This window comes from Ipomoea triloba, chromosome 2 (assembly GCF_003576645.1).
Source record: "Ipomoea triloba cultivar NCNSP0323 chromosome 2, ASM357664v1".
NCBI classification, from domain to species: Eukaryota; Viridiplantae; Streptophyta; class Magnoliopsida; order Solanales; family Convolvulaceae; genus Ipomoea; species Ipomoea triloba.
The window spans coordinates 3,954,415-4,094,650 of record NC_044917.1 but is presented as its reverse complement, the minus strand read 5'-3'; the positions used below and the strand labels follow the sequence as shown (position 1 = coordinate 4,094,650).

At 35.1% G+C, this 140,236-nt stretch overlaps 19 protein-coding genes and 1 pseudogene across 27 annotated transcripts; 9 read left to right on the top strand and 11 right to left on the bottom strand.

Moving 5' to 3' along the window:
• Positions 1-2,382: 2,382 nt before the first annotated feature.
• LOC116004390 (probable WRKY transcription factor 31) lies at positions 2,383-5,489 on the bottom strand. The gene is made up of 5 exons (XM_031244429.1): positions 4,979-5,489; positions 4,583-4,681; positions 3,958-4,458; positions 3,754-3,867; positions 2,383-3,312 (listed from the first exon to the last, which is right to left on the bottom strand). The coding sequence occupies exons 1-5, from the start codon at positions 5,384-5,386 to the stop codon at positions 2,647-2,649; spliced, it is 1,788 nt and encodes a 595-aa protein (XP_031100289.1). The 5' UTR covers positions 5,387-5,489; the 3' UTR covers positions 2,383-2,646.
• A 16,774-nt stretch (positions 5,490-22,263) lies between these two features.
• On the top strand, positions 22,264-63,306 carry LOC116009873 (cellulose synthase-like protein H1). Of its 3 annotated transcripts, none has more exons than XM_031249051.1 (8): positions 22,264-22,565; positions 59,513-59,849; positions 59,996-60,121; positions 60,295-60,417; positions 61,336-61,548; positions 61,689-61,800; positions 61,895-62,076; positions 62,264-63,306. In XM_031249051.1, the coding sequence occupies exons 1-8, from the start codon at positions 22,297-22,299 to the stop codon at positions 63,161-63,163; spliced, it is 2,262 nt and encodes a 753-aa protein (XP_031104911.1). In that variant the 5' UTR covers positions 22,264-22,296; the 3' UTR covers positions 63,164-63,306. The 3 variants fall into 3 exon arrangements, with proteins under 3 accessions (XP_031104911.1, XP_031104913.1, XP_031104912.1); XM_031249053.1 differs by lacking the exons at positions 59,513-59,849; positions 59,996-60,121; positions 60,295-60,417; ... (2 more) ...; positions 61,895-62,076; positions 62,264-63,306 and adding exons at positions 22,658-22,994; positions 23,097-23,222; positions 23,339-23,461; ... (2 more) ...; positions 24,528-24,700; positions 24,869-25,870; XM_031249052.1 differs by lacking the exon at positions 22,264-22,565 and adding an exon at positions 59,123-59,428.
• On the top strand, positions 28,605-32,980 carry LOC116009874 (cellulose synthase-like protein H1). The gene is made up of 8 exons (XM_031249054.1): positions 28,605-28,907; positions 29,029-29,365; positions 29,466-29,591; positions 29,843-29,968; positions 30,419-30,631; positions 30,876-30,987; positions 31,564-31,745; positions 31,983-32,980. The coding sequence occupies exons 1-8, from the start codon at positions 28,636-28,638 to the stop codon at positions 32,871-32,873; spliced, it is 2,259 nt and encodes a 752-aa protein (XP_031104914.1). The 5' UTR covers positions 28,605-28,635; the 3' UTR covers positions 32,874-32,980.
• Positions 39,149-43,567, top strand: LOC116009872 (cellulose synthase-like protein H1). The gene is made up of 8 exons (XM_031249050.1): positions 39,149-39,509; positions 39,650-39,989; positions 40,166-40,291; positions 41,044-41,166; positions 41,463-41,675; positions 41,962-42,073; positions 42,169-42,350; positions 42,508-43,567. Exons 1-8 carry the CDS (start codon positions 39,238-39,240, stop codon positions 43,408-43,410), a joined length of 2,271 nt encoding a protein of 756 aa, XP_031104910.1. The 5' UTR covers positions 39,149-39,237; the 3' UTR covers positions 43,411-43,567.
• Positions 45,296-49,092, top strand: LOC116009871 (cellulose synthase-like protein H1). Of its 2 annotated transcripts, none has more exons than XM_031249048.1 (8): positions 45,296-45,648; positions 45,734-46,070; positions 46,245-46,382; positions 46,535-46,657; positions 47,053-47,265; positions 47,369-47,480; positions 47,609-47,790; positions 47,964-49,092. In XM_031249048.1, the coding sequence occupies exons 1-8, from the start codon at positions 45,386-45,388 to the stop codon at positions 48,876-48,878; spliced, it is 2,283 nt and encodes a 760-aa protein (XP_031104908.1). In that variant the 5' UTR covers positions 45,296-45,385; the 3' UTR covers positions 48,879-49,092. The 2 variants fall into 2 exon arrangements, with proteins under 2 accessions (XP_031104908.1, XP_031104909.1); XM_031249049.1 differs by having other exon boundaries at positions 45,297-45,648; positions 46,245-46,370.
• On the top strand, positions 51,710-57,183 carry LOC116009876 (annotated as a pseudogene).
• Positions 63,307-65,434: 2,128 nt separating the features above from the next.
• LOC116010091 lies at positions 65,435-74,126 on the top strand. The gene is made up of 6 exons (XM_031249354.1): positions 65,435-65,672; positions 68,263-69,035; positions 69,118-69,297; positions 69,427-69,480; positions 69,606-69,703; positions 73,414-74,126. Exons 1-6 carry the CDS (start codon positions 65,609-65,611, stop codon positions 73,799-73,801), a joined length of 1,557 nt encoding a protein of 518 aa, XP_031105214.1. The 5' UTR covers positions 65,435-65,608; the 3' UTR covers positions 73,802-74,126.
• On the bottom strand, positions 69,935-72,683 carry LOC116009718 (zinc finger BED domain-containing protein RICESLEEPER 1-like). Its single transcript, XM_031248840.1, has 6 exons — positions 72,258-72,683; positions 71,212-72,184; positions 70,789-71,130; positions 70,311-70,708; positions 70,107-70,220; positions 69,935-70,057 (listed from the first exon to the last, which is right to left on the bottom strand). Exons 1-5 carry the CDS (start codon positions 72,618-72,620, stop codon positions 70,173-70,175), a joined length of 2,124 nt encoding a protein of 707 aa, XP_031104700.1. The 5' UTR covers positions 72,621-72,683; the 3' UTR covers positions 69,935-70,057; positions 70,107-70,172.
• A 482-nt stretch (positions 74,127-74,608) lies between the features above and the next one.
• LOC116009719 lies at positions 74,609-76,414 on the top strand. Its single transcript, XM_031248841.1, has 5 exons — positions 74,609-74,767; positions 74,885-75,377; positions 75,469-75,585; positions 75,706-75,843; positions 75,958-76,414. The coding sequence occupies exons 2-5, from the start codon at positions 75,078-75,080 to the stop codon at positions 76,279-76,281; spliced, it is 879 nt and encodes a 292-aa protein (XP_031104701.1). The 5' UTR covers positions 74,609-74,767; positions 74,885-75,077; the 3' UTR covers positions 76,282-76,414.
• A 1,050-nt stretch (positions 76,415-77,464) lies between these two features.
• Positions 77,465-80,231, bottom strand: LOC116010090 (protein FAR1-RELATED SEQUENCE 5-like). Its single transcript, XM_031249353.1, has 2 exons — positions 79,486-80,231; positions 77,465-78,863 (listed from the first exon to the last, which is right to left on the bottom strand). Exons 1-2 carry the CDS (start codon positions 80,229-80,231, stop codon positions 77,465-77,467), a joined length of 2,145 nt encoding a protein of 714 aa, XP_031105213.1.
• A 4,569-nt stretch (positions 80,232-84,800) lies between these two features.
• LOC116009974 (cellulose synthase-like protein H1) lies at positions 84,801-88,282 on the top strand. Of its 2 annotated transcripts, XM_031249201.1 has the most exons (9): positions 84,807-85,244; positions 85,343-85,679; positions 85,759-85,875; positions 85,984-86,100; positions 86,186-86,398; positions 86,488-86,599; positions 86,741-86,931; positions 87,075-87,425; positions 87,624-88,282. In XM_031249201.1, the coding sequence occupies exons 1-9, from the start codon at positions 84,976-84,978 to the stop codon at positions 88,152-88,154; spliced, it is 2,238 nt and encodes a 745-aa protein (XP_031105061.1). In that variant the 5' UTR covers positions 84,807-84,975; the 3' UTR covers positions 88,155-88,282. The 2 variants fall into 2 exon arrangements, with proteins under 2 accessions (XP_031105062.1, XP_031105061.1); XM_031249202.1 differs by lacking the exon at positions 87,624-88,282 and having other exon boundaries at positions 84,801-85,244; positions 87,034-87,222.
• A 53-nt stretch (positions 88,283-88,335) lies between these two features.
• Positions 88,336-91,831, bottom strand: LOC116009975 (fatty acid hydroperoxide lyase, chloroplastic). The gene is made up of 2 exons (XM_031249203.1): positions 91,333-91,831; positions 88,336-89,728 (listed from the first exon to the last, which is right to left on the bottom strand). The coding sequence occupies exons 1-2, from the start codon at positions 91,759-91,761 to the stop codon at positions 88,688-88,690; spliced, it is 1,470 nt and encodes a 489-aa protein (XP_031105063.1). The 5' UTR covers positions 91,762-91,831; the 3' UTR covers positions 88,336-88,687.
• Positions 91,832-94,004: 2,173 nt separating this feature from the next.
• On the bottom strand, positions 94,005-96,194 carry LOC116009674 (benzyl alcohol O-benzoyltransferase-like). Its single transcript, XM_031248794.1, has 2 exons — positions 95,579-96,194; positions 94,005-95,119 (listed from the first exon to the last, which is right to left on the bottom strand). Exons 1-2 carry the CDS (start codon positions 96,029-96,031, stop codon positions 94,226-94,228), a joined length of 1,347 nt encoding a protein of 448 aa, XP_031104654.1. The 5' UTR covers positions 96,032-96,194; the 3' UTR covers positions 94,005-94,225.
• A 4,737-nt stretch (positions 96,195-100,931) lies between these two features.
• Positions 100,932-103,012, bottom strand: LOC116009683 (benzyl alcohol O-benzoyltransferase-like). The gene is made up of 2 exons (XM_031248803.1): positions 102,515-103,012; positions 100,932-101,921 (listed from the first exon to the last, which is right to left on the bottom strand). Exons 1-2 carry the CDS (start codon positions 102,983-102,985, stop codon positions 101,022-101,024), a joined length of 1,371 nt encoding a protein of 456 aa, XP_031104663.1. The 5' UTR covers positions 102,986-103,012; the 3' UTR covers positions 100,932-101,021.
• A 1,997-nt stretch (positions 103,013-105,009) lies between these two features.
• Positions 105,010-107,085, bottom strand: LOC116009684 (benzyl alcohol O-benzoyltransferase-like). Its single transcript, XM_031248804.1, has 2 exons — positions 106,584-107,085; positions 105,010-106,002 (listed from the first exon to the last, which is right to left on the bottom strand). Exons 1-2 carry the CDS (start codon positions 107,049-107,051, stop codon positions 105,103-105,105), a joined length of 1,368 nt encoding a protein of 455 aa, XP_031104664.1. The 5' UTR covers positions 107,052-107,085; the 3' UTR covers positions 105,010-105,102.
• A 7,790-nt stretch (positions 107,086-114,875) lies between these two features.
• LOC116011310 (benzyl alcohol O-benzoyltransferase-like) lies at positions 114,876-116,932 on the bottom strand. The gene is made up of 2 exons (XM_031250862.1): positions 116,437-116,932; positions 114,876-115,865 (listed from the first exon to the last, which is right to left on the bottom strand). Exons 1-2 carry the CDS (start codon positions 116,905-116,907, stop codon positions 114,966-114,968), a joined length of 1,371 nt encoding a protein of 456 aa, XP_031106722.1. The 5' UTR covers positions 116,908-116,932; the 3' UTR covers positions 114,876-114,965.
• LOC116011308 (benzyl alcohol O-benzoyltransferase-like) lies at positions 116,515-120,987 on the bottom strand. 2 transcript variants are annotated; one of them, XR_004097000.1, is made up of 4 exons: positions 120,356-120,987; positions 118,845-119,750; positions 117,218-117,270; positions 116,515-116,638 (listed from the first exon to the last, which is right to left on the bottom strand). XR_004097000.1 is itself a non-coding variant. In XM_031250860.1 (3 exons), exons 1-2 carry the CDS (start codon positions 120,824-120,826, stop codon positions 118,851-118,853), a joined length of 1,371 nt encoding a protein of 456 aa, XP_031106720.1. In that variant the 5' UTR covers positions 120,827-120,987; the 3' UTR covers positions 117,043-117,270; positions 118,845-118,850. The 2 variants fall into 2 exon arrangements, 1 of the variants encoding a protein (XP_031106720.1); XM_031250860.1 differs by lacking the exon at positions 116,515-116,638 and having other exon boundaries at positions 117,043-117,270.
• A 2,621-nt stretch (positions 120,988-123,608) lies between these two features.
• LOC116011311 (benzyl alcohol O-benzoyltransferase-like) lies at positions 123,609-125,699 on the bottom strand. Its single transcript, XM_031250863.1, has 2 exons — positions 125,212-125,699; positions 123,609-124,625 (listed from the first exon to the last, which is right to left on the bottom strand). The coding sequence occupies exons 1-2, from the start codon at positions 125,680-125,682 to the stop codon at positions 123,726-123,728; spliced, it is 1,371 nt and encodes a 456-aa protein (XP_031106723.1). The 5' UTR covers positions 125,683-125,699; the 3' UTR covers positions 123,609-123,725.
• Positions 125,700-128,370: 2,671 nt separating this feature from the next.
• On the top strand, positions 128,371-130,279 carry LOC116010411 (xyloglucan galactosyltransferase XLT2-like). The gene has a single exon (XM_031249809.1). It carries the CDS (start codon positions 128,518-128,520, stop codon positions 129,991-129,993), a length of 1,476 nt encoding a protein of 491 aa, XP_031105669.1. The 5' UTR covers positions 128,371-128,517; the 3' UTR covers positions 129,994-130,279.
• A 2,273-nt stretch (positions 130,280-132,552) lies between these two features.
• LOC116011170 (CSC1-like protein At3g21620) lies at positions 132,553-138,585 on the bottom strand. Of its 4 annotated transcripts, none has more exons than XM_031250696.1 (12): positions 138,280-138,585; positions 136,995-137,333; positions 136,280-136,426; positions 135,696-135,831; positions 135,396-135,497; positions 135,181-135,300; positions 134,963-135,043; positions 134,438-134,778; positions 134,074-134,319; positions 133,667-133,991; positions 133,337-133,570; positions 132,553-133,155 (listed from the first exon to the last, which is right to left on the bottom strand). In XM_031250696.1, the coding sequence occupies exons 2-12, from the start codon at positions 137,306-137,308 to the stop codon at positions 132,892-132,894; spliced, it is 2,310 nt and encodes a 769-aa protein (XP_031106556.1). In that variant the 5' UTR covers positions 137,309-137,333; positions 138,280-138,585; the 3' UTR covers positions 132,553-132,891. The 4 variants fall into 4 exon arrangements, with proteins under 4 accessions (XP_031106556.1, XP_031106557.1, XP_031106555.1 ...); XM_031250697.1 differs by having other exon boundaries at positions 138,285-138,585; XM_031250695.1 differs by lacking the exon at positions 138,280-138,585 and having other exon boundaries at positions 136,995-137,570.
• Between the last annotated feature and the right edge of the window lie 1,651 nt (positions 138,586-140,236).

The following is a 140,236-nucleotide window of genomic DNA, read 5'->3' as shown; positions in this document are numbered from 1 at the left end:
CGAACTCCAGTGCTTCAATAGATTGAGAAGGTATGTACAGACAAATACTACATTGTAATAAAGTCAGTAATACTAAAAAATTAAAATTTATTTGGATAATTAAATATAAAATATTTAATTCTTTAAAAAAAAAAAAAAAACACTTAACATCCCTATTCCCTAAGTAATACGGAATAGATTCATTTTGGTGTTATGGATCACTCACCTCAACTAATCAATTATCTCCAAGGGGACCCACACAAGTCAACTAGTCTTTCTCCCACCAATATCCATTATTTCATCCTTTATTCAACTATGGACATGCAGAAAGCCATTAAGTCTTACACTATGGTCTATAAAGATAATGACAAATTAAATAATGTCGTGCATTGACTTGAGTCAATGTAAATGTCTAAAGAAAAAACAACAAAAAGGTGAAAGAAAATAATTACAAATACAGCTTGACTTGTGAGTGGATTTTATTGACTGGTATTTTATCATTATGGTGCGGCTAAAAATTAAAATGCAGTACCATTTTAGATTTTATCATAATAAAACTAAAAATAATATGACAATGACACATTGACACGAAATGTCTCTTTTAAAAATTTGATATCAGCAGTTGTAATTACAATTTATTTTTAATAAAATTATAGTATTTATAATAAAGTACAAAGAATATGATAAAATTTTACAATATATATATATATATATATATATATATATATGACAGTGTTGTATAATATTATATTACATTTCTAGACGATGTATTTGACAGAGTAAGTGAAAGACAATATCAAATAAGACAAGCAAAGCCACTAAATTTTAACTTGTCAAATGAGCTAAACCCTAAAATATCTAACAAGTTTGAGACGGTTTTACTCGTTCCTTGACTCCACCTAACCTTAAACTATGTATTCATTTATTTATAGTATAATATTTTATTTTTGGCTTTAGGCATGCATACAAATTCTTAAATTTTATCTTATATATATCCTTTTTTTTTTCTTTAGTAATCTAGTATTTGTCGATACATTCAAATAAAATACTCCGTATCACAATAGAATTCTTTTAAGATTATAATATTATATCACATAACTTTTTGATTATATGAGTATTAAAATGATATGTATTTATTTAATTCCTAAAATATGTGAGACTTCCTTAAACAACGAAAAATCTTTTTTTTTTTAAATGATGTATACTTCATAAAAATTTGTGTGAGGTTTTCTCACATTATACAAATCTTAAATATGTAATAAATTTTAGCAAAAAAATTATAATATTTTTCTATGCATCAACAAATATTATTACATTTCAACTAAATAGTATTTCTTATTCATTAAAAAATAATAGTGAAAAAGTAATACTTTTTAATTCATAAAAAGTATTACATTTTTGTTAAAATTAAATGTAATATTCATCTCACATGAAGTACAAAACTAGTCCTATACCTAGGGGTGGTAAACATTGGTAAAGGGTCCGGTTAACCGACCGAACCGAAGAATTTTGATTAACCATTTTTTAACTGAAATACTTCGGTTTGGTTAATGGTTATAGGTTTTATAGAATTTCAGTTAACGGTTAAATTCGGTTTGAAATTATCAATTTACCGATCGGTTAATCAAAATTTTATATATATTCTTTGGTTAACTATATATTATTTATACTCACATTTTTAAATTTGTGCTTTAATATTTATAGTGTTGTTTTTTTTTTTTTTTTGAAAACATTATAGTGTTGTTATTATATTTTTTTGTATTTTTTTTATAGATTTATTATTATAGGTATATTGATTTAATTGGAAATCAAGTGCTTACTATTACGTCAACTCTACATTTGTCGAACGCGCATCCTATTATGGTATCAATTGTTATCTCGGCTTTCTAAGTCATCACCCATGATATCAATTGTTAAGATTAAGCACTTACCACTATACCTAAAAAATTATAGCTAGTAACGAATGTACACCTTTATTTCTTTATACTTGCATAGTACGCAATTAACGCCACGTTTCAATAACCTGATGTTAGACTTGGCTCTTACGTTTAGCATCACGTTTTGATAGTAAGATGTTGAAGCTCTTTAAATCGTTGCTCCAACAAATTTCATTTTTAATTCTTAACTAGTATATACTTTATGTGCATTCTTAAACTTTTAAAATTTTTTTTTTAATTATCACATTTAGTCTTATATATATTTCAATTTTGTTCCCTAATTATGTTTGATTATCAACTATAAAGACAAACTTTTAAATTTTCATACATCTCAAGGCATTTTACTTTGACTCTATAAAACTCCATTTAGATGCCAGAGTTACTAAATACTGATCAAAGAAAAATGGAGTCTTCATGTTTGTCATTAATAAATATAACATTGAAAAAACACAAGTAAATCGTAAACTAACAAAGTAACAAGCTAAGTATGTGTATAAGCATATCATCCTCAAATTTACCAAACCACATAAGATTTAATTACATTATTAACCCAAGAAAAGAATTAAAAATATAGTCCCAAAAGCCCATAACAACACTTGAAAAGTAACAAAACCGGAATTTGACTAAATCAAATATATGACAAGGAAAAAACATTATCAAGAGCAAGAAGAGATCATATATGTGTGTATGTAATTAATATGTATAGCAGTTTGGGTTTGGAGATAGAATTTCAAGTGTTGACTTTGTCATTGCCATTGCTGCTGGTAATAACGCTGCCGTTATTATTGGCGTTGGAGGTGTTAGAAGCGTTGCCGGAATGGGAGGGGTTTCCGATGAGGGAAGTAATGGCGGCGGCCAGCGCCGCCGTGAAGTTGGGGTCGCTGGCGAGGGCGTTGACGGTGTCGGCCAGCGGGTTCTGCTGGGAGGATTGGTGAGGTGGCATTGAGGAAGGAGGCGCGTGAATGTTTTCCAAATCCTGAGATAATTGAAGGCCGGAGAATTTGGATTGGTTATATAAGGCTTGCCCGAAGATCTGAGGCAAAAGGGCGGCGGCGGGGTTGTGGGACGGGTTTGGGAATGGGAATTGGAAGGGGTTTGGGGGTCTGGGGAATTGGGTTTGGTTTGGGTTTTGGTTTTGGGTGAGATCCAATGTAACAGTGGGGAATGGAGCGGAGGCTGAGATTGTGGCCATGCTTGAAGAGCAAGGGAGGAGAGTTCTCGCTAGGAAATTTGAGTTCATCAGCCCGTCGGCGCTCGGCATGGATCCCGACAACAGCATCTTCGCCGCCGAGGATGTCGTGGATGCCATTGCCATGGCCGCCGGCGGCAGTGGGTGGTTGTGGTTCCCTTCGTAAGTTGTGATCAAGATTGTCCTATCCTCTGCGCATCTTTGAACCTGTCAATGCACCAACATAATAAATATAATAAGATAAAGTGAACCTCTTTGTTTAATTCTCCATCTACTATAAATTTATTATTCTATCTTATTATCATGGATAACTTTAATGCATTGATTATAATGCCAAATTAGGGTACATCACACTGATTTAGCAGCTCATTAAATGGGAGTATGAATATAATGTCTATTGCCCACATCATATTAGGTGTAATTCTACATTATAGCGATCAGGCCAGATTAAATTTTATGTTTTTACTCATAATTTACTATTTAAGAACCAACTGAGTTGCTTGTACAGGTCTATGATACATGTTAATTCTGTTTCTAGAATCATTGACTAATTCTCTATATGACAAAAGTGGGTGAAGACAGTAAATAGTATCATGATCTTGACACTGGGGGATACTAAAGTAAAGAGATTGTATATGGAAAGCATACTTGTTTTCGAACTGGGCAACCAGCGGCCATGGTGCACCGGTAATAAGCTCTAGGGCACGGGTTTCCCTTCGCCATTTTCTGGCCATACTTTCTCCATTGACAACCATCTGTAATCTGCAGAAATAGAACGACAGAATTATTGAACATATAAATTAAATAGTAAATTGATATTATGAATGAGATGAGGTTGATATATATTATTACCATGGGAGCCTCGGATCGAGCTCGAACGGAGACACGAGCCTTTCGCATGGTGGCCTCGGTGGCTTGATCAATGTTACCGCTTTTGGAAGCATGCCCAGATCTAGCGACCTTATTAGACCTCCAACCGGACCCTTTTTCCGGGCTGTCCGCTCGGGATGCCTCGTCTAAATTGTTGGTCGGCGACTGCGACCCTTCCCGGCCGCTCCGCCCCTCCGACGACGACAGCGACGCCTCATCGGCCTCGGTGGGCCCTCCTCCTCCTCCGGCAGCAAGACCGAGATCCATGAATTGTCTGGGCAACATTTGGCCTCCATTATTTTGGCGGGTCTGCTTAGACTCCTCCGTTTTCCCATGGCTTTGCTGTTGTTGTTGTTGTTGTTGCATTAACGTCATCACATGCATCTGGAGAGAAGTGTAATTGTTGGTCACCTGATTCAACGTGTCCCTCAACCGTCGATTCTCGCCGTTCATCCTCTCCAGTTCAGCTTGCACAACCGCCAGCTGAAATATTATTATTATACCATTAATCATTAATTATTACTATTCATTGAATGATGATTTAATTTATCATAGAAAACGCAATCAATGCTATCAATCAACCGTCTTAGATGATTTAATGATTTACCTCGCTTTTAGCTCTTTTGTCTTCTGAATTCGGTGACAACTCATCTTCCACTATTGACTGATCACTATTGGTGTTCGCCGTGAGAAGATGCAAACCCGTCTGAAAATTCAACAACAACAATTTCTTTATTTATTTAATTTTAAAGAAAGCTGAAAAAGTATGTATAGACAAAAATGTCAATCCCGAGTCCCGACCCAGGTTAGCTCAATTAATTTCACATATATTTTACTCTAACAACAGTGTAAGGGTTCAAATTTTTTATCAAAGTAACAAAAATTCAAATTCATTGTGCCCAGAATGTACAGACAAGGAGTGAAAACCTGGGACCCGAAAAAANAAAACCTGGGACCCGAAAAAAAAAAAAAAAAAAAAAGAAAAGTGATCCCGGTGTCTTACGTTAATACTGAAATCCAATTCAGTGGAGGTGCGCAAATCTTTAACGTCATCATCAACGGCGGAGGCCCTGGAATCTCCATTATTATTATCCTTGGTGTATGCAAAGAAGTCCATCTCACCTAAGACGGTCGTTTTATGATCGTGGTCTTCTTGGTCATGGGTATGGCGACGATGGTCGGAGCAGTTACGGTTGACCGGGAATTGGATAGTGGGGGGAGGCGATCTGTTGTTGACCGGAGACTCCATGGACGGCGGGGAGAGAAAAGGCTCGAGCTTTATGAACTTGCGGTGGCGAGGGGGTTCATGGAGGCGGTGGCGGTGGTTTTGGGTGGGTTCAGAAGAAGGGGGTTTGTAGGGGAGGTGCCTGATGGGATCTGGATCAAAGGAGAGTCCACTAGGTGAGGCCATATATGAAGATGAATGGAAGAGATGAAGAAGAGAAGGGAGAGAGAGAGAGAGAGGAGTGTGAGAAGTGAGAATGCTTTGAATGCAGCTGTGGACTCGGCAATAAAAAGGGGAGGTTAAGACTAAACATGGAAGACCAAATACACACACACAATAGAGGCAACTGACTATTGTATGTACAAGAGGACTTACGCTTTCTAGAAGAGAAATTGATGGGATTTATCTTGGAATTTTATGAGAAAACTGTGATCCCATCCCCCTTTACTCTTTTACTCTTTTCTATCTTTCATTTTACTTCTAACCATGTCTTAAGTCCATTTTTTTGGGGGGGTGAAAATTAATGTTCATAAATCTGCACCAAATTGTTCCATATTTCTAGTCATTCCATGAATTTTATTTATTTATTTATTATTTTTACATTTGATACTTTAACATTTATCTATTAACAAACAAAATTGTTGGTGAACATAAGAAGTTATTGAAAAAAGGCCAATTTTTAATTGTTTAATAGAGTTAATACCACTTGAGATCCTCCAAGTATAGTGATTTTGTCACATTTAATCCTAAACTTTCAAATTGATCACGGGCGGTCCTTCAACTTTCAAATTGTTACCATCAGTGATCCAAGTTAATCACCATGGTCCTTTAACTATTAAATTTTAACCCGTCATGGTCATTTTAAGAGGACCACAGCTGGTTAAATTTTGAAATTTGAAGAACTATTGATGATTAACTTGGACCACGAATGGTTAAATTTAAAAGTTGAAGGACTACGATTGATTAATCTAAAAGTTTTGGATTAAACATGGTAAAACCACTCTACTCGGAGGACCCGGGCATTAAATCTTGTTTAATAATAATAGTGTAATAGTTATTAATATAGGAAATTTCCAAATGGAGCTTACGCGTAGGAAGTTTAATTGTAGTAGTTATCAATTTCCATTTTCATGGAATTTTACAGATTTAATGGTCAGGGAAGGGTAGATCTAAGGTATTATATTCTTTATTGTAAATTTAATCTTATTAGTTATTATGGGATAATCTCACTTATACCCTTTAGGTTTAGGCTAGTACAATTTGAACCCACTTTTGTTATACAAATTACACTTGGGACCTTAACTTCCATTCTCTTTTTTCACTTAAGTCCATTTAATATACATATATATTCAATTTTGCTCTTGGCATGCATTTCTATTACCAAAGAATGTTTTCTAAGATAATAATAGAAAAACGGATCTTTAGTGCTGAAACAAAAAATCAAATAAAATTGATTAAGAATTTCATCATATTAAGGTGAAAACCCTTTTCCTTAATCATTTCAACTACTCTTTGCAGTTTAGTTGTTGAACCTTTTTACCGCATTCATATTTGTCTCCGTGTATTCCACTTGTACTAATCTTATCCATAAGTTTACAACAACTATCCATTTACCTTGTATGTGTAAAATTTCAAAAATAAAATAATTAGGAAAAAAGCTTGGTAATAAGTTAACTAGAAAAATTGACATGAGCAATTCTTACTTTTTTGACGTAAGAAGCAATTCATGGCCTAATGTGATGGGGTATCCTATGTCTAGTCTAGTTGGAGCTGAGTTTAAGGCAACTACTTAGATCATAATAATTTTAAGATTGTATAATTACCGACAAATGAAAACTTTGTCTCTATAACTTGGACACAATCTTCACTATTTGCTTAAATGCAATAAACATTATGTCTATCCGTCATTCTTCAATTATTCATGTTGAGTCCCTTAATACAAAATTAATCCCTTGTTAGCCATAAGCTTTCAAATCCTAGTTTAGTTTCATCAACAATCACAAATTATATAATGGACCAGGTCGGATCCACGTTACATTGTGAATCCTGGTTCAAAATGACATTCAACTTATATACCTATAGATAACATGTTATGTACCTTCAATTAACAAATTATGTATCAATAAATAAACTAAAGGTACATAAAATGTTAATTATATTGTGATAAATACATAATTTATTAACTGAACGTACATAATATGTCAATTGCAGATGTATAATATGGACATGGTATACAATATAACAATTGATCAACAACAAATACAAACAAATTTGACTTTAATATTCTCGCTAAAATTCTATTACATTAACGTTTTGTCATTTCGCTCTAATTCCACATATCATGATATTTTATTGGCTAGCCAAAGTTAGCTTTTGGCTTACCAAACCCATGTTTTTCAAAGCATTGAATTCCTCTAAAATTTCTATCCCAATGAAGAAGGCATGCTTGTCAAGTGAATACTACTCCAATTTGAAATCAACCTAATAGGAAGCAATTGTTAGTAGAGTAAAATTAGTGGGTGAGCTGTTATGTCAAAGTATGGGGGCCAAAGTAGCAAAGGGGAGGAGTAGTGGGCAAAAGGGTGCAAATAGACATTGACAGAGAGGGGAATGGAGATAGACGCGTTCCAACTATTCACCGCCCCAATTCGCCCGCCACTTCTGCTCCTCTTGACTTTATTAAAACCTACGAAATACGCTATTTTTCCTCTCAATTTTCTGTTTAATATTTATTTCGTATGAATAACAAAATTTTATATATTTACTAAAAATATTATAAATATAATTAATTAAATAAATATATCTAGTAAAGTAATAACGTATTAAAATTGGAAATAATTTTGCAGAGCTCAACCCGGTTCCACTCCAGGGAGACTCATGCATCTCATTGTGCCACGTCGGATTTCCCTTTTTCTCATGTTCGTTTACATCACGTTGACTTCTTCAGTCTCCGTGCACACCGGGCCATTTACTCTTTTTCCAAACTTTTTTTAAGCCATCAACACTTTTTTTTTTTTTTTAATAAATCTTCTAATCTTTTCGAACCCCCTCCCCCCCCCCCCCCCCCAAAAAAAACATAAATTTAATTATACTTACACTAATTATTATATATTTTAAAGAGCAATGCTACATATATACTCCTATATTTTCCATACAACCTCTCGTCATGACGTGACAACTAAATTTATTTTTAATTAGTGGTGAGGTCAATCAATACATGAGCATCTAATAAATGTAAATCACAACATGATGAAAAAGTTCGAAGGAGAAAAGAGCATTTAAAAAACATATATAAGGAAGAAAATAGGTTTGGGTGAGTGACCCGGGATTATAATGGAAGTCTTAGGGCGATAAAGGGTTTCAGCATGAGAAGGTAGTTATAGTCCAAGAGAGGCCGAGGCGATTGAGTTAAGGGAGGCTTTGAGTTAGTTGAAGGAGATTGGTATGAATTGAGCGGATGTTGAATCAGATGTTAAACAAGTTATTTTTACTTTATGAGATGAGTCGTTGAATTATGTTTTCAGTCGATTGTTCATCATGACATAAACCATGTGTCATTGATTTTGTTAATATTAGATTCTCGATTTTTTAATATGTGATTTGTGATTTTTGAATTGTGTTACTAGTTGTTTTGTTAGGGAGGTCGTTCTTTCTAAGTTAGATTATATAAATTGTCATTTCATCCATAATCCATTGTTGATGCTTTGTTTCATGATTATTGTGATAAATGTATTTAAAAAGACATACATAAATGTATGATAAAAGGGTCACACTTGTGTGAGACTGTCTCACGGATCCTTATTCGTGAGACGGGTCGGGTCGGGACAAAGCACATGCAAATGTCATACTTATATATACAAATGTCATACTTATATGCTCAAATATAACACTAATCAAGAATACAATTTTTGTTACTTATAGGAGAAAAAGTAATACATTTTTCATAATAAGTAATGTTAACAAGTGCCCTTTACTTATAAGGGCAAATATAATACTTTTGAAGAAAAAAGTAATACTTTTAAATCAAAATGTAAAAGTATTGTATTTTTCCTTAAAAGTATTACATTTACCCTTATAAGTAACAAAAATTTTATTCCTGGTTAGTATTACATTTGAGCATATAAGTATGACATTTGTGCATATAAGTGTTACATTTGCACATTGACCCGAACCGACCCGACCCGTCTCATGATGAGACGGTCTCACACAAGTTTGTGCCATGATAAAATAATTACTTTATTTTTTTCTTTAAATTTCAACGAGTTTTAATAAAAACGTCACTTTCAAACCGGAAAGATAATTCTAAATGAAAAAAATAAAGTGCAATAATTTTTTTTAAAAATCAAATTAAAAAAAAAGTCTAAATAGAGTCTTCTTTTGAAAGTTACACCATAATGTGTAGGAAGCTTCGTGCGCAGGTCTACCGATGTGACATGTATATTTGAAATAATGTATGGTTTAAGTTTTTATAATATTTAATTTAGTAAGTATTAATTAATAAAATTTATATTTTTTTAAAAAAAATATGTTAATTTTTGTTGAAAATATAAAGTTTATTTTTAAAATGATAATTTTTTTTTTAAGAAAATAAATAACAAAAGGTTGATTTGATAGATGAATAATTAATTAATAAGTCATATAAATTTTGAGAGGCCGGAATACTAAATTTGTTTTTTAAGTAAGTTACATATAGTGTATGGTTATTATAAATTGCCAAGTGTATTGTATTTCTTAAATAATTTAAAAATATTACTCCTTTTACTAATTGTAGTATCAAATATTATAACAAAATATTCCGTAACATGTGTTTTAGGACGGTCAAAGTACTTATAATGTCCTTTTACTATAATGTTTTATTCAATTGAGTTATTGTACTTTTACTTTGTTTAATTTAGTTCTTATACTTTAAAAAGGTGTGCAATTAAGGATAGTAGTTAAAAGTGTTAATATTACCGCCGTTAACTTAGTTTACATAACGCTGACATCGTCACTGTCACAACATCATGATATTTATATTCCAACTCATATATTATTTTATAAATATTTAAAATTAATTATTTTTACCACCAATATATTATATTAATATATCAAATTAATTATTTATTTCAGACATAATAATGTAATATATTGGTAGTAAAAATAATTAATTTTAAATATTTATAAAGTAATATATGAGTTGGAATATAAATATTATGATGTGGTAGCGACGATGTCAATTCCACACTGCCACATAAGCTAAATTAACAATAATATTAACATCGTTAACTATTGTCCTTAATTATATTGTACAACTTTTTAAAGTACATAGACTAAATTGAATAAAATAAATTAAAAATACTAAGACTAATAAATTGAATAAAACACTATAGTACATGAATCTCATAGATACTTTGACGAATAAGTTAATATATGGTATTACATGGCGTGATTTTTGTTTTTTATTTTTTATTTTTTATTTTTTCACAAACTTATGAAGCAAAAGATGAATACCCAAGTGCTAGTGGTACACATTACTAAAATATATGAAAGTGGATTTAGATTTATTATGTAAAATTTATAACAAAGAAAAACCTTTTTTTTTTTTTACATATATGTATTTTTTTTAAATGCATATATAAAAATTCAAAAGTGCATTACACTTGGGGTTTCAATTTTAGAGTTTATGATTGTTATTTTATTTTATTTTTTTAATGGTTCATTTTTTACTACTTAGGATTTAGTATTTAGACTTATATTTAAAATTTATTTATTTTTTATTGATTTTTAAAAATTTATCCAACTTTGCATATATATATATTTAGTTGTTACGTATTGCATATGTAAGTGTTCAAATTTGCAAAGTGGAGTTGATGATAATTACAAAAATGTCACCGCATTTTTTTAATATGATCTGATTCGTCCGATTTTTAGTTTTTAGTTTTCTCTGGGGGTGTGTTCAATTAATCAATTCTCATGAGATCCTAAGCCCCCCCCCCACCCCCACAGACACACACACACACACACAACACAACACAACACAACACAACACGTATGTATAAACACGCATTTTTTTTAACTATTTATTTGTTTGTTTATTTGTGAGATAATACCGAATTTAGTCCTTGCCTATAATGTTTTTTCTCGATTTAGTCCTAAACGACTTTTTTGTGCTTAATTAGGTCATCGACTTTGATGGTTTTATTCAATTGAGTCATCTGTTAAGATAACTTGGTAATTTAACCTCTATTAATATCCAATCTAGTCCTCAACTATAGTAATTTTACCCAAAGTCGTCGTCTTCAACTATAGTGGTTTTACCCACTGTTGCAAAATCCCCGCCTAGGCGCTAGGCGCTCCTAGACCGTGGCGAATTGCTCCCTAGGCGTCCGCCTAGCGCCTAACTCGGTCGACTAGGCCGAATTTGGCCGAGTTAACTCGCCCAACTCGACAGAGTTAGCCGAGTTAACTCGAGCGAGTCGGCATTGTTAATTTTATTATTATATTTATATATATTTAAATTTATTTATTTATATAAGTAAGAGAAGTAAGATATATATATATATATATATATATATATATATATATATATATATATATATATATATATATATATATAATATAATATAGGACATACACCCACACACATGAGTTAATTTTTTGTTTTTATAGGTCGCCGCCTAGAACCGCCTAGGTACCGCCTAGGCGCCGCCTAGACCGCTTAGGCGCTAGGCGCTAGTCTATCGCCCGACTAGCGCCTAGCGCCTACTGCAACCATGGTTTTACCCAATTTAGTCATGGATTATAGTGAATTCTCTCGATGTAGTCTTTGATTCTAACAGCCGAGGACTCAATTGGGTACGTAAAACCATTGAAGTCGATAATCCAATTAAGCAAAAAAAGTCGTTTAGAACTGAATCAAGAAAATCTACTATAATTGATAACTAAATTGGGTATTAACTCAGTTTATTTGTTTATATTTATTGAAAGAGATTGGTATTGAGAAATTCTGAGGCAGTTTCAGATTAGTCTTGGGTCTTTCGGATTTACGTCGTGCGCCTTTCATTATCGTTTTGGTCTGCATGCAATTGGTTTGGAAGTTTACTATTTGAAAATATAAATGGTAGCTGAAATAATACGTAATCTTATCATCAATAAATGCATGCTTATTTTTCTGCATATATACTAACCACCAGACTTGACTTTCTACCTCCATCGAGAATTGAATATACATAATGCCATCCTTATACAGATATACACTGACAACAATTCTTCATTCAAATTGTTATAAAGTTTGTTTTAATCGAGGGACGATCGTCTAGACTCTAGAGGGGGCTATGAGGCAGTTGCCCTCCCTCATATTTTGTGTGTGTATATACTCTATACACACACATAAAAATAAAAAAATATACATACACAAATTATAAAGTGTTTGAGTAGCTTAGTTGGATAGCGCGCCTTTATAATTTCATATCATAAGTTTTAGGGTTGTTTTTATTAAGTATATTTTTTGCTTCACTCCAAGTTATACCTAGTTCGTTATAATTATTGTATTGTAATTTATAATGTATTTTGTATTTGAACCATATTATGAACATTTTTTAATTAATTTGAACTTTTGCCTCCTTAAAGAAAATTCTGAGTCCGTTCTTGGTTTTAACCAAAAGATGATTTTTTTTTTTAAAAAAAAAAAAAACTATAAGGAGAGCCATGGATTAAAAGTGTCAATTGAGTGGCTGAGTACAAGGTGCTTGACAATGCCATGCGTTTGATTCTTGTTAATATCATCTAGGTTGAACTCGTTGTACATGATTTTAGTTTGATTTTTTCTTTTTTTGTATAATTTGTAGACTATTATACAAAAATGAAGTTAACCAACGTGAACTTTTAATTAGTGGTTGCTAGTTTATTTCGTTACCTAATTACCTAAAAGAAGGAAAATCTTGTATAAAGAATGAAAACTATGTTAAAATTCTTACGTGGGGCAAGGGAGTAAAGAAAACCCACTACCTTTGCGTTACTAACAGGCGTCAGGCGTGCTATAGTGTAGTTGTAAATTAAAAAATTGCACCAAGAATTAATTAAATGATGCAATTTGTCATTGTATACATGCGTGAAGTCGTGTACAAAAATGTACCTGTAATATTACATTTAAAGCAAGGGTTCGACAAAGTTTAAGACTCGATCTTTGGTATTTTCTCCTGAACTTCATCTATGTGACTAATTAAACTATTTATGCGGGCAATAATTGAAACTTCTAGCTAGTCATTTAGACGATGTTGAACCACATAATTTTACGAGCAAATTCCACTTTCAATTATGGACCATTATAACATTGTAAGTCTTACTCGTTTAACTGTATGAGTTTTATTATTATATCATTAAATTTTATTTATTATTTGTTATAATTAGTTTTGAATTTTAATCGAGGACGACCAAGCCATGTAATCTCATCATTTAAACCTCTTATCCCAATTTCTAACATCTAATTTCTCTATCTCTCTCTAGTAAATCTTTTTAATTGAATGATAAAATTACATGTTAGTATTCTTTATTAAATAGCTAGTATAACAATATAAATTTTAATGAATTACTCATTGTGATAAGCAAATGAAAATAAAAATGTAATGATGAAACAAAACTAAAAGAGACAAAGAGTAAGACTAATCGTCCGTTTGGAAATCTGGAAAATGATTTCTGTAAGTCATTTTTCAGATTTTTCCGTGTTTGGGTACTAAAAGAAAATAGAGCTAGTTAAAAATATATATTCATTTTGGTCAACGGAATAAAAATTCAATTTGATAAAAAAATGTCTTCTTAGATTTTTAGTCCGAAAATATTTTTCAATTCTTTATTTTCCTATCTTTTATCGTCTCTTTCATCTCTGTTCATGCTAATTTCTGGATTATTATTACCACCACCACCACTAACACTACCACCACCAACATCATTATCACCGCCACCGCATCACTACCACCACCAACACCAACATCACCACCAACACATACGCTACACCACATCACCACCAACACGTACCACATCACCGCCACACACCACCACCGACACCACTCCACCACAGACAAAACCACTTATTATTATTATTATTAATATTATTATTACTATTATTATTATTATTATTATTATTATTATTATTATTATTATAACAACAACAAATAATATATTAATTTTCAAAAAAAAAAAAAAAGAACCAAACAACTCGAACAAATGTAATTTCTAAACTTTTAGCCAAACAAAAAAGATAATTTTCTTACATTCAACTAAACACTAGAAAATTAAAATATTTTATAAAAAATGAGTCATTTAAAAAAAATAATTTTCCAATTTTTTTAAGGTTTCAAAATGAACCTTAAATGTGGCAATGCAATATTGCTCTAATTTTTTTTTTTTGAGTACTAATGACTCTGTTACAATGTTTTATTGATACTTTCTCAACCTATTGAAGCACAAAGAGTCAACAGTCACCTCCACTGAGGCGAGAACCCACTCCCTCCCCCTTCCATGGGAGAGTGTAAACCGGGTGCCACTAGACCACAATGTCTTTGGCCGATTTGCTCGAATTTAATTGTACGTACGTTCACAATGAAGTATTTTGCAATTATACTATCGTAGGAAACATTGGGGTTTACTTGAGTTGTCTTTGCGTGAGCGCCGGGGTGGGAAGGCAAAGGCATGCACAGATTGGGAAATCTTATAATATTGGCATCATTCTCTTTACCTCGTAACCTTACCTTATTCCAAGAAACCAATTAAACAAAATAGACATATGAACAAAATAAATTATTTCTTGACTCTACGTCAACCAAAGAAAACAGTGGCGATTGCAAAACCTTCTCTTAATTACTAGTTTGAATTGGAGTAACACTTAAGTTTTTGTTTTTGTTTTTTAAATTGACTAATTAGTAAATGAAAAATGGACTTTTAATTTAGACTTCTGGCATGAAGTTAGGTTTGTGGTGCTAGATGCCTACATATAGGGGTGGGAATAGGCCAGGCCCCTTTATAGGGCCTACGGCCTGGCCTACTTAGGGCCTAACCTAGCCTAGCCAATTTAATAAAAAGGCCAAGCCTAGGCCTAATTAGAAGCCTATTTAGTTAAATAGGCCTAGGCCTATATTTAAAAGCCTAGCCTACAAGCCCGCAGGCCTAGCCTATTTATATATATATTATAATATTTATATTTAATATTTAATTATTATATATTACATTTTATATCTAATATATTTTTATATATATACATTTTAGTATTTATATAAATGTATAATATTTATATACATTTTAATATATTTTTTACAGATATACTTTAAAAGGCTTTAAAATGTAGGCCTTAAATAAGTTCAAGGCATATTTAAATAGGCTCAAAGCCTATTTAGGATCTATTTTGAAGCCTTTTTAAAGGCCTATATGTTAAATAGGCTTTTAAAAAGGCTTCAGGCCAGGCCAGGCCAACTGTAGGCTCAGGCTTGAGCCTAAAAAAAAGCCTACATATAGGCTCAGGCCCAGGTCCAGGCTTTAGATTTCCATAGCAGGCCCAGGCCTAATTTTCTAAAGCCCGGCTCGGCCTAGCCTATTTCCACCCCTACCTACATATAATAATGGCGACAAAGCATCAGTCTAATATATCATGTTCAACCTTTTCAGCTCAAACAAGAGGTTATAAGAGTTTTTGCATTTTAATTATATTCTAAACAAATATCTACAAAATGAAGAGATAATATATATAAGAAGTGCAATTTTAGCCTCTAAATTTTGGTCCTGGTTTGGTCACAAGTTGCAAATGTAATGTTCAACTGTGTCAAAGTTGTGTAGACCCAAAGACTAAAAAAATATTTTTATTTTTATTAAATATATGATTATAACATAATACGTACGTACCCTCAATATTAAAGTTTATGTACATATATTAGAAAACCAAATTTGAATAAAATTGTTAAGGCAAGGGGCTAAAACTGCACAAAGCTAAGTTAAAAAAAATATGAAACCAATTTTGCAATCATATCCTTAGATATGAGGAATTTTTTTCGTCAAGCGATGAAAGAAACTCGAACAACTGGCTTAATGAAGCCAGAAGGGAATATATATAATCCTCCTCGTTTGGGGAATTCTTGTCTTATCGTTCTCGACAGCTTGGTAGATATTTGGAGGAACCTCACACCAATTGACCCAGTCACTGCTAGAGTACTATACGTTGCTAAAATTTCGCTAGCTCATCAACTACCTCATTCTATTCATGGTAAATATGCTTGACTGATATTACCAAATCCTCCCCGATCAATCTCTTGCACCATGGAGAAGAGGAATTAAATTTACTATATATATATAGTTTATAACTCAAGATTTAAAATGAAAAATTTTCAAGAAAAATTTACCATATTCTACCCTTTCAGCAATAGTTTTTATTTATTTATTTAGGTGGTAGTGGTGTGGTTGCATTATGTGATTCGGTTGGACAATTTAGGTAGAACGTAAAATTACAATCTAGTAATATTCTAATTAACTTTTGAAGTGCAAATTATAATACAAAAGAAGATTGAGTGTTAGACTGCAATTTAGAGAGTCGAGTCTAATATTGTGCCATTGAAATGTGGCGATGACTATTTTGTGAGTATAAAGAAATAAAATTATACATTTACTATTGTACTAGATATAACTTTTTGTGCAGCGATAATAAGCCCATGATCTTGAGGTTGGCAAGTGTTGGGAGGGGATTGTTGGACGGCGATTTGGAGGACTGGGCTGACCTAATATCCTGACATCAAAACGTCGCCTGATTCAATTCCTATTTCGTACTCAAATATAAATAAAAAAAAAATTAAAGTTACGCATTCACTAGCTACTAGCTATAACTTTTGACATAATAATAAGCGTTTGATTTTAAAATTTAGATATTAATCAAAAGAGATGAACATTTAATAATAATAATAATAATAGACTGAAATTATGATGGCGAAAGTGGAAACGCGTTGCGTAGATTAATATAAGCGAAAGGGTTGAAAATATGGCACGCATGGCCCCATGATTAAATTTAAAAATAGTTAAAATAAACAAAATAAAAAATCTGTAAGAGGCAGTAGCACAGTTAGGGCACAAAATGGAAGGTGGAAAATTGAAGAAGGAATAAAACACAATTTATTAATTTGTAAATATTATTATTATTATTTTCATATTCTAAATGAGGCACCAACGTGCATGCCTCCCTACACTCAAGTTGATGCATCTTTTTTCAGCATTTCATAGTTTATTTTCTGTATTATCGTACCTATCCAAGGAGTTTATCAACTTTTTTTAAAGTGATCAAAAGAAAAATAAATATCCTACTAGAAAAAACTCTTTCTAATCAATTGGACAATACGTACACTCCCATGTGGAAGGGAGTGGGTTCGAGTCTCAGTGGAGGCATCTGTTGACTCTTGTGCTTCAGTAGGTTGAGAAAGTAGCTATGAACAGATACTACATTGTAACCGAGTCAGTAGAACTCAAAAAAAATATATTTTTAGATGGGTTAATATATATTATTTTTCGTCTCTTACTTTAGCCGCCTTTAGGGCACTATCATTTTTAAGAGTAATGCTACATATTTCCTTTAAACTTTTTCTCATAACATAACACTATATATCTAATTCGATTCATTAGTATTTGATAGCAGGTATGTTGCTAAATACAATGATCATGCTCCATTTTGGTTAATTTAATATGGAAAACTAGAAATAACAATATTATTAAAGTACAATATTCGGTATGCTTGTATATGGAAAGCTCAATAATTTGTCATAGGAGTAAAGTTTGGGTTTCTTTGTGCGAAGTAAACAAATGTCTAGTATTTGTATTGTAATAGAGTCTGTAGTGTTCAAAAAAAAAAAAAAAAAGAGACAAAAATGTTAATTAGTATGATTGTAAAATTAGAAAAGCGGGCTCACTGACAAAATGAACATATCAAACAAATGGAAAGACAAAAAAGGTGGGATTGGAATTTTGATTGCTTCCGACACAAGTAATTAAACAAAACCTAATTGTTGGTTCTATCCAGTTGTCCCTGGCTAGTGGCTACAATTGAATCATGTGCTCCATCCAACTAAAAGGCTGGCCCCTCACGTGTGGAATTCAAACCCGTGACCTTTTTTGCATGGCTCTGATACCAAATTGAATCATGTGTTCCATCCAACTAAAATCTAAACTGATAGTTGGACTGCACGTTTATGTTTATATTATATTTATGGTCACAGCTACAATAACTTCGAGACTGGTTGGCAATTGATGATTGATGAATTCCGTGTTTATGCTACTTGACCCAGCGAGCTTTAATTGACAAAAACATGGACCAACGGCAACATCGTATAGTAACACGGAACGGCAAGTTCACACGTACGGTCAAGCAACGCGGGGGGCTGCAATTTCGTTCACAGACAACGCCAAATTAGCCACACTAAATTGCAGATCAGAGGGTTTTTTTTTCTAAAGTAAAACAATGAATCACAGGTGATATGATGACAAAGTAAAATGTATTATCTGCCCATAACCCATTATATTTGAAGGGAAACTTGTAAATCTTCGTAACTAATAAAGGGTAAAAGCAGCAGACTTGGTTGAATTCTTTGGTTCTCTCTATAATGGACAAATAAATTACTTTAATTATGCAGTGAGTAAGGGGTCTTGTGCCCATGTATTATAGTCAAATTAAAGAGAAAGTTATATATATTTGCGTGTGATTAATTTTCTTGAAGGGGGGATTATTATTGTCAGCAAGTCATTGCTTGACCCTCAAAACCGAGAGCCGCAGACGTAGACGAGAAATGTCGGGAGATCAGAGCTAGCTAAGCTAGCTTCTGCGTTTGAATAAGATTATTCAATAACTGCATGCGTGCAGTGATCACATCTTCCTCGTTTTTGTTTTTGTTTTTTGGTATATCTCTACTCTTATGTAAGATTATTATTCGGATGTGGTCAAAATTATGTCAGTAAAATTTAAAACTTGATGGTAAGAATGTTATCGTGATAATTATTATCAGTACAATGAACAAAGAGAAGTAGACAATAAGTACTAATACTTCAATCTGAATATAAGTTTGAGTGTGTTTGATCTCCTATTGTCAGTTTGTCACAACGCTTAGCTTTTATACCGGACAATGGCTACTAAGTATAACGGTTGCAATAATGAGTACAACTGCTTGCTAATAATTGTGACACTCTCCTTCATAAATATATATATGTTGGCCTCCATAACTGTTGCTCCTTAATGATGCGGCGATACTCTAATAATAAGTGCATTAGCTTTGCGCTTAGTACAACCGCCTCGTGCTCTGCTCTCTATTCTTATCCTAACCGTTACTATTTGACTGCATCTTGCTTCATGTTAGACTAAGAGTTGATGTGTCAAAACTTATCTTAAAAATGCATGTTAAAAAGTACATTTACAAAAGCCAATTATATTATCGTCAGATTAATTTAAATTCGAATTAAATCATATTTAAAGTTTGATTTTTATTTTTATTTTTATCGTAAGTTTGATTTTACAAAAGCCAATTATATTAATTTAATTTTACAAAAGCCAATTATATTAATTTTACAAAAGTACATTTACAAAAGCCAATTATATTATCGTAAGATTAATTTAAATTCGAATTAAATCATATTTAAAGTTTGATTTTTATTTTTATTTACAAAATTTATAGAGCACACACCAAAATTAATCCTCAAGTTTTCAAAAAAAAAAAAATAAATAATCCTCAAAGTTTACCATAGTTCGCTTAGTAACTGGTTTGGTTAAACTTCCAATTTCATTTGCTACTGCTAGAGAAATTCTCCTTTCCAGATGGGCTTCACATTTTTCAAACGGGTTTGCCTATACCCATCTGTAAACAAAGCCCATGAGGTTCCCAACACAATATTCAGAAATCAGAATGTATATGCTTGACAAAATTGTATCAGGCACCCTGATCATAATTCAACCCAAAATTTGTAGACTCATTGCTATTTGTCAAGCCCAACACATTATTTTAAAAAAATAATAATAATACTCAAGCGTATTTCACTACCGAGAATTAATCACATATACACATTTATGTTGGCACATGAGAGTGGTAATCAAAATGAAAATCAAATACTTGATGATGATAATGGATTTTGGTGAAAGTTGATGTATGGTTATGTATGACTCTATAATGAAAATAAATGTTTTAAAAATGCAAAAAAAAAAAAAAAAAAAAACAAAACAAAACAAAAAACAAAAAATAAAGTAATTGATCCTAAAAGCAATCATATTAATGTTTTTTTTCTTGATTTTTGTCCGATTATAAATTTAAAGATGGTTTTTTTTTTCCATATCTATCTTCTTTTTCATCTTTTAAGTTTGCGAATTATTATTATCACTAACATCACTCCACCACCCTACCACCACCACCACAACACTTATTATTATTATTATTATTATTATTATTATTATTATTATTATTATTATTATTATAAATAATATGTACAATTTCATAAAAATGAACCAAACAGAGTAAATACGAATTATTAATTTTCAACTAAATAGAAAACAATAATTATATTTTCTGACTTTCAGTCAAAGAGTATAAAATTAAAATATTTTTTGAAAAATAAGTCACTTTCTAAAATTCATTTTTTGAAAAAAAAAACATTTTTCATGTTTCCCACACATGAATAATAATCCATATCTATGTGGCATGTAAAAGTAATAGAATTATTTAATTTACTCACTGAACACATGTAATGTAAAATATACGTACAATCACACTGCAACAAAAATATTAGAGCAACACTATTTGTGATTTTTTCTTGATTTTTTATAGAGAAAAAACTACAACATGATTTTTTACTATTGTCGAGCATGATTTTTTCTTAGTTTTCACAATGCGAATCAAAATTCTTTTCAGAGCCAATGAAAATGCATATGAAGCCTAATTAAAGCGTTCCACGCACTTTAGCACTGCACGCGCCAATGTTTTTTTTTTTTTTGAATACTACTGACTCTATGCACGCGCCAATGTTAAACACGTAAAAGGTCCCATTTTTTTTTCAAGCTTGTTTTTCTGATTTTCTTTCTCTTTTTTTTTTTCTCTCATCTTTCTCTCTCTTAATATATCTGTAAAAAAAAATAATGAAAAAAATCTCAACAAACGAGGTTGCTCATATATATTGCTATAATGGAGTGGCAACCGAACATCCTCATTTTCCAGCTACTGCTCTAATTATGTGCCAAATTAAATCACTATTAATTTACTATGCTCCCCTAGAAATAGAATGCTGGTTAAATATCTTCCTATTTAATCGCAGACATTAAATTTTCCGGATTGAATGACTTAAATTTATCATTATGTTCTTATGAAAAAAGTGTTTTCATGTGAACATAGGCGTGCATATATATATATATATATATACACACACACACGCGAACGAACAAAAGGATAAAAAAATGTTGTCATTATAAGAATTAGTGAACTACAGAGGATTGTAATTGTTGTCATTATAAGAATTAGTGAACTACAGAGGATTGTAATTGTTTGTTGATTACTTCCTCTGTCCCTTGTAGTTTGTCTTCACTTTGTTTTAATTAAAAATATTTTTTTAAAGTTAAAAAATAATACGTCTTTGTCACCTGTAAAAGTAATGGAGTATTTTACTCACTGAAAGCATCGTAGCACTTTCTTAAATATAAAAAAAATTATTTTTAATTAATTTAAATTTAATTTTTTTTTGAATTTAATAGTAATTTTTAAATATATTAATTTTATACTCCCATTCATCTCATATTACATGTCCTACTCTTATTTTTAATTTGTTTGAAAATAGCATCCTATTTACAAAATACGAACATCACTATTATTTTACATTTTTCAATTTAACGTTTTAACTTTTTCAAATTTCTAGACAATTAATGAAAAGTATAATTATACTTTATATAAATGACACCGACATTTGAGGGTCAAAATTAAAAAGTTAGTAATATTTATTTTGTTACATTAAAAAAGGTGCAAAAATAAATGTGACAACCTGGAATCCAGTCCATATATATGTCTGTAAGTCCAGTCACGAGAAACACATACAAGCATTCCAGCTCTCTCTCATCTGTGTTCAAAGACATTATGGCAGTGGCAACCAAAAATCCTGGTTTTCCACTGTACGAGATACAATTTCGAAACAACAGAATCTCAAGAGCCATAGAAATCATTATCCTATTCGTTCTGCTATCACTCATTTGCTACAGACTGTTTTCTCTCCGCAGCCATGACCAAATCCCTTGGCTTTTGGCTCTCATCTGCGAGGCTTGGTTCACTTTCGTTTGGGTTCTCGCCGTCAACGCTAAGTGGAATCAAATCCAAACCAAAACATATCCTCAACGCCTCTTGCAATGGTATGATAGTAGTACTATACATACATACATTCCTACAATTTTAATTTGTTTTATTTTTCCTTATAAATTTGTCTTGTTTCGATGTTTTTAAGGTTGGGAGATGGGGCATCTGAGTTTCCGGCTGTGGATATGTTTGTTACGACGGCCGACCCGGAACTGGAACCGCCGATTATAACGGTCAACACGGTGTTATCTTTGTTAGCTGTGGACTATCCGGCGAAGAAGCTAGCCTGTTATGTATCAGATGACGGCGCATCCCCCCTCACCTTCTACTCCCTCGTCGAAGCATCCAAGTTCGCTAAGCTTTGGGTTCCCTTTTGTAAGAAGTATAACGTCGCCGTTAGATCTCCGTTTCGATACTTTCAGGCCAACCCAACCTTCTCACAAGATAGCTCCTTAGACTTCCAACATGAATGGAAGAAAATGAAGGTTTGTTAAAAGAAAAGTTCAAATATTATGTTATTGGTAAATAGGGTTTTAGCTATGCTAGTTTGAATTTTTTAATTTTTTTTTTTGGTACATGTTTTGCAGGATGAATATTCGAAGCTTTGTGCAAAGATAGAAGATGCAAGTCAAGATTCTTTGTCACATAACTTTATCGGCGAGTTTTCAGTTTTTACAAAGATCGAACGGAGAAACCATCCCACCATTATAAAGGTTTGTTATCACCTAATATAGAAATAATTCTCAATTGTCCTAAGTTTCATGTTGAACATTGTTTTGTAGCTAGTTAGGGAATTAAAAGTTCAATGATTGAATGATAATTAATTCAGGTGATTTGGGAAAACAAGGAAAGTGTTGCTAGTAGTGATGATGTGCCTCATCTGATATATATCTCCAGAGAGAAGTATCCAAAGTATCCCCATCATTTCAAAGCGGGAGCCATGAATGTTCTGGTAATAAGTGTTTTAATTTAATTTCTATATTAACTTGTGAATTGTTTAATTTTGTAAATATGATATAATTTCATCATTGATTATTACTTTCAATTCATTACTATATCATCACTTATTTTAATCATGATTATATATTATATTATCTCTGTGACATATCTATAATGCTACAACCTATTTAATTTCGCCACTGCCATGCATCTCCACTCAATTACATTGTCCCTTACCATTTGTTTTCATATGTTTATATAAATAATAATAATAATTAGATTACAAAAGATTATGTAGTAATTTATAAATTGGAATTGATAAATAGTGAAGAAGTTGGATAATTTTTCTTGTTATATATAACAAACACTAGCTAATCATATTTAATTTGGATTAGACAAGAGTGTCAGGAGTGATAACAAATGCACCATTCATGTTTAACGTGGACTGTGATTGTTACGCAAATGATCCGAAAGTAGTACTACATGCAATGTGCTTCTTCCTTGGAGTTGATGACGAAAAGGAGGCTGGATTTGTTCAATTCCCTCAGAGCTTCAGTGGTGGGTTGAAGGATGATCCTTACGGAAACCAAATGAAAATCATAATGGAAGTAAGTAAAAATATGTTCTTTTCACATATAACATATTAGTTATAGTAAAATTACAATTATGTTATTTACTTCCTATGTTGCTATTAAAATCCGAATTAAGATTTTAAAATTTCTGTCTCCACCCCTACAACTTCATTATTATTATGCTAGCTATCTGTATCCATGGAATATTCTGTATAGTTAAAAGTAGATCTTAGAAGAAAGTTTATATACGGTTTGATACAGTTTCTAGGGCGAGGAATCGCTGGGATTCAAGGACCATTTTATCAAGGAACTGGATGTTTCCATAGAAGAAAAGTTATATACGGCTTGTCGCCAAATGTGGCCGACACTAACGGTATGCAACTATATATGCATGATGCAATATATTATGCAATGAATTTTCGCCCACGTGGTTTAATTTCAACATCTATTACATTGTCATTTGTCACATTCGTTTTTGGAGATTTAATACTGTACTTTTGTAATCAGCGGATAAGGAGCAATGGGAAACGTTTGGCAAATCAAAGAGCTTCACTTTATCAACCTCTCAAATCTTATCTGGATCTTTGTATCCTGAGATTCCCATTTTCTCGAATTCCCTTGATGCTGCTAACCAAGTTGCAAGTTGTGGCTATGAATCCGGCACGGCTTGGGGCCAAAAGGTAAGTACATATTATATCATGGATTAGATCTACCTTATATTGTGTATCCTGGTCCTGATCTAAAATAACATTCAAATTATGTGTCTATAATAGGTTAATTGCAGGGACATAATTCGGAAATTTGGATTATAGAAAAAATAAATATTTGGTTTAATGTGTTTTCTTTAGGTAGGGTGGATGGACATGCTCACCGGGGTAACTATTCATAGTAAGGGTTGGAAATCTGCTTATTGCGCTCCTGACCCGCCTGGTTTTCTGGGGAGTGCACCAACAGGTGGGCCTGGAGCGTTGACCCAACAAAAACGATGGGCCACTGGGCTAATGGAAATACTGATCTGCAAGAAAAGCCCAATTATTTCCACCGTATTTAGGAAGCTCCAATTTAGGCAATGCTTGGCTTATCTATGGGTTATGGTTTGGCCCATTAGGCCCATTTTTGAACTATGCTACGCTCTTCTCCCCGCATATTGCATCATCAACAATTCTCACTTCCAACCAAACATAAATGAAGGCGCCATTATAATAGCAGCTTCCATTTTCATAATCTACAATTTGTACACTTTATCCGAGTACATAAGAACAGGGGAGTCGTTGCGGGCGTGGTGGAACAACCAAAGAATGTTGAAGGTGAATTCATCTGCGCCGTGGTTGTTTGGACTCCTAAGTGTGATACTTAAGGTTGTTGGATTATCTGAAACGGTGTTTGAAATCACCAAGAAAGATCAATCAAGCGACGATGACAACGAGGACTCCAACGTTGGAAGGTTCACATTCGATAATTCTCCGCTGTTTGTCCCTGGTACAACCATTTTGCTGGTGAACATGGCAGCTTTGTTCATTGGATTTCTGGATTTTATACAGGAAAAGAGTCGTAGTTGGAGTTTAGGAGAGGTAATATGCAGTGTGTGGGTAATATTAATGTATTGGGCATTTCTTAAGGGGTTGTTTGGAAAGGGGAAGTATGGGATTCCATTATCTACTATTGCAAAGTCTGTGGGATTGGGATTGGGATTGCTTTTTGTCCATGTTTGCAAATAAAAGGGTATACTGAATTACTGATCGAGTTGTATTAGTTGACATTATATTGATTCTCATGCTTATGCACTAAAACTATTAAGTATGGGCAACCTATTTAAGTTGGTGTCACAACGTTAAAAGTATTGCTTACAACAGGATCGGAGCAACTTATTAATTTTTTTATTTTTATTTATTGTTTTGTTTAAGCCAGCCAGTTTATCTCATGCATACACTTAAAGTAGTGATTACGATTTATCTTGTCACCCAAAAACAAATTATGAAGCATAATAATTACAAGTCAAGAAGTCCACCATTCATAGAAAGATGACAATAAGGTGCACTACTAAGTAGCTAGAATTGATATTGATCAAAGAAATTGTTGAAATAAAATAATAAATATCCATTGCAATATTTATCGAATCATGGGAGGTCGCTTTTAGATTTTAAAAAAAAAATTATTTTCCTATAATTACATACATAAGGATTTTTATTATTATTATTATTATTATTGCTACGTTGTATGGAAATATTATAACACTAGACAAAAAATGTCAATTAATAAATAAAAATATGTTCTCCTTTTTCTAAGTTTATCGATAGAGACGCAAACTTTTTCAGAAATAGTTTTGTTTTTTGAGAGTGCTTTTATGCTAAATGTTTTTCTTCAAAATGTCATTTTCTTTGTCAGTAAGTAATCAATAATTAATCACTAAGCAAAAACTTTTTGTTAAAAAGTTTCGTAGGGATAGGTATATATGTTATGGAATTTTATATAATATACTTGTATTTTTATTTCTTTTATATTTTACGGAGTATTTGTTATGAAAGTTGAGAGTAGAAATATATACTTTTTTAGCTTGCACAGTTGCATGCAGTACTGATTTACTGAAAACCAGAGCATGCAATTATTGAGATTTCCCATTATCAATTATCATCTTCTCGATTTCCATGCATTATAATTTTGTTTAGAAAAATAGTACCTGAACTCTCAAGTTATATTCCCTACTTTTATTCTTTCACACAAAAATTTAATATTGATACTTTTTTTGAGATCGATTGCAAGATAAACTTATCATATTTTATCACGTCAGGGAGTAAAAGTAACGAAGTAAAAATAAGATTCGAACTCTTTTGTTTTAGCTTGCACAGTTGCATGCAGTACTGATTTACTGAAAACCAGAGCATGCAGTCATTGAGATTTCCCATGATCAATTATCATCTTCTCGATTCCCATGCATTGTAATTATTAAAAAAATAAAATTAAGAAACTGTTTGAAAATTTGAAAAATATTTTTTTAAAAATAATTTTTAAAATTTTTCATTTTTTTGAAAAACAATTTAATTTTTTATGTACTAAATATAAGGAGTAGAAATTAAATTATTTTTTTCTGTTTGACTAAAAGTTAATAAAAGTGTATTTTTTTTGTTTGATTTTCCTGAAAATGAATATATTATTTGTTATAATAATAACACCACCACCACTAACAACAATAATAATAACAACAACAACAACAACAATAATAATAATAATAATAATAATGAGTGGTGTGTTGGTGTGTTGGTGCCGGTGGTGATGACTGTGGTGTGTTGGTGTCGGTGGTGGTGACTGTGGTTGTGTGGTGGTGGTGGTAATAATAATCTGAAAGCGAGTTTGAAAAGAGACCGATAAGATCATATAAAGATAACGGGTAAAATAGCACGGTTTATTTAGTTAATCACACCAAATATTACGGATCAGCGTGAAATAATGGAGGCTATTATAACAAGATTATCTATTAATTTAATTTGATAGCGAAAGTATATATATCAAATATGCTTGTCAACGGCGGCTAACTGACCGACCGTCCGACCTCTCAACTAATGTATATCACAATGACAAAATGATAAAAATGTTGTCGTAATGATGGAGAACTCCCTGAAACCGACATGCAAAACTGCCATTTGTGTGGTTTTCGATCATACGTACACACATGCATTGCATTACGTACTCCGTCTGATTTGTTTTGAAAATTCTGATGACTTTTTTAAGTTTGTGCTAATATTTTATCTTATTTAATTTGGTTTAATTTGAGATATATACTAACGAACTATATTATTTTACATGTATTTTTTTTTCTAAAATGTAATATTGGTTCATTGGAAATAAAAACTTATACTCCGTAGTTGTATAGATCAAAAAATAAAATTTATTATTACTCCGTATTAATTTTGACATGACTCTCATAGAGTTTAACGAGCATCAATTTTTTGATATTTTAGTTACATTACCGGTGTAGTTCAATTACTAATTATTCTAAGTGTTCGGACCATGCATATTGAAAAGGTTCATGAGATCGACAAAACATACGGAAAAGTAACAATATTATGAAATGAGGTCCAATAATGAATTGAATAGAGTTGTGGCTAATACTCGAGACATAAAAGAAGCAATTTTTATGAGATCCTAAAACCATCCGTCACCCTGACTTAATCAAGATATGTATTATAAAATGTTGATTTGTTGAGCATAAAATATATAAAAATAAATGTACAATCTAAATATTAGTTTAGACTTTTAGATGAAATGGAGCACATGCTTCAATTTGGTATCAGAGTCATGCCAAAAGTCATGTGTTTGACACGTAGTTGAGATGACACATAATATTATAATAAATTGTTTGTCAATTACCAGCTCTTCGGTCCCTTCTGGTAGTTTGCCATCACTTTGGTCGGGTGAAAGTCTTATTAAAAAAAAAAATTGAAGTTAAAAATAATTAATGAGTTTGTCGCATGTAAAAATAATGGAGTAATTATATTATTTAGGTGGCTTTACATCGACCAGTTGATCTATTCATCACCAAACACTGTTATATAAGGTTGTAACTCCAATGACACAAAACACAAGCATTCCAGCTCTCTCTGCGTTCTCATCTGACATCATGGCTGTGGCAACCAAACCTCATCCCTTTCCACTATACGACATACAATTTCGAAACAACAGAATATCAAGAACCATAGAAATCATTATCCTATTCCTTCTGCTATCACTCATTAGCTATAGACTATTTTCTCTGGGCACCCAAAATGACCAAATCCCTTGGCTTCTCGCTCTCATCTGCGAGGTTTGGTTCACTTTCGTTTGGATTCTCACCATCAACTGTAAGTGGAATCAAATCCAAACCAAAACGTACCCTCAACGCCTCTTACAATGGTACTACCATACTATATATGCAATTAATTTTATTTTCGTACTATAAGTTCGTATAAATATATATTTTATGATTTTTCTGAGCGTTCGGCGTAAGTAATTAAATTGTTTCGATGTTTTTAAGGTTGGGAGAGGGGACATCTGAGTTTCCAGCTGTGGATATGTTCGTTACAACGGCCGACCCGGAACTGGAACCGCCGATTATAACGGTCAACACGGTGTTATCTTTGTTAGCGGTGGACTATCCGGCGAACAAGCTAGGCTGTTATGTATCAGATGACGGCGCATCCCCCCTCACCTTCTACTCCCTCGTCGAAGCATCTAAGTTCGCTAAGATTTGGGTTCCCTTTTGTAAGAAGTATAACGTCGCCGTTAGGTCTCCGTTTCGATACTTTAGTGACAACTCAACTTTCCCCCAAGATAGCTCCTTAGACTTTAAACATGAATGGAGGAAAATGAAGGTTTGAAAATAGATTTCTTCATATTATATTTTTGAAAAAATACTAAAAGTAAAAAAGAAATGAGAAAACAGTTTCCATTTTGTTCATTATATTTTTGCAGGATGAATATTCAAAGCTTTGTGGGAAAATAGAAGAAGCCAGTCAACAGTCTTTACTATGTCACCTTACTGACGAGGTTTCAGTTTTTGAAAACATTGAACGACAAAACCACTCAACTATCATAAAGGTTATCACTCTATATATCCTAATTACAATTACATTAAAAATTGTATATATATTCTAACTTGCTATATATGGTTGCTGACCATGCAAATCTTTAAGGTTATATTATAAAAAATATTAGTACCAATTTTATGAATTAATGTTGTTTAGAGTTTTTCATCTTTGATTGGTGGCACATTCTATGACTTAATTTTGTTGTGCAGCTAATATAGGTAGGGAATTAAAAGTTACTTTATTAAATGAATATTAATTCAGGTGATTTGGGAAAACAAAGAAGTTGGCATCGATAATGGTGATGGTGTGCCTCATCTAATATATATCTCCAGAGAGAAGCGTCCAAAGCATCCCCATCATTATAAGGCTGGAGCCATGAATGTTTTGGTAAAAAATTTAAACTCTCTATAATATAACTAATGAATTCTTTAATTTTTGAAATTATGAAATACTTCCTCCACCTACTATATTTACACCCTACAGTTTTTTTGTTTTTTTGTTTTTTTTTTCATGTCCACCTCAACTATGATCTACACCATATTTTCATTATCATTATTTACTTATTATCACATGACAAGAATCAGAATATATAGGAATCAAATACTTGGTATTAGTAATGAGTTTTCATAACAACTTATTTAGTTTATGATTTGCTTATCACACGACAACCTATTTAGCTTCATACTTTCACCACTGCCGCCTTGACTCAATTATATTGCCCCTTACCACTTGTTTTCGTAACAAAAAGAATTAGATTTCAAATAAGTACGTAACTCATAATTTGGAATTTTCTTCTTGTTATCACAACTCATAATTAATTAACCATATTTGAAATAGACAAGAGTGTCAGGAGTGATGACAAATGCACCATTCATGTTGAATGTGGACTGTGACTGTTATGCAAATGACCCAAAAGTAGTATTGCACGCCATGTGCTTCCTGCTTGGAGCTGAGGATGAAAAAGATGCCGGATTCGCTCAATTTCCTCAGAGCTTCACTGATGCATTGAAAGATGACCCGTTTGGAAACCAATTAAAAATTGCAATGGAAGTAAGTACAAATCTCATCTCTTTTTCACATATATATTAAACTTTCTATATATAAATGCATGTTATTGACTTTTTAATTTTTATATTAGTGCTGAAAGAAATACTAAGATTAAAAAATTTCTCACTTGAAGTAAAGAAATTATTTTTTGAGTCCGCACAAGCAATTCAAATGGTAAATTCACTAAATTGTATGCAAAAAGTTATTTAACTTCATTTATTAATATGTTAATATTTTTAATATATAGTATTTAGGGCGAGGAGTTGCTGGGATTCAAGGACCGTATTACCAAGGAACAGGATGCTTTCATAGAAGAAAAGTTATATATGGCATGGCGCCAAATGTGGCTAACGCTAGTGGTATGCATAAATAACAAATTTTGTCCTAATAAAGTTAATGGGTCACACTTGTGTGAGACCGTCTCACGGATCCTTATTTGTGAGACGGGTCGGGTCGGGTCGAAGCAACATGCAAATGTCATACTTATATGCTCAAATATAACACTAATCAAGAATACAATTTTTGTTACTTATAAGAGAAAAAGTAATAAATTTTTCATAATAAGTAATGTTGACAATTGCCCCATATTTATAAGGGCAAATATAATACTTTTTAGGAAAAATGTAATACTTTTAAATCGAAATGTAAAAGTATTGTATTTTTCCTTAAAAGTATTAAATTTACCCTTATAAGTAACAAAAATTTTATTCCTAATTAGTATTACATTTGAGCATATAAGTATGACATTTGTGCATATAAGTGTTATATTTGCATCTTAACCTGACCCGACCCGTCTCACGGTGAGACGGTCTCACGCAAGTTTTTGTCAAAGTTAATAGTCATCAATTCTTGTCTGTTTCTATTTCAATTATTGTTACATTATCGCTTGCTTTTTAGATACTCCGTATTTATTAGTATTATTTTTTTGTCACTAGAAAAATCAGTTGACAAGGACCAGTGGTTAACGTATGGCAAATCAAAAGTCTTGAATTTATCAATCCCTCAAATTTTATCTGGATCTTTATCTCCTGAGATTCCCATATTCTCGAATTCCCTTGATGCTGCGAAGGAAGTTGCAAGTTGTGGCTATGAATCTGGCACTGCTTGGGGCCAAAAGGTTAGTACATAACATGTGATTCAAAAATTAAGAGTTATCACTTCAAATAAACATCTGACACCTCAATTGGATGTATTCTACATGAGTCCAACAATCATTGTTTTTGAGTACTACTAAACTGTTAAAATGTAGTATCGGTTTATAACTACTTCTATTTAAATTGCGCCAAATGTTTTATTACAATATGAAATTTAATTTGACATTATTTGTCATTTTTTTCTTTCTATAATCATGTAGGTTGGGTGGATGTATGGAAGCACAACAGAAGACGTCCTCACCGGTTTAAGTATTCATAGTAAGGGTTGGAAAAGTTCGTATTGTGTTCCTGACCCGCCCGGTTTTTTGGGTAGTGCACCAACAGGTGGGCCGGCCGCATTGACCCAACAAAAACGATGGGCCACTGGGGTTATGGAAATACTAATAAGCAAGAAAAGCCCAATTATTTCCACCCTATTTAGAAGGCTCCAGTTCAGACAATGCTTGGGCTATCTATGGCTTATGGTTTGGCCCATTAGGCCCATTTTTGAAATATGTTACGCTCTTCTCCCCGCATATTGCATCATCAACAATTCTCACTTCCAACCAAAGCTAAACGAAGCCGCCATTGTAATACCAGCTTCCATTTTCATCATCTACAACTTGTACACTCTATTCGAATACATCGAAACCGGGGAATCGGCACGCGCGTGGTGGAACAACCAGAGAATGTGGAAGGTGAATGCATCTGCGTCGTGGTTGTTTGGACTCCTGAGTGTGATAATTAAGGTTGTTGGATTATCTGAAACGGTGTTTGAAATCACGAAGAAAGATCAATCAAGCGACGATGACAACGAGGACTCCAACGCTGGAAGGTTCACGTTCGATGAATCTCCGCTGTTTGTCCCTGGCACAACCATTTTGCTGGTGAACATGGCAGCTTTGTTCATTGGATTTCTGGATTTTATACAGGAGAAGAGTCGTAGTTGGAGTTTAGGAGAGGTAATATGCAGTGTGTGGGTAATATTAATGTATTGGGCATTTCTTAAGGGGTTGTTTGGAAAGGGAAAGTATGGGATTCCATTATCCACTGTTTTAAAGTCTGGGGGATTGGCACTGCTCTTTGTCCATGCCTCCAAATTCAAATACTGATTTGTATTAGTTGTTACTTTGCTGTTGAAAGCATTACGTTATATTTTTACTCAAAAGTATATTAACAAAGTATATATATAAAACAAAAGCCTTTCTCTACTGCTCAACTTCGGCTTCTACCGCCGGCCTCCGGCCGGAGCTCTAATGGAGCTTTGAGCCGGCGGTTTTGCTCACCTTCCATGTTTGCTCTCGCTCTTCTTCTGCCCCGACCACCGTCGCAGTTCCGTCCGCCTCCGACCACCGCCACAGATCTTCTTCTTCCGTTTTCTCTCCCTTTGAATAAATAATATTAGGTAGGTATTGGGGTTTGTGTTGGTAGTCTTGAACTCCCAACCCTACTTTGACTTTACCCACTTTTTTTTTCTCTATTAGTGTGTTTTACTCTGGTTAGTTTCACGAGCATTTTTCCTCTCGTTACTTTCCCGAGCTTTTCATTTTCATTACCATAAATCGTTTAGTTTGGTTTCGACAAGTGTTGAGCTTATCATGGGCGAGCAAAAAAGAATGATGACGAAGACCCAGATTTTTTAAGAAGCTTTAAGCTCCCTGAAGAAACATAGCTTCATAGTTATGAAACAGTTTGCGATTCAAGTTTTCTATAGCATAGTTAGAAAAGTTGTTTCTATGTCTGACTGTAAGGAATGTTTTACTATTTCATTGATAATTGATAGTAAACGTTTTATGTTATGAATTAATGGAATAGCTACGTTTATCTTCAAAAAAAAAACAAAGTATATATATATATATACATATATTCTTTTGTGAGGAAGAATTTTGGGAGAATTCGGTTTGTTTCAATTCCCGACGATTCCCTTTGGGCAGCTCTCATGCCTCTCAGAATGAACGCGGGTGGAGTCGAACGGTTAAATTGAGGGAGAAAGACTCGGTGAATTTATTCAAAAAAATTATTTTTGATGACAAAGAAAACTCACAATAGTCATTACTTGATAGTGTTACTGTACTGACCTACTGGGCAAACATAAATCAACAATATGCTAAAAATAAACACGTATAGCTTTACTTTTAATTTGTAAGATAAATTTGCCAAAACCATATACTTTCATGCGCATTTGGCACATGTTTGATTACCGAGAATTAACCGCATCTGTATGATGATTTGTTTCACATATACTTTATACTAACCCCAAAAAAAAAAAAAAGCAAAAAAAAAAAACACATTTTATAAACAAGTCTTCAATAATGAGTTCCACGTACCAATCAGCTTTAGGAATAGACGATAATTACAAGTACCAATCAAGAGCAATAATTGAATAATTGATGCTTATTGATTAAAAAAAAAACATTTAACTGACGTTGATTGCCTTACTTAGGAACCGTAATAATTATGAGTCAACAAATCAATGATAATCGATGACAATAACGAGCATTAATTAAAGACAATTGATATTGATTGAGAAAATTAATGAATAAAAATCTATTTTATATTTGTTAATTTGTCCACATCAGATGGATTTAGTTCGAAGGGTACCTCTTTCCACAATGTTTCTTGGATTACGTGTGGTCTTCAGTAATTTTTTTTTAAAAGAGAAAATAGTTAAATAAGTCTATGAATTTTATACGAGAAATAATATAACTAATCTTTTTAAAAAGTTATTATTAAACACTCTAACTTATAAAATCAGTCAAATAAATCTTATTTATCAATAACCAACAAGTTACAAGTAAAATTATGATAACGTGATATATAGGTTGTCATCAGTCACTGTTCAAAAATAAATAAATAAAGCTACCAAGACGATTGCTAATCGTATTGTCCATGAGCAGCAGTCACCTTCTTGAAAAAGAAGAAAAAGGAGGAGGAGGAGGCGACCAGTCTTATCGCCTTCTTCAGTGAAAGCGACCGACGATGGTTGCTTTCTCCAGTAGATAAGGCGATTGTTGCTCATCTTCTCTACGGGAGAAGTTGATTGAAGAATAAGAAGGTGGTCAATGGTCAGCTTCTTCACTGACAATGACAATCGGTGACCTTTTATCGGTAGTTAGTTTTATCGGCGGAACCTTAATGACAGATTATTCCAAGTGAATAACTAGTTACTTGACTCATATGCACTAATTTGACAATTTTGAATTTTTAATTGCAACTTTTTAAAGTTTAGGTACCTAATTGTTTAATGTATAAATTTGAATAGTCTATTTGACCTTTTAAAAAAAAATCCATATTTCTCTATTTCACTAGGTTATATCTTAGCTTGAATCTTTTAAATTCATCTCTAAGCCCATGAAAAGTTAAATTGAGTCAATCTACATTCAAGACTCAACACCAACCTGTGCACTTCTGTGCATAATGAGTTAATACCAAACACAAACATCCAATGTTCATGTCAGAGATCGAACTTATTGTGTGTGTGTCTCATATGTACTGTAAGATGATAGGTGTTGGACAGAACGGAGCGAAGTGGAGTGATACAAGCTTACGCTTTTCCTCTTTTGTTGCGTAACGCAGAGTGGGTTAGGGGTGTGAGGGCAATGCCATCACAGTATGGTACATGGGTAAGCTAGTACATGTACCTTGTTTAGGGTTGCATATAAATATGATGCTGTAACCCTGAATGTTTACCATCACAATTAATAAAAGAACAGTTTCTCTTCCGTGAGCGTCGGCACATTGCTGAACCACGTGAATCATGTCTTCTTTACTTTTTGCCATTCCTTTCCATTCTTGTTCTCATTTATCTTAACAGAACTCCGATCTCTATAAGTAATTTTTAAGTGAGACTTTTCATTAACTAGACAAGTGTCATAGGGGTTCTTTCGTAATTAATTTGGTACCGGATCGGAGAAACAAGATTATAATGGTACGGTTTGGAGATTAGCTCCACTTATTTGGTTTGGGCAGGTTGGTGTTGGTTTTCTTGTGTGTAGAAAGATATAATTTGGTGTAGGTCGGACTGGAAACTAGGCAAGATCAATTTACTTTATCATGTGAATCTAAAATATAATTTGGTGAAATTTGCAATTGTATTATTATTATTATTATTATTATTATTATTATTATTATTATTATTATTAAAATCAGATGTCACAATGTCACATGAATGAGTGAATAACATGTTACCTAATTTGAATTGTGTGTCCTAAAAAAGTGTGCCAAGCAGCCTATCTTCACCAAATTAAAGCCAAAGAGATGTATGGGTGGGGATGTGTTTGAAAATCATCATACTATAAATAGATGCTCAATCATAAGGCCGTAATTGGTTAAAGATAATTTGTAGAGAATTGTATCAAGGTAATTAAGGTAAATGTTGATAGTAGCTTAAGAGAAATTGAGAATTGTAACATCCGGTGGATGGGGTGTTAATAATGTTATGCCTTAAATCCTTAATTAAGGCATAGTATGTAGAAGCATGTGGCTTTGTGGGGTTATTATGAAATTGGGATGAAAGCAAATTCTACTGTATAGTTGTGGTCATTTGTCTATTTTTCATCATGAGTACTTTTCCTTAAGTCGAAACAAAAGTTATAGATGAGATGCATGGTTGAAGGTTGGAAGCAAATCATAGGAGGTAACCATCACTCGTAATGGCACTTTTTTTTTTTCGGTACTAGCCTACTAGAGATCTAATATGAAGTGTAGCATTAGGTACGCTTTGATAACTTATAATTGGGCCTTTAAATCTTTAATACCATACTATATGACTCCTACAATCTTTTGAACATATGTAATTTTATACCTAAATATTAATTACTTACAAATTAAAAAAAAATAATTTGAACCAATGTAATTTTATGTGTTATATATGTTACAAGCCAACCACACAAGTTCACAAGACTATTAAATTTTCACAAAAAATGTTTTCTTTCTGCTTGTGCTCTTTGTACTAATATCTTCACTAATAAAGTATCCGGCCTTATTATCCTTTTTTAAAAAAATTTAAAATATTTTCTGTAATATTAAAGCTAAATAATTTTAGTAGGTGATTTTGAATAAGCATGTTCGGATATTATATTGTTTTCTAATTCATAGTCTCAATACACAATTTTTACACGCAAAAGTGACATTATTTATTTAATCACATAAAATATTATGGATATGAGTCAAATAATAATGAAGACTATCATCACCACAAGTTTATTGATTATTAATTTGATTTGATAGGGAAAGTATATAAGATCGGAATCAAATAATGGCGGGCGGGCTAATCAACAGACCAATCTACTCGCGAACAAAATCGACTCATACTTAAAAAGAAATAAAAGATGTTTCACGATGAGAAATGTTGGGAAAAATGTAAGCCAGGAAAATTTTTGTGGTTATAATTTAAATGAGGAATTAAGATCCTTTAAATAGTATGTAGTCTCAATTGTTTGGCCTACATTATTTAAACAGAGTTTTGCCTTGAGTTTTGTACATCAGATAAAGATTTATTATTATTTTAAGTATGATGTGTAAGTTCAATCTTTGTTCCGAGTGCATCGAGACGGAGATTGATGTGTTAACTTTCGAGGGTGACGCTGTTACTGTGAGCCTGCACCGGTAGCGGTGGATTCATTTCTGTGACCGTGGTTATACCACATCACAACAATTATTTATTTTAACTTTATTAGCTTATTTTTCAATGCAAAACAGCTAACTTTTGTTGTTTTCGATCTTTACTTGCGTACAGCCATACATTTGTTTTTTTCTGGGGTTGTGCTTAAGTTAATATATCGATAGAGACACTTATGCTGATAAAAATTAGATGAAGCAATTAGAGATTTGGTCAAAAAAGATGAAGACAGTGCGACATGGGGTTGGGCTGCTTAAATGTTCATGAGGAGATTGAAGAAGGAGAAGCAATGGGGTAGTCTTAGTTAGGTCCATGAGTGGGGCTATGTTCTAGAAAGAGTGATTGAAGACAAAGAGACAATAATGTGAATGAGATGTGGGGTGATATCAGTCACGAGATTGTGTTGTGCGTAAATAATATATTAATATGTAACACGATGTGAGATGGGGTACCGTAGAATGTATAAGTTGGATAAAGTCATTGCATACGTGTTTTTTTTTTTTTTTTGGCTATTCATTTTTTTATTTGGGAAATAAATAGAATCTCAGTTTTTGCCTTAAAATCTTTTTTGTTTTTTTAATATACTTATAGGGTGTACATGAGGTATTGCCGAGTTTCTTTAAATTAAATTAAATTACTTTAAAACTTATTAAGGAGTGGTTAGATATTCTTGAGGTTCTACCTAGAACGGATACAGTTAGGCTCTGTTTGGTAAATGGCTCTTAGCTGATTGGATTGGTTGTTTGGGTTAGAAAGTATGATTTGTTGATAACATTAGCTGATTGTAGAAAGTTGTTTGATAGATTAGCTGTTAGCTGATAGCTGTTTGATATAATTTCTTTTCTCAAAAAGCTAATTGAAAATGCTGCTTTGAGTAGTCTTTTGAATTTTAACATTTTGGAGTTACAAAAAACATATTAACCAAACAACTAATAGTGGTCAAATAAGTTAAAATTGGCTTATAGACTGATTATTTACCAAACGGGGCCTTAATCATGATGTGTGGAGTACTTTTAATGCAGCATGACCTGTTGGAGGACAAGGCTAAAGACAGCTGAAGAAGGGTAGATATTTTCTAAAATGGGCACATGCGTCTTTTCCATGTTTTAGATGTAATCTTCGTATATGTATCTTCTCATTTCAATTTCTGAGCTGCAAGTTTCATTTGAATAATATCAGTCAACGATTTTCCCTTTCACTCCCATCTCATCGTTCTCGGTTTCCTTCTCCAACATGACCAAGGAAATGTATAGTAAGGCAACAAACTTATCCCTCTCACGGCGAACAAAACATTAGATGAAGACTAGGATCTAATCAGTGGCTGATTGTGTGATTTGTAATTTACCTTGCCATTGACTCTAAGGGTAGGTCTTGTGGGTTTAAAATTAATTCGGTAAAATTGGGATCACCTAAGTTTTATTTTTTGTTTAAAAAAAATATTGGATAGAGAGTCTTAATTTATAATTTAATCCTTTTGTTATGCTAACTATATATATCATAATTTTCCTCTCCTAAAAAGAAGATTAATGAAAAAATGCAAGTCACAATAAAAATTTCGCATACGATTGAGTATTATAATAATTGTTTGTTACTCCTCTGCCCCTTGTGGTTTCTCAAATTAAAATTAAAATAGTCCATTGCATGTCTTTGTCACATGTAAAAATAATAATGAGGAGTATTTTATTCACTGAACGTGATATAATATAATGTACCATGTGTGGCACAAGCTAAGATATTAATAATTTATAAGTTTATAGAGTAGAGTCGAATCTATAAGTCTGCAACTCCGATCCATTCACGAGAACGAAACACAAGGTAGCTAGCATTCAGCTCCCCCTGTACTGTGTTGAGATATCATGGCAGGGGCACCCAAACCTCATCCTTTTCCACTTTACGAAATACAATTTGGAAACAACAGAATATCAAGAACCATAGAAATCATTATCCTATTCCTTCTGCTATCACTCATTAGCTATAGACTCTTTTCTCTGGGCAGCCATATTGACCATATCCCTTGGCTTCTTGCTCTCATCTGCGAGTCTTGGTTCACTTTCGTTTGGATTATCGTCGTCAACTCTAAGTGGAATCAAATCCAAACCAAAACATACCCTCAACGTCTCTTGCAATGGTACTACCATACTATATATGCAATTAATTTTATTTTCGTAGGTTAATTCGTATAAATATATATTATATTTTCTGTTTTTTTTTCTTGACCGTCCGGCATACGTACTTCGTAAGTAATTAAATTGTTTCGATGTTTTTAAGGTTGGGAGATGGGAAATCTGAGTTTCCAGCTGTGGATATGTTCGTTACGACGGCCGACCCGGAACTTGAACCGCCGATTATAACGGTCAACACGGTGCTATCTTTGTTAGCTGTGGACTATCCGGCGAACAAGCTAGCGGTTTATGTATCAGATGACGGCGCATCTCCCCTCACCTTCTACTCCCTCATTGAAGCATCTAAGTTTGCTAAGCTTTGGGTTCCCTTTTGTAAGAAGTATAACGTCGCCGTTAGAACTCCATTTCGATACTTTAACAGTACAAATCCAATATTCCAAGAAGATAGCTCCTTAGACTTCCAACATGAATGGAAGAAAATGAAGGTACTCAAATTGTCAAAGCTACAATATTATTTAGTTGAAATTCTATACTAGGTTGTTATGGTGTCCAAAAATGATTTAGTTTAAATTAATAATCATAGTTTAATATATTTTACTGAATATTGAATTTATCCAAAAAAGGAAATGAAGGAAGAGAGGACACATTCCATTTTTTGCAGGACGAATATTCAAAGCTCTCTAGAAAGATAGAAGAAGCAAGTCAAGATTCTTTGCCACAAGAACTTACTGGGGAGTTTTCAATTTTTGCAAATATTGATCGAAGAGATCACCCTACCATCATAAAGGTTTATCACTATATATGTCTTAAAAATTTAATTTAGAATTTTATCAAAAACAAAAAAACTCAACCTCATATTAAACTGTAAAATAATATTAGTGGCAACTCTTAACCAAGTTAGTCGGACAGTTAAATAGGTAATCACAAAGTTTTAAGTTTGACTTTCGGTGGGAGTTGTCTATTGATCTTCATGGCTTGACAGTCCTTAGGTGATTTACACATAGGACACCATAATGCATGCAAGTTTTATTTTAAGAATACACATATAATGAGTCTCACCAAAGGTAATGTAGGAGCAACCTCTCAAAATAAAAGAGATTTTTTTGTACGCAATGAGTAAAAGTATAACTTCTATTGATTAGTTGAGTTATCATAATTTACTCATCTACAATTCTATGAGGTTAGAGTATAAGAGCGACTCTATCTTTTGTCACAAGAATACACATATCATTTTCTCAATGGTAATAAATGAGGGGTATTAAACTTCTATTTTAAAAATTCTTTGTACAAATTTTATGACATTTCCAAGAAGAGAATCAATGAATTAAAAAGTTAGTTAGACTGTTCCCATATCTGATTCGCAGTATACTAAAAAATTTCGGATTATTTGCATGTTGTCAATTATTTTGGATCGGATTTAGATTCGGAACCTAATAAAGAATAATTCCCAAATGTCCTCACTTCAAGTTGGGTGTTGTTGTGTAGCTAATAGGTAGGCAATCAATTAAAAATTAATTGATAAAATGATAATTAATTCAGGTGATTTGGGAAAACAAGAAACATGTTGCTAATGGTGATGGTGTGCCCCATTTAATATATATCTCCAGAGAGAAGCGACCAAAGCGTTCACATCATTACAAGGCTGGAGCAATGAATGTTCTGGTAATAACTAATTTAATGACAATTATTGCTATTACTTATTTTGATTATTGTTAACTATTATTTAATATCACTATGATTTACTTATCATGTCGCAACTTATTTTATTCAATAATGCAATTACTCCATTCAATATTATATTATCTCACTTTCCCTCCTTTTTTTCTTTTTGTATTTTATATGAGAAAAAAAAATAGATTTGAAACTCTTTAAATTAAATATGCTCTCACAACAACAATGGAGAAGCTTGACTTTTCTTCTTGTTATTACAAACCCTAGCTAATCATATTTTGAAACAGACAAGAGTGTCAGGAGTAATGACAAATGCCCCATTTATGTTGAACGTGGACTGTGATTTTTATGTAAATGATCCAAAAGTTGTATTGCATGCCCTATGCTTCTTGCTTGGAGCCGAAGACGAAAGAGATGTTGGATTCGTACAATTCCCTCAGACCTTTATTGGTGGATTGAAAGATGACCCTTATGGAAATCAATTGAAAGTCATAATGAAAGTAAGTAAATTTTTTTATTATATTTATTACTAAAATTTAAACTAAGATTAAAAAGTTACTCTTTGGTCTTCGATCACCATTAAATTAAAGCATTCCTAAAAAGGGTCGTCGTCGAGTGGGTGGAGCATGAAACGTCGCAAGTTTAATTCTTCATAACACTCTTTTGGATTCTTTGTTGAGCTTAATGCATAAAACTTTTCTAGTATAATTTACCGCACCTGTATGATTTGCGAAAAGTCATTTATCTTTGTTTAATAGTTGGTTCATTATTGTATTTCTGAAATAGTATTTAGGGCGAGGAATCTCTGGTATTCAAGGACCATTTTACCAAGGGACTGGATGTTTCCATAGAAGAAAAGTTATATACGGCATGTCGCCTAATGTGGCTAACGCTAGTGGTATGTATTATGCAACAGATTTTGTCTTACGTAATTTAATTATTACTACAATGTCACTTTCTTTTTGGAGATTACTGTACTTTTTTTGCCACTAGGGAAAGCAACTGACAAGGATCGATGGGAAATGTTTGGCAAATCAAAACCTTTCGCTATATCAACCACTCAAATTTTATCTGGATCTTTGTATCCTGAGATTCCTATATTCCCGAATACCCTTGAGGCTGCTAAGGAAGTTGCAAGTTGTGCCTATGAATCTGGGACTGCTTGGGGCCAAAAGGTAATTTACATAAAAGAAAATCATATATAAAAATAACGAGTTTTGTTTTTACCATTAGTCAAACCTGTTACACAATTTTTATCTTTTTTTTTTTTGATTTGCCAGTTATTATACAAGAGTAAGTTTACCATATTAATAATCAAATATAATCATTTAGGTTGGGTGGATGTATGGAAGCGCAACAGAAGATATGCTGACCGGGTTAACTATTCAGAGCAAGGGTTGGAAATCTGTGTTTTGCGTTCCCGACCCGCCTGGTTTTCTTGGGAGTGCACCGACAAGTGGGCCAGGTGTATTGACCCAACAGAAGCGATGGACCACTGGGCTAATGGAAGTAGTAATCAGCAAGAAAAGCCCAATAATTTTGACCCTATTTGGGAGGCTCCAGTTCAGGCAATGCCTAGCATATCTATGGAGTATGGGTTGGCCATTTCGGTCCATTTTTGAAATTTGTTACGCTCTTCTCCCTGCATATTGCATCATCAACAATTCCCACTTTCAACCAAAGATAAACGAGGCAGCCATTATAATACAAGCTTCCATTTTAATCATCTACAATTTGTACACTCTATCGGAGTACATTAGAACCGGGGAGTCGTTACGGGCGTGGTGGAACAACCAAAGAATGTGGAGAGTGTACGCGTCTGGGTCATGGTTGTTAGGATTCCTAAGCGGGGTAGTTAAGGTTTTTGGATTGTCTGAAACGGTGTTCGAAGTCACCAAGAAGGATCATTCAAGCGACGAAACTCTAGACAAGGATGAGGACTCCAATGTGGGACGGTTCACATTCGATGAATCTCCGCTGTTTGTCCCTGGCACAACCATTTTGTTGGTGAACTTGGCAGCTTTGTTCATTGGATTTCTGGATATTAAACAGAATAATAGGAGTCGTAGTTGGAGTTTAGGAGAGACAATTTGCAGTGTGTGGGTAATATTAATGTATTGGCCATTTCTCAAGGGATTGTTTGGGAAGGGGAAGTATGGGATTCCATTATCTACTGTTGTAAAGTCTGTGGGATTGGCAATGCTTTTTGTCCATGCTTGCAAAAGGGCAAACTGATCTGTGTAAACTTATTATGTTGTAATTCATATTTGGAAACCGGTAGTCCCTATATGAAGGTGGGTATTGTATAAGTCATATTTTTATATAATATTCGTTAATTTGCAAATTATATAAAAGATGAAAATCACATCATTGTATATGAACAATTGAATAATTGAATGATGGTGGGCTTTGAGTGATTTCTGACTTTATTCATGTTATTATATTATGTATAAATATGAATGTTTGAATATTCTTGTAATCTAAGATGAGGATATATAAATTCATATTTCCCTACTCTTTTTATTTTATTTTGGATACACCGTAGGTTAGAAGACAAAAATGGTAATCTACATTAATTCAATTGTTATATCATGGACCAGGGTTCATATTGCATTGTGAACGCTGATCCAAAAATGTTGTACTTCATTTAACACATCTTGTATCTACAGTTAATAGTTTCTGTACATGTAAACAAATAACTTGATAACTGTTAACACATAATATAATAACTACAAATACATAAATTGTCAACTGCATGTATGTTAACTACAAACACGGAATTTGAAGGTTATTTTTGGACTAGTATCTAAAATGCAAGGTAGATCCCAGTCCATGGTATAATTTGCCACATTAATCTAGCTAGGTCAGGCAACACCAATCAAATTGGCAAATGAAAACGGTCAGACTCTTTCACATAAAAATATAAAAATATAAAATTATACTAAGATGTATTTATAAGTAATTTTCTTTTAATCATACATTAAAAAAATAATAATTATCTACTAGTTAGGAAATTAGAATTAAAGTAATAATCCTAGGAAAGAGATTATGTCTTAGTCCATAACTTATATCTCTTGGTGTAAACGATTGTTGTAATTTTAATTCACTTTTAAAATGAATAATAATATTTTTTCTGATCTCTTGATTTCACCTCATAATGGTCATCACCTCTTACATGACAATTTTATTTATTAGTATAATGAGTTAACGGACTTCATCCCATATAAAGAACATATTAATCAAATATGTGAATAACTAATAATATATTGTCATACGAAATTGTGAATATCAAAGTTAAAAACAAATAAACATCTCCTATGAAAATATAATAATAATAATAATAATAATATTTATTTTTATTTAATATTTAAAAAAAATCGGTCACATCTTATTATGTACTCTGCCAATTTTGGTCCCATGCTACTCTGTACTCTGGCAAATTGTTAGGTGATGCTAGCTAGTGTTAGAATTATAAGCATGCAAATAGTAATAAAGTTGACTTTTAAAAAAAATTATTTGTCACAGAGAAAAAAATCAAAAAGAAAAAAGAAGAAGATGTAATTGAATCTAACTAATGTTTGTAATAGGAATTGGAATTGAAAGGAGAAATTAAGTAAATTTTTTCAATTTAAGGTTTTAGGTATAGAGAAATAAAACTAGTATTTAACTTAATGTCTAACTCTCCTAATGAAAAATTAAGTCTCTCATTTGGCTTGCGTAATGGAGCTCGTGACAATAAAGTACCCTATTCTGCAGTTTCTTCCATACTATGTGCAGTAGTTATGGTTTATAGCCCATTTTTACCTTGTAGGCGCTCAAATTCGACTTTCGAGTCTTCCTAGAAGTTATAACTCTTTCAATTATCTTTTTAATGTCATTTAAATCACTTGATTCAGACATTCATAGGCTTAGATATGTTTAACACTTTAAAATATAGAGACGTAACCTGTCAAAGAAAATAGAGCAAAAATGTTGCTATTATGAGAATGTTACACACGTACCGGGTCGGGCCTCGTAACACCGGGTCTTCATTTAGTGAATAAATGCCTTCAAAAATCGTACAACTTGACACTTACTACAAAAAATAAAAAATCCAAGATTTATAAATTCTATGGGAATCGAAATCTATAACTCCAATCTCGAGAATTGAAACATAACCATTCCTTCTGCCAAACAACAATTCCTGTTTGTATGTTCAGATATACGCATCATGGCAGCCAAGCATCCTCCTTTTCCACTTTACGAAATAAAATTCCGAAACAACAAAATATCAAGAGCCATTGAAATCATCATCCTATTCCTTCTGCTATCACTCATTACCTACAGACTCTTTTCTCTCCACACCCATGACCGCATCCCTTGGCTTCTGGCTCTCATCTGCGAGGCTTGGTTCACTTTCGTTTGGATTCTCATCCTCAACGCTAAATGGAATCAAATCCAAACCAAAACATACCCTCAACGCCTCTCGCAATGGTATGGTATAGTACAATACACACAATTCCTACAATTTTAATTTGTTTTCTTTCGTATAAATTTGCCTTGTTTCGATGTTTTTAAGGTTGGGAGATGGGACATCTGAGTTTCCGGCTGTGGATATGTTCGTTACCACGGCCGACCCGGAACTGGAACCGCCGATTATAACGGTCAACACGGTGCTATCTTTGTTGGCTGTGGACTATCCGGCGAAGAAGCTAGCCTGTTACGTATCAGATGACGGCGCATCCCCCCTCACCTTCTACTCTCTCGTCCAAGCTTCCAACTTCGCCAAGCTTTGGGTTCCCTTTTGTAAGAAGTATAACGTCGCCGTTAGAGCTCCGTTTCAATACTTTAAGGCCAACCCAATTTTCCCACAAGATAGCTCCTTAGACTTCCAACATGAGTGGAAGAAAATGAAGGTATATAATAATTGGACTTCAAAATATTCATAATCTTATATGTCTATTGAATACGGAGTATTTAAAATACAAAAGTCCTTTTTTTTGAAAACAAATACAAAAGTCCTTATTATTGCAAAAATGAAAAAAAAAATGGAAAAACACTTTCCATTTTGTACGTGCATTTGTTTGCAGGATGAATATTCAAAGCTTTGTAGAAAGATAGAAGAAGCAAGTGAAGAGTCCGTGTCACATGAACTTATGGACGAGTTTTCAGTTTTTGCAAATATTGATCAGAGAGACCATCCCGTCATCATAAAGGTTTATTACCATGTAAAGCTTTAATGTTATATTGTAAAAATTCTTAATACCAATTTTATGAATTAAAATGTTGTTTAGAGTGTATTTAGCATTGTGGGCTTTACCCTAAATCAAAGTATAAATAGAGAATTAAAAATTAATTGATTTAATGCATATCAATTCAGGTGATTTGGGAGAACAAGGGAAGTGTTGATAATGGTGATGGTGTGCCTCATCTAATATATATCTCTCGAGAGAAGCGTCCAATGCATCCCCATCATTTTAAGGCGGGAGCCATTAATGCTCTGGTAATAAGTTTAAACTCTCTAGGGAGTTCTATAATTTTTATAATATGAGATACTTTCAACACGGACTATGTACGTAAATAGTATAACTTAAAATATGAAATACTTTCATTAACATTACAACTACTATTTTCATTACTATTATCACTTATTTTAATAACAACTATCTATTACGGAGTATATAATCTTTGTGATATACTTATCAAGTCATACCCTAGTTAACTCTACCACCATTTTTATTCAATTACAGCTTTTCTTACTATTCGTTTAATATTTTTAGATGAGAAAACAATTAGATTTCAAACTCTATAGATTGTCTTTGTAACAATGGAGAAGTTGAACTTTTTTTCATCTTTTTGTTAAAGACTATAGCTAATAATCACATTTGGAACAAACAGACAAGAGTATCAGGAGTGATGACAAATGCACCTTTCATGTTGAACGTCGATTGTGACTTTTATGTAAACGACTCAAAAGTAGTACTACATGCTATGTGCTTCTTTCTTGGAGTCAAAGACGAAAAGGATGTCGGATTCGTTCAATTCCCTCAAAGCTTTGATGGTGGATTAAAGAATGACCCTTACGGAAACCAATTGAAAATTTTAATGGAAGTAAGTATGTATTTATACTTAAATTTCAACTTAATCTCTTTAATGTTAAATTAAGAAGTAATTTAATTGTTTTAGTACGTTAATAGTTATATTTTTTATATAGTATGTACTGCGAGGAATCGCTGGAATTCAAGGATCATTTTATATGGGAACTGGATGTTTCCATAGAAGAAAGATTATATATGGCATGTGGCCACATGTGGTCGACAGTAATGGTACGCATTATAAATGAATTTTGGCCCACTTACTTTAATAGTTTAATGTCAGTTCTTATTACAATAATACAGTTGCTTTCCTATCCACATAATGTATTTATTACTGTACTATACTTTTATGCTACTAGGGAAATCAACTGACAAGGACCAATTGGAACTGTTCGGCAAATCAAAAATTTTCTCGTTATCAACCATTCAAATTTTATCTGGATCTTTGTATCCTGAGATTCCCATATTTCCGAATTCCCTTGAGGCTGCAAAGGAAGTTGCAAGTTGTGGCTATGAATCTGGCACTGCTTGGGGCCAAAAGGTTACTGCATAGGTTTTTGTGAGTTTTTTTTTTTTTAGACACTTTAAATCCGTCAGAAGACCAATGAAAAGTTAGACTAGGTCAATCTAATTTTGAAACTTAATACTAAATTTTACTCCAATTTTTTTTAGTTGGATTGACACCACTACTATTTTTGATCGATAACCTTTTAGGTTGGGTGGTTGTATGGAAGTGCAGCAGAAGACACGAAAACCGGGATAAGTATCCACGGTAAGGGTTGGAAATCTGCTTATTGTGATCCCAACCCACCTGGGTTTCTTGGGAGTGCACCAACAAGTGGGCCTGCCGCGTTGACCCAGCAAAAGCGATGGGCCACTGGGCTACTGGAAATACTGATCTGCAAGAAAAGCCCAATCATTTGGGCCCTATTTGGGAGGCTCCACTTCAGGCAATTCTTGGCTTATCTATGGATTCTGAGTTGGCCCATTCGGCCCTTTTTTGAAATATGTTATGCTCTTCTCCCTGCATATTGCATCATCAACAATTCCCACTTCCAACCAAAGATAAAAGAAGGCGCCATTATAATAGCAGCTTCCATTTTCATCATCTACAATTTGTACACTCTATCGGAGTACATCAGAGCCGGGGAGTCGCTACGAGCGTGGTGGAACAACCAAAGAATGTGGAAAGTGTACGCATCTGGGTCATGGTTGTTAGGATTCCTAAGTGGGGTAGTTAAGGTTTTTGGATTGTCTGAAACGGTGTTCGAAGTCACCAAGAAGGATCATTCGAGCGACGAAACTCTAGACAAGGATGACGACTCCAACGTCGGACGGTTCACATTTGATGAATCTCCGTTGTTTGTCCCTGGCACAACCATTTTGTTGGTGAACATGGCAGCTTTGTTCATTGGAATTCTGGATTACTTTAAACAGATTAATAAGAGTCGTAGTTGGAGTTTAGGAGAGGCAATTTGCAGTGTGTGGGTAATGTTAATGTATTGGGCATTTCTCAAGGGATTGTTTGGAAAGGGGAAGTATGGGATTCCATTATCTACTATTGCAAAGTCTGTGGGATTGGCATTGCTTTTTGTCCATGCTTGCAAAAGGACAAACTTATCTGCGTAAACTTATTGTGTTGTACTTCATATTCGAAAATTCATAGTGACTATATGAAAGGGTATTGTATAACTCATATTTTTATATAATAATCTGTAAATTATATAAAAGAGGTAAGTCATACCAATGTATATGAACAATTGAATGATATCATGGTATGCTTTGAGTGGTTTCTACTTTATTCATCATGTTATTATTATGTATAAATATGCATGTTTGGATATTCATGTAATCTAAGATGAATGCAAATTCATATTTCCCTACTCTTTTTACTTTATTTTGGATACCTTAGAAGACAAAAATGGTAATCTACATTAATCTAGTTTGGCCGGGCAATACCAATTAAATTGACAAATGGAAACGGTCAGGCTCCTTCATGTAAAAATATACAAATTTAAAATTATACTAAGATGTATTTATGAGTAATTTGTCTTTAATCATACATAAAAAAATAATTATCTACTAATTAGGAAATGTATATTAAAGTAATAATGCTAGGAAAAACATTATGCCTTAGTCCCTAACTTATATCTCTTGGTGTGTAAAAGGTTGTTGTAATTTTAATTCACTTTTAAAATGAATAATAATATTTTTCCTAGATCTCTTGATTTCACTTCATAATGCTCACTTCTTATATGACAATAAAACTCTTTTTATTCATTAGGTACAATGAGTTAACTCACTCCATCATGTAAAGAATATATATTTATTAATCAAATATGTGAATAACCAATCATATATTGTAATACGAAATTGTGAATATCAAAAGTTAAAAACAAATAAATATCTCACTTAGCTTTGTGAAAATATAATAATAATAATAACATTTATTGTTATTTAATATTTAAAAAAATGGTCCCAGCCATGCTGTTATGCACTTGCCAATATTGGTCCCATGCTACTCTATACTCTTACAAATCGTTAGGTGAGGTTCATGCCAATTTTGGTCCCATGCTACTCTATACTCTTGCAAATCGTTAGGTGAGGCTAGTTAGTACGTGTTAGAATAATAAGCTAATAATAATAAAGTTGACTTTAAAAAAAATATTTGTCACATGGAAAAAAAGTAGAAGAAGAAAATGTAATTGAATCTAACTAATGTTTGTAATAGAAATTGGAATTGGAAGGAGAAATGAAGTAAATTTTTCCTATATAGGGTTCTAGGTATGGAGAAATAAAACTAGTATAACCTAATGTCTAACTCCTTACTCCTCTAATGAAATACTAGCTTCCTCATTTGGCTTGTGTAATTGGGCTCGTGACAATAGAGCATGCATCCTGTTCTGCAGTTTCTTCCATACTATGTGCAGTAGTTATGGTCTATAGCCCGGCCATTTTTACTATATACTTATGTAGGCGTTCAAATTAGACTTTAGGGGCTTCATTAGAGATGACAATTCAACTCGCCCTAACGGGAGAATCGATTCCCACCCCGACAGAGACGAGGTCGGGATTTTTTTCGGGGAATGATGGTAGTGATGGGACAATTTCACAATCCCCGCCGGGGATGGGAACAAGGAGGGAGTTCCCTACCCCAGCCCCGACCCCGATCCCTGACCCCGACCCCGTCCCTGTCCTCGAATTCCCGTTAAATATTATATAATATATAATATATATTTATATAATATATGCATCTAGTTTTTTTTTTTTTGAAAGGATATATGCATCTAGTTAGATTTTTAGTTAGATACTTAGATTATTGTGCACTCAGTATATTTACAAAATAAGTTTTTGTCATTCAAATTTAATTTGTATTCTTTCTCATTTGAATCATTCAAATATGCAGACAATATATTTACTTTAGATTGTTGTGCATGCACACAGTATATTTACAAAACAAGTTTTTGTCATTCAAATATCTGGTTTGCATTATGCTACGTGACTATATATAATTGTTTAATTTTATTGTGTTTGATGTCTATATCGTAAACTAATTTTATTTTATCAAATTATTACTCCGTATTATTTTTTTTCAAGTTATTAATGAAGACTTGGCTAGTTGAGGACCACTACTTGAGCTTTGAGAGTTGAAAATTTGAAGTTCATTTATTTTGTTATGTACTTATGTTTGGACTTTGGACTTTGGATGTTTGGATTTTGGAGGAGTTTGAAACAATTTAATGATTCACGGTTTAACAATATAAAATTTTCATAATATTAGTATTTTTTAAAATTGGCATAATTCAAAAAAATTCCCGCAGAGATTCACCGTCCCCGAAAAATCGAGGCTGGGTGGCAGAAATTTCAGTGACGGGGACGGGGACCCCATTCCCCGCCCCTGCCCCGTTGCCATCCCTAACCCTTCATAGAAGTTATAGCTCTTTCAATTATCTTTTTAATGCCATTTAAATCACTTGTTTCAGACATTCATAGGCTGAGATATCATTAAAATACAGAGACAATCACCTGTCAAAGAAAACAGATGAGCAAAACTTTTGCTATTATGAGGGTGTTACATGTGTAACGGGCCGGGCCTCATAACGCCTAGTCATCATTCCAAAATTCATTTTTCTTCATTTCCTTTGCACCTTTAATTTGGGTCCTCGGGTCATCACATGATATACTTCAACCTCTCTTTTTTACTTTAATGATCTCTCGTGACTCTTGGAACACACATTTTTGCCAATATGACTTCAAACACATCAAATTCAACTCTAAATTGCCCTTTTACCTTAAAATACATAAAAATGTCAAAATTAATCCTTCACCACAATTCATCACATATTTGGAGATTTGAAGTATAGAAAAATCTTAAATTAGTCAATAAATGCCTTCAAAATAGTACAATTGAGAGAATTGAAAGACAATCCTTCCTGTTTGTATGTTGAGATTAGCACATCATGGCAGCCAAGCATCCTCCTTTTCCACTTTACGAAATAAAATACCGAAACAACAGAATATCAAGAGCCATTGAAATCATCATCCTATTCCTTCTGCTATCACTCATTACCTACAGACTATTTTCTCTGGGCAGCCATGACGGAATCCCTTGGCTTCTGGCTCTCATATGCGAGGCTTGGTTCACTTTCGTTTGGGTTCTCACCAGGGCCGTATCTGAGCATGTCTAACATGTGCGACCGCACAGGGCCCCCAATTTTTGGGGGCCCCATATTTAAAAAAAAAAAATTATATGTGTATATGGTTTATAAAAAATTAGGCTAAATATATGAAGCTGTATATTGTCAATTTTTGGGGGCCCCAATTTCTAATCATATATAAATTTCCTAATATAAATCTCAATTAGCAGAATATTGCCGATTCCAATATGTATATATATTTCCTAATCTAAATTTCAATTAACAAAGCTGCAAACACATTGTCAATTCCAACATATATATATATTTCCTAATCAAAAAACATTGCCAACCCTATAAATATTAAATACGGCATACTGTAATAGAATTCAACCCTTCGATAATTCCCAATTCACAATTCGGTAATTTCATAGATCGCAGACCGCAAATCAACTGGTTCTTCAATTCTTCTTGATCACATAAACTTTCAAGTTTCAAGTTCTTCAATTCTCTTAACAGGTAATTAAAATTACGTATTTTCATAATTTTTGTTTATTGTTTTAAGAATTTGTTTCTTGATTAATTATTTATTCATAGAGTTTCTAAATAATTTTTTTCCTTAGGATTTTATAATTATGTCTTCTAGAAAATATACATCTGGGTCTGAAAAGCGTAAAAAGAAAAGAAGAATTGAGCAACTAACTCAATCTCAAAAAGGAGCTCTTGAAAAATTCATTACAAAAAAGAGCTCTTGAAAAATTGCGTCTAATTGTGCACGACGCATGTCACTTTTTAAATAAAATTTTATATGTATTTTTTATACAATATTTATATTTTGATATATACAACTTTTTAAACAATTACTATTTATATATAAAAATTACTCGAAAAAAGGGCTCAAATTAAAATATGGCACGGGGCCCCAAATTTTATTGGAACGGCCCTGGTTCTCACCGTCAATGCTAAGTGGAATCAAATCCAAACCAAAACACATACCCTCAACGCCTCTTGCAATGGTATGGTAGTACATACAATATTAATTGTTTTAATTTTCTTGAGCGTATAGTTTCCTAGTGATTAAGTTGTTCCGACGTTTTTAAGGTTGGGAAATGGTACATCTGAGTTTCCTGCTGTGGATATGTTCGTTACGACGGCCGACCCGGAACTGGAACCGCCAATTATAACGGTCAACACGGTGTTATCTTTGTTAGCTGTGGACTATCCGGCGAAGAAGCTAGCCTGTTATGTATCAGATGACGGCGCATCCCCCCTCACCTTCTACTCTCTCGTCCAAGCTTCCAACTTCGCCAAGCTTTGGGTTCCCTTTTGTAAGAAGTATAACATCGCCGTTAGAGCTCCGTTTAGATACTTTAACGCCAACCCAACTTTCCCACAAGATAGCTCCTTAGATTTCCAACATGAGTGGAAGAAAATGAAGGTACATATATATATATATATATATATATATATATATATATATATATATATATATATGAAGATTTATACTGTCCTATCATATAATAATTGGACTTTAAAATATTCATAATCTAATATGTCCATTTTGTACGTGCATGTGTTTGCAGGATGAATATTCAAACATTTGTGGAAAGATAGTTGAAGCAAGTGAAGAGTCCGTGTCACATGAACTTATTGACGAGTTTTCAGTTTTTGCAAATATTGATCGGAGGGACCACTCCGCCATCATAAAGGTTTATTACATCTGATCTCCATACTAAACCATGCAAAGCTTTAATATATTGTAAAAATTTTTAATACCAATTTTATGAATTAAAATGTTGCTTAGAGTGTATTTAGCATTGCGGACTTTACAGTAAATCAAAGTATAAATAGAGAATTAAAAATTAATTGAATAAATGCATATTAATTCAGGTGATTTGGGAGAACAAGGAAAGTGTTGATAATGGTGATGGTGTGCCTCATCTAATATATATCTCTAGAGAGAAGCGTCCAATGCATCCCCATCATTTTAAGGCGGGAGCCATTAATGTTATGGTAATACACTTAAGCTCTCTAGTGAATTCTATAATTTTTATAATATGAAATACTTTCAGCACGGACCATGTAAGTAAATAGTACGTAGTATAACTTAAAATATGAAATACTTTCATGAACATTAAGCTACTATTTTCATTATTAACTTATTTTAATATAACAACTGCTCCCTCTGTCCCATTTTATCTCTCATAATTACTACTAATTGGTCAAACCAACTCTTTCTCCTTTGTTTATTTTCTTTAGTATATTTTACTTATTTATAAATTTGATTTTTTTTGTATTTAATAGTAATTTTAATATAGTTTCTAAATATAAAAATTTTATATACTAATACTAAACTTAATTTTATGAAAAGTAGATTAAAAATTACTTCAGTCAAGGCTTGTTAACCGAACTAGACACATAAAATGGGACGGAGAGAGTATCTATATATTACGCAGTATATAATCTATGTGATATACTTATCACGTCATACCCTAGTTAACTCTACCTCTATGGCACCATTTTTATTCAATGGCAAAAACTTGTGTGAGACCGTCTCACCATGAGACGGGTCGGGTCGGGTCGGGTCAATATGCAATTGTAACACTTATCACAAATGTCATACTTATATGCTCAAATGTAATACTAATCAGGAATAAAATTTTTGTTACTTATAAGGGTAAATGTAATACTTTTAAGGGAAAATACAATACTTTNTTTGCCCTTATAAGTAAGGAGCACTTGTCAACATTACTTACTATGAAAAATGTATTACTTTTTCTTTTATAAGTAACAAAAATTGTATTCTTGATAAGTGTTATATTTAAGCATATAAGTATGATATTTACACATATAAGTATGACATTTGCATGGTGCTTTGACCCGACCCGACCCGTCTCACGAATAAAGATCCGTGAGACGGTCTCACACAAGTGTGACCCTTATTCAATTACAACTTTTCTTACTACGTTTCGTATTTTTAGATGAAAAAATAATTAGATTTCAAACCCTATAGATTGTCTTCGTAACAATGGAGAAGTTGAACTTTTCTTCATCTTTTTGTTAAAGACTCTAGCTAATAATCACATTTGAATTGGAACAAACAGACAAGAGTATCAGGAGTGATGACAAATGCACCTTTCATGTTGAACGTCGATTGTGACTTTTACGTAAATGACTCAAAAGTAATACTACACGCTATGTGCTTCTTTCTTGGAGTCAAAGACGAAAATTATGTCGGATTCGTTCAATTCCCTCAAAGTTTTAATGGTGGATTAAAGAATGACCCTTACGGAAATCAATTGAAAATTTCAATGGAAGTAAGCATGTATTTATACTTAAATTTCAACTTATTCTCTTTAATGTTAAATTAAGAAGTAATTTAATTTTTTTTGGTACGTTAATAGTTATATTTTTTATATAGTATGTACTGCCAGGAATCGCTGGAATTCAAGGATCATTTTATATGGGAACTGGATGTTTCCATAGAAGAAAGGTTATATATGGCATGTGGCCACATATGGTCAACAGTAATGGTATGCATTATAAATGAATTTTGACCCACTTACTTTTAATAGTTTAATGTCAGTTTTTATTACAGTCACTTTCCTATCCATATATAGTATCTATTACTGTACTATACTTTTATGCTACTTTGGGAAGTCAACTGGCAAGGAGCAATGGGAAATGTTTGGCAAATCAAAAATTTTCTCTTTATCAACCACTCAAATTTTATGTGGATCTTTGTATCCTGAGATTCCCATATTTCCAAATTCCCTTGAGGCTGCTAAAGAAGTTGCAAGTTGTGGCTATGAATCTGGCACTGCTTGGGGTCAAAAGGTTAGACTGGATCAATTTAATCCTGATTTCTTGAGTTTGTCTGACTATATCCTAACTCTTTAAATAGTCACAAGACCAATGAAAAGTTAGACTGGATCAATTTAATTTTGAAACTAAATACTAAATTGTACATCAAGTTTTTTTTTTTTGGATTGGATTGACACCACAACTATTTTTGACCGATAATCTTTTTAGGTTGGGTTGTTGTATGGAAGTGCAGCAGAAGACACGAAAACCGGGATAAGTATCCACGGTAAGGGTTGGAAATCTGCTTATTGTGATCCCAACCCACCTGGGTTTCTTGGAAGTGCACCAACAAGTGGGCCTGCCGCGTTGACCCAGCAAAAGCGATGGGCCACTGGGCTACTGGAAATACTGATCTGCAAGAAAAGCCCAATTATTTGGGCCCTATTTGGGAGGCTCCACTTCAGGCAATTCTTGGCTTATCTATGGATTATGAGTTGGCCCATTCGGCCCTTTTTTGAAATATGTTATGCTCTTCTCCCCGCATATTGCATCATCAACAATTCAATTCCCACTTCCAACCAAAGATAAACGAAGCAGCCATTATAATTCCAGCTTCCATTTTCATCATCTACAATTTGTACACTTTATCGGAGTACATCAGAGCTGGGGAGTCTTTACGGGCGTGGTGGAACAACCAAAGAATGTGGAAAGTGTACGCATCTGGGTCATGGTTGTTAGGATTCCTAAGTGGGCCGGGGTAGTTAAGGTTTTTGGATTGTCTGAAACGGTCTTCGAAGTCACCAAGAAAGATCACATGAGCGACGAAACACTAGACAAGGATGACGACTCCAACGTCGGACGGTTCACATTCGATGAATCTCCTCTGTTTGTTCCTGGCACAACCATTTTGTTGGTGAACTTGGCAGCTTTGCTCATTGGACTTGTGGATTTTAAACAGAAGAAGAATCGTAGTTGGAGTTTAGGAGAGGCAATATGCAGTGTGTGGGTAATATTAATGTATTGGGCATTTCTCAAGGGATTGTTTGGAAAGGGGAAGTATGGGATTCCATTATCTACTATTGTAAAGTCTGTGGGATTGGCATTACTTTTTGTCCATGCTTGCAAAAGGGCAAACTGATCTGCGTAAACTAAGGGTGCGTTTGGTTCGCACATGGGAATCGGAATCGGAATGGGTATCAAATACTTGGTAATGGTAATGGGTTTTGGTGAAAGTATTTAACATGTTTGGTAATTGGGTGGAATGGGAATGATTATTAATAGTTGAGAAAGAAATGAGGAAGGGGGATGAAACCCTTATTTAATAAGGGTATGGGTTTTGTCATTAATGGGGTATTCCAAACCCATAGTAGCATTCACAAAACCTATCAACCAAACACAAACAATCACTTTCATACCCATTCCTTATGCCTAAACCCACCAACCAAACACACCCTAATTATGTTGCACTTCATATTTGGAATCTCATAGCCACTATACAAAGTTGCCTATTGTATAAGTCATATTTTTATATAATAATTTATAAATTATATAGAAGAGGTAAATCACGCCAATATAAATAAATAATTGAACAGTTGAATGATGGTGGGTTTGAGTGGTTTATGACTTTATTCATGTGTAGTTTATATATTATATGCACATATTGATTTTGATACCAAATTGAAATATGTGCTCCATCTTAATTAAAAGTCTAAAGTACTGATATATAGTTGAGTTGTATATTTATGTTTATATATTATATATGCTTAACAATTATTATGTATAAATATGCATGAATGCAATGTTTGGATATTCATGTAATCTAAGATGAGGATATATAAATTCATATTTCCCTACTCTTTTAATTTCATTTTGGATACCTTAGAACACAAAAATGGTAATCTACATTAATCTAACTAGGCCAGGTAATACCAATCAAATTGGCAAATGGAAACGGTCAGACTCCTTCATATAAAAATATAGAATTATATTAAGATGTATTTATGAGTAGTTTTTCTTTAATAATGCCTACATAAAAAATAATTATCTACTAGTTAGGAAATTAAAATTAAAGTAATAATCCTAGGAAAGAGATTATGTCTTAGTCCATAACTTATATCGTAAAAGGTTGTTGTAATTTTAATTCACTTTTAAATAATGAATAATAATATTTTCTTTTGATCTCATGATTTCACCTCATAATACTCATTACCTCTTACATGACAATAAAATTCTTTTTATTTATTAGGTGTAAAGAGTTAACTCACTCCATCCCATGTAAAGAAGATATATTTATTAATAATATGTAAATAGCCAATCATATATTTGTCATACGAAATTGTGAATATCAAAACTTAAAAATAAATAAATATCTCACTCAGCTCTGTGCAAATATAATAATAATAATAATAACCACAACAACAACATTTATTTTTATTTAACATTAAAAAAAAATGGGTCCCATTTTATTATGTACTCTGCCAATTTTGGTCCCATGCTACCCTGTACTCTGGCAAATTGTTAGGTGAGGCTAGCTAGTGTAGTAGTGTTAGAATTATAAGCTAATAATAATAAAGTTGACTTTAAAAAAATATATTTGTCACATGGGAAAAAGAAGAAGAAGATGTAATTGAATCTAACTAATGTTTGAAATAGAAATTGGAATTGAAAGGAGATATCAAGTAATTTTTTTCCATCTAGGCTTCAAGGTGTGGAGAAATAAAACTAGTATCTAACTTAATGTCTAACTCCCTTAATGAAAAACTAACTTCCTCCTTTGGCTTGTGTAATGAGGCTCGTGACAATAGAACACCCTGTTTTACAACTTCTTCCATACTATGTGCAATAGTTATGGTTTCATTGGATTATAGTCCGTTTTAAGGTTGTCAGCGTTCGAATTAGACTTTGGAGTCTTCATAGAAGTTATAGTTCTTTCAATTATCTTCTTAATGTCATTTAAATCACTTGACTTAGACATTCATAGGCTGAAATATGATTAAAATACAGAGACGTCACATGTCCTGTCAAAGAAAACGTAGCAAAAAATTTTCAATTATGAGGGTGTTACACGCCTAACAGGCCAAGCCTCGTAACGACTGCTCTTCATTCCAAAATCCACTATTCTTCATTTTCTTTGCACTTTTGGGTTAATGACCTCTCCCTGCTCGTTGAACACACATTTTTGCCAATATTACTTCAAACACATCAAATTGAGCTTCAAATTGTCTTTTTTACCTTAAAACACACAAAAATGTCCAAAATTAATCCTTAACCACAATTTATCACATGCATATTTGGACATTTTAAGTATAGAAAAAGCACATTCAATCTTAAAGTAGTCAAATAAATGCGTAGTACAATTTGACACTTGCTACAAAAATCCAAGATTTATAAATACTATGGGAATTGAAGTTTGTAACTCCCATCGTGAGAATTGAAACACAACCATTCCTGTTTGTATGTTCAGATAGATATACACACCATGGCAGCCAAGCATCCTCCTTTTCCACTTTACGAAATAAAATTCCGAAACAACAAAATATCAAGAGCCATTGAAATCATCATCCTATTCCTTCTGCTATCACTCATTACCTACAGACTCTTTTCTCTCCACACCCATGACCGCATCCCTTGGCTTCTGGCTCTCATCTGCGAGGCTTGGTTCACTTTCGTTTGGATTCTCACCGTCAACGCTAAGTGGAATCAAATCCAACCCAAAACATATCCTCAACGCCTCTTGCAATGGTATGGTATAGTACAAAACACACATTCCCACAATTTTAATTTGTTTTCTTTCGTATAAATTTGCCTTGTTTCGATGTTTTTAAGGTTGGGAGATGGGACATCTGAGTTTCCGGCTGTGGATATGTTCGTTACGGCAGCTGACCCGGAACTGGAACCGCCGATTATAACTGTCAACACGGTGTTATCTTTGTTGGCCGTGGACTATCCGGCGAACAAACTAGCCTGTTATGTATCAGATGACGGCGCATCCCCCCTCACCTTCTACTCTCTCGTCCAAGCTTCCAACTTCGCCAAGCTTTGGGTTCCCTTTTGTAAGAAGTATAACGTCGCCGTTAGAGCTCCGTTTCAATACTTTAAGGCCAACCCAATTTTCCCACAAGATAGCTCCTTAGACTTCCAACATGAGTGGAAGAAAATGAAGGTATATAATAATTGGACTTCAAAATATTCATAATCTTATATGTCTATTGAATACGGAGTATTTAAAATACAAAAGTCCTTATTATTGCAAAAATGAAAAAAAAAAAAAAAAAACACTTTCCATTTTGTACGTGCATGTGTTTGCAGGATGAATATTCAAAGCTTTGTGGAAAGATAGAAGAAGCAAGTGAAGAGTCCATGTCACATGAACTCATTGACGAGTTTTCAGTTTTTGCAAATATTGATCGGAGAAATCATCCCGCCATCATAAAGGTCTATTACCATGCAAAGCTTTAATATAATGTTATATTCTAGAAATTCTTAATACCAATTTTATGAATTAAAATGTTGTTTAGAGTGTATTTAGCATTGCAGCATTTACCCTAAATCAAAGTATATATAAATAGAGAATTAAAAATTAATTGATTAAAGGCATATTCATTCAGGTGATTTGGGAGAATAAGGGAAGTGTTGATAATGGTGATGGAGTGCCTCATCTAGTATATATCTCTAGAGAGAAGCGTCCAAAGCATCCCCATCATTATAAGGCTGGAGCCCTTAACGTTCTGGTAATAAGTTTAAACTCTGTATATTAACTTGTGAGTTCTATACTTTTTTAGAATATGAAATACTTTCATGAACATCAAAACTACTACTTTCATTACTATTATCATTTATTTTAAGAGTTCTTTCCATTTTTGGTTCTACTGTTATTGGGACATTGCCAATTTTAGTCCACTTCATTAATTTTTGCCACATTGCGACCAGTTTTATTTAGTTCTTGTCACTTTTAGTCCACCGTTAAAATTTTCATCAAATGGACATCCAAAACAAGGGTATTTTGGTATTTTCATGCTTTGATCATCCCCTTTAACCTATGCAGTTGTTTTCCTTATACATTTTCAACCGAATCAACCAATTAAACAAACACAAAATCCAAAAATGAATGAATTACGAGAAAATTAATATATGTCGTCAAATGACCGGACATCTTCATTGGATGAAAATGTGTAAGGAAAACCATTGCAAATGATAAAAGAGATGACCAAAGCATGAAAAGACCAAAATACCCCTGTTTTGGACAGTGATTTGACGAAAATTTTAACGGTGGACTAAAAGTGGTAAGAACTAAATAAAATTGGCCGCAATGTGGCAAAAATTAATGAAGTGGACTAAAATTGGCAATGTCCCAATATCAGTAGGACCAAAAATGGAAATGACTCTTTATTTTAATATAACAACTATCTATTATATAATCTCCGTCGCAACCTATATAGTTAGCTATACCACCGTCTTTATTCAATTACAGCTTTTAATTTCTTACTATTCGTTTCATATTTTTAGATTACAAAAAAAAAATAATAAATAAATAAATAAAAAAACAAGATTTCAAACACTATAGATTTTCTTCGTAACAATGGAGAAGTTGAACTTTTCTTCATCTTTTTGTTAAAGACTGTAGCTAATAATCACATTTGAAAAAACAGACAAGAGTATCCGGAGTGATGACAAATGCACCATTCATGTTGAACGTCGATTGTGATTTTTACGTAAATGACTCAAAAGTGATACTGCATGCCATGTGCTTCTTTCTTGGAGTCAAAGATGAGAAAGATGTCGGATTTGTTCAATTTCCTCAAATCTTTGATGGTGGATTAAAGAATGACCCTTACGGAAATCAATTGAAAATTATAGTAGAAGTAAGTAAAAACTTCTTGTATTTATACTTAAATTTCAAACTTTTTTTTGACAATCAAATTTCAAACTTAATCTCTGTCAAATTAAGAAGTAATTTAATTTTTTATTAGTATGTTAATAGTTAAATTTTTTTTATATAAAGTATGTAATGCGAGGAATTGCTGGAATTCAAGGATCAATTTATATGGGAACAGGATGTTTCCATAGAAGAAAGATTATATATGGCATGTGGCCACATATGGTCGACAGTAATGGTACGCGTTATAAATGAATTTTGGCCCACTTATTTTATTACACTGACTTTCCTATTCATATATTTATTACTGTACTATACTTTTATGCTACTAGGGAAAACAACTGACAAGGACCAATGGGAAATATTTGGCAAATCAAAAACTTTCACTTTATCAACCACTCAAATTTTATGTGGATCTTTGTATCCTGAGATTCCCATATTCCGGAATTCCCTTGAGGCTGCTAAGGAAGTTGCAAGTTGTGGCTATGAATCTGGCACTGCTTGGGGCGAAGAGGTTAGATCATAGGTTTTTGTCATTTTTTTAATTAATCCAAATTTCTTGACTATATTCTAACCCTATAATTCTGTCTCAAGACTAGTGAAAAGTTAAATTGAGTCAATTTCATTTTAAATTTGAACACTAAATTGTACACCAATTTTTTTATTTCTTGTTGGATTGACACAACAATTAATTTTGACAGGTTGGGTTGTTGTATGGAAGCGCAACAGAAGACACGAAAACCGGGATAAGTATCCACGGAAAGGGTTGGAAATCTGCATACTGTGATCCCAACCCACCTGGGTTTCTTGGGAGTGCACCAACAGGTGGGCCTGCCGCGTTGACCCAGCAAAAGCGATGGGTCACTGGGCTACTGGAAATACTGATCTGCAAGAAAAGTCCAATTATGTGGGCCCTATTTGGGAGGCTCCACTTCAGGCAATTCTTGGCCTATCTATGGCCTATGATTTGGCCCATTCGGCCCGTTTTTGAAATATGTTATGCTCTTCTCCCCGCATACTGCATCATCAACAATTCCCACTTTCAACCAAAGATAAACGAAGCCGCCATTATAATTCCAGCTTCCATTTTAATCATCTACAATTTGTACACTCTATGGGAGTACATCAGAATCGGGGAGTCTTTACGGGCGTGGTGGAACAACCAAAGAATGTGGAAAGTGTACGCATCTGGGTCATGGTTGTTAGGATTCCTAAGTGGGGTTGTTAAGGTTTTTGGATTGTCTGAAACGGTGTTCGAAGTCACCAAGAAAGATCATTCCAGCGACGAAAATCGAGACAAGGATGACGACTCCAATGCCGGACGGTTCACATTCGATGAATCTCCACTGTTTGTCCCTGGCACAACCATTTTGCTAGTGAACTTGGCAGCGTTGTTCATTGGAATTCTGGATTTTAAACAGAATAAGAGTCGTAGTTGGAGTTTAGGAGAGGCAATATGCAGTGTATGGGTAATATTAATGTATTGGGCATTTCTTAAGGGGTTGTTTGGAAAAGGAAAGTATGGGATTCCATTATCCACTGTTTTAAAGTCTGGGGGACTGGCACTGCTCTTTGTCCATGCCTGCAAATCTGTATACTGATTTGCGTAAACAAAGCACCTACTACTTCAATTCACATTATACTGTGGGAATTGAATTTATAATATTATCATGTACTGTATTTGAAGAGAAGTAAACGGTTGAATATAATGATGGCAGTGCATGGTTTCGGTTCTTGAATTTAATTTTGACTTTGTTCATATATTATTTATTAGGAAAGTCGTACATATGATGTTTAATTTCCTCATGTAACATGTTTGGATATTCATATAAATTAATCGATTGGTGGGATTGCTGTTCGGGTCCACGGCGGCTCAACTCTCAATTTGCATACACAATTCATTCATAAATTCTGATCTGTAACATGTTTGAATTCAAGTTTTCAATGTCCGATCCGTGGAGTTCAACTTACGTATCCGTCTCGTCCGTGTCTCTTCTTGATTTCATTTCCTTGCCCTTGAATGTAAATTCATGGTAATGGCGTAATTTTTATTTATTAGTTGATGCTAATTCAACGTACCAAGTTATGACGCACAAAAACTCTTTAAAAGTAGTAATTTTGTATTTCATAACATTTTCTGATCTCATAAAAAACTCACCCAAAATGTTTTGGCTCTATTTCATAATAAAAGAATATTCAGAAACACGTTTCAAGGGGTCAAAACTCTTTTTTTTTTTTTTTTGTTAATATTGGACCAAAGTGAAAAGTCATTATTTGAAAGGTGAAGCTATCGAATGCTAGAATGCTACCGCTTCATCATAATTTTGATTCATTTAGTGACTTTGTAGTACTTAACTATTTATTAGTGTGTTATTTTTAATTATTAAATTAGTATATAACACTAATATTTATACATAGTTTAAAAAATTGTAAATATACAATTATATATATATATATATATATATATATATATATATATATATATATATATATTTTAATATTTCCCACACTTCATTTCATAATTTAAAAAAATCAAGTAGTTGGATGACATTATTCACATATTATGTTGACTCTACTATAGTTAGAGCCGTCAAAACGGGCTAACCCGTCCCGTCTCGCCAAAAGGGCGGGGCGTGCTCTAATTTTTTGAGCATGTTTTAAGGCGGGCATTTTAGCCCGCCCCCGCCTAACCCGCGGGCTTGGCGGGCCGGCGGGGTCCCACCAAATGTATAATAAAAAGATTTATTAAAATAAATAAATACTACAATAGTAAATCTATAAGACTATAACATTTAATATGTCTTTTCATCTTGATTATATTACTAACATTAGTGTGTGTGTAATATATATATATATATATATATATATATATATACACACCCTTTTATATAAATAATTAATATAATAGTAATTCAATTTTTGTTTACAGTGTAAACTGTAAACCAAAATTCAATATATAATTATATTGAATTTTATAAACTAATTATATAATTATATAATTATATTAGTTTTCAATCTATAAACTAATACACTAATTATAATATACGTAGTATAAACTGTAAACTAACACTATAATTATAATATATATCAAATTGTAAACTAATACACTAATATATATATATATATATATATATATATATATATATATATANAGTTCAAAACATTAGTAAATTATATAAATGATTTGTTATTAACTTATGGATTAACACTTATTTATTAGTTATTATTGTGTTTAAAAAATTACAAATACATTACTATATGTTTAAATTATCCAAATTATTTTAGTATACACTTACTACATTTTTATATTAATTTTTATTTAAATTTAAAACTTTTAAAATTTGGCGGGCCCCGCCAAGGCCCGCGGGCTTAGGGCGGGGCGGGTTGCCCCTACTTAGGCCCGCTTTAAAGCCCGCCCCTCCACAAAGGCGGGCTTTGGCGGGGCGGGGCCCGCTAGCCCGCATTGACAGCTCTAACTATAGTAGTACTGTCAAAGTGGGTTGAAGCTCGCAAGCTGGACCGCACCCGCACCGCGGTGACCAGGTTAGGACTACAAAAAAATAGCCCGCGAAGGAGCAGGCCTAACGGACCTAGCCCGTTAATGCTTGTGACTTGCTATATATATATATATATATATATATATATATATATATATATATATATATATATATATATATATATATATATATATATATANGAGATCATGAGATTACATCTCGACCATTTATTATTTTTATTTCACGGTTCAGATTTTATTTTAATTATTTATTATTTTATTTTGTTTTCCCGTCACATTTGGGATCAGGGAGGGTTATATTGTAATTTTATTTTTTATTTGCGTAATGACGACTCGGGAATCCCAATTTTTTGCGATTGTTTTCCTTTTGCGATTGGTATCTCTAACGATACATCGCCGGTTTCCTTCCCTGGCGCCGGTGATATCCTCCCTTGCGTAGGTGTTCTCACGTTTTGGCGCCGGTCTACATTCATTGCAGTCGGCTCTTCTTCACTCTCGCTTGTCGGCATAGTCATAGGCTCGGAGTTCCATGGCGGGCTCTTCTACTTGGAGGTCGAAGCGTCTGAGGAGGAACGCTTCTAATGGTGTTGGAGGTATTCCGTGTTCACTTTTTTGGTGTTTATTTCTTCATCTCGTTTTTGTTTTTTTGGTTAGGGTTAGCAATGAGGCGGTTGTTTGGTATTCCGGGTTACTGTGTTTTGGGGCAGTGAGTGGGAGTTCATATTACAGTGGTATGTGCGTGGCAATTTTAGGAATCAGAAAAGTTAAGAAATGCACACACCATTAGAATCAGAAACAGGACTCGACTAATTACAACATACCGGAATACAATTTTAGGAATCAGTTTGTATAATTATTGAGCTTCAATTCAAGGTGATGAGATCAGATGATGGGTTTGTTAAATTTTTTATGGTAGTATTTTGATATTGAACACTAGGTTTTGCTTTGTTTCATGGTGTGGTCGTGTTGTCCTGTTTGTGGGGCTGTTTAGGTTGTGGTCGTGGTGTCCTGTTTGGGACAGAATTGCGTTTTTTCAATCAAAATGGGTAGAGACTAGAGAGATAACAGATGACAAATTTCAGCAAAAATCCAGCTCACAACCACAATAATCTCTTCACGACACTGTAGTCAGATGTAAGGGTGCATTTTGTTTAAAATCATCAAAAAATACTACCATAAAAAATTGCACTGTAGGTAGTTTTGCTTGGTGTGTGCACACTACTGAAAAATTTAACAACTTAAATTGAAGGAGCATAGTCTCTTAAATATTAAATCAAAAGTACAAATTCATGTACAGACAATAACATCTTTGAAAATTTTATGTTATCGAATTGTACAGTATTGAATTTAAGATTGCTTAGATTAGTCCCTGGAATACTACAAGATGAAAATGATCAACAACAAGGTTAGAATATAATATATCACAAAAGTCAGAGAGCATTACATATATTAATGGCATTATTACAAGCTAGGATACAAACATATTCATTACCATATCCATATCATGCATGTACGTTAAGTCATGGGATTGTGAATATTTTAGAAATATGGGTGTTAATTAGTCGATTAAATCAAGAAAGGTATGGTTATAAAAAAAAATAAAGTCAAGAAAGGTACGGCTACTGTTTGGTGTGTGCTGAGGTAGTTTCTTTTTCCTTGGTTTTGAGATTATTTTGTGTGAATTACATTATGCCAATTTTCATATTCGTTATGTATTTTTCTGTGATTGATTTCTGTATTAGTTTGGTAAGGGTTTGCGTAAATGTTTTATCGGGTGGAGGGACGCCAATTTACAGCATACTATTATATTATTCTTTTTGTCTTGGTGTTTGCGTATGTGGGTGGTAGCGTGTGCGTAACATTGGCTTGTGTAATATGAAAGTTATGTTATGTTTTTGGGAGAGCTACTAGTGTATGTTTTAACCGAATTACCGTGCGTGCATTGCTTTGTAATTGTAATAAATACTTGAATTTAGTGATTGGTGTGTGCTTGTGTTAGTTATAGTGTGTGCATAATTATAGAAGAACCGTGTGCATAGTTATAGCGCGTGCATAATTATAGAAGAACCTTGCTCATTTTCAGTTGCTATTCTTTTACTTTTACGAATTCTTAGTTGCTTTTTAAATAGAATAAAATTACATAGTATTATTACATTATGGTTGGGGTTGGGTTTAGATATATGTGTACCATGTTCTATAAGCTTGGGGGGTTTGTGCACTTATGCCTGTGTTCTGTNTACTTGAATTTAGTGATTGGTGTGTGCTTGTGTTAGTTATAGCGTGTGCATAATTATAGAAGAACCGTGTGCATAGTTATAGCGCGTGCATAATTATAGAAGAACTTTGCTCATTTTCAGTTGCTATTCTTTTACTTTTACGAATTCTTAGTTGCTTTTTAAATAGAATAAAATTACATAGTATTATTACATTATGGTTGGGGTTGGGTTTAGATATATGTGTACCATGTTCTATAAGCTTGGGGGGTTTGTGCACTTATGCCTGTGTTCTGTTTACGGTTTAATTGTGTGTCCCATTTTTATTTATCACTATGTTCTTCTTAATTTTCTACATTTTCCCATACTTGGCCATTCTTTGGGGTATTTCGGCGTGTGCTGTTTATGGTACAGGTGTGTGCGTGCTTATTCGCCGGTCTCTACCGTGCATGCTTTTTGATTTATTTCACATTTTTAATTACTACTCTGTAACCACCTGGGCTCCATAGTGCATGGTCTTTGTAATTTTCTACATTTTCCTATACTTGGACATTCTTTTAGGGTTTTTCGGCGTGTGCTGTTTATGGTACAGGTGTGTTTTAGGGTTTTTCGGCGTGTGCTGTTTATGGTACAGGTGTGTGCGTGCTTATTAGTCGGTCTCTACCGTGCATGCGTTTTGATTTATTTCACATTTTTAAATACTATTCTGTAACCACCTGGACTCCATAGTGCATGGTCTTTGTAATTTTCATTATCATTTCCAAATGCTATTATTCTAGTTTTGCCAATTCTCATTCGCTTTTGAAGTAGAATCAAATAACATTCTAATATTTACATTATGGTTGGTTTTGTTTTACAGTATTGTTTACCATATTCTCTAAGCTTTGGTGGGTTTCTGTTTAAATACTTACAGTTTTGGTTTTTTCATCAATGTGTGGCTGCCTTAAATTAAAAGTTTCCCACTTCACAGGGGACACTGATGAAGGTATTCAAGCTAATATGCTGGATAATCCGCCCTCAGACAATTTGGAATCTCCCCCTGTTGTTTTGCCCACTACCGTCCAACCAGACCCGGTGCAAGATGATTCTGATAGTGGGCTTGGTGGGGAGGATGTGCAGTTGTTTCCTGAATTGAAGATTCGTGGCAGCCCAAAGCATTTAGCATGGCCAATTAAGCGCTTTAATGCTTGTCAAAAGAACGCCGTGCGTGCGCTTGGACTTGGAGATATGTTGGACTTTCAGGTTGAAGGTATTCCAAAGTCTATGTGTAGGTGGCTGATTAGTAATTTTGACCCAACTAACATGTGTTTGAGCCTGGAGAACGGATTGGTCCTCCCTGTTACAGAGGAGGATGTTCATTATACATTGGGTCTTCCGCAGGGTAGTGTTGTTATTACAAAGAGAAAAAAGGATGATGTCAGTGATACCTTAAAGGAATGGAGGTCTAAGTTCAACAAAGAGAAGCATGATATCACACCGGCTATGATTGCAACTAAGGTCAGATCTCTTTTGGAGGGGGATGTCTGGTTTAAGCGCCATTTTGCCGTTCTTGTTGTCAGTGTTTTGGGTGGGACGATGACAAACGGGTATGCAAACCAGTTGGTCTTTCATCATTTTGAGGATGTTGATGGTATTAAAAATTTGAACTGGTGTAAGTTCATATTGGAAAGTTTGGTTGAAAGACATGCCCAGTGGGTCCATAATCCAGATAAGCAGTTTTCTGGTCCTATTGTCTTCTTGCTGGTAGGTGTTGTAATTCATTCTCTTTTTTCATAATCATTTTGTGAATTATATGTATTGCGTGCGTGATACTGATATCTATAAGGTTCAGTTGCTTTATGTGGACAGGGTTGTGCATTCCGACAGGGTCGTGCCTCGTCTTGTGCCATCATTACGTGGGTGGAGTTCTAGACATCTTAAGGCTAGACAATTATCTGAGATTCGGGCTGGAGGCTTTGGCCGAGGGGTTGTAGAAGGACATATTGTTGTTGCAACTGACAATCAGGTTTGTTTCAATTCCCATTTTAGTTAGTCACTGCACAAGGAGTGGTTTGCTAGTATGTGCGTGTGCATTTCTGCTTCACATTCTCATTGTTTTCCCATGGGGATCCTGCCCTTTCCGCTTCCTTTGTAGGAGGACGCTGCTACTAGTGGGAGAGACTCACAGGCTCACACAACTGTCCCAAAGGTATTCTGGTCTGTGCGCGTTAATGTTGCTGACCGTGCGTGCATACTAATCACTAAGCTTTGCACTATTCAATTACTTCAATATGTGGTTGTTCTATTTTTAACACTACATTATAACTATTACAGACTGATGCTGAGGACTTCGATGACAAGTCTGTTGCGTTAGGGAAGGCTCTGGATGATATGGTGCAATTCCTAGAGAGTCATCCGGGTCATACGACCAGTTCTGATTAGGGGTGTAAACGAGTCGAGCCGAGCCCGAACTTAGAGGTGCTCGAGTTCGAGCTCGACTCGAAACATGAGAGCTCGAGCTCGGCTCGAGTTCGATCGAGCTCAAAAAATGAAGCTCGAGCTCAGCTCGTCTTATTTTCGAGCAGCTCGAGCTCGGCTCGATTGGCTCGACTGTTCGAACTCGAGCTCGAGCTCGAGCCGAATATCGACTCGTCATGGCTCGAGTTCGAGCTCGTGTTGGAGCTCGAATTTGACTTAATTAACTACATGCATGATGCATCAAATAATAATAATAATTTTTGTACTCATACATTACTAATAATACATCATAAGTCCAAACTGCATAGTTCAAAGTACTCAATAGTCCATACAAGCTGACAATTCCAAACTGCATAGTTCAAAGTACTCAATAGTCCATACAAGCTGACAATTCCACATCAACTACAAGTCTTCATCGTACTTTCATGAGTTGGATAAAGGTAGATAAATTTCTTGGTACGATTTATCTTTCTGAAAAAAATAAAAGGTAAACAAGCTTGTAGTTAACTAGATATTTTTAAAAGACAATGTAGAAAAGTTATAGATTAAAAATAAACTTACTTTATTTTTGGTAACTCCGTGTATATGTCGAAGCCAATCACCCCCACAAAGTAAAGCTTGTACTGTTTCCGGTAACAATGATGCACGATAAGAATCAATTACCCTTGTTCCAGCACTAAACGTTGCTTCTGAAGCCACACTAGTAACAGGTATAGCTAAAATATCTGCCGCCATTCTTGACAGTATTGGATACTGCATTCTATTCATCTTCCACCAGTCCAAACAAGAAAAGTCACTAGGAAGCTCATTCTTTTTAAGACGCCCTTTTTCTAAATAGTCCACTAACTCTGATCTTTTAGGTTCTGCAGTCTCAACTTGTGCACAATATGCATCAAAATCATCCCAAGTATGTGTAGAACTTTGGTGGCTGACTTGGCTCTCAAAAGCCATTGAAGAACCTAGTGTAAAAGTTAAATTGTTAATATAAAATAATAAAATAAAAATAATTATTTGGTTGATTGTGCAAACTGCAAAGTACCTGCCGGACTTGTAAAAATTCCTTGGTTGATTGATTTAGCAACATACTCTTCATAAAGAGTATTAATGATCTCCTTCACTTTTGAAATATTTTCTGCAGCTTCCTTACTAGAATAAAGTCTAGGAAAACAAAATTCAACTGCAAGCATTTTTTTTGTTGGATCAAATACAGCACCTATAGCCATCAACAAATTACACTCACCCCAATATTTATCAAACTTCATCTTCATTATCAGAACCAAATTTCGAATAAAGGAATCTTCATCATCTACACGACCATCCAATGCTGATTTGATTTTTTGAACTTCCTGAAGAAATAAATTTGAAGTTGGGTACTCACAACCTGAAACAAGTAACAACATAAAACCAATTAGAAGAAACAAAGTTTTGTACTTAAAGAAGAATCAAATTAAAAGAAACAAACCTGAAATTACGTGAGTTGCTATCCAAAAAGCCTCTAATATTGAGCAAACTTTGCTAACATTATCCCAATCAGCTTCCGATGGACAACTGTCAAAGAATGGATCACGATCTTGTAGCATCTTAAAAGCTTCTTTGAACTTAAGTGCACAACTTAACATCTCAAAAGTCGAGTTCCATCTAGTCTTACAATCACGAATCAATTTTCTATCTTTCAATTGCAATTGTTGCACACAATCTGCAAATTGTATACGCCTAGCCTCTGATCGGTTCACATATTCCACACTATCTCTAACATCACTAATGATGTGTCGGATCTCTTCTAATCCATCTTGTACACACAAGTTCAAAATGTGCGCACAACAACGAACATGAAATAAACGTCCTCCACATACCAAACTTCTTGATCTTTGGAGTGTATCCTTCATATACCGAATAGCAGAATCATTACTTGAAGCATTATCAACTGTAATTGTAAAAACTTTCTTTTCAATGCCCCACTCTTTCATGCATTTGAATATGGCATCAGAAATCTGAAGACCTCCCCTCGGTGGTGGAATGTTGATGAAGCTTAAAACTCTCTTTTGCAATCTCCACGAAGAATCAATCCAATGGCCAGTGACAACCATGTACTCAATCTTTTGATTTTTTGATTTCCAACAATCTGTTGTCAAACTTACTTTACTAATGCATTCAAGACTGTTCTTCAACTTCTTCTTTTCAAGCTCATAAACTTTCAAACAATCTGCCTTGCTTGTGTTTCTATTAATTTTTTTCCACTCGGGCATACCTCGTTTCATCATAATGTTGAATCCCACTTCTTCTAAAATGGTAAATGGATGTTCATGCATCATGATCCAATGAGTAGCAGACTCCCTCATTAATTCCATGTCAAACTTTCCAGGATGTAATGGAGGAATGGAAGATGAAACTCCCTCACTTGGCAAAAAATTTAACTTCATTTGTTGATCAATCATCTACAAAATCAATAATACAATTACTATTATTGATGCATAGAAAATTTAAGCTAAAGAAAATTTATGTAGTTACCTTCAAATTTGTCTTTCTTGTAACACATTTAGCTTGATGCCTCTTCAAGCTACTTGTGGTGCCCGATTTAGTTAATGTGAATTGTTGATGACAATGGTTACATTTTGCCTTCTTTATTCCATCTGGCTCAATAACTGTAAAATCATCCCACACACATGATGTCTTTTTTCTCTTGTTTGTTTGAAAATCTTGTTGGCTAACTGTTTCTTCATTTTGTTGTGTATCATGGTCATTGGAATGTAATCCTATTTTTTCAAATGCTCCAGCTTGTTCATTCACCTCAATATTTGTTTCAATATTTTCACCAACTGCATTACTTGAGGTGTATGTATTTTGAGGAATAGATGAATTTTCAGTGGACATGACTACTGAAAATAATAATAAAACTAATTAAGTTCACAACACCAAAACATAAGCCAAAGTCCAAACACTAATTAGTAATTACTACAAAGCAGCAAGCACAAGAATGTAAATTGGCTACTGAATCTCAAGACTCTGAATTTGACCATAATTTAGATGTACTCATCTCAAGGTTTATGAACCAAAGCAAACCTAGTCAATAATAAAGTATTAATGTTTAAATTTAATTGAATATTTGAATTAAATGTAAATATGTAATTAAAGTAGTATATTTATGTTTCCAAACACTAATCAATTTATGTTCCAAGAATGCAAGATAGCAGCACTTAACAGTTAACAGTAGTATATTTTTCTCCCAAAAAAAAAAANCTCGGTCAGCGGTGGTCTGCTCCGTGATGCTTGGTCGGCGATGTGCTGCTGCAGTCGTTTGCTCACGGAAGCGAGAGGTGTGGACTGTGGACTGCTGCTCCCAGTGCTCTGTGATGCTACGTCGGCGGCAGAAGCTTAAGCATTTAGATTTAGGGTTAAGTACTTATTATGTATTTATTTACTCTTTTATCTTTATTATATATATATATATATATATATATATATATATATATATATATATATATGTATGGCTCGCGAGCGGCTCGACGAGCCACGAGCCTAAAATATTTAGGCTCGAGCTCGACTCGATTATTTAACGAGCCGGCTCGAGCTCGGCTCGAGCGCGAAGTTGACCGAGTTCGAGCCGAGCTTTGACCGAGTGGCTCGCGAGCGGCTCGCGAGCGGCTCGACTCGTTTACACCCCTAGTTCTGATATGTTTCGCCATGTGCTCTCTGCTGCTCGCAGGATCATTACGCTATCTGATCAGCGTGGTCATACAGCGGAAGACAACCATGGTGGTACGGAGGGTGGTGCAACGCAGCTGGAAGAGGATATGTGGAACAATCCATACAATCTACGTGCCGTTGAGGCGATTGAGAAGGCGGCTCAGCAGACCAACTCTGTTCAACAAATTCCTTCATTTACTGTTAGCGCGAATGCTGATATTCCTACCAAAGGATGGACAGAGGTTGAAGCTATTGTTCGACAGTATGATGACGTACCTATGACTGACCCATTACGGGGGTCGCGCTCAAAATCACCAGATGCAGTAAGTATGATTGTGTACAAGCGCAAGAAATTACCACGTAGTTAGGTTGTTAGTACTGTATGATCACTTTTGTCAGTTAGTAAGCACTTATCCTATGGTGTAGGTTGCTTGTATTCACATTGCTTTTTTGTTATGCCTGTACTGTTTTTTGTGGTCGTAGTAAACGCAGGGGGCAAGCATCTGTATACCGTAAGTGCAGGTCGTACTATGAAGTTTCTGTTTTGCGCACAAGCTTATAACTTTTATTTCAATCACATTTATTAGTACTTGTATCCCCATTACTGCCTCGCATGATTGTACCCCCTTTCAGACACAATCTGCACACACTTGAACCCCAATGTTTCCATTTCACATTATATAGGTCTCTATGGGAATTCCATCATTCAGCCTTGGCTTAACTCAAGAACACCCTTCCACCCGATGGGAGAAGGTAGTAGCAATTCGACGTCATTACGATGTGGTGCCTGCAGCTGGCCCGATACATGGATCTACGTCAAACACACTGACTGTAGTAAGTATTTTTCCTTCTCAACCAAATTGCACACACCGCACTACACTAATGCACCCGTTTCACATGGTGCACGCACATACCTGAACCGCTTTTGTTTGACATTTCCCTTATATAGGTATGTGTGACGAACCATTCATCAACTCCCGACTTGACAGATGACCACCCTACTCAACTGTGGGCTGAGGCTGAAGTAATTGCTCGCAAGTATGACGTCGTGCCTACACTTGACACGTCTCGTGGATCTACGTCTAACCCAACACCAGTAGTAAGTTTAATTTCTTTGCACTCTGACCTGCACACTCCTAACAAGTTCAACGCATCAGCTAAAACTCCATAACACCATTTTCCATGGACTTTAGGGACCCATTGCAGTGCCTGTGTTCGCAGGTCCTCAGCACCAGTCCTCGATTGGGAAGGCTGTTCAAAATTCTGTTACGAAAATCAATCAAAGTGAAGGCCGGGCAATTGGTAGCAACGATAACGACAAAACCCCTATACAGGTATTCCTTCATTTTGCGGAAACATTTGTCTTGTGTTCCGAATTTACAACAACTCTATTTTCCTACTACTTTGGGTCTTGGTTTCTTTTAATATTCACTGTTTCATTACATATACAGCAAATACCTAGGACTCATCCAGGTTACAGCATGGTCTTCAATCAAACATGTGCTGCCCCTCAAAAGTTTTCACGCCAACCCTTAGGGGCTGTAGTGCCGTTGCGCACAATCGACTGGAATTCGTATGCTCCACGCACCCGCACCCGCACACTCCAAATGAGGTCTGTGAAAAAACCGGAATCTCAGGTTGTCTATGATTGGATGGCTACCAACGTTAATTTGGACAGGTATACTTTTTAACTACATGTACGATATAGCATACTGTCCCAACAACCCATCCACCTTAGAATATGATTTCTTTTGTTTGTTTAGGAATGCGGAGTTATTTAATTATGGTGGGTGGTCTGCACGCCGGGAGGACTTTATGTTGTTATTGGAAGGCAATCAAGTGGCGGTTGCTATAATCAATGCTTGGGCATCACTGCTAAACTTTAGGGAGCGGGGTAAACCAATTGCTGCACCTAGTAGGTTTTTCGTGTCAATAGCTACAACGGTGTGCTTTCTACAACATTGCTCAATTACACATTTTTAACACACTTTTATGCACATTTGTTAACATTCATGGGTTTCTTTATTAAATATAGTTGCACACAGTTAGTAACTTTCAAGCACCCCGTTCACATCGATTACAATTATTCACTGAGCGGATGGAGGCCGAATTAAAGTTAACAAGTTATGCTACATGGGGAGATGTGGACATGGTGAGTGTCTTTGATCCTGTTATGTACAACGCACATCCGTCCTAGTTATGTTCTATTATAGCCCCACCACTTAATTATCACTTGCGTTTTACGAGTTTAATTGTTTTTTCTTTTTGGCAGTTCATTTTCCCTATATTGCATGGCACACATTATTATGTTATTTCTGTTGATGTAAGACGATTGAAGTTCGTTATTATTGATAACTTATCTACTGGTGGTGATTCACTCGAAAAATATGGCCAAACCCATATGCAGCTGGTATACCACGTTCTACTACTCGTACTTAGTTATTCTGCAAATCTAATGTATGTTTGTCATATGGTTGATCTCAACTAACTCTCTTGTATGTTTGTATTAACTTTGCTTATTTAGCATGATTTGCTCTCCGTATTCTTCGAGGACTCCGGATTCCCAGCACTCTACATAAAGGTCACTGCACTGCAACCACGACGCCTTCGAATGTCATGGCGCGAAACAAAAAACAGCATCGACTCTGGTGTATTTGCAATGCGCCATATGGAGACGTATGTAGGGCAGTCGATAGCCTCTTGGGATTGTGGTATTCGGAGGGGTGATGCAAGGTGTGTGCGTGAAATGCGCGTAAGGCTCATGTCAGAACTTTTGCTGTTTCATAACAACACACACCATCTGCCCAACGTCAACGCAGTGGGGGGATTTGAAGCCACTATACGTTGACCAACATTAAGATTTAAAACCATTTCAGCATTCAATATTCCTTTTACATATATGTGTTACTAATGTCCTTCATTTTCGGTACCAGCTGATGTTGAATTTTATTTTTAACCAATAAGACAGCAGTTCTGTTTAATACGTACTTGTCATTGATATTGAATCACCTCTCCCACAGCATTTAATAGTGGCATGCACACACCATTATGAATACACGCACACGCCTTCGCATTGTGCACAACTCCAAATCATTGAAACGCACATACTGGATCGCACACACCAATTGAATAAACCCACCAATGCACAACACACAGCTAACAAATCTTGCGCATACACTATCAATATGCACACACCGGAGAAAAGGTTAGGGACAAACCAGTACCTAGTATTAGTTACGCACAAACCAGTACACTGTATTGCACATCAAGCCATATATGTACTCCACTACCTCCCATTGATTACCGTACTTAAGTTTGTGCTCTTTAAGGTGTAACTGTGTGCGTTCTTATGCGTAGGAATCCACTCTGCATGCTTTCTCATTTATTTCTGAATACTATCCTTTAACACGTGGCTCCAATGTGCATGCTTTATCCTACTTTTTCTAAATTACTAAAGTTTCTTTCCCCATTTTTGTTTGTATTTGCCTTCCATGATTACTTAAATCAATCAAGAACATTAAAGGGCATTTTTTATTGGTAAACAGTTTACACAAACAAATCCACAGTTATTAAGTGTGGGTATTACAGTGGAATGCACACACCATTACGAATTCACGCAGACACCACCGCATTGCACACAACTCCAAATCATTGAAACGCACATACTGGAGCGCAAACACCTATTGAATAAACCGACCAATGCACAGCACACAGTTGACTACTATTGCGCATACACTATTACTATGCACCGACCTTAGAAAACAAATGGATATCACGACCAACTACGTCGCACACACCAGCATGTTGGATCACACACTTGTTTATACACAAACACCAACTGAGGTTAAAACCAAAAAATATATAAAATATTCCAGTCATGCACAAATGTTAAACAAAAACTATAATGGTTCTTCAACGATTAAACCAGTATAAAGAGAAATCTTAAATTCAAAATCACAAAGTTCACTACTAAATCACCAATACAATTATACGCTACTGTCCAGTACAGCAGCAAATCCAAATGCCCGTTTCTACCTTTTAAGGCAAGTTCGGCTATTATGTCCGTTCGCCAGTCCACATGTCGCACATGTACGCCCTTTCTTTCTCATTCCCTTGATCGCAATCTCCTTCATCGATTTAATTCGTTTGCCAGAACCTTTGTTCTTCGATACTTGTGGCGGGTGCACTAGGATTGTTTCCGGAGCTGGTATCCCACAGTATGTTTCCATTGTTGCATGTTTTCCAAGATTCGCCTCCCCACTATCTTTGTCCCCGGACATTGACGTTTCAACCCCTCCTAGTGCATGGGCAATTTGCTGCAATTTTTCAACCTTCCCGTTAGCTAATCCCAAACACTTGTAGAAAGTATTTATTACCTGGGTTTCCTCCAAACTCTTAGCTACACTTTGTAATTCTTCCGCTTGCGTGCACGAGTACGGATCACGACCTGTTTTTTGAGCAGCATCCCGTGTCCAACGTGGAGTGATGTGCTGTGGTGGAATATGATCGAACCGCTCATCTTTCAGTATTACAAAAGCATGCCTACAAAGCAGCCCAATCCTTCTGTACATTCGGCATGTGCAACTGATGTTGTTGCTCCCATTTTCAACTACCACTGTGTATGACTTCCCTTTATCGTCTTCAATCGCGTATGTCCGGGTAGGTTCGCTAACTGCGAATGATCGCACTCGGTAGGAGAAACATGCACCTATTATTTCTCCCTGCAACTGGTAAAAAATTGCCAATGTGTATATTGACGCTGCCTCACGCTCAACACTCAACGGTGTCTTTAGGGTAGGAAGGTGGCCATTGCAAGCGGCATCTAATTCAGCTTGTTTACTTCGTTGCCTATTGATTGTGCGCTCAAACTGATAGAAAAATTCCACAAGACACATATGTTTACTAGTATTACTTCGGAAAACACTGTTCTCGGATTCCGAACGAGAAGTTGTTCGCAACAGCCCTCCCATAAACATATCTTGGAAATACGCAGGTATCCATGATTCACGTTGCTCATACATAAGCTTCAACCATCCATTATCTTGTAGCCCATATTTATGCACAACACCATTCCAACCATTCTCAAACTCTTCAGGCATACAATTTTCATTCCACACAACACTGTTTAGCGCGCGACGAAATTCAGTATTCTTTGCCATTTCGGCTCCTACTTTGTCCCCAACTTTAGTCATTATATGCCACATGCAGAAACGATGACGGGTCTCGGGAAACTCCATAGCAATGGCAACTTTCATGGCTGGGTCTTGATCGGTGATTGTTATTGGTGGGGTTCTCCCCATTGCTTTTTTGAAGTTGATTAAAAGCCAACGGTAAGACTCCTCATCTTCGCTAGCAATCAATCCCGCAGCGAATGTAACACATCTCTTATGGTGGTCTACGCCGGTAAATGGAACAAACACTAGCTTGTACCTATGCATTGAAACACACCACATTATATTTTGGAGAACAATGCATGAGTGCACCAAAGTGAAGCACACAAATAGAAAACGTGCACACACATTAAATTATTTCCAAACCCGCTAACCAGCATAATGCACAAACTGCAACTCTACCGTAAACACACCAATGCACATTGTAATTCACATACCAGAACGCTAACACGCACACCAGTGTACACCGACATTCACACCCGACAAACACACTCACAACTCCTTCAACAACCAAAACTACACACACGCACATATAAAAACGTGCACACACATTACATTCTTTCCAACACCACTAACCAGCATAATGCACACATCGCAACTCTACCAGTCACACACCAATGCACATTGTAGTGCACATACCATAACGCTAACACGCACACCAGTGCACACCGACATTCACGCACCGTTTAACACACTCACTACTCCTTCGACAACCAAAACTACACACACGCACACAGACTGGTTGTAGCATACAATAAACGCAGCAAACACGTTGATTTACATACACCCGCACATACATCAACAACCACACATGTTTCAAACAATGTAATAAATCACTTCATATCAGAATGGATTTTCGTAAATGTTATTGAGGGACTTACTTGTTCGTTTGGTATGTCGCGTCAAACGCCATGGCTTCTCCGAATAAGCTAAACTGTTTTCTTGCAACACCATCGGCCCAAAACACACGGCTCAATTGATCCTTTTCATTCACCTCATATTCAAAGTAGAAATCATCACAGTCTGACTTCTTTTCAAGGTAGTTGGTTAGAACCATCTGCGCATCCCCACCCTTCATGTATGCCAAAATTTCTCTCTTGTAGTTTTTGAAATCTTGTTGCGTAGCACCCACTTTGTTGGTTCCTCCCACCATTTCTGCATATAGGTTGAAAGTCTTACTAGGCCCAATGTTAGCTTTAGCACAGTTTGCAATGAAGTGCTGATGCCCAATGTCTAGTTTCCGATTCACTTTCATAAACGGTTTGTAACTGTCCCCGCATAAATCGTGTGTGTGCCTTTCTTCGAATGACACCACTTCGTACACCTCCACATTTAGTCTGAAAATTATCTTAGCAATGCATCCCACTATGTTAGAAGTACGTCGACGTTTGGGGTGTGTTGGTGCTCCACTTTCCATTAGATCTGTATCTTTAGCCTCCTTATATCCTTCCCGGGAACAAACCAAATACTTTTTAATGGTAACACCATATTTGTTCTTTATTTCTGTACTGCGGCGTACATCAAAACCAGCTGCTGAAGCATACTTTATATAAAATTTAATTCCATTTTCTAAACTTTCAAATCTCTGTCCTACAACTGGCTTAAGAGAGGGGTCACATGTTGTCATCCAGTAATTGGGAACGTCTGCAGATTCTTCCATATCAGTAGTTTGCATCTCCACGGTCTGATCACTGGGTCCTACATATGGTGGGGAGAGAATAAAATTTTCAGTGAAGTGGATCAAACTACTAATACAAGTGTATTCCAGAATTATGCACACGCTATAACTAAAACAAGCACACACCACTTCCAATAAAAAAATAACGCACATGAGGTTCTTTAAAAGCCACTACAACACAAACACACACCATAACCAAACAAAAATTCCGAAATCACTCATGGAAGTAACCATATCGAGACATAAAAATGTCATAATGTAATTAGTGTTAAAAAAAATCCCCCAACCGTGTGCACACACCATCAAACTACAACGCACACACTAATCATCAAACCACATCGCAAACGCAAAAACTCCGAAATCCATACACTTACGTGCATACTACTAAATTCAAGTATTTAAAAAAGAGTAATATAATACAATGCTCTAAATTGGCGTCCCTCCACCCGATAAAACATTAACGCAAACCCTTACCAAACTAATAGAGAAATCAATCACTGAAATATACTTAACGAATATGAAAAATTAATAACAAACTAATACAGAATTATGCACACGCTATAACTAACACAAGCACACACCACTTCCAATAAAAAAACTAGCGCACACTAGTTTCTCTAAAGCCACTACAACACAAACACACACCATAACCAAACAAATCCCGAAATCACTCATGGAAGTAACCATATCGAGACATAAAAATGTCATAATGTAATTAGTGTTAAAAAAAATCCCCCAGCCGTATGCACACACCATCAAACTACAACGCACACACTAACTCATCAAACCACATCGCAAACGCAAAAAATAACACAAGCACACACCAATCACTAAATTCTTACACTCCATTAAAACTCCAACATATTCCCTACTAAACTACGCCTTGTTTGATTCTATCAAACTCAGGGATATGCACACTCCATGCGCGATAAATGCACACACCATTAGAAACAGGAACAAAAAACTCAAAAGTGAAATACAGAATTATGCACACGCTAAAACTAACACAAGCACACACCAATCACTAAATTATTACTCTCCATTAAAACTCCAACATATTCCCTACTAAACTACGCCTTGTTTCATTCTATCAAACTCAGGGATATGCACACTCCATGTGCGATAAATGCACACACCATTAGAAACAGGAACAAAAAACTCAAAAGTGAAATACAAAGTAATTACGCATTGCTTCATTCAATCATACTCAGGAATATGCACACTCCATGCGCTATAAATGCACACACCATTTAGAATCAGAAACAAAAAACTCAAAAGTGAAATACAAAGTTGTAACAACATACCGTCAAACATATTATCCATGGAAGTCTCCGGTAACCTACTTCGACTAATTGTTACAGTATTGTCACGGTGTTTGTTCAAAACAGATAAAATATCCCATAAAACTTATACTTGGTTACCATGATTAGAATTCCTTAATATATGGGAATTATTATGTTTAATTATTTTCCTATTATAATACATTCTAAACAAATTACAGCTCTAGCCTTTTCTCTAAATTATGTCCTAAAAAAATTCATATTTAAATATTAATCCTAACCATTCATTCCAATTTAATAAATGGCTAAGATTGAATCTCATGATCTCATCTTAGATGGTGATCTCATTGGATCCAGCCCATATATATATATATATATATATATATATTCATGTGTACAATTTTTGTATACACTATAATTTAAAAAAAAAAAAGAACAAAATGAAAAGCCCGCTGGGCCCGCCAACCCACGTAGGGCGGGCTAGGGTTTTATGAATCTTAGCACGCGAGCCTAACAGGCCAGTTCCCAAAAGCCCGTAAAAATTAGGCCCGTGGTGGGGCAAGCCTAATTGTGCGGGCCGACCCGCTTTGAAAGTACTATACTATAGATAGATTAAATTGTAGTAATCACCAAAAAAAAAAAAAAAGTTTCTCCACTTTTGTGCTACATAAATATCAAGTACACATTTTTGTAGTATTTTTTTGATGATTAAAATTAAATTAGGATAATAGTCAAATACACTCTCAAACTAATATGAAAAGTGAAATTAAATCGTCGAATTTAAAAAAAAAAACAAAAATTGAACACATAAACTTGATATTTATAAAAACGAATACAATTGCTTATTTACATATTATGGAGGTGTATTCAATCATGACTTTTATAGACTTTTAAAATTTTTATCAATTTTAAAAGTTTGACGGTATTCAATATAGATTTTTAAAGATATTTTATGAATTTAAATTTAATAATTATTGCACTTAAAAAAAATAAAAAATGTACTGGGCCCTTATTCCAAATAAATATCGTAGACTTTGCTCCCTGTTCTAATAGTCCGTGTGGCTTCTACCAAACTAAGGGCTGGAGTGATGGACCACCTATGAACCTACCAGTGTACCACTTCTCTGTCTGCCCAAGAAATATGCGCATAGGAGTATAATTTTTGTACTTACGAGTTTGATTTTTTTAAAATATTTTTTTCTACTTAATTTATCACGTAAGATCTTTATTACACACAAATAAAATTTATTTAGTACTTTCAAATAATAGTTGTGAATTTCTTTCATAACTAAAAAAAATTGCTTAGTGTTTTCATCTTTTCTTTTTCCTTCTTTGGCAAAACTTTACCTTAAGCTTCCAACGTAACCTTCCTTATGAAGAACATCCACTTAATTAATTAATAACCCAAATTAATTAATCAGGAATAAAGGTTACAGATAGTATGAGCTAATCGTGACAACCTTACGTTTTGTTTTCATCCATTAAAAAAATTCAATGGTAGTGATTGAAGTTGATACCTTGCTTAACTCTCATCTATATTACTATAATATGAATATATGTTGAAAACATGTAAAATGTTTTAAAAATATGTTCTACCTCCATATATACACAACAATGTAGGTCACAGTATCTCTAATGATTATGGATATTTCTTTTTCCTCATCGTCAACTCAATATCTATCCATCTCTACATTGTAAGAAAATATATTTATTTGAATTTTGTAGAATTTTTTTTTTAAAAGCACGTTATTGCACTTTGTGTGCACTAGATGCACCCAGTGAGTGCGTAAAGAAGACTTTTTTTTTATTTATTTATTTTTAACTTTGTTTGTCATTTTTTTCTTTTTCATTTTCTCCTCTGTAGGAAAAAAAACATACAAAAGAATATATCCGTCGAGGAAGCTCTAACAATATGAGGATGTCTAAGGTTGGGTTTATCCCTGCAAAAGTACCTCTTTAATTTCAAGTTGATGTGACTGGATTTTTTTTTAATACACGTATATTGTAAACTTGTGTTTCTAGCTAGTTTGCAATTACAAAAGCTGCCAAATGGTATCTTAGTGGTTCACTTTAAAAAATGAGAGAGTATTGGAGAAAATAGTAAAAGAATTGAAAATTTGATGATATATAAGTAGACTCACTTTTAAAAATAAAAGGGTATTACAAAATAAATCAAGCCTAATCTGCTGATGTAGGTCTTTTCATGGCCACATGGCATGGCTGGAGCTAAGTTGGTGAGTTGGAAGAAAATTGTTTTTCATTGAAGATGCTCTAGTCATATATATATGGTCAAAGCGATAATAGTTTTTTAGATCAGATTAGTGATACTATCAAAATCATTAGGCCATATTGGCATCTTCATCTACGTAATTCCCTCACTTACAATTCTCTGTGGTAATATTTTTTATTTTTTAAAAAAATTGTTTATTGTCCACATATTGCAATTCTGACTGTTAGAATTGCAACTTATGCAATTCGGCAGTCAGAATTGCAAATGTGCCTTTTGTCCTTTTATATTATTATTATTATTATTGATAAAAAATAATTTTTTTATAAGATAATGTGATAGTGTGATCATTTTTGTAAGAGGAAAGGTAATTGCATGAATGGAGAGTAATATTGAATAATTATAAATTTAGAATATTTTGAAAGTAAGAGAAGATTGTATGGGTGTAGATAACCTTAGATAGAGTATTTTCAATAATGTAACTTTTATCTCAAAAAAATGTGACATTCAATTATAGGTACCTATTTAGAAGAATATATCTATTATCTAATATATTAATTAAGCGATATATTTTCACCTTGTAATAAATACACAGCTGATTAGTCATCATAAATACACTGCATCTTTAAAAAGATGGTTTAAATAACGGAGTTATACATTTTAGATGGTAATGTTTTAAGGATAGAGAGAGTAGAGTTTCGAAAATTGATGATATTAGAATAGATTTTTTTTTTAATTTGACTTAAATATTAATGGTGATTAATAACACGTTATCATTGTGGTTTTTATTTTGAAACCAAATTTTTTATTATAACCAAGAAGATAATCCCAAGAAGAAACGACTAAAATTGGGCAATGGCCATCCATAGTTTACAATTTGACCGACAATAATGGCAAAATATGATCACCATCCAGCCCAACTGCGGAACCAAATGGTCATAATAGGCCGCGGCCGCCGCGCGACTCAAAGTGGAAGAACAAACCCAACACTCAGCCATCCCAATAAGCGACGACTTCATGTTTGTTGCAGCGGTCAACACCTTGGCTGCAATACCAAAAGTGACATTTTTAAATCCAAATTTGATCTGTCCACGACACGACAAATTTTAATGTGGTTTATAAACCCGGTGGCCACGACACATTTGATTGAGCATTCCTCTGTGCTTCCTCAGCTCCCACCATTGCTATGGCACCCAAATCTCCACCGCCTTTTCCTCTTTACGAAACCAAATTTCGGAACAACACGATTTCAAGAGCGGTGGAGATCGTCATTCTTCTGCTTCTCCTCTCGCTCATCGCCTACAGAATTTGCAATCTCCATAGCCATGGCTACTACTACACTTGGCTCTTGGCCCTGGTGTGCGAGTCTTGGTTCACTTTCAATTGGGTTCTTGTGGTCAGCACCAAATGGAATCAGGTTGAAACCACTACATACCCACAACGCTTCTTGGAATGGTAACTTTGTTTGTTTTCTTGGTTGGTTTTTAGAAAAAATCAATATAATATGTTCAGTTCTTCATTTTGAGTATTTTTAATTTGTGTTTAATTTTTAGGGTGGAGAATGGGAGCTGTGAGTTTCCGGCGGTGGATATGTTCGTCACGACGGCCAATCCGGAGCTGGAACCGCCGATTCTGACGGTGAACACGGTGCTGTCGCTGTTGGCACTGGAATATCCGGCGAACAAGCTAGCTTGTTACGTCTCAGACGATTCTGCATCCCCTGTTACCTTCTACGCTCTTGTGGAAACCTCCAAATTCGCTAAGCTTTGGGTTCCCTTCTGTAAGAAGTACAACGTCGCCGTGAGAGCCCCGTTCCGGTACTTCAACGGCGACCACACATTCCCGCCGGAAAGCTCCCCGGAATTCCGACGTGAATGGGAGAAAATGAATGTAAACATTTTATTTGCGATCCATCTCTGCAACGTATAGTAACAGTCAATTTAATTCTCCTGTGCAAATAAAATTGCAGGATGAATATGCAAATCTGTGTGGAAAGATCGAAAATGCCACCCAAAATCCCTTCCTATTCAACAAATTCGCAACTTTTGCAGATCTTGATCGCAATGACCATTCTACAATCATAAAGGTATGTAGATTGGGTAGAACTATATATGCATATATTCGTTGAGATTGATTAAAAAACCAAAAACAAATAAAAAATAGTGACAGAATGTGAAACATGAATTGATTACAGGTAATCTGGGAGAACGAGGAATCTCTTACTGTCGGCGTGCCGCACCTCATCTACATCTCCAGAGAAAAGCGTCCAAAACACCAACATAATTTTAAGGCTGGTGCCATGAATGTTCTGGTAATTAATTACCTTATATATTACAGATCTAAAATTATAATGACTTCAATGTATAAACACGACCAGATAATTATTGTTGATACAGACGAGAGTATCAGGAGTGATGACAAATGCACCATTTATGTTAAATGTGGACTGTGACTTCTACGTAAATAACCCAAAAGTTGTGCTCCACGCCATGTGCTTCATGCTTGGGGCAAAGGATGAAAGGGACACCGGATTTGTACAATTTCCTCAGACTTTTTACGATGGATTGAAAGATGACCCTTATGCAAGCCAGTATAAAATCTTATACCATGTAGGTGAAATCCTCTGCATTTTTCATATTTATTTAATTGAACATTATTATAAGTTTCATATATCCAATTTGTTGTTTTGTTTGTGAAGTGTGTGGGGAGAGGAAATGCTGGGATTCAAGGATCATTTTATGATGGGACCGGCTGTTTCCATAGACGGAAAGTAATCTATGGTTTATCGCCAAATGACACTGTCACTGCTGGTATGCAATTTCAATCCTATATTGAAACCTTTACAAAATTTAAAACAATTGTGAATTAAATTTGGTTAGTTGATACAAACTCAAAAGAAAAATAAAATACTTTCAACGTTTCAAGTGTTTAATAGAGTTGTTTGGTTTCAGAAAAATTGACAGATGATGACCTACAAAAAACATATGGAAAGTCAAAGATATTCATAACATTAGCCGCCACTACATTATCAGGATCATTAAGTTCTAAGACGTGGTATTCTAGTGGTCTTTCACATTCCCTTGAGGCTGCATCCCAAGTTGCGAATTGCGGTTATGAATTTGGCACAACTTGGGGTCATAATGTAAGTAATTTTTATTTATAATAATAATTAGAAAAATGTTAATTACACTATGAATAGAGATTGATTGAAGTGATAATCCTATCGGTCAACGTATGATTTCAGTGGATTGTGATAGAAGATTTTGTTGACATATTATATTGTAGATTGGATGGCGGTATGGATCTGTGACGGAAGATATTCTGACCGGAATTGGCATTCAAACAATGGGTTGGAAAACCGGGTTCTGTGTGGTGGAGCCGGCCGGTTTCCTGGGATGTACACCGTCAACTGGGCTGGGCTCGTTGAACCAAATGAAGAGATGGGCCTCTGGCCATACGGAAATACTATTTAGCATGAAATGCCCAATATTTGCTGCCTTATTTGGGAACCTCCAGTTTAGGCAATGCTTGGCCTATATGTTCGTTATGCTTTGGCCTGTGCGCCCCATTTTTGAACTATGCTATGCTCTTCTCCCACCTTATTGCCTCATCTCCAACTCTCACTTCCTACCGAAGGTAATAACCACACAATTTTATGTTTCCACAACCATATAACATATCAAATGCTTTTCTTTAGTCATCTGGTCAGATGATTGGTTTGGTAACCATACTGTTCTAAGTTTGACTCCTAACTGGAGCCACCTATTGACTTTTTTTAGTTTGAACCGATTTGTTATGTGTAATTTAAGTTGGTTTACCTGATCATGTGTTTAGGGAAATGAAGTGGCTATTGTTATACCTGCTTCTATTTTCATCATATACAACTTGTACACTCTATGGGAATACATGCAAGAAAATGAGTCGATACGAGCATGGTGGAACAACCAAAGAATGTGGAGAATAATGTCTTCAGCGTCATGGTTATTCGGGTTTCTTACTGTGATGTTTAAGCGTTTAGGATTCTCCGAAACGGTATTTGAAGTCACCAAAAAAGATCAAGATCATACACAAGACGAAAAGTCCAACACTGGATTTACATTCGATCATTCGCCGTTTTTTATCCCTGGTACAACTATTTTGTTGGTGAATATGGTAGCTCTGTTTATTGGATTGTTGAGATATGCACAGGGAAAAGCGGAGTGGGGTGTGGGTGAAGTGATTTGCAGCCTTTGGGTAATACTAATGTTTTGGGCATTTCTTAAAGGCTTGTTTGGAAGTGGAAAAGATGGGATTCCATGGTCAACGATTTTGAAGTCTGGGGCGCTGGGATTTCTTCTTTTACACTGTTGCAATTCTGTATATTGACAATTATTACAACTTATGTTACTATATATATATCATGAATTTGGGGTTTAGAAGCCACAACATATTCCCCCTTTTTTAGTATGTAGCAAGATTGCTTATACTATGAAATTGTTTCACAAATCTAGCAACATGAAAACTTACAAATTATAACTTGAAAGTTAAGAGCAGTTCAGTTAGCTTATTATGACCAATCATCTTGTACTTAACTGACACTTCTATGACTCTACTTGAGGAAAGTCATAGTATCAAACCCAATGATAAGGTCTACAAAATATTATATGCTTAGCACACAAAATTCTAAACTTGTAAAACCAGAAAAAGGATACGCACAAAACTCAAAAATAAAATAGAATGGCAAAGAAGATGATGAGAATGCCATCCATTGCATATTAGCAGCATTTATTTAAAGTTGAATTTGCATACATGCATATTTTTTCCAGTGCAGCCCAGTATTTCCACCATCAGACATAGTTATTAATCTCTTGACTGGCACCTCTATTGCGTGAGACACAAATCCATTTTCCAGACTCAGATTAGCTTGCCTTTTTAGCAGCTACCACAGAACCAGAAGACACAGATAAGGAATCATATCTCTGCAAAACGTAAGCCACAAACAAGGAAGCCGTAAGAGTCACAATATCCTTGCCGGCACACTGCTTGTTCGCCGCAGTGGGCATCCCAGTCTGCGGCCCATTCGACCAATATAAATAGTTCAACAACTCCTTCCCCTTCTCCTGCGTAAACCTCTCCAACACAAAATCCTCAGGATTGTCGAAAACCTTCGGGTCCAACATAACCAACGGCTGAAACCCGCACAGGAGCTCTCCTTTCTTGATGTCGAACACCGAGTCGTGTGAACTCAACTGGAAATCCTTCCTGGCTCGCGCAAACTGACTCGGGACCGGCGGGTTGAGTCGGAGAGTTTCGTACACGAATGATTGGACGAGTTCCATTTCCTTAATTTTCTCGAAACTTAAATTGTCTGGGTTTGTTCCAATTTTACCCCTGACTTCGTTTCTCAGTTTTTCTTGGATTTCCAAGTTCTTTTCGTCCCCGAGATTGCCCAGGAGGACAGGGAAAAAAATGGAAAACCCTCCGAAGGCGTTGAAGCCGAGAATGAAGAGGAGGTTGTGAACGGCTTCTTTCTCGGTGAGCTGAAACTCGGTGACGCCGCGGTTGAGCACCTCCGCCGCCTCTTTCTCCACGAAATCGACGAGTTTTTGGTAGTCTCCTTTGACGAGGAAGAAAGGGTAGGAGAAAGAGTGGAGGAAAATCTCTACCAAGGGCTGGAGAACGTTGATATTGACGGTGGGGACTAGCTGGATAGCCAGCCATTTGTCGAGCATGATGGCGCCGGAGCTGGCAATTTCCGGCGACTTCGATGCGTCGGCGCCGAGGAGCGTGAGGGCGAAGAAGCTGAAGAGGAATTGTTGGAGCGGAGAGAAGACGGCGGCGGTCCCGGATTTTGCAAGCTCGGCGTCTATGGATCCCCACATCGTGTCTAGCTTGCTTGTAAGCGTTGGAACCCATGTAGCTGAGCTTCGTTTCAAGATGTCTATAGAAAAGTTCTTCACCTGCCAACGCCATTATTGAAGCTTCAAAAATTAGTCTTCATCATGCACCATTTTTTTTTATTACTACGGACTCTCTGTTACTATACAATACTGTTTATAATTATTTTCTCAACCTACTGAAACATAAACAGTGACGATCTGTAGCATATTATTATAAAAAATAAACATGTCAATATATGTGATGTGTTACCATTTTAATATGTGATAATTGTATTTTCGTCAAACTAGCTTCTATCATTAATAAAAAAAAAGTTGTTGCGTTAATCAGTGTGAATTAGGTTAGTATTAAATAAAGTAAAAATAAGAAATATATTATTCTAGACTAGGAGAGCTAGTATATATACGACAGTGTGACATAGGACCACAACATAATATGAAAGTTGATAAAGACTATTCAAACTAGCACAAGAAAATCTTAAAGATAAATGGAGATTTTTTTTTGTTTGATAATTCAAATTTCCTGATTTGTAGAACTATATTTTAGATTCTACATTTTCCTAAAACTTCTATCATTAAAAATACAAAATAAAAATTGTGATATACTTTTTGTTTGCATTAGGCCAGTAAAAAATAAAGAAGAAGAAGTAAGGATATATTATTTTAGAAGTTAGTATAGTTGTTAAAGACTATTCAACCATAAGAAAAACATGATGAAAAATGGAGATATTTTTTTGTTCGATAATTCAACTTTCCGGACTTTGTTGGGCGTATTATATTCTAGATTCATGAACCTCCAGATTCATAAAAAGGTAAAAGACTCAATCTAATTTTGACTAAACACCAAACTGTATAGAGATCTAACCTCCATTTTACCGTTAAAAACAAGTCTTAAGTGAGAGCCAATTTAATTTTGAGATATTTGCCAATTGAAAAATTGAGATATTTTAAATTTGTGTCATGAAAAATGGAATATATAATATGGACAAGGACTTGGTGATTGACTGCTCACTAGAAAATGACATTTTTTTGGCATATTTGCCTGCATTTATATAACAATGGTATCATATCTAGACATCTAGTGACTCTTGTCTAATTATAATATACTCCACCCGCCCCATTTTATGTGTATAGTTCGATTATCGAGATTTGACTGAACTTATTTTTAATCTAATTTTTTATAATATTAAGTTCAGTATTAATATAGAAAATTTATATATTTAGAAACTACACTAAAAATACTATTAAACATAAAAAAAATAATTAAAATTTAAAAATAAGTATATATATATATATAAAAGAAGAATAAGAAATCATTAACTAGTAAGTAAGACACATAAAATGGGATATAGGGAGTAATAACTACTTCAAAACAATTTGTTGTCCAATCGCTAACAAGGTTAACCAAAAACATTGTACTTACGTGACATAAATACAAAATTCTCTATAACAAGACTCCATACTTATTATTTGAAAGATTATGTAACTCAATATAAACTAGATAAAATGGCCTTTATATATCAGATGATAAAATCTATGTTATTTGAGCGTCGGCAAGTACGGTGTACGGCTGCGTTGCTTGTTTTACAGATCTAGGATCATATATACCCGCCGGAAAATTAGATATAAAAGCTTGGAAAAAAAAATCAGTACGAGTTTATACATACCTGAGTGTGCTTGGCCTCAGAAGTGTCAAGATACGCGCAGACCCGCATGTCGCCGGTGAAGCTAACGCTGGGCATGAAATCTCCGACGAGAACATTGGCCTTCTCCACCAGGTCCATATCGAAGAGGTGGGAGAAAGACTTGACGTCGAGAACGGCGATGACGTTGGGATTAACGCCGAGGAAGAACGGGAAAGTCGGGGGAACGTTGGTCCGGAAAACCGTGCTCTTGTTCTTCTCAATTCTGCTCTTGAAGAACGTTTTGGGGCCCTGGAACCAGAAATAATCCAGGCGGTCGGATAACGGCCCTAACAAAGGCCACCCGTGACTGCCGGGAATTGTACGGACCGGTAGCGATGTTGCCGGCGACGGCGTTGAGGTTATCGGCGGTGTCGATGGTCCCGGGATGGCGCTCATCATACTGACTACCATTGCAGATTTTTTTGTTGACAATAATGCCCTCTCTCTCCCAAATAATTGGGTAAGAAGATTATTATGAAGGCCAATGCCGACGGACTGTTTTTATAAAGCGACACGCGACAGCATATTGGCATTATCTGTAAGTACGTTCCAAGTGTAAGTAAAAAATTGTGTATTATATGGACGGTGTCAGAGGTTTATGTCAATATTTAAATCATGGAGTAGGATCACATAGCATAAATATAAAAATAAAGTTTCAATACATTAAAAATGAAATTTCAAAATGCTAAAAATTATTATTTATCAGTGGCTCATATTGTAATGTGTATCGTGGTTTACAATATAATTTATCGCTATATTGTATTAGAAAATTGTACAATAGATTATGATTCACCTTATATTGGGAATTCTGGTCCAAAATTATGTTAATGGTAGTAATTGTAATAAATACATAATTTATTAGTTACATGTACATGATATGTTAAACGTAGTAGGTACATAATTTATTAACTAAAAATACATAATATGTTTACTGTACATACATAATTATACATAATTTGAATGTTGTTTTGGACTAAAATACACCATGCAAGCTAGATATTGGTTTGGTCCATAATATAATAATTGATATTATATCTTGCTCAGTTTTATTTTCGTAGGTGGTGTTGTGTTCTCCAGCCCAATAAATAATGGAGTACTATGTATGAAGTTCAAGTTTGGTAGATTGGGTACTAAAGCCCAATACATTTTTTTGGGACCGTTCTCATCACTATTTTGATCGCTTACTGAATTAAATTATTCTTCTAACTTCGACTATTACAAAAAAGTTATTTATATATATATATAAAATTCAGTTCTCGTGCAGTTGTGCGGTCAATTCTGAGTCATTGATCTTACTTAAGTCAATGTCTAGAATATATTGTCAAAATAAATAAATAAAATGCGGTGATAATTTGGTAATTTTTGCCTCTAGATCAAATTTAAGGTGCAAGATTTTTGTGCTTAACGTGCATGAGTTTTGTATTTAAGGTGCGTGAGTTTTGTGCTTAAGGTGAATGAGCTGCTTAAGGTGAATAGTTCTTGAAATTTAAGGTGCGCTATTTTTGTACTTAAGGCTACTTAAGGTGAGTAGTTGTTGAAACTTAAGTTGAGTCAACCTGAAACTTAAGGTGTATGTTTTTTCTTTTTATGGTGTGTTGTTTGTGTACTTAAGGTGCGTTAGTTGTTGAAACTTGAGGTGCATAGGCATAAGGCTTTAGGTGCATGGTTTTCCTTCTTAAGTGCGTCAGTTTTTTTTTTTTTTAGTAGTTTCAAAACACAACTAATATTCTTTATAACATTTTTTCAGTATAGTTATATTAATGTTAATCCAACTTAAGGTGCGTAAATTAGAAGTTTAATGTACATCAGTTTAGAATTTTTTTGTAAAGAGCATTGATCACCGCACAGAAAGCTTTAATCGCACGAACTATTCCTTATATATATATATATATATATATATATATATATATATATATATATATATGTTTATGTGAGAACTTACTTTATTGTGTGAACTTGAGAACTTGTAAACAATCTTAATATTGCATCATCTAATAGCCCAAAACATGGTGCATGGAAAAGTCAACTCCATAAAACATACTCCGTAGCATTTTTGACACTTGTTAGCCTGTCATACTATATATATTATGATATGAAAGGCTTAAGAATAGACGACTATCATGCATATCATGAACCACAATTATTGCTGTCTGTCATTAAATATCTGCAGCAAATCCTTACAAAATACTAAATGCATGCACAAAACGTGGAAATGTGCAATTTACTTGCCTGGCCACCAATATCCATTACCCCATTATCAATTTCCAGCATTATATGTTTAACAAAATGGATTTTAGCGGCACAACAAATTAAATAATTTAATAGTTTATGTATGTGTTTATAGTTATTATTTATGTGTATGTATAATAGTTAATATATTATGTGTTTTAAATTTATTTATAGTCATATAAATCGTTAATTGTAGATATAGAATATGTCAATTACAAATATAATTTTTTGACCATGGTATATATAACCGGGGAGGAACACAGAAAATCATCTGAGTGTAGGTGAAGTTCAAATGAAGTTAGAAATGTGAATTACATTAATTAATTAAATAATTATATATGTATACATACAAATAAAAATAAGAGTTTAAAAGACCATGCGACAAGTATCATTATTAGAACCATAGAACGTACACAATAAGAAAATAACTCAAAAAAAAAAAATTAAATCAATATCTCACACCGTACCAACTAACTTATATAATTTCAATCTTTTATAAACACACGATAATACCTGGTGCTCCATATTTGTGGCGACAACAATAAATAACAAGATAAATATAGACAATTCGTAGGTTGAAATTAAATATGATTGATGTTAATTAACTACCACATATAAATGCATTTGACTTTTGGGACGATGAAGTTCACTTCATTAAGCAGTTTTCAAGCTCTTTCACAAACTTCCCCATTGCAATCGCCGGCAAGCACATCGGAACCAGAATCCCACGGTCGCCTTTGTTATCTTCATATGGTAAGTAAAAGGTTATTAAACCGGGAATACCACCCACACCTCCATGAGCCGGCCCACCAAAAACCGACTGGCCCCATCCAATATCTAATTCTGAGAATCCAAAACGAGAAACATCTGAAACAATAAAAGTCCCTTGCACGGTGAACCTTGGTCGTCCCTTAAGAATCATTAAGTCAGCTACCGATTTAATGTATTCTTCGGTAAAACTAGATTTTATATTAGTGACCAACTCGAGTGCGTGAGCCAGTGGATTTTTGCTCACTTTGCCTGCAGTTGATTTTGCTCCGGGATAAACAAATGCATTCCCATAATACCCATTTGGAACCGGGGGATTTTTTAACCTAGGACGTGCGTTGACTGTGCCACAGATCCGCACCTCCTCGTTGGGGTCAAATTCCATGGCAATCGTACGGCAGCGCCAAAGACAAGCCGTTACCACCTCGAACCTCGAACATTTGAGCAAATGGGGCGGGAGAGACCTACGTAAAGCCGAAATCTCGGTAGGTCCGAAGAAGAAAGAACGATGGACGAGGTTGTCGAGTGGAATAATGTTTGGTCCCATTGAATCTGCGGGTTCCTCTTCAAACTCATAATGTGTGCATGTTATGCGGGGAGGGTTACGGGCGTCGAAAAACTCCCGTTGCCATACTGGATAAACCGATGGAGCTTCTGCACCTCTTGCAATTTCGGCTATGGTGTTCAAGAATTGGACTAGACCAGAGGCATCTGACATGGTGTGATTTAGGCGTATAGCAAAAACGAAACCTCCACACCTTAGACGAGTCACCTAAAAAATATTGACACATCTTGGGTCATATTTAATTAGCCTTAGTTTGTCCGGTTTACCTAAGCTAACAAAGTGGGAGACATAGTTGCCCAATCATTATTGCCTGAACCACAGTCTAAAAACACATATAAAGTATATTATTCAAAAAACACATAAAATACATTATTCTAACTCATAAAATACATTATCTTACTCTAGAATGTTCATTATTCTAACACGCATGCGGAGCAAGAAGTTTTTTTAAACATCAAAATGACGTCGTTTTAGGCCATGATTCACTCTACTATAGTTGCCCACAAACCCCACAAAGCCAAATTTCCTAGCTTTTTCCTAGGCCCCCACATACCACCCCCGATAGTGTCCACAAAAGCTCAATTGTGAGTTTAATTACGGTCTTGCCTACTCAGAATTGAATCAATTGAGCTGTCTATGTGAGCACTGGGAGACATAGATAATTACCTGAATAAGGAGCAAGGGGCTGTTGAGAATTCCTCCGAAGCCTGGAACATCGTAAAGAAGTTCATCTGAGCATGGAAACGGAGGCCTGGGCGCATGTCCGAAGTGTTTAAGCGCGACATCGGCGTCAGCCTCGATGAACATGACGCCCTCGCCGGTGCAATCCACCATCAGCTTCCCTCCGTATCCCTCCCGGAGCCGACCCGCGAAGGGATAGTAAAAAACAAGGGTTTTAGCAAGAGCTTCACGTATGACCTTGACGGGGTCTTTCCCGCTCATGGAAGGCTCATTGCGATAAAACATCATAAATGGAACGTGGAACATCAAACCTGGTTGGCTATCAATGTCGGAGAGGCACTTGATTTCCCGTGGAGTTGGTTTCGCCGGAGCTATAAGCTCAGGCTTTTTCCTTGTCACCGTGAAGACCAAAGATGCCTGCAGTAGCTGAGAGGCCATTATCGAATACAACGTAGAGATCGACTACTTGCTTTTTATATACTTTGTAGAGACTGATGATTTGGAGAATAATGTACCTAAACCTAATTTCTTGTACAAGTATTTATAGTACACATGTATAATATGCACAATATATAGCGTTTTAAATTTCAATTAATCTCATTCAGTCCATAGATCTAAATTTTTTAAATTCTCCAATTAATTTTATCCATAGATCTATTTTTTTAATGGATGAGATTTTTTTTTAATAGATAAGATTGGTTCTCAATAAATTCATGGAGAGGTTGGTTCTCATCAAGTCACTAACTAGCTAACTCAGGATAATATCTAGCATTATTATATATATAATTTAGCGTGGAGTCGGCTCTGCCGGGGCAACAAGCTCAGGCTTTTGCCTTGTCACGGTGAAGAGCCGCATGGGGAGGTTGCTTTTGCCGGGGCTAAAGATGGTTGAGACCTGAGAAGCCATAAATGGAGATATGCCAAATATGGTATTAAGTCATGTGAAAAATATGCATGTCGGCATGTCGCGTTCGTCGCATGGGAAAATTGCATATATATCTACAAAGAAAGGATTGAATGGTTGGAGTTCCCTAGTGTACATGGACCACAATTCATATATATCTTGCTGGTTTTATCAGTTCTGTCCACGTACACGTTGACACCTATATATCTTACTTTTCCAACTTGCTTTGGAAAAATATGATATTTGATAAAAATAATTATTATATTTACCATTAAAAGTATTACGTATTTTCTTATAAGAGTATGTTTGAAAAGTAGAAAAATGACTCCTAAAAAATAATCTATTTCTTGTATTTGGTTGCATTCCAAAAAACTGTCTTGATGTGTTTGGTTCATTTTAAATAAGCAATTTCTTGTATTTGGTTGCATTCCAAAAAACTGTCTTGATGTGTTTGGTTCATTTTCTAGAAAATGAACCAAACACATCAAGACAGTTTTTTGGAATGCAACCAAATACAAGAAATGACTTATTTTTTAGGAGTCATTTTTCTACTTTTCAAACATACTCTTATAAGAAAATACGTAATACTTTTAATGGTACATATAATAATTATTTTTATCAAATATCATATTTTTCCAAAGCAAGTTGGAAAAGTAAGATATATAGGGGTCAACGTGGTGGTGGGTGAGTTGGCAGTGGTGGTGGTGGTGGCCGCGGCAGTGGAGGTGGGTGGTAGTGGGGGGGGGGGGGGGGATTGGTAGTTCCACTGCTTCAAATGGAAAATGACTTCCTGAAGGGTGTAGTTTTCGCGGTGGATGGAAAGTAATAGGTGGTAAAACGGGAAGAAGTTCCCGAGTATCGTTCTCAAAGGATGGCAAGGAGGGAATTCAAGCGGTAAGGGGATTAAGCACAAGAGTGTTTAGTGTTTGAAAGCTAACCCAAACATAGGTAAGAAAGGTGCATGAAACATAATGAAAATAAGGAACAAACAAAGAAAACAATCAATTGGAAATGAGGATTTGGATATTGCAACTCATATAGGTATCTTTGATTTCCTAAGATACTAGGCTAGCAACACTTAGATAATGAAAATGAGGCAAGACAACTATGCCAACGCCACTCTCGTGGTCATTGGCCTATCATCTAGTCCATAGTCCCATTCTCATGGCAACTAGGCTAGGTGAGGCAAATTATCGAACACATGGTGTGCTATTTGCCTTCCAATCCCCCTTTTCTCAAAGGTGAGAGGGAAATGTGCTAGGCTAGGCTAGGCTAAGGAGTAACCTTACTCTCGTAAGTGAGACTCCTTCTCCAAACATCTCTCATATAGGTTGATCATTCCCACACAAGAGTCAAAGAAGATCACCATTCACACAATCAAACTCATAGTCAAAGCAATTGCAAAACCTAATTAATCAATTCAAAGCTCAAGAATATCCATACAACATTGCTCAATCCAAATCCACAAAGATCTATCTAATCATACTTGAAATTGAAATAGCAAAAGCAAAAGTAATGACAAGAAATTAAAAGGAAGACTTAGCTTGAAATTAAACCTTGAACTTGAAATTGAATGTAGATCTCAATCTTGCAACAATGGAATTCTTCTCTAATTCTAATCTAAACTAAGAATTGCAATGTGGAGTGAATTGGGAATGTGGAGTGAATTGGGAATGTGGAGTGAATTGGGGGAGATCTCTCTAGGCTAATCCTAGAGAGAGAAATATTCTAAACTGATCTAAAATGAAAATGTGATGGATCCTCTGAAAAATGGCTCAATTCCCCTTTTAAATCTCGCCCAACCGCCAATTTTCCGCGCTGGACGCACGGGTGGACGCACGCTGGACGCGCGTCCACTGGGGCGTCCACTGCGTTTCTGCTGCGTTTCTGCTGCACAGACTTCAACTTCAGAGAGCTGCTTGGTGGACGCGCGCGTCCACTGCGCGTCCACAGCAGACTGCTGTTCTGCTGTGCGAGAATCAGAGAGCGAAAAGTTGGACGCAAGGGTGGACGCATGGTGGACGCGCGTTGGACGCGCGTCCACTTGGGCGTCCACTGGGCGTCCATGGTGTATTTCGCACTCCAACTTCGACTCGTGAATCCTTCTTCAAAATCTAGCCATTTTCTGCCTTTTTGCCCATCTTTTTACCTACAAAATGATTAACCAAGTGTAGAACGGGGTCCAATGGCAATATGAAGCATTCTAACGCAATAAAGGGACAAATCAAACACAAAAGCTACGAATTGTGTACTAGACGATCCGATAACAACCTTATAAAGATGACATCTTTTGCACTTATCACTTCCCAAAAAAAGGGGAAGTAAATTTTTTTAACTATTTTTCATGGATCAATCCATTGTTTTTCATTGACTTTAATTTTTTTCTTGTTGCCAAACACGGGAAACTTGAAAAATCGGGTTTCCAAACACACCATAAGTGATAAACACTTTAATTTATTTCTAATTAATATTACATTTGTTAATTTAAGTATTACATATGCATATTAACACGAGTTGATCTGACTCGTTTAACGAATTAAGATCTGTGAAACGGTCTTAGACAAGTGTTAGCACGGTTAATGCTCACTTCTACCTCTTAACACAAATTTGTGTATTCCAAGGTCTGGCCAGCAAGCAGGCAGAGTCGAAATTATGGATGGCAATCAGACAAGTGACATTACATCATAGATAATAGATTGGTTGTAACGCATAGCTTGGCAATCAGGCAAGTGACAAATTAATGGTCACTAGCTTCTACCTCTTAACACATTCGCCATTAATATTTTTGTACTAATTGTACGTGGTTGGCAATCAGACACAGAAATCGTCAAGCATCTTCGGAATCCCCGTGAATCAAGCCATCAAAAGTGACATTACATCATAGCTTGGTTGTGACGCTATCCTGAATCCTCCAATTATATCAGTTGCAAGATGAGGTGTTCAAAATTTTTATGATTATTACTATTTTTTTGAGTTAAATTCATTTTTGTCCGGTGACAGTCCATTTTTAAGCCCTTATTTATCATAATATTCATTTTTATTCTAGTATTATTGTGTCATGATTATATATTTTTTGTCCTTTATCAACAAAATAATTTAAATATTGTTAAATATAATGACATTTCGGTCTTCAATTATGAATTTTTTCAAAAAAATAAACATAAAAATTAAAATATAGTGGTTCAATATACTTTGTATAAAAAAGATTTAAATGTCTTTATATTTAACGATATTTCAACGATTTTGTTGATGGAGAGCTAAAAATGGTCATGTCACAATAATACTATGACCAAATGAGGATATTCTAATAAAAATGACCAAAAATAGATTGTCACCTATAAATCTAGGACAAAAAATGGAATTAACTCTTTAAAAAAAAATAAAAATTACTAAGGTCTTCCTCAATAGTTGAGGTTTTTTCTCCAATTTTTTTGTAGACAACACCATCCACATCATTATCCACTATCTCATTCAATCACAAAAACCATTCTCTCCATTGCTTTTAGGTTTTTTCTTAGTTTTTTGGTGGACCCACCATTCACAAAAACCATTCTCTCCACTATCTCATTTTGTGATATGATGATTATTGATGTTGGTCCCTAGCAAGCAAAAAGTCTGGGGGGAGTTGAATATACTTTTTAACAATTTAAAAACCTTTTTGAGCCCATTCTAAGAGGGTTTGAATTCATCAAAGCTAGGAAACTAAGTTTACTTACAGCAGAAGCCTTTAAGCTTGCCAAATAAATTATATAGCTAAGTTGACGATTTGAAGTGTAAGTGTGTGTAAGTATGAGGTTATTTGCATAGTAGAGTAATGAAAATGAGAGCAAGAGAGATTTTTTATAGTTGTTCCTAATAATTTTTTTACTTCGTTCTTCTTAAATTCAAAGAAATTTCTTCTAAGGGTTTTGTACACTACACAAAGTGGATGGCATGAAACCTCAACTTTTACTGGTTGACAATGCTTGAGATGTGGGTCAATCACCAAGTCACCCTAGTTTGATCAAATCATCTTACTAGATTGATCTCCCCACTTTCATTGTGCGAAAGATGTTTTGAGTTTTACTGCAATCTCACTGCGGACATTGTCAATCCTACAAGCCAGAAATTCCAAAAGATTTTCATGAGGAAGAACGAAGTGCTATAAATTTAGCCCAAAAGTAATTAATGAGTTTCAAGCAATCCCCTCAAGAAATACGAACCTATTGAAGACTGGGATTTCGTGGCAAGAACCCTCACTGGTGGATCGAAGAGCACACATTAGCCGAACATTTATGTTTTACTTGAAGTTGATCTCAGTAGTTCCAAATATGCTATTCTTCATCGAATTTCATTATCAAATTGGATTCCCTATGCTCATTCTCACAATTTGTCTAGAGACTTATTTGCATTTCTTTTCAGGCCGGCCAGGGTAGGCACAAAGAAAGCTTTTCAGGGTAGTCACAAATAATTGTCATTTATAATTATTTCTCTCTATGAAGAATGTCGAATCTTAACACTTGATCTGCTCACAATTTATCACATTCATAAAGCAGCCCTAATGAAAGTATTTGCTAGCTCATTCACAAATTTGTCCATTGCAAAGGCCGGCAAGCACATAGGAATCAAAGTGCCATTTTCGCCTTTATTATTTTTATGTGGCACGTGAAAGGTAGCCACACCAGGAACATCAGTGGCACCTCCATGAGGCGGCCCGTTATAGACTGCCTTGCCCCAACCGTAATCCACATCAAGTACTTTATAACGGGTGAGATCAGACATAATAAAACTTCCGGCAACATGGAAGGGCGGTCGGCCCTTAAGAACCATCAAGTCCACCACTGATTGCATGTATTCTTCGCTAAAGCAACGTTTGATGCTGGAGACCAGCTCAACCGCGTAACCCAATGGGTTTTTCGTCAATTTGCCCGCAGTTGTTTTGGCGCCGGGATAAGCAAACGCATTGCCGGTGTACCCACTTGGCAACGGGGTATCTTTGAACCTAAAACGTGCATTGATGAGTAAAAGCACGCGCACTTCCTCGTCCGGGTTGAATCCAAGGGCGTTGGTGCGGCACCGCCACAGGAGAGCTGTTAGAATCTCAACTGTCGAGCATTTGCGCAAATGAGGAGGGAGAGAACTACGTAGCGCCGAAATCTCTTTAGGTCCGAAGAAGAAAGAACGATGGACGAGGTTGTCGAGTGGAATGTTTGTTACCATTGAGTCTGTCGGCTCCTCCTCGTACTCGTAATGAGTGCATGTTATGCGGGGAGGGTTGCGGGCACTGAAATATTCCCTTTGCCATACTGGTTGAAACGTTGGAGTTTCTACACCTCTTGCAATTTCGGCTATGGTATTCATGAAATGGAAAAGTCCATATCCGTCGCCCATTGTGTGATTCATGCGTAACGCAAAAATGAAACCTCCACACCTTAGACGAGTCACCTGAAAATCATCATCAACGAATCCTCATTCATATAGGCATAATTATTTAAACTGGCCCACAAAATGCAAATTTCTCAGGTCCACCCAGAAAGAGTCCATCATATTGGAGGTAACTCTTACACTCACATAATTTTCCTGATAGTATTTTGTCTTTACCTACAATATAAAACTTAGAAACCAACTGAATTACGCATGTATGGTCTACCATATAGGATGTACCTCACACATTGCAACTACAAGGGCTCGACCATGTGTTATTGTCCACAATCTATCAACGAAGACTACCCATACCAGGCCTAACACATTGGGTGTAACTCTTATACTGGCTCGATCCTATGTCCTTACACACAATCTACAACCCAAAAACCAACTGAGTTGCTGGTGCAGAGTCACCACATTGGACGTAAATCTCACACCAGATCTTAGTTGTTGTCTACAATCTACCACCCATGAATCAATTGAGCTGTCTGTGTGTGACCCAGTATATATATTGGGTATAACTCTCAAAGTGTGTCTATCAAGACTCCCCTTGTATCCTTATCCACGATCTACAACCCACAAACCAATTGAGTTGTAGGCATATATATAATTACCTGTATAAGGAACAAAGGGCAGTTGAGAATTTCTGTAGAACCAGGAACATTGTAAAGAAGTTGATCAAAACACGGAAATGGAGGCTTGACTTCACCTCCAATGGCAAAGTGTTGGAGTGTGGCGTCAGCATCTGCCTCGATGAACATGACGCCCTCACCGGTGCAATCCACCATCAGCTTCCGTCCAGCTCCCTCCCGGAGTCTACCGGCGAAGGGGTAGAAAAAAACAAGTGCTTTAGCTAAAGCCTGACGTATTACCTGCACGGGGTCCTTCCCACTCATGGAAGGTTCATTGCGGTAAAACTGTATAGCTGGAATTTGAAACCTCAGACCTTGTTGGTCATCAATGTCGGAAAGGTACTTGATTTCGCGTGGGGTTGGCTCTGCCGGGGCAACAAGCTCAGGCTTTTGCCTTGTGACGGTGAAGGCTAAAGATGGTTGAGAAGCCATAAATGGAGATGAGGCCATCATCAGGTATTATATGGTGCAGAGTCGTAGAGTTGCAGTTACTGTTATATGATTTAGTTGATATATGCAGATGATATTTATAGTAGTGATAAACTTATTGATGAAGGGTGGTTTCACATAAACTTATTATGTTTGATAAAGTTTATTTTAGAACTTTAATGTGAGTTATATAATCTTTGTTTGATAAAATATGAGAAACTGAAAATAATAACTTATTTTGAAACTTTATATTAAATAAGGTTTCAAAAGAACTTAGTAGCTATTAACTTTTAAACTAGCTTACTTATAAATTAGATATGTCAAATAGAATATAAGGTAATACTTATCCTGTAAATCTCCCCATTATCTAAAATTTGTTTCACTTCCACATCATTAAATTTATAAATTTTCACTATTTATTCTACATCATTGCAATATTTTCTCACTTTAAAAAATAGTCTTACTTTCATATTATATTATAAATATAATAACAAAATAATATAATAAATAACTAATAAGAAAAAAAAAAAGTACACAAGGCTGCGGCAGCCTTTGGTAGTTTTAGCAAACATAACTTGTAAAATAGAGAAATTTAAAATTTGGGATGTAATAGTAGCCTAAATTTACCAATTTGCAATATGCATGCCGCGTTTGGTCGCATATCTACCAAGAAAGACTTGAATAGTTGGAGTTCCCTAGTGTACATGGACCACAATTTCTTGCTGCCCCGCCGTACACCTAATGAGGGCCTTTGCCCCCTCCATTGCAACAAATATATATATATATATATATATATATATATATATATATATATATATATATGGTTTTACCATTTTTGTCTATGTACTCGTTGATGCATATATTTATTAGTAGTGTAAATTATGTTGTAGGAAAATATATGTAATGTATTATTATTTAAAAATTTAATTTTTAATTGTATTACGAATATGAAAGTAGAAAAGAATATATTATATTTGGAATTGTATTATAATTATTAAGTGTACAATTGTACTATGAATAGAAATTGAATTACCATATACTTTACAATATTACGCAAACCTTAATAATATAGGTAGTATGATCAAAGCGGGCCGACCTGCCCCATTGTGGGCCTAATTTCTGGTGGGCTTTTGCGGGACGGACCGTTAGACTCGCGGGCTAGGGTTTATGCAACCCTAACTCACCCCCGCGCGGGTTAACGGGCCTCATGGGCCGGCCCGCGAGCTTTTTTATTATTTTTTATTCCCTCCCGGGTTGTTATGCCGTGGACCCAGGTCCACCTTGCAAGGTGGACCTGGGTCTACATTCACATACACTATACTCTACATTCACAGTTTGTAAACTCCACATTCACACATTACAGGATTATATATGTTTAGTAACTATACTCTACATTCACATACACTATACTCTACATTCACAATTTGTAAACTCCACATTCACACATCCAAAACTCTATATTCATAGGTCCTATACTCCACATTCACACATTACAAGGCTACAAGTTGCTAGAACTTCTTAACTCTATTACATATTCACACATGCATATCTCTACATTCACGATTTCTATACTCCATAATCACAATTTGAAACCTCCACATTCACACATTTCTGGCAACTCTACATTCACACAATCATAAATCTACATTCACACTTTGAAACCTCTACATTCACACATTTTTGGACAACTCTATATTCAGCAATATGTTTACCAAAAAAAAAAAAAAGAAGATAAAGAAAATAAAAACGACGTAGTTTTGGACCCAGGTCCACCTTGCAAGGTGGACCTGGGTCCACAGCATAATTTGCCTTCCCTCCCTCTCCCTCTCAAAGTTCAAACAATTAAGTTTAGTTTAGTAGTCTACAAATACTACTTAAACACAGACTCACACATACTTAAACATTCATGTGTTCATACAAATATAATATTATAATTTTTTTTTGTTACAGACACCCGCGTTTTACAATACTATAAATCTTTTTTTAGATAATAATACTATTTCTGTGTAACTTTTCATGAAATAATAAATTTGAAGATTATTTTATCAATTCTTGAATTGTATAATAATAATAATAATAATAATAATAATAATAGTAAAATGTTGAATCTTAACACTCGGTCTGCTCACAATTTATCATATTCATAAAGCGGCCCTGATGAAAGTATTTGCTAGCTCATTCACAAATTTGTCCATTGCAAAGGCCGGCAAGCAAATAGGAATCAAAGTGCCATTTTCGCCTTTATTATTTTCATATGGCACGTGAAAGGTAATCACGCCTGGAACATCACCGGTACCTCCATGAGCCACTCCGCCATAAACTGCCTTGCCCCAACCGTAATCCACATCAGGTATTTTAGAACGGGTGAGATCTGACATAATAAAACTTCCGGCAACATGGAAGGGCGGTCGGCCCTTAAGAACCATTAAGTCGACCACAGATTGCATGTATTCTTCGCTAAAGCAACGTTTGATGCTGGTGACCAACTCAACCGCGTAACCCAATGGCTTTTTCCTCAATTTATCAGCTGTTGTTTTAACGCCGGGATAAACAAATGCATTGCCGGTGTAGCCACTTGGCACCGGGGTATCTTTGAACCTAAAACGTGCATTGATGAGTAAAAGCATGCGCACTTCCTCGTCCGGGTCGAATCCTAGGGCAATGGTGCGGCACCGCCACATGAGAGCTGTTAGAATCTCAACTGTCGAGCATTTGCGCAAATGAGGAGGGAGAGTCCTACGTAGAGCCCAAATCTCTGTAGGTCCGAAGAAGAAAGAACGATGGACGAGGTTGTCGAGTGGAATGTTTGTTGCCATTGAGTCTGTTGGCTCCTCCTCGTACTCGTAATGTGTGCATGTTATGCGGGGTGGGTTCCGGGCACTGAAATATTCCCTTTGCCATACTGGTTGAAACGTTGGAGCATCTGCACCTCTTGCAATTTCGGCTATGGTATTCATGAAATGGACAAGTCCAGATCCGTCGGCCATTGTGTGATTCATGCGTAACGCAAAAATGAAACCTCCACACCTTAGACGAGTCACCTGAAAATCATCATCAAGATATCCTCATTCGTATAGGCGTAATTATTTAAACTGGCCCACAAAATACAAATTTCACTAATCAACTCTAAAGGAGTTCATCACATTTGATGTAACTCTTACACTTACAGTAACTTTATATAACTTAAAAACCAACTGAGCTACTCATGTATGGTCTACCACTCTACCATATAGGGTGTAGTGTACACGGTCTTGACTATGTGTTCTTGCCCACAACCTATCATCTAAGAACTAGTTAAGCTGCCCATACGAGACCTACTACATACATCGAGTGTAACTCTCCTACTATGGTTGTCTACGTTTGATCCTGTGTCCTTAAGCACAATCTGCAACCCAAAATCAACTGAGTTGAGGGTCATCACATTGTGCCTAATTCTCATACCAGATCCTGGTTGTTGCCTACCATCTACCCCTATAAACCTATTGAGGTGTCCGTGTGGGACCCACTATTCATGTATCATTATCCACAATCTACCACCCACAAACCAATTGAGTTGTAGGCAAATATATATATATATATATATATATATATATATATATATATATATATATATATATATTACCTGTATAAGGAACAAAGGGCAGTTGAGAATTTCTGCAGAACCAGGAACATTGTAAAGAAGTTGATCAAAACACGGAAATGGAGGCTTGACTTCACCTCCAATGGCAAAGTGTTGGAGTGTGGCGTCAGCATCTGCCTCGATGAACATGACGCCCTCACCGGTGCAATCCACCATCAACTTCTTTCCAGGCCCCTCCCGAAGTCTACCGGCGAAGGGGTAGAAAAAAACAAGTGCTTTAGCTAAAGCCTGACGTATAACCTGCACGGGGTCCTTCCCACTCATGGAAGGTACATTGCGGTAAAACTTTATAAGTGGAATTTGAAACCTCAGACCTTGTTGGTCATCAATGTCGGAAAGGTACTTGATTTCTCGTGGAGTCGGCTCCGCCGGAGCAATAAGCTCAGGCTTTTGCCTTGTGACGGTGAAGGCTAAAGATGGTAGAGAAGCCATAAATGGAGATAAGGCCATGATCAGGTACAAATTAAAAGAGTGATGCGTATATTCTTAGTTTTAGTTCAATACAATGTTGCAGAGTTGCAGTTAGTATTATATGATATTTATAGTAGTGATCGATAAACTGATTAATGAAGGGTGGGTGCGTATAAGATCATGTGAAAATTGCAAAAATCAACGAAGAAAGGAATGAATGGTTGGAGTTCCGTAGTGTATATTGACCACAATTCAAATGCTTTGCTGGTTTTATCAGCTCTCATCCTCGTACCAATGCAACAGTGACGCGTATCATTCTGTTTCAACCTGCTTTTCAAATATGATATATGTAATTCTCATGGAATAAACTCCTGCAACGTGAAGTGATTTTATTAATAGAAAATAATTTTTAAAAAAGTAATAAACATTTTTTTTCCTGCTTTTTTTTTTCTTTTAAATGAATCAAAACATTTTAAGTATAGTGTAACAAATAGAATAGAAATTGATATGTGACGTATTATTCATTTTTAAAATTATAGCACAAGCAGAATCCAAGTTTGATATTTTATATATCTGTCGTAGTAAATATATAATGAAAAAACTTCCTATCGTACCCTTCCTATATTTCCCTCTTGACATGATTTTCATTCATTTAGGTGTTTATTAACTGACTAATCTTGTAAGTAATTAAAAAGAAAATTTAATAACTAATTTGAAAAATGTCACATTATGATGGATGGATTGGAGGAAAAAAAATTAAAAAAAAAAAAAAAAAAACTATACATATGTAGGAATCTTATTTAACTTTTAAAAATTGTCATTCCTTCAGGACTAACTTAAAAAAAAATGTAGTGTAAAAAATAGGAGGGAAGTAGTAAAATTATATTGCTTTAATCCTTTTTTTTTTTTTTACTAATAATGTAATTTAAGAGAAATTTGACATTATCATAGTCACAATACTGTGAGTTTTGTAAAGTTTTAGATTATTCTCTATAAAAGGTACTTAGAGATTGAGAGTGATCCAAGTGAGGACATTGTCCAACGCGAGAAGTGCGGACGAAGGTTAGTCATTGATATCTAGGAGATCTAATGACTGAAAAATATGGAAAAAAGAAGAAACATTACAACGGTATATATGCAACGATTATAAGTGTATTGTTTACTAAATAAATATTTAACTGAAGGACCAGATTTGAAATAAAATCAATAGTCAAAAGACCATTTATGATCGATTAAATGTCGAGGATGAAAATTAGTCAAAATCAATAGTCAATGAATTATTTATGATTCAATTGAAAGTCAGGGATAAAATTAAAATTGACAAATATTAATAGCCAATGGGCTATTCTTAGAATTAACTCTTTTATTGTGTATATGCTGTAGACTTGTAGTTATGTTTTCAAAAGACTCAAAAGATTAATTTTAATTGAAAATGAAAATAAAATTTTTAAAATAAAGAGTTGATCATATTGAAAGTTTCCCGATGATTTAGCATTTTTTTTTTTTTAAAACGTCACTTTTTAATTGAATTTTTGAACTGTATTTTTTCTTTAATAGGTTGAATATTTTATATATTGTAATAAATTTTTTTACTAAATATTATACCTTTTATTTTATATTAACACTTATATTTTTTAAAAAAAATGGGTTCAAATTATTAAACTATTCGACAAGACTTCTATTTTTTTTAGACTAACTGATATACATGATTGTATCGAATACTAATATAATAGGCTCTGTTCGGTAACATAGTTAGCGTATCATCCAATTTTGCCTTATTTTACCACTATTGACTGTTTGACTTGGTTAAACAACCAATATGCGTGTTTGGTTAATCGATTTTTTTAACAAATTATTACTCAAAAGCGCTATAATTCAAAAACTTGCTCAAAATAACTTTTTAAATAAACTCTTTGAGAAAAATAAATTACACTATTGAAAGTCATTTTGCATGTTATCAGCTCTTAGCTAATAGCTAATTTACCAAAATCTTTATGCAACCAGCTAATGCTATCAACTATTAAATTAGCTAACAACTATTTGTCAAGCACGCCCATAATGAATGTTGACAATACCTTATACAACTAAATATACTATAAATAATGTTTTAAAAATGGTGACTAAGTGAGTGAAATATGACTTTCGTACATTGATGACTCCATTTCTAAATACCTTTTTGCCCCCTCTTTCATCTATTTTTGTAGTTAAGTGTTTATACTTGAGTGGGATTTATTACTTGGTTGTGTGTTTTTGTGGTTATAGGTGAAATTCTTCACAACAAGTGGTAAAGGAAGCAGTTTGGAAAGCTTTGGATCAATTTTGGTAGCTTAGGATCTCACTCAAGGAGGAAGAAAAGCAGCGGAGCGCAAAATGGAGCAGGAAAAATTACTAAAAAATGAAATGGGTAGTGACACGGCCGTGTCCCTACCCGTTTTGGTCTGCCCTAAAACTGATCACCAAAATGGGTACTGACATGGCCGTGTCCCTGCCCGTTTTGGTCTGTGCTGTTCTGTTTAAGCGCGTTTTTGCTGCATTTTTTGGGGATTCCGAACCCTAGCTAGTTTAGACTCTCTCTCTAATATTTTCATTAGCCATTTTTAGTTTAGAATAGCTTAGATTGACATTGTAGAACACTTTGCAAGCATCTTTTGGTGGTTTTGGAAGGGATTCCAACAACATCTCTCCATCATTAATAGTAAAACTCTTACTTCCTCTTCTTCAAGTGTTTTTACATTTATTGCATATTTATGCTTTCCTTGTTGAATCTTGCTATGTTTACCTTAAATATGAGTGAGTAGTCTTTCATATGGGTTAGATTTGGTGTTTATTGCTCTTATTGATGCTAGTTAGATGATTATTGCATAAAGGGGATGAACACCCATTTAGGGTTCTTGAGTTTGAGTTGGATTTTGATTTTATCTTTCAATGATTAGTTGCGCAATGATTATTGCTTGTCTTTGGAAAGTCTTTCATTTCAATGGAAGTTGGATGGAAGACTTAAGCCAATACAATCTCAAACCCATTTTCTCTTCTATGGAAATAGGGGTAGATTTGGGGCTTAAATAGCTTTTGTTCTTCAAGAACTTAGGTTGATACACCATGGGAATGGGGCAACCCTTGTTCTAATCCTTGTGGAAACTTGGATTCTTTTGTGCTAGCATCAAGAACCTAGGGTTATTGTTCATCCCCCAACTCAAGTGTTAATGCATCAATAGAGTAATACACCTAATCTAACCCATTCCTCCCAATAGATTTTAATCCTAGTTTAGGCTTGTTTTTCCCTTATATTCATAATTCCAAAATTATTTCTTAGTTGTTATACTTTAATCCTTAAAATGGTTGCTTGGATCCTTATGGGTTTCAAGACCTTGGTGACTAGAGTCTAGGTGATTAATCCTTACGTGCCATAAAATCCAATCCTCGTGGTTCGACTTTACACCCATTTTCACACCCCGCTTGTACTGCATCATACATGAAGATCACGAGTTCAACTTTTGAACCGTGGTTACGAGTTTTGTCGCAATCCAAAAACAATACCATAAATAAAGAATTGTATCAAATAGCGTTATTACTTATTAGACCCATTATCTATTAAAAATTTCTAATTTCGCCACAGGCCTCAACAACCCTATCCTTGTCCAGATGCAATAATACCAGTACACCAGATCATCATTAGGTAATGAAATTCAATACGTACTCCCTCTCTTGTCTCTATCACTTCTTTTCTTATATGTTTTCGGGCGGTGGAGGTGCTAAGGTGACTCGTGCAAAAACTAAGTCCACAAATAATACAATACCTAATTATTAAATTTCTTGTGATCAAACTTCGTCGCTTATGTTATTTTATTGATAAGAAAAAGTGAGTAAACAAAATTACATGTCACTTTTTTTTCTAAATGAAACAGAACACGACAAGTATGTATAAAGTAAAAAATGAAATAAAAATTGAGATTATGTGCATTATTACTCATTTTTAAAATTAATGCAAAATCCAAGTTAATATAGAGGGGAAGTAACATATAAGTGAATCTTATAGTTAGGAAAACACTCCAATATATATAATTTAGGCAACTTCAACTAAGTTCGCCATGTTGTTGGCTTGGGAACCATAACGTTTCAAGTTTGACCGTTTGTTAGGAGTAGTTGGTCCACAATACTAGATTTACCTGACGCACACCATTGGTTAATAATAGTGGATTTCCCTTGACATGACATCATATAATAATCTATTTTTCTTTTACCAAGGATATCTAATAATTAATATATAATGTATAATTATATTACTCTTTATAATACATAATTCAAATTTTGATTTAATTAATATTAGAATTCAATTTATATTTATGAAAATAAATATTCAATTTAATTGTGGCAAAAACTTGTGTGAGACTGTTTCACATATCCTTGTTCGTTAGACATGTCGGATCAAGATTAAATGTAATATATTTATACTACCAAATGTGTAATACTAATTAGGAATAAAGTGTTTGTTACTTATAAGAGAAAACGTAATATCTTCGAGAACAAATGTAATATTTTTACATTTTGAGGTAAAAGTATTACTTTTTTCATCAAATGTATTATATTTTCACTTACGAACTTGTAACACCCCCATTCCCAACAACGAAATTCAATATAACTTTTGAAAATTAATTTTAATGTAATACCCCGTATTTTATTAACATTATCCTAAGGCGTTGACATTCCTAAGTTATGATCTTCAGATATTTCAAAAGAATTTTTATAAGTGAGTATAGTTGTTATTAAGCTGCGAACCTACGTACCGGTCACGAACCGTAAAAATTTTAGGAACTACTATTCGGACCCGTTTTTCCTAGGAAATGGATTTTTAGACATCATACTATTATTCTGGATTTTCCTATTTAATTAGATTAGCCCATAGCAGCTAAAATTTATTTGTGATCGTACATCGCGAAATTTCGCGGTGTACCGAACCTAGCCCAATTTTGAGTTCTAGACTGGAATAAATCTTTAGTTTCGGAAATTCTTCTATCTGGATTATTTTCCACCGAAACTTCATCTGTTTGGACCCCAACTGATAAGTTGGAAGATATATTATTATTATTATATATATAATTGTGGATAAGTATTCCACATACATTATTTTATTATCATCATTAATATTATTATTATATATATAAGTGTGGATAATCATCCACATATTTAATTATTAATATTATTATTATTATTATTATTATTATTATTATTATTATTATATATATATATATGATATTACGTAATATATATGTATATGATAGGGATAAGAATCCCATTTCTTCAACTCTTCATCCCCTTTCCCATTTCGTATTCCTCATTCCCATTTCCGTAAGAGAGAGAGAGAGAGAGAGAGAGAGAGAGAGAGAGAGAGAGGGAGGGAGAGAGAAGCAATTTTCGAGCTTGGATCGCGATTGGTTCGTAAATTTCAATTTTAATCGGTTAAAAGTTATGTTTTACTCNCTTACGTCCAGGGGATCAGTGTTAGACCGGGTGATGACCACTGAACCCGAGTTCGATGATCCAAGTGGTCAGGGAAGGAGTTAAGTGAATACTCCAAAGGCCTCACGCTTTCTATAAAGAAACTAAGTGGAAATTTTGTATGAAAATGTAGTTACGCTGTAGCTACGGAAAGGAGATGGTGAAAAGTGAGGAGAATGTCCTTTGAGGAAAGATTTTTCAAAGAATATGTTTGAGAACAAATATGGGATTTGTGTTTTCCCTTTTTCTGCTTATATGCTTAAATGTTTAGCATTATATGATCTGAGTAGGCAAATGACTATTATATGACCTCGTCTAGAGGGAAAATGATTAAGATGATATTGAAATTGTTGCCTATTATGTGTATAAATTGCTATTCGTAAAGGTTGCAGGTAGAACCTCGGCCGATGAGTAAGGATAGGGTTTTGATGTAATCAAGTTTTACAAAACCTTTATTTAGTTTTGGATAACCCATGGATATCCTTACTTAGCCGTCGTGCTAACTGCACTTCAATGTGTTTCTTATCAGTTGCAGATTAGTGTGGGCCCCTGTAGCCGATGAGCTCGGAATAGAAGGGAAGTACAGGTTGAGGTCTACTCTTTGATGTAGACAGGGATTGTTATTAATGTTGTAAGTTTAGCCTGTGCACTTAGAGTGGAGTTTGTCAAAGAGGTGATAGAATTCACTCTAGGTGTGGCGGTAGCACCCGGTTTTCTGTTGATATGATGTAAGCTTCCGCAGCGTTTTATTACGGATTTTGTAATAAATGTAAGAGTTGAAAATTGGGGTGTTACATTTAATTTTATTAATTTGAATACCATCATTTATAATTGCAGAAGCCAAAACAAAACTGAGAGAAAAGAGGTGCTACCCTCGCACTTAGATACAACTTATATCTAAACACACAGGCTAAAAAGAAACATACAAAAATACATCTGAATAAATACTAGTTCATTAAGTGTAATACAATTGTCTAAAACGACTTCTAATTTTTCTCCAAAGCTCTAAACTAGAAGGGTGCATGTATCGCTCTCATACTCCAAATGTCATGCAAGAAGCACCTGTAACAAAATGAAGAATATGAGAACAAAACAAAAATTACAAAAATTCAACATATATAAATGAGATGTTCCTCCTTTACGCATTTATTTCTTTAACAATGGTTCTGATAACTTACAACAATACACTTGATTAATCACACTTGATAGTCTAGATATATATGGTTGACAATGCTTGAAATATGAGTCAATCACCAAGACACCCTATATATACTTTACTGTCTAATTAGAACTAGTCAAGGGTCACACACCAAATGATCTTGCTAGGTTACGTTGATCTATCTCTCCATTTCCTTTGAGTGAAAGATGTTGAGTTTTACTACTGCAAACTCATTGCAGACATTGTCAATCCTAAAAGCAAAAAATTCAAAAAGATTTTCATGAGGAATTGAAGAAGCTAAGTGGTATAAATTTAGCACAAAAGTCATTAATGAGTTTTACAAGCTATCCCCTCAAGAAGACGAACCTATTGAAGACTAGGATTTCAGGGCAACAACCCTCACTGGTGGATAGGAAGAACACACATTAGCCGAAAATTGATGTTTTACTAGCAGTTGATCTCAGTTCCAAATATGCTATTCTTCAACGAATTTCATTATCAAATTGGATTTCTTCTGCTCAGTCTCACAATTTGTCTAGAGACTTATGTGCATTTCGTTTCAGGGTAGGCACAAAGAAGGGTAGGCACAAAGAAAGCTTTTGATCTTGCTGCTCTCATCTTCAATCATATATTGTCCTCTTGAATCCCAGGGAACAAAAAGTCAAATTACCTTTTCCTCATCTCATCTCATCTCATCTATGGAATTTTATCTTCTCATCAAGGGCTGGATTTATTATATGAATACTAAGTAAAGATGAAGGCAGTAGATCAGAGCCTTTCAAAGTGGCCGGATAGAAAACTGCTGAAACGGAAACATGTAAATTATGTAACTCAGCTCCTTTTATATATACCATCAACAATCCCTGTGTTGGTGACAGAACAACAAGCTAAGAGGATTATACTCCACTAGGGAAAGATAAGAAGCATGCTGCCTCAGCTCTCTCAATGCCACGGCGTATGAACTATCTATTATACTTTAATTTTGAAGATTAATTAGCATGACAGAAGTTGGCAAACCAAATGCGCCCCCAGAGGATGATAAAGGTCCTCACGTTGATGATGTTGGAAAGGATCATATATCCTTTATTTTTCTTACTGCTATTATTATATATGAATTGAATATCTTATGACAATTTGTTTTTTATTTAATGATGTGTTAATCATAAACAATTGTCATTTAATTTGTAAAGTACGTATCATATCCTTTATTTCTCTCTATGAAAAATATTGATTCTTAACACTTGAATTGGTATGCTCACAATTTATCACTCCATCAGAAACCAACCAAGCTATGACATTCATAAAGCAGCCCTGATGAAAGTATTTGCTAGCTCATTTACAAATTTGTCCATTGCAAAGGCCGGCAAGCAAATAGGAATCACAGTTCCATTCTCGCCTTTATTATTTTCATATGGCACGTGAAAGGTAATCACACCTGGAGCATCACCGACACCTCCATGAGGCGGCCCGCCAAAAACTGCCTTGCCCCAACCGTAATCCACATCACGCATTTTAGAACGGGTGAGATCCGACATAATAAAACTTCCGGCAACATGGAAGAGCGGTCGATCCTTAAGAACCATCAAATCCACCACTGATTGCATGTACTCTTCGCTAAAGCAACGTTTGATGTTGGTGACCAACTCAACCGCGTAACCCAATGGGTTTTTCCTCAATTTGCCCGCAGTTGTTTTGGCGCCGGGATAAGCAAACGCATTGCCGGTGTACCCACTTGGCAACGGGGTATCTTTGAACTTAAAACGTGCACTGATGAGTAAAAGCATGCGCACTTCTTCGTCTGGGTCGAATCCAAGGGCAATGGTGCGGCACCGCCACATGAGAGCTGTTAGAATCTCAACTGTCGAGCATTTGCGCAAATGAGGAGGGAGAGTCCTACGTAGCGCCCAAATCTCTGTAGGTCCGAAGAAGAAAGATCGATGGACGAGGTTGTCGAGTGGAATGTTTGTTACCATTGAGTCTGTTGGCTCTTCCTCGTACTCGTAATGAGCGCATGTTACGCGGGGAGGGTTGCGGGCACTGAAAAATTCCCTTTGCCATACTGGTTGAAGTGTTGGAGCTTCTGCACCTCTTGCAATTTCGGCTATGGTATTCAGGAAATGGACTAGTCCAAGTGCGTCGGCTATGGTGTGGTTTAGGCGTAATGCAAAAATGAAACCTCCACACCTCAGACGAGTCACCTGAAAATCATCATCAACACATCCTCACTCATATACGCGTAATTAATTAAACTAGCTAGTCAACAAAATGCAAATTTCTCGTTTGCCCATGTCCATTCTATTGGATGTAATTCTTGCACTCACAGTAGCTTCAAGTAAGGTTTGGATTATGTGTTCTTATCTATCATTACTCATGGAGGTCAGGTCTACCATATTTGGTGTAACTCCCTGTTACTTTAAGGCATAATCATGTTTATTGCCACAATTTACTACACAAGAACGAACTAGGTCTCACGTGCGAAGTCTACCACATTAGGTGTATATAACTCTCACAGTGTAGTTGTCTAAGCTTGATCTTATATTGTTACCCACAATCTGTAACCTAGAAATTAACTTGAGTTGCTGGTGCGGGGTCTACCACATTGAGAGCAACTCCTACACTAGATTGCTCACAATCTACAGGACCCATCATATTGGGTGTAACTCTCATACTGTGATTATCAAGATTTCATTGTGTATATATATTTACCCACAATCTACCACCTACAAACCAATTGAGTTGTAGGTATATATACGGAGTATAATTAATTACCTGTATAATGAACAAAGGGCAGTTGAGAATTTCCGCAGAACCAGGAACATTGTAAAGAAGTTGATCAAAACACGGAAATGGAGGCTTGATTTCACCTCCAACGGCAAAGTGTTGGAGTGTGGCGTCAGCATCTGCCTCGATGAACATGACCCCCTCACCGGTGCAATCCACCATCAGCTTCTGTCCAGGTCCCTCCCGGAGTCTACCGGCAAAGGGGTAGAAAAAAACAAGTGCTTTAGCTAAAGCCTGACGTATAACCTGCACGGGGTCCTTCCCACTCATGGAAGGCTCATTGCGGTAAAACTGTATAAGTGGAATTTGAAACCTCAGACCTTGTTGGTCATCAATGTCGGAAAGGTACTTGATTTCTCGTGGAGTCGGCTCCGCCGGAGCAACAAGCTCAGGCTTTTGCCTTGTCACGGTGAAGGGTAAAGATGGTTGAGAAGCCATAAATGGAGATAAGGCCATCATCAGGTATAAAATAGTGATGCGTGTATTCTAACTTTTAGTTCAGCACTATAGTGTGTTGCAGAGTTGCAGTTAGTATTATATGATTTAGTTGGTATATGCAGATGATATTTATAGTAGTGAATAGTGATAAACTGATTAATGAAGGATGGTTGCGCATAAAGTTATGCATGTGAAAGATATGCATGCCGCGCCTCGTTGCATGCGAAAATTGCAAAAATATACGAAGAAAGGAATGAATGGTTGGAGTTCCGTAGTGTATATTGACCACAATTCAAATGTTTTGCTGGTTTTATCAGCTCTGTCCACGTACCAGTTGAACATTGACCCGTATCTTTCTGTTTCCACCTGCTTTTGAATAAACTCCTGCAACGTGGAAGTGATTTTATTAATAGAAAACAATTTTTAAAAAAAAGTAATAAACAGTATGAGTCTTTTTTTTCTTTTAAATGAATCAAAACACTTTTAAGTATGGAGTAACAAATAGAATAGAAATTGAGATGATGTGAAGTATTATTCATTTTTAAAATTATAGCACGCAGAATTCACGTTTGATATTATATATATATCCGCATGCATATCTCTGGTAGTAAATATATAATGGAAAAGATTTTCTATCCTCCTTATATTTTCCTCTTGACATGATTTTCATTCATTTAGGTATCCATTAACGGGCTAACCCCAACACTAATTAAAAAATAAAATTTAATAATAACTGATTAGAAAAATGCACACATTATGATGGATGGATTGGAGTGAAAATTTAGAGGGATATATATCATTACTCATGTATAATTAATATAGAGGGAAAGTAACGGATAAGTGAATCCTAAAATAGAAAATAATCTAATATTTTTTTAGATAACCTTAGCCAAGTTAGTCGGGTTGTTTGATTGGTAATCACAAGATTTCAAATTCAATTTTCATTGAGTATACCATGTGGTTCTTTATCAGTTAGAGGAATGTATACTGATTTTGATATATATATATATATATTCTAAATAAATGTATATTTATGAAAATAAAAATTCAATTTAATTATATAACACGGTTAATGCTCACTTCTAAGTTCTAACTCTTAAGTCTTTAACAAAAAAAAATGAAAAATGTATCTACTCCCAACTTTACTCTTACTCATAAAATGTTGATGTTGACATTTTCATTGGGAGTATAGACATTTTTCAGTGGAGCCTTGTAATAAAAATAATCAATACTTATTAGTCACATCAGGGAGTGTAATAGAAGTATGTGAATAGAATTTGGGAATATGCATAGTAAAAATTTATAATAAAATTTATTTTTGATGTTTTTAAATTCTGCTACATTGATGAGACGTTGGAAATTAAAGGAATTAGGTGGGAAAAGAATTGTAATTCCATGGAAAAAGAAATAATGTGAGAATAAAGTAAGAGTTTAAATTTCAATGTTTGGTTTGTAGAAATAAAATTAATGAAATTTCAATTCCAATGTTTGACATACATGGGAATTGAAAGGTAATTAGTAGTATATATAAAGTCAAAAATGCCCAGTGTTATTGTTACTGTTATTGTCATGTTGTTGTTGTTGTTATTATTAATATTAATTATTAATCTTAAATAACAAGTAGCTCTTGCCTATTAGACTCATTTACATATTTAAACACCAAAAAATATAACATATTAAATTCAAATGCCACTCATCTACTGTATCTCTTAAACTAGACATATTGTAATTAATTTTCATGCAAATACTTCATCAAATGTTAAGGTTCATAAGTTGACATACAAAAAAAATCATAAAATCATCAAAGGTTGGCCTAGAATGATTATTGCTCAGGAATAATGTAATGTTGACAGTAGTTGAAAAATAATAGACGTTATAATCTAGAAGGGAAGGTAAGATATTGAAACACTCATAAAACTCATAATTTGCCACTCAAAAATCAACTAAGTTACTCGTACCGGTATTCATAAAGCAGCCTTCATGAAGGTATTTGCTAGCTCATTCACAAATTTGTCCATTGCAAAGGCCGGCAAGCAAATAGGAACCAAAGTGCCATTTTCGCCTTTATTATTTTCATATGGCACGTGAAAGGTAATCACACCTGGAGCATCACCGACACCTCCATGAGGCGGCCCTCCAAAAACTGCCTTGCCCCAACCGTAATCCACATCAGGTATTTTAGAACGTGTGAGATCCGACATAATAAAACTTCCAGCAACATGGAAGAGTGGTCGACCCTTAAGAACCATCAAGTCGACCGCAGATTGCATGTATTCTTCGCTAAAGCAACGTTTGATGCTGTTGACCAACTCAACCGCGTAACCCAATGGGTTTTTCCTCAATTTGCCCGCAGTTGTTTTGGCGCCGGGATAAGCAAACGCATTGCCGGTGTACCCACTTGGCACCGGGGTATCTTTGAACTTAAAACGTGCACTGATGAGTAAAAGCATGCGCACTTCTTCATCTGGGTCGAATCCAAGGGCAATGGTGCGGCACCGCCACATGAGAGCGGTTAGAATCTCAACTGTCGAGCATTTGCGCAAATGAGGAGGGAGAGTCCTACGTAACGCCGAAATCTCTGTAGGACCGAAGAAGAAAGAACGATGGACGAGGTTGTCGAGGGGAATGTTTGTAACCATTGAGTCTGCTGGCTCCTCCTCGTACTCGTAATGAGTGCATGTTATGCGGGGAGAGTTACGGGCACTGAAAAATTCCCTTTGCCATACTGGTTGAAGCGTTGGAGCTTCTGCACCTCTTGCGATTTCGGCTATGGTATTCAGGAAATGGACTAGTCCAGGTGCGTCGGCTATCGTGTGATTTAGGCGTAATGCAAAAATGAAACCTCCACACCTTAGACGGGTCACCTGAAAATCATCATCAACAGTTCAATACATCCTCACTCATATACGCGTAATTAATTAAACTGGTCCACAAAATGCAAAAAGTGTCCATTCTATTGGATGTAACTCTTGCACTCACAATAGCTTCCAGGTTTGAATTATGTGTTCTTATCTATAATATATAATCTAGAAACAACTTAGTTGCTTATGTAGGGTCCATCATATTGGGTGTAACTCCCAAATTACAGTTGCAAGGGCTCAATCATGTGTCATTGCCTGCAATTTATTACAGATCGGAGTACTAAAGAACCAACTACGTTTCCGGCCCGTGTGAAGCCTACCACATTGCAGCTGTCTGAAATTGATATTGTATCCTTACTCACAATCTACAACCTAGAAACTAACTGAATTGCAGGTGTGGGGTCCACTACATAGGGCGTAACTCCCACACTCGATTGCTCACATTCTACCACCCAAGAACTAATTGAGTTGCTTATGTGAGACCTACTATATTGGCATATTGGGTGTAACTCTCATATTGTGGCTATCAAGACTCTATCCTGCAGTGTATCCTTACCCATAATTTACCACCCATAAACCAATTGAGTTGTAAGTATATATATAATTACCTGTATAAGGACTAAAGGGCAGTTGAGAATTTCTGCAGAACCAGGAACATTGTAAAGAAGTTGATCAAAACACGGAAATGGAGGCTTGACTTCACCTCCAATGGCAAAGTGTTGGAGTGTGGCGTCAGCTTCAGCCTCGATGAACATGACGCCCTCACCGGTGCAATCCACCATCAGCTTCCGTCCAGCTCCCTCCCGGAGTCTACCGGCGAAGGGGTAGAAGAAAACAAGTGCTTTAGCTAAAGCCTGACGTATAACCTGCACGGGGTCCTTCCCACTCATGGAAGGTTCATTGCGGTAAAACTGTATAACTGGAATTTGAAACCTCAGACCTTGTTGGTCATCAATGTCTGAAAGGTACTTGATTTCGCGTGGAGTTGGCTCTGCCGGGGCAACAAGCTCAGGCTTTTGCCTTGTGACGGTGAAGGCTAAAGATGGTTGAGAAGCCATAAATGGAGATGAGGCCATCATCAGGTGTTATATGGTGCAGAGTTGTAGAGTTGCTGTTGGTATTATATGATTTAGTTAGTATATGCAGATGATATTTATAGTAGTGATAAACTGTGTAATGAAGGGTGGTTGCGCATAAAGTTATGCATGTGAAAGATATGCATGCCGCATTCGTTGCATGCTAAGATTGCAAAAATATACGAAGAAAGGAATGAATGGTTGGAGTTCCGTAGTGTATATTGACCATAATTCAAATGTTTTGCTGGTTTTATCAGCTCTGTCCACGTACCAATGCAACATTGACGCGTATCTTTCGATCTGTTTCAGCCTGCTTTTAAAATATGATATACTACGTATGTAATACTCATGGAATAAACTCCTGCAACGTGGAAGTGATTTTATTAATTGAAAACAACAGCAACAATAATAATAAAGGAGTAATAAACAGTTTGGTCTCCATCTCCTGTTCGACAGAGACGGAGACCAAACTGGTCTCCATCTCCGTAACGGAAACGGAGATGGTGGAGATTTGGTATCCGTCTCTGTCGAACTGGAGATGGAGACCATTTTGGTTTCCATCTCTGTCGAACTCGAACGGAGATGGCTGCAGGACGCGACGATTTCGGTGTTGTTTACTAGCGGGAGTTTGTTCGGAGGTTCTCCAGAAGTGCAATAACATATCACAGTAGGTTAGAGAGCTTATTTTGTCCAAAAAAAAAAAACAAGTTTGAAGGTATTGGAGCCTTTTGAAGTTGGAGGGCCTAATTGGAGTATAGTTGGAGGATCTATTTGACACTTATCTCTTTTTTAAATTTTAGCAAGCAGAATTTCACCGGAGTTTGTTTGGAGGTTCTCCAGAAGTCTAGTTGATCTGCAATAACAGATCACAAATAGGTTAGAGAACTTATTTTGTCCAAAATAAACAAGTTTGAGGGCATTGGAACTTTTTGAAGTTGGAGGGCGTAATTGAAATATAGTTGGAGAGTCTATTTGAGGCTTATTCCTTTTTTAAATTATAGCAAGCAGAATTTAAGTTTGATATTATATATATCCACATGCATATATCTTGTAGTAAATATATAATGGAAAAACTTTCAACCCGACCTATATTATATTTTCCTCTTGACGTGATTTTCATTCTTTTAGGTGTCCATTAATCGGCTAATCACGGCACTAATTAAAAATAAAATTTAATAATTAATTAGAATGAAAAACGAGACATTATGATGGATGAATTTCGTATATTTAAAGTACTATTAAACACGAAATGTTAAATTTAAAAATAACTTTAATATATTAAATAAGATAAGTAAAGAAAAAATTTGATTTGAAAAATAAATATGACAGATGACAGATAAAATGAAAGATGGAGAATACATAACTGTACTTCTAAATAGTTAAACTCTCACCGTACCTGAATACCTGATGATGTGTTGTAACTTAGTGGTCCAATCAAGAGCTACATGCATGATTTGACTACTAATCAAACATAAAACACTCATTTAAGTTGTAATTTATGGTGAAGAATATATATATATATATATATATATATATACCTTCAAATACAGTCGTGCCTTCATGTGTGGTCGGTGCGGTAGACACCACTAGTGTTAAGAAAGTGCACAATAATGAAAAATGAAAATGCACAAAAACACTCCTAACTCCATTGTTCCTAATTGTGCGTTTTCTAACATTGTGTGTTGTTTTTTAGTAATTCATACCTAATGGTGTATATTTGTATTGTGCATTTTCTAACACTAATGATGTATTTTGTTAACACTAATGGTTTATAGCACACCAACGGCACAGGAAGGCACGGGCGCACTTGAACTCCAATATATATATGAGACAACACCTTCCTGTAAGACGGTGAGACACAACGTGAGTGTACACAGTTTACTACGCGGATGCACACATCCTAGAGTGTGTGCACTTAGCCCAACATGCATGAATGCACATAGTTTAGGGTGTGTGCATTCGTAAAATAGACTGTGTGCACTCACGTTGTGTCTCACCGTCTCACGGGAAGATGTTGTCTCATATGAAGTTAACCCTATATATATATATAGAGAGAGAGAGAGAGAGATTTGACTCATGTGACCTGAAGCTCCCATGCGGTCGTGTGACTGCATTTTTGTCGTCGGATTGGAGTAATCTAACAGTGACAATATAATCTTAGTGTTTAGGAAATTGCAATTCACGTATGCTAAGTGGATGGTGTTATGGTAATTTTAGTATCTATATTATGTCTTATGTATTCAGGTGCATTTTAGTACATGATGTAGTGCACTTTAATACATATTGTGGTGCGTTTTATTACGTACGTTGGTACATTTAACTGTGTTGTGGAATGATGTGTTTTAATTCGTCTTCTGGTGCATTTTAATACGTAGAATGATGTATGTGTATTTTAACAAATGTTTTCTAATAAGTGTAATAGGGCATATTTATAATCTAGGATAAGGATTTTCAATAAGTAAAATTATGCGTTTTAACACACGTTGTGGTGCATTTTAATACGTAGAATAGTGCACATTTTAGCACATGTTTTTTAATATGTATAATAGTACATGTTTATATTCTGACATGAAGCACGTTGTGGTATAGAGACTTGGATTCATGTAATAAAAATAATCAATCCTTATTAGTCACATCAGGGAGTGCAATAGAAATAAGGGAATTAGAATTTGGGAGTATACATAGTAGAACTTTATAGTAAAATTTCTTTTTGATGTTTTTAAATTCTGCTACATTGAAGGTTCTGAATGAAAATTAATTAAATTCGTCTGGAAATTAACTAAAATTGAATTTCAGATTTCATATTAGAGCATGTGAATATTTTTTATTCTAAACACTTTGAAGTACTCATAAAGCTTATAATTTGTCACTCAGAAACCAACTAAGTTACTTAGTGCAGCTTTCATAAAGCAGCATTGATGAAGGTATTTGCTAGCTCATTAACAAATTTGTCCATTGCAAAGGCGGGCAAGCAAATAGGAATCAAAGTTCCATTTTCGCCTTTATTATTTTCATATGGCACGTGAAAGGTAATAACACCTGGAACATCACCGGTACCTCCATGAGGCGGCCCGCCAAAAACTGCCTTGCCCCAACCGTAATCCACATCAGGCAGTTTAGAACGGGTGAGATCCGACATAATAAAACTTCCGGCAACATGGAAGAGCGGTCGGCCCTTAAGAACCATCAAGTCCATCACGGATTGCATGTATTCTTTGCTAAAGCAACGTTTGATGCTGGTGACCAACTCAATCGCGTAACCCAATGGGTTTTTCCTCAATTTGTCCGCAGTTGTTTTGGCGCCGGGATAAACAAACGCATTGCCGGTGTACCCACTTGGCACCGGGGTATCTTTGAACCTAGGACGTGCATTGATGAGTAAAAGCATGCGCACTTCCTCGTACGGGTCGAACCTGAGGGCAATGGTGCGGCACCGCCACATGAGAGCTGTTAGAATCTCAACTGTCGAGCATTTTCGCAAATGAGGTGGGAGAGAACTGCGTAGCGCAGAAATCTCTGTAGGTCCGAAGAAGAAAGAACGATGGACGAGGTTGTCGAGTGGAATGTTTGTTACCATTGAGTCTGCTAGCTCTTCCTCGTACTCGTAATGTGTGCATGTTATGCGGGGAGGGTTTCGGGCACTGAAAAATTCCCTTTGCCATACTGGTTGAAGCGTTGGAGCTTCTGCACCTCTTGCAATTTCGGCTATGGTATTCAAGAAATGGACTAGTCCAGGTGCGTCGGCTATTGTGTGATTTAGGCGTAATGCAAAAATGAAACCTCCACACCTTAGACGAGTCACCTGAAAATCATCATCAGCACATCTTCACTCATATACGTGTAATTAATTAAACTGGTCCACAAAATGCAAATTTCTCTAATTTGCCCATAAGGTGTCCATTTTATTGGATGTAACTCTCACACTCACAATAATTTCTAGGTTTGAATTATGTGTTCTTATCTACCTAGAAACCAACTCAGCTGCTCATGTAGGGTCCACCATATTGGGTGTAATTCTCACATTGTAGTTGCAAAGGTTCAATAATGTGTAGTTGCTCACAATCTACTACGCAATAAGCAATTAACAATGTTTCCCGTGCAAGGCTTACTAATTGGGTGTAATTCCATCTCACACTACATCTGTCCGGGCTTGATATTGTATTCTTACCTACAATCTACAACCCATAAACTAACTAAATTGTTGGGTGACAGGTCCACCATATTAGGCATAAGTCCCACAAATCTACCACCCAATAATCAATTGAGATGTCCGTGTGGAACCCACTATATTAATTGTAACTCTAATATTGTGACTAAGACTCTATCCTATATCTTTCCCAGTAATCTACCCCACAAATCAATTGAGTTGTAGGTATATATATAATTACCTGTATAAGGAACAAAGGGCAGTTGAGAATTTCTGCGGAACCAGGGACATTGTAAAGAAGTTGATCAAAACACGGAAATGGAGGCCTGACTTCACCTCCAATGGCAAAGTGTTGGAGTGTGGCGTCAGCATCAGCCTCGATGAACATGACGCCCTCACCGATGCAATCCACCATCAGCTTCCTTCCAGGTCCCTCCCGGAGTCTACCGGCGAAGGGATAGAAAAAAACAAGTGCTTTAGCTAAAGCCTGACGTATAACCTCCACGGGGTCCTTCCCACTCACGGAAGGTTCATTGCGGTAAAACTGTATAACTGGAAGTTGAAACCTCAGACCTTGTTGGTCATCAATGTCGGAAAGGTACTTGATTTCTCGTGGAGTCGGCTCTGCCGGGGCAACAAGCTCAGGCTTTTGCCTTGTGACGGTAAAGGCTACAGATGGTAGAGAAGCCATAAATGGAGATAAGGCCATCATCAGGTATAAAAGAGTGGTGCGTGTATTCTTAGTTTTAGTTCAGTACAGTATTATATGATTTAGTTGGTATATGCAGATGATATTTATAGTAGTGATAAACTGATTAATGAAGATATGCATGCGAAAATTGTTGTACAGTACAGTGTCTGCGAAAATTGTTGTACTATACAGTGTTAAGTTGCAGACACTGAAATACTAACGTATCTTCTGCACCTTTAATATTTTTGTACTAAGTATCAAAGCCTGTCAGACACGGAAATACTGACTTATCTTCTTCACCTCGCTGAATATATATATATATATGCACGCTCATATATTTGTGCATTTTATGTAACATTTTACGGCTCATTTTCAGCTGGTGTATTTTTTAACACGTGGTGGTAGATATGTCTATATATGGTGGTGCAATCCCACGGAAACATGATGCCTCATTATAAGGACACGTATTAATGAGTAATAATGAGTAAAATAGGTGGAATCTAGACAGAAATGTAATACTTATATAGAAAATGTAATACTATAAATTTATTGTTACTTATGACAAAAAGTATAATACTTATAAAGAAATGTAATTTTGAAAAAAATTAAAATGTACAGTAATATTTAGGAGTTAAAGAGTTACTTATAAATAAAAGTGTAATACTAATCAGTGATAAATTGATTATTACTTATGAGAAAGTGTAATGCTTATGAGGAAAAGTGTAATAGTAATTATGAATAAATTAATTGTTATTTATCAGTAAAAGTGTAATACTACACTTTGAATAAAAAAAAATGTAATATTTAAAGGTTGAAAAGTTTTATAGGGGGAAATATAATACTTACGAGGGAACTCAATAATGATAAAGAATCGTAAAGAGATCTACTAGGAGTATTTTTTTTTTCCAAATATAAGATAGTGAATAGTTTTTAAAAAGTTCATAAATATTAAGATCTAAGAATAAGTCTTATGTAAGACGTGTAATACTTTTTAGTCAAAATACAAAAATATAATATACTTTATAAGTACATAAAAAAGTATTACATTTTTACTAAAGAGTATTACACGGGACCTTACCATGAGACTTACTCAAGATCTAAAATTGATAAGCTCTAATTTTTACTATTTTTATGTTTATGTGCATAATTGATATCATAATTGGCGAAGGTGTTGTTGGGTTTTCAAGCCCAATAAATAATGGAGTACTATGTATAAAGTTCAAGTCTGGTAGATTGGGTACTAAAGCCCAATACATTTTTTGGGACAGTTCTGAAACACTATTAATGGCTACATTGAGAGCTACTTTTTATGAGAGAATTATAAACCAATCTATTTAAAAAAATCTAACGAGCCTTAAGCAATTAGAGAAAAAATAAAAAGTTTTAACATTTTTTAAAATAACTCGATTTTAAAAAACACTAGATATTGCAATTAATTAAACTACATAATTCATCTTTTGATAAATCTGAAAACTAAACCAAAAAAACTAAACTTAAAATACTAAATTCATAAACAGTAAAAAAGAAACCTCTAAACTAAATAAACTTTAAAAAGAGAGAAGAAATTAAATCATAAATTATAAAAGGTCAAAGGTGAACCCTAAGTGCATTGAACTTTCACATTGTGTGCAATTAATAATATCATTTAATTTAGATTTGTTTACATGTTCTCACATAGGACATGATTCTCCTGGAAGCCGTACTCATATATGTATGTATGTATGTATAGTATTTATTGTCTATAAATAAGTTGCAACTTGCAAGTTACTATAACCTTGGTTGAATTCACTATAGATAATTGTACAATGTGAAAATAAAAACGATTTTATAATAAATAAGAAATGCAACAATATTTTGGTAAAAACAATTGTTATTTAAAAAGTTCGCATGTACTTCATTTTTATTTTCTATTAGAGTTTTTTTAAAAAAAGCCCAACAAGTATTGATATTTTTTATTTTTAATTCGACCATAATTCTTGAACTATAGATTTTATTTTAAAGCACATGCTACAAATTTATTTGGATGTGTCAATTTTGAAGGTAAAAGTATAAAATATAGTTATTGGCAAATTTCTTCTGTATACCCGTTTGTGAAAGTCCATTGCATCAATGAATGTCTAAAATATAGTTTAAATAATTAAATATCTACATGATCATTGCAGTTATCCCTTCCTTCTTATGACGACTCATAAGTTAAATAGGGAAGTCATGTTCATATTATAAAGAGTGAGTACCTCTTTCCATTTATGATGTAAAATTTGGTTGGATATTTCCAATTAAGTAATGCATGAGTTTGGTTTTTTTTTTTTTTAAAAATAAAAATAAATTAAAACATACCGTAACTCCGTGTAAGAGTTCACTTCCGGAAATACAGATTATTTTGATAACATATACGGAGGGGTATTTTGTATTATATACTGGTAAGTGGTGAGGTTTGGTCCAAACTCCAACCCACCGACAGGCGATAGGGGACACATACATGTGAAAGTGTTTATAGATCTCCACTTGTTTCTCATCCATTCATAATTGATAATTGACCCTATAAAACTTTAATTAGTCTACGAATAAATCTATTAATATGAGGCATTGATTTTTTAAAAAGTATTGTATAAATATTACTCGTAAAGAATCAGAAATATTTTAAAAATCTACCAATGCTATTTATCCAATTAATTAATTTAAATGATTAATGAATGGAAAATATTATTGTTATTATTAAAGGTACTTTTGGGACAAACCAAACACAGTTGTAAGCTTTCTTGCTGAGTTTCAATGGCCTCTCTCTTCCTTCACTGAAGTCTGAATCTTTCCATCTGAAAACCTAAGCTTCTGCTCCGGTCGCCGGAGAGAGTAAAGATGCATCTGAATCTGCCTATTCCGGGCAACAAGCAGTCAACGGAGCAGAGACCCAGGCCGCCGCTTCAGCTCAAATACGCGTTACAATCTGTGAAATCTCAGGTACCTTTAAACCAGTGTGTTTTCCTTGTCGCCACAATCTTTCTCCAAATCTGGGTTCTCTTCTCCCTCATCCATTCCTCGCCGGCCAAGTCCGGCGCCGGCCACCACCATCTGGTGCCCCACCGCCACGACTGCAGCTCCGGGAAGGTCTACGTCTACGAGGCGCCGCGGATGTTCAACTACGAGCTGGTGGAGAATTGCAAGGAGCTGGATCCGTGGAAGGCGACGGGGTGCAAGGTGGTCGCTAATGGCGGATTTGGGCTGCCGGCGAAGGGGCTGGAGAGCGTGGTCCCCGAGAATCTCCTCCCTGCTTGGTACTGGACGGATATGTACTCGGCGGAGCTGATTTATCACGAGAGAATGTTGAATCACCAGTGTAGAACCATGGATCCGGAGGAGGCCACCGGATTTTTCATCCCGTTTTACGCCGGAATCGCCGTCGGTAAATTTTTGTTCACGGAGTTTAACTATACGTACCAAGATCGAGACCGTTATTGTAACATGTTCTTAGATTGGCTAGAAGAGCAACCGAGTTTTGCAAGGTATAAAGCTGTAGATCACTTTATTATGCTCGGCAGATTAACCTGGGATTTCCGGCGATTAGCCGATAACAGCGCCGATTGGGGGACCAGCTTACTTTATATGCCTCGGATGAAAAATGTTTTTCGATTAGGAGTAGAGAAACACTTAAAAGACCGATTAGAAGAGAGCGTGCCCTACCCCACCGGATTCCACCCTAGATCGGAGTCCGATATCCGGCAATGGCAAACCTATATCCGTTCCCAAAAACGCGACAGTCTCTTCACTTTCGTCGGCGCCAAACGCCACAAAATCAAGAACGACTTCCGAGGAATGCTAATGGACTACTGCATCGACGAGGATGATTGCCGGGCGGTGGACTGCTCCGCCGTGATGTGCTCCGACGGGTCGCCGGCGGTGTTCGACGCCTTCCTCCACTCCAATTTCTGCCTCCAACCCAAAGGAGACGGCATGACGCGACGGTCAATGTACGACTGTATGATCTCCGGCGCCATTCCGGTGTACTTCTGGCGAGGCACGTTCAAGGACCAGTACGTGTGGCACCTGCCGTGGATTTCGGAGACATTCACGGTCTACGTGGACAACAACGACGTAAGAAAGAGCAACGGTACGGTCATCAAAGACGTCCTTAAAAGAGTCCACCCAGACAACGTTAGACAGATGCGAGAAACTCTGATAGATCTGATGCCCAAAATGCTTTACGCTAGCCGGAAAGAAGGCCTGGGAAGTATCAGAGACGCGTTTGACATCACGCTCGACAGAGTTCTGAAGAGATTGAAGGCCCGCAAATCGCATCTCTTATCCGGAGCCGCAGATGATTACGAGATCTTCTAAATCTTGATTTTCCGGCCAGCCGGCCGGCCGGCCTGTAAACTTAATTAGCTTGTTCCTGTTATGATTAATTAATTATTCGTTTTCTGGGTTCTGCTGAAGAAACCAAGATTTATTTTTGCTGTTCTCCATATATTCATCGGTATATTAGCATAATGATGATGTTCTTTTTACAGAAAAGTTATGAACAGATGAGAAGGTGAAATGGTGACATGAGATTTCCGTTTGTGTAATGTATAATTTTGTGGTGCTATACATAAATGGATATTTTGTGTTTTCAGTGATATTATACCATTTTCTACTCAAATCACTTCTTAATATATGTTTTCTTTAACATTTATTTATTTTGTATCTATGTTATTAATTTGCAAAGGTAGTCAACAAAAACAGAAAACTATTTATTGTCATATATTACTGGTAAATTGACTGTAATAAGAAATTTATATATTTGATAAAAGATATACTTCCAAATTAAGTGATAATTGTAGGAATTTTTAGCATGATCTAATAACAAAACATTAAAATTTATACAACTTTCAAAAATCTATTTAATTATTGTAATATTATACTCTCTTGTTTAATTTAATTTTGGTAACAGTTATTAAAAATTACTTTAAAAAAAATAAAATTCGAGTCATGTAATATTTTTGAAAATATTATGCAATCTCAAAAGTGTAATTTACCAAAATTAAATTAAAAAAATTTTCAAGTCATGTAAGATTTTTGAAAATATTATGTAATCTCAAAAGTGTAATTTTTATGTAAAGTAGTGAATTAAATAGTAGAAAATAATTTTTATTAATTTCTTTTCCTTCCTCTCTAATAAAATTTAAACACTTAATCATTTGTTTAGTACTATTGATCATGTTACATATAGTGTCTGTTCATATATACTTTATTAATTTACCGAAGCCCAACGAGTCAACATCGCTGTCACTGACATATCAGTCTATAAACACTAAATCATAATTTTAGTTGAAGTCTCCTTATCATTTTCTTAATATAAAATGATTTAATATAGTATATAAAGATTCCTAGTATTATATGCAGTGTGGGGTAGTAAGAAACTGGAAACGTGTAAAATACAGTGTGCAATTACTCAAACACCAACCATTCCACTTGTATATTTACTGTCATCACACGCAAATATAGAGCGTTTCCATCTTTAGGGGCGGTGTGAATTTTGGCTATTTCGAGGGGTCGCCCATTGATTACCCAAAAACATTATTCTATCGTGAAGGGATTCGATGCAAATTCAGGACGATATTTGGTTACAATTGTCATTTCACACTTTGGGAAAGGCTATGGGTTGTCGGCAACAGCTGTTCAATGAATCGGTGTCGTTTCTTGTATTCTTAATTTAAGTAGCCTTGTCGATTATACACATGATTGTGCGACACGTCTGGAATAATCATTTTTTAGGTTTTTTTTCCCTTAAATATCATTTATATTTTGTTGGATTAAATTTAATTTAAATTTTTTTTTTAAACGATTCAAGTTTCTTCTACCTTTTATAAGTAGTATGTGCCAAAAAAAAAAAGTAGTATGTGCCAGGAAGATATATGGGCAAATAAATGTTTAAATGTCGGTTAAATGGTTCAATTGCCAAGGACCTTGTAGTCCAATGGCATCAAACCCTTCTCTTTATACGGGAGGTGGTGGGTTCGAGCCTCAGTGGGGGCAATGCTGGCTGACTCGAGAAAGTAATTATGAACAGATACTGCATTCTAATAGAGTTAGTAGTATTAAAAAAAAAAAATTTGTCGGTTCAATTGACCCATTTACCCAATATCTGTCTCACTCGGACCAGATGACCTGCCTAATTGCAGTCTTCAATAGTTAGTCAATAATAGTAACAAATATATATCTTCAAAAAAAAAAAAGTAAGAAATATTATATTTGAAACAGCTGTATTTGTTGTGGGCTCCATTATTAAATAATTACTCGTATTTTCTTTATTTGGCACCACATGTTTGTCCAAGCTCTCTCTCCTTTTTTATGTTTATTATTTTCAGAAAATGATGATATTTGTAGTAGATTTATTAATTGAGAATTTTTTTAAATTTTTTTTTTGAAGGAATGAAAACGGAGGAAAGAAAAATATAAAATACATTTGTACTTGTATATTTGAAAAATTTAAAAAAATAATAATTAATATATTTAAATCAACATTATGATCACAATTTAAAAAAAAGAAGTAGAGTATCATTTTTATATTCCACTATAAGAGTACATGAGGTATATTTAATTACAGGAATATATTATTACGCTCTAGAAGTTTGGAATCGAAGTTAATTAAGAATTTTAGACCACAATGATTCAGATTACAATAAATAAATATTTATTTTCATGTGAAATCTTGTGGTGGTGCCTAACCATAAATTTAGTCCCTCCAAAGTTGTGACTTTCTCAACGACCAGAAGATATTCAAGATGGGAGAGGCAATCACGGCAAAATGGTAGCGCACCTTCGTCATAATGTTTGATATATTTAACTGGTTAATTGTCAAACTAAGTCATAAAAGTTAGTTGGTAACTACAATGTTCTAAGTTTGACACCCAGTGAAAGTAATCTATTGACTTCTTTGTTTGAACTGATCCCTTTGCCAATTAGAATGACAATACCTAGTACACACCATTCATTAGTGGTTGCACTTCTTCGTCACCCAAAACAAAACATTTACTGTATATTGACATTTTATAGACTTTAGTTGTAAGGATGAAATTAAAAGTGTGTATGGATGGGTGAAAAATAGGGGAAAAATGAAATTGATTTCCCTCTAGTACTGTACTCTGAAAATCTAAGGTAAAGACTACTGAAGGATGATATATACTTGAAAGCTGAAGCGCAGAGGAATACTACAACATAGTAGGAAAAGAGGTTTGGTTGTCCCCCTTATAGTTATACCTGCGACTTAAGCTCAACCTCGGACAGAAGGTAACGAGACGACTGGCTCTTTTGACTGGGCCGCGGCGTGTTCCTTGAAGATTGGCGCTTTGTCGGAACAAGTGTGGGTTGCTGCTCCAAATCTTCACTGCCAGTGTCACTGTCGTCGCCATCATCTCCGGCATTGAACACTGGGTGGATGTAGGCGTTGTGGAGGTACTGTTTCAAGTTCAAGTTGGGTTCCTTTGTGCGTTCCAGCGTATCTTTCATCATCGCCTCCTAAACGCCACCAAAAATGGAAGTTGGAGAAAAGATACAAATTTTGTTATATATCACAAGCAAACAGAATGGTAGAAAATGATTAATACCAATTGAAGCATGTGCTTCATCTCAATTAAAAGCTTAAGCTGATAGTTAGATTGCACATTTATGTTTATATATTATTTATGCTCAACAATACCTGAAGAGGATATCTGATGAAAGCTGGTTCATAGCGGCCTTTACAAAACAAATGGAACCATATAGTGAGTATTGGCAGTGTAATAAGCAACGGAGTTGAATGAGAGGCCCGTTTTGTGCTCAGCAATCCCATCAGAAGCAGTTGCGAGACGATAAGAGCAGTTACAATTCGCCCGTGCACATCTGGCCAGAATGCTGCTGCACTCTCGTACTCTTGGTTGTACACATTGATGATCTAAATAATGTTGAAAAATGGCCAAATAGATGAAAAGTGTTCTTATATATGCATGAATGTATGATTAAATGAATAACTTCAATAGGTTTTACCTACCTGGTGGCGATATACGACATAAGCTAGGGTGAAGAACACTATAATGAAGGGGAGTAAAATTGGAGAGACGACAGCATAAACCAGGCCAAGTAAGAAATAAAGCTGGATTTGAGGTTCGCCTGTGTTGAAACCAAGACTCCCAGGATCCATAGCTTCTTCCCTATCCTTCTCCGTCTTCACCAAGAAGAAATTCTTCAAGTGAAACATTATTAAAGGCTTCAACCTCAGAATCTCCCCCGCAACTCCTGCCCATCCATCCACCATTATATAAGTAATAAAGAAGGTTGCCTTCATCGGGATCGATACTCCAACTGTCTTTGGGATACTGCAATACAGCCCAAACTTTTACTTTTAGGCAAACAATTCTACACACTCAGAATGAATATATATACAAGGCGAAAACTTACTCATTTGCAGATTGATGGAGAAAATTATTTAGTTGTTGAAAAGCGGTCCCCGTGATGATGCTTCCAAGAAATACATTGATGAACTGGAAAATATAGTATCTTGTTGCAGATCGCCTCTCAAGAGCTGATATGGAGCCAAATCCTTCAAATTTTGACATTAGCATCAGTATTGAGGGTAGAAATATAAGAAAAATCTTCAAAGCAATCCCGGGAAGAAATCCTTGTATGAAAGACTTCACCGCTTTCCTGCACAAGGAAAAGTGAGAAAACGGGGGCATGAATAAACGAAGGAATTAGGAGATGTTGTCAATGAACTTTGAGAAGCAATGTGATATTGTGATGGAGGGGCGGGCGGGATACTCACATTTCAATTATGGTCTTCAGGAAGGGAAAGACCTTCTCTATTCCCTCAATGTTAGCGAGAGACTGTACAAAGGCAATGGGAATCATGAAGAAAAAGGTAAGGAAGAAGAACGCCACGCCAACAACAAGCTTTCTGATTGCCAGTGAAACGTATGGAATTGCCAGATTATCCCAGTACACATCACGAGGCTCCGGGGCCCACTCAGTCAGCCAGATGGTTGGGTTTCGAGACTGTTGTGTTTGTGCACAAACAGCAGCAGCCCATCGTGTCTTGAAGGAAACAAACGCAGCTGGAACTATATATTTGCTTTTGCTGATAATGTTCGTCCTCTCTGTAGATATCTGCCATAGATCACTACGAGTAAAGTTTTTATGAAAGAACAAAAATAATAATAATAAAAAAAAGAAATTCATGTATCCATGAGACCACATATACAGAAAACAAAAGTTGGAAGGTTACTTGCTATAATGTTTCAACAATGTTTGAGTAAAATCAGAGGAAATGTTTCTAATAAAGTGTTCTTACCTCCCTTGAGAGTCTTTCAATTTCAGAACTATAGAAATCGATTGCATCCACACTCTCACCATAACAGCCAAGAAAACCACCCTGTTTTTAAGGTAAAACATATTCCCAGCAAGTTGTTAGTAATTTGAAATGAGAAATAAGCATTCCGACCACATTAAAACTGCTATAAAAGCAACTTAATTGCAACCTAAACAGTTACTAAGCCAAGAGTATATTACCTTAAATCTTGGCCTTTCCAACTGTTTTCTTGCAAACTTTAGTTGATAGTAGTCAAGCCAATTCTGCTTTTTCTTCTTCTCACTGACAAGTTCTGACAGTTTGTTCGCATTGTATACAACCTTAAATGCAAGTAGAAGCATGACTAGTTATTAAATTTGCAAGTATATAAGCTCAATGTGTCATCACATCAAGAACCGAAAAAGGGAAGTAAAACCTGATGAGTGAGATAGTGATCTGGATGGTTGACCATAAAGAAGTGCTCCACAAGCTCACTAACCGATTCATCAGGGTCTGGTGGCACATTTCTAACAAGTACCTGAAGCAAATTGAAAATTTTCACCGGTTAAAAAGCATGCACTAAATCTTAAGATCATTTTGTCATAATCATTTCAATGGCACAGATTGCAAGACCATTTCTCCAAACTGTGGAGGTTTATGATGAGATCCTGATTATAATGAAATCACACAAAAGTCATCATAATAAATTAAATAGACAGACATAATTGTCCCTTACAGTAAATTGATCAGGGCGCCGATGTTCTGATGCAAGAAAATGTAACCTCATTGATGCAACAATCTCATACTCCCTTTTTAACACATAACATGTCCAGAAGGTAAACATATAAGCCATTACTAAGTGAGTCCAGAATCTGCAATAAATGTCAAGTGAAAAACATAATGAAAATTTATTTAGGCAAGATTTGAGCACAGTAAGTATGCAATTATATACACAATTATTACTCTTCCTGCACTAAAATATTGTCATGCTTGCTTTACAAAGTGGTATAAACCAAGTTTGGAACCCACAAAAAGTAAAGAATATATGAGAGTTAATGAATTGTTTGAAAAACAAACTGTCGTAAATGTGTTTTTTTAAGGACAAACAGAAATCATCATGTTAACAACATCACATTTTCTTGTCCAACAAACAAAACTTACAGTTCTAATACTATATATGTACTAACTAAGAAGCAAGGCCAAAGGCCACAAAATGAGCAGTAGAAAGAGTAAAATGAAAATAGAAGTTGTATACACATAAATAGATATTAGATGCAATTCGGAAAAATAAAATAGCCAAATCCAAAGTGTATTGCAAACCTCTGGGATCCCCTAGGTATATTTGAAATCGAGAGCTTGTCTAAATCACTATAAGTCAAATTAGATTGCTCCAAGGTGCGATTTGTCCAATTAACTGGAACCATGACTGTAAAAGCGATGAAAGCAATAGGAACAAATATTTTAATCCTGCGTTAGGGAAAGTAAATAAATAATGAGAAAAAATATTAGTCCAAAAACATAAAATTATACTCTAATGAACTTGTCTTGTCATCATGAAAGGCTTAGAAGAAACTAATATATGCTATGAGCATGCATATGCATATCATCATTAAAGCCAATATTTGCTTATTTCCAAACATTCGTTAACTGTAGTAGTGACTTAAGTCAAGTCAAGACAATGGTTCTTCACCCCACCCTCCTTGACTACTATATTCTTTTTCCTCTATAAATCCAATCGAGCATCTCTGAGCTTTAGGTTCATGCAAATACATAGACTACCATTCAAAAAGGTTCAGGGCCTTGGGCAGGTACCAATAGGTACATAGACTACATCTCTAGGCAGCAGGGTCAGGCAGGCACATATGCTACATCTAAGTGAATGATGGCATAATTTTGACGACTGCCAAATATAGAGTTGTATTATGGGCATTAAGCAGACTGAGTCTTCAGACTTTTTCAGACACTAATTGGTTTATAATCTCTCTAGTTGAATAGTGTTTGGATTTTAAAAAAGCAAAAAAGAAGTTGCAAATACCCAGTCAAGTAAATCCTCAAGTAAACAGCAGAGTCTAGTCCTGCATGATCAATAAGCTCTGCTTCTGGCATTTGCAATGCAGCAGGCATCCAGTCGAGAAATCTCAAGTAAGACCGGAAATCCAAATTGACAAATCTGTGGACTAGTGTCCCCGAGTGCAAGGGGGTATTTCTTAAACCCTTCAGATACCATTTCGGGAAGTAGACCCGATCATTGACAGGCTGTAATCGAAGGACAGCAAATGCCACAAAGAAGGCAAATGCACTGAGGATATTAATTGCAGCTGCAACACCTATATCACTAAGAGTTGCCATACGCCTGCATCAAACGAATATTTTCCTGCAATATAAAACCCCTTATGAAAACATCATATGTGAAGCATAAACATGGATCAAGTAGAAGTATTTTTGTTAGGAAGAAGAGCAAGAAGGAAGCTAGAACACAGGCCAAGCGGCAAATTTTGCACCGTGTGATCATCTACTACAATCCCTCAATACATAATAAAGCAAATTGGGCCCGTAAGGGCAGCCTGAGTGGCAAGACCAAGACGCTCGCGGCCGTGAGGTCCTGAGTTCGAAACCGTCTGCCACCCGGGTTTGAGCCGGTCAGCTATGGGCAACCTAGGCTGGTTAACCTCCTTGTGGTCCTTTGCCGGCTAGGATCACAGGGCGAGGGTTTACTCACATACTCGGAAGAGGAGTGGGGTTTGCCTCGATAAACCCAATAATAAAGCAAATTGGGAATGCACAACTTTCCCACATCAACAGTTCAATATAATTCCTATCCATGTCATCACCATCACGGATGACGCAACACCATTCATCATGCCCCCACCACAGTTATACAATTGTATATGAATGTATAATTCATAAATAGACACACATACATACATAGTTTATCCAGAAAAATATCCAGTTGTCAATGGTCCCTAAGGCGCCATCATAATTCACATGCTAGACATTATTAAGACATCCTTCCTTGACTCAGAGTCAAAAGAGTCTCAGTAATTCTTAATTTTACCATCTAAAAGCAATACCAGATAATAAACATAACCAGCCATTACTTGAAACAAATCTACTGCAGAAAATCATTTTTCCTGGATTACAAGAGCACTACCTTCAATTCAGTCCTTCACCATTCATGATAAAATTACAATAAAAATACAGCAAATTCCAGATAGCACAAAAATATGTCTAAAGAGAAATTCAACATTATAATTTTCATAATAAAAACAGAATTACAGGTATTTTGAGAAGAAGAGCTCGAACGGGAAGTGTGTATGTACCTTACCTTCACGTATATGTCTGTCAGTCTGTATATGAATCTCGTAACAGCGAAAGAGCTGAAAACGAAGAGAAGAGAAGAGACTGCAAAAGTGAAGTGTGGAGCCCAGTAAAAGTGCAAAGAGCAAAACGACAGCGTCAAAAAAAGCTTTTTGCCGCTGCAATGGAGGTGGAAAGCAGAAAAACAGACAAGATGGAGTACAAAAAATATCTGAGAAAGAAAACATAAATGGAAAAACGCTTTAAAGTGGGGGACGGATCCTTAATACGTAGGATTTGCTGTATTAAATCATCATTAAAAAATTCGTGAGAAATTTTGTTGCTTTTGGTGCATTATTCAAAACACAAATCGCATGGAGCAGTTTGATGTCGGCAAATAACGCATGTTTTTGTTTTTTTTTTAATCTTAGGTAACGGCTACTTTAATTTATGACTACGATATGGTTCTAAGATGAGATGGACGGCTGTGGAGGCGTCTGGCTGTAGCGGGGCCCACGTCTGATCTTTCAACGGGGTGGATCGCGTGGTCCCGGATGATGCGATGTGGGACTCCACGAGATGCGGGAATTTCTGAAAACATGTTACCATTAGCCATTATTGGCGTTGAAATGAAATCGTAACTGTGGAATTGAATGATAATACGTTCAGCGAACATGGGCTTATATTAGGATGTACCAAATTTCATTTCAATTAATCACAAACTTCAATTAATTATTTTGGTATTCTGGTCCTTCTGGATATAGACACTATATCTATTAATTGTATCATAATATCAGAAAGGTGCTCTCCCCTACCCAACAAGTCAAAATTGGAGGCTGTAATGTGATGGTTCAAATCCCACTAGAAGCATTAGAAGCGGTAATTTAGAGGTTCGAATCTTACTAAAACTATATATGAGAAAAAAAAAAGTTGTTTTTTTAGTACTACTGACTCTGTTACAATGTAGTATTCTCGAACCCACTCCCATCTACTTTCTCAACCTACTGAAGCGCACAACGAGAGTCATCATCCATGTAAGAGTGTTAATCGGGACACCGGGTACCGCTTAACCACAAGATCTTTGGTCAAAAAAAAAAAAAGAAAAACAATTTAAATATACTAAAAAGTTTCCCTGAATTGAAGGGCTAAGCTTAAGATTAATCCGGCGAAGCTAATATTGGTCAATCGTTATACCCTGCACCACGGTGCACATAGCAATGTGCACCACGTACGTAAAACGACGTCGTTTCGGTGTTAGTAGACGCGGACGCGAATGACTCAGGGAATTCATTATCTATAATACACATAATCATTATCTATAATACACAGAAAGTTTGCTTAGAATACACAGAATGTTTGCCCATAATACACAGAATATTGACACAAAATACACAGATGTTAGTGGACGCGAATGACTCTAGGGAATTCAATACACAGATGTTAGTGGACGCGAATGACTCTAGGGAATTCATTATCTATAATACACATAATCATTATATAGAAAGGGAATTCATTATCTATAATACACATAATCATTATATAGAATACACATTCATTATCTATAATACACATAATCATTATATAGAATACACATAACGTTTGCCTAGAATACACAGAATGTTTGCCCATAATACACAGAATATTGATGCCCGTAATACACAGAACTCATCCTCCTAACATTCGAATGCACAAATTAAACACATCACAACTTGTGTTAATAACATGAATACACATAATATTTACACAAAATACACAGAACCCATCATCCTAAACATTCGAATGCACAAACACATCACAACATCTGTTACTAACATGAAATCACAACATGTGTTACTAACATGAATACACATAACGGTTGCCTATAATACACAGAACGGTTGCCTAAAATACACAGAATGATTGCCTGGAATACACAGAATATTAACATAAATACAAAGAACGCCCGAAACGGGAAACGTGATTTCCAAAAAAAACGGATGA

Excerpts from the sequence above, each read along its gene's own strand:
- LOC116009718 (XM_031248840.1), bottom strand. The coding sequence starts at position 72,620 with ATGTCCACTGAAAATTCATCTATTCCTCAAAATACATACACCTCAAGT. Across the intron at positions 71,131-71,211 it reads AGCAACTCACGTAATTTCAG|GTTGTGAGTACCCAACTTCA; the intron begins GTTTGTTTCTTT and ends TACTTGTTTCAG. Across the intron at positions 70,709-70,788 it reads AATTTTTACAAGTCCGGCAG|GTTCTTCAATGGCTTTTGAG; the intron begins GTACTTTGCAGT and ends CTTTTACACTAG.
- LOC116011310 (XM_031250862.1), bottom strand. The coding sequence starts at position 116,907 with ATGATGGCCTTATCTCCATTTATGGCTTCTCAACCATCTTTACCCTTC. Across the intron at positions 115,866-116,436 it reads GCCCTTTGTTCATTATACAG|GTGACTCGTCTGAGGTGTGG; the intron begins GTAATTAATTAT and ends GATGATTTTCAG.
- LOC116009974 (XM_031249201.1), top strand. The coding sequence starts at position 84,976 with ATGGCACCCAAATCTCCACCGCCTTTTCCTCTTTACGAAACCAAATTT. Across the intron at positions 85,680-85,758 it reads GTGAATGGGAGAAAATGAAT|GATGAATATGCAAATCTGTG; the intron begins GTAAACATTTTA and ends ATAAAATTGCAG. Across the intron at positions 86,932-87,074 it reads GCACAACTTGGGGTCATAAT|ATTGGATGGCGGTATGGATC; the intron begins GTAAGTAATTTT and ends ATTATATTGTAG.
- LOC116010411 (XM_031249809.1), top strand. The coding sequence starts at position 128,518 with ATGCATCTGAATCTGCCTATTCCGGGCAACAAGCAGTCAACGGAGCAG.
- LOC116004390 (XM_031244429.1), bottom strand. The coding sequence starts at position 5,386 with ATGGCCTCACCTAGTGGACTCTCCTTTGATCCAGATCCCATCAGGCAC. Across the intron at positions 4,682-4,978 it reads AATTGGATTTCAGTATTAAC|ACGGGTTTGCATCTTCTCAC; the intron begins GTAAGACACCGG and ends TTGAATTTTCAG. Across the intron at positions 3,313-3,753 it reads GTTGCCCAGTTCGAAAACAA|GTTCAAAGATGCGCAGAGGA; the intron begins GTATGCTTTCCA and ends GTGCATTGACAG.
- LOC116009975 (XM_031249203.1), bottom strand. The coding sequence starts at position 91,761 with ATGGTAGTCAGTATGATGAGCGCCATCCCGGGACCATCGACACCGCCG. Across the intron at positions 89,729-91,332 it reads CTGAGGCCAAGCACACTCAG|GTGAAGAACTTTTCTATAGA; the intron begins GTATGTATAAAC and ends TGGCGTTGGCAG.
- LOC116009872 (XM_031249050.1), top strand. The coding sequence starts at position 39,238 with ATGGCAGGGGCACCCAAACCTCATCCTTTTCCACTTTACGAAATACAA. Across the intron at positions 39,510-39,649 it reads CCTCAACGTCTCTTGCAATG|GTTGGGAGATGGGAAATCTG; the intron begins GTACTACCATAC and ends GATGTTTTTAAG. Across the intron at positions 40,292-41,043 it reads ATCACCCTACCATCATAAAG|GTGATTTGGGAAAACAAGAA; the intron begins GTTTATCACTAT and ends TAATTAATTCAG.
- LOC116009873 (XM_031249051.1), top strand. The coding sequence starts at position 22,297 with ATGGCAGTGGCAACCAAAAATCCTGGTTTTCCACTGTACGAGATACAA. Across the intron at positions 59,850-59,995 it reads ATGAGTGGAAGAAAATGAAG|GATGAATATTCAAAGCTTTG; the intron begins GTATATAATAAT and ends ATGTGTTTGCAG. Across the intron at positions 61,549-61,688 it reads AATTGAAAATTATAGTAGAA|TATGTAATGCGAGGAATTGC; the intron begins GTAAGTAAAAAC and ends TTTTATATAAAG.
- LOC116011170 (XM_031250696.1), bottom strand. The coding sequence starts at position 137,308 with ATGGCAACTCTTAGTGATATAGGTGTTGCAGCTGCAATTAATATCCTC. Across the intron at positions 134,320-134,437 it reads CTGAAGACCATAATTGAAAT|GAAAGCGGTGAAGTCTTTCA; the intron begins GTGAGTATCCCG and ends TTCCTTGTGCAG. Across the intron at positions 133,992-134,073 it reads CTCCATCAATCTGCAAATGA|TATCCCAAAGACAGTTGGAG; the intron begins GTAAGTTTTCGC and ends GCTGTATTGCAG.
- LOC116009719 (XM_031248841.1), top strand. The coding sequence starts at position 75,078 with ATGATTGGATGGCTACCAACGTTAATTTGGACAGGTATACTTTTTAAC. Across the intron at positions 75,378-75,468 it reads TCGTGTCAATAGCTACAACG|TTGCACACAGTTAGTAACTT; the intron begins GTGTGCTTTCTA and ends TATTAAATATAG. Across the intron at positions 75,586-75,705 it reads CATGGGGAGATGTGGACATG|TTCATTTTCCCTATATTGCA; the intron begins GTGAGTGTCTTT and ends TCTTTTTGGCAG.
- LOC116009684 (XM_031248804.1), bottom strand. The coding sequence starts at position 107,051 with ATGGCCTTATCTCCATTTATGGCTTCTCTACCATCTTTAGCCTTCACC. Across the intron at positions 106,003-106,583 it reads GCCCTTTGTTCCTTATACAG|GTGACTCGTCTAAGGTGTGG; the intron begins GTAATATATATA and ends GATGATTTTCAG.
- LOC116009674 (XM_031248794.1), bottom strand. The coding sequence starts at position 96,031 with ATGGCCTCTCAGCTACTGCAGGCATCTTTGGTCTTCACGGTGACAAGG. Across the intron at positions 95,120-95,578 it reads GCCCCTTGCTCCTTATTCAG|GTGACTCGTCTAAGGTGTGG; the intron begins GTAATTATCTAT and ends AATATTTTTTAG.
- LOC116010090 (XM_031249353.1), bottom strand. The coding sequence starts at position 80,231 with ATGACAACATGTGACCCCTCTCTTAAGCCAGTTGTAGGACAGAGATTT. Across the intron at positions 78,864-79,485 it reads GCGACATACCAAACGAACAA|GTACAAGCTAGTGTTTGTTC; the intron begins GTAAGTCCCTCA and ends TTCAATGCATAG.
- LOC116009871 (XM_031249048.1), top strand. The coding sequence starts at position 45,386 with ATGGCAGCCAAGCATCCTCCTTTTCCACTTTACGAAATAAAATTCCGA. Across the intron at positions 46,071-46,244 it reads ATGAGTGGAAGAAAATGAAG|GATGAATATTCAAAGCTTTG; the intron begins GTATATAATAAT and ends ATTTGTTTGCAG. Across the intron at positions 47,266-47,368 it reads AATTGAAAATTTTAATGGAA|TATGTACTGCGAGGAATCGC; the intron begins GTAAGTATGTAT and ends TTTTTTATATAG.
- LOC116009874 (XM_031249054.1), top strand. The coding sequence starts at position 28,636 with ATGGCTGTGGCAACCAAACCTCATCCCTTTCCACTATACGACATACAA. Across the intron at positions 29,366-29,465 it reads ATGAATGGAGGAAAATGAAG|GATGAATATTCAAAGCTTTG; the intron begins GTTTGAAAATAG and ends ATATTTTTGCAG. Across the intron at positions 29,592-29,842 it reads ACCACTCAACTATCATAAAG|GTGATTTGGGAAAACAAAGA; the intron begins GTTATCACTCTA and ends ATATTAATTCAG.
- LOC116009683 (XM_031248803.1), bottom strand. The coding sequence starts at position 102,985 with ATGATGGCCTCATCTCCATTTATGGCTTCTCAACCATCTTTAGCCTTC. Across the intron at positions 101,922-102,514 it reads GCCCTTTGTTCCTTATACAG|GTGACTCGTCTAAGGTGTGG; the intron begins GTAATTATATAT and ends GATGATTTTCAG.
- LOC116011308 (XM_031250860.1), bottom strand. The coding sequence starts at position 120,826 with ATGATGGCCTCATCTCCATTTATGGCTTCTCAACCATCTTTAGCCTTC. Across the intron at positions 119,751-120,355 it reads GCCCTTTAGTCCTTATACAG|GTGACCCGTCTAAGGTGTGG; the intron begins GTAATTATATAT and ends GATGATTTTCAG.
- LOC116011311 (XM_031250863.1), bottom strand. The coding sequence starts at position 125,682 with ATGATGGCCTTATCTCCATTTATGGCTTCTCTACCATCTGTAGCCTTT. Across the intron at positions 124,626-125,211 it reads GCCCTTTGTTCCTTATACAG|GTGACTCGTCTAAGGTGTGG; the intron begins GTAATTATATAT and ends GATGATTTTCAG.
- LOC116010091 (XM_031249354.1), top strand. The coding sequence starts at position 65,609 with ATGGCGGGCTCTTCTACTTGGAGGTCGAAGCGTCTGAGGAGGAACGCT. Across the intron at positions 69,036-69,117 it reads GTCCTATTGTCTTCTTGCTG|GTTCAGTTGCTTTATGTGGA; the intron begins GTAGGTGTTGTA and ends GATATCTATAAG. Across the intron at positions 69,298-69,426 it reads TTGTTGCAACTGACAATCAG|GAGGACGCTGCTACTAGTGG; the intron begins GTTTGTTTCAAT and ends CTTCCTTTGTAG.